The sequence below is a fragment of the Lampetra planeri genome, chromosome 60 (genome assembly GCF_965212315.1).
Source record: "Lampetra planeri chromosome 60, kcLamPlan1.2.h2, whole genome shotgun sequence".
Lineage (NCBI taxonomy): Eukaryota > Metazoa > Chordata > Hyperoartia > Petromyzontiformes > Petromyzontidae > Lampetra > Lampetra planeri.
The window spans coordinates 3,417,300-3,549,860 of NC_136166.1; the positions used below are offsets into that span (position 1 = coordinate 3,417,300).

General features: G+C 45.3%; 1 protein-coding gene across 1 annotated transcript; it reads left to right on the plus strand.

Moving 5' to 3' along the window:
• The first annotated feature begins 8,418 nt into the window (after nucleotides 1-8,418).
• LOC144736316 (polycystin-1-like protein 2) lies at nucleotides 8,419-121,696 on the plus strand. The gene is made up of 32 exons (XM_078618970.1): nucleotides 8,419-8,557; nucleotides 13,281-13,385; nucleotides 15,689-15,814; nucleotides 17,688-17,768; nucleotides 21,554-21,622; nucleotides 24,274-24,621; nucleotides 26,108-26,479; nucleotides 26,917-27,215; nucleotides 42,459-43,039; nucleotides 45,371-45,928; nucleotides 46,740-46,897; nucleotides 47,022-47,192; nucleotides 49,017-49,294; nucleotides 51,758-51,928; nucleotides 58,779-58,910; nucleotides 67,062-67,152; nucleotides 68,960-69,060; nucleotides 71,310-71,552; nucleotides 72,551-73,019; nucleotides 77,208-77,302; nucleotides 78,684-78,944; nucleotides 79,609-79,779; nucleotides 80,601-80,764; nucleotides 83,525-83,677; nucleotides 85,209-85,680; nucleotides 93,008-93,131; nucleotides 93,961-94,211; nucleotides 96,367-96,535; nucleotides 102,981-103,178; nucleotides 104,023-104,226; nucleotides 106,495-106,779; nucleotides 121,104-121,696. Exons 1-32 carry the CDS (start codon nucleotides 8,419-8,421, stop codon nucleotides 121,670-121,672), a joined length of 7,608 nt encoding a protein of 2,535 aa, XP_078475096.1. The 3' UTR covers nucleotides 121,673-121,696.
• The last annotated feature ends 10,865 nt before the right edge of the window (nucleotides 121,697-132,561 follow it).

Genomic DNA, 132,561 nt, shown 5'->3' on the forward strand with positions numbered 1-132,561 from the left:
ATGTATATGTGCTTTCTTGAGCAGGGGGACCTTGCGGGCGCTGCAGGATTTCAGTCCTTCGCGGCATAGTGTGTTACCAACAGTTTTCTTGGTGACTATGGTCCCAGCTGCCTTGAGATCATTGACAAGATCCTCCCCTGTAGTTCTGGGCTGATTCCTCACCATTTTCATGATCATTGCAACTCCACGAGGTTAGATCTTGCATGGAGCCCCAGGCCGAGGGAGATTGACAGTTCTTTTGTGTTTCTTCCATTTGCGAATAATCGCACCAACTGTTGTCATCTTCTCACCAAGCTGCTTGGCGATGGTCTTGTAGCCCATTCCAGCCATGTGTAGGTCTACAATCTTGTCCCGGACATCCTTGGAGAGCTCTTTGGTCTTGGCCATGGTGGAGAGTTTGGAATCTGATTGATTGCTTCTGTGAACAGGTGTCTTTTATACAGGTAACAAGCTGAGATTAGGATCACTCCCTTTAAGAGTGTGCTCCTAATCTCAGCTCGTTACCTGTATAAAAGACACCTGGGAGCCATAAATCTTTCTGATTGAGAGGGGGCAAATACTTATTTCCCTCATTAAAATGCAAATCAATTTATAACATTTTTACATGCCTTTTTATGGATTTTGTTGTTGTTATTCTGTCTATCACTGTTCAAATAAACCTACCATTAAAATTATAGACTGATCATTTCTTTGTCAGTGGGCAAACATACAAAATCAGCAGGGGATCAAATACTTTTTTCCCTCACTGTATATATATGAAAATATTTAATCATTGTTAACTCATCACAATGATGACTCCTCTCTCATTATGTTACAACTCCATTCTTCTGTCTTTTGCGTTGGCAAACTTGGAGATGCCCCTTCTCCAAATTGGCTGCCTCAACTGTTCCCCTCCCCACATACAACAGTGCCAGGTTAGAGAGCCGATCCTCTCGCATTGTTGACCGCAATACGTATTCTTTTTTTTATCAATTCGAGGTGACTTTAAGCTTCTCTCAGCCTTCGTGCTGCTAACAGGGATGGTCAGATATATCCGATACACGATGCTCAGGTTTGGCAAGGCACGGTCCATGCCATTTGCAATGCGGAAGGGGGAGAGACTGAGTGGTGTGAAGTTCACTTTTCAATGAAGAGTTCCTTGTACATTCTTCGAAAACAGATACATTCATCCACCACTGACTCGGCCATCAAATCATCAGAATACTGTACTGTTGTGCAATCATCTTTGCATTCTCCGTAGAATCAGGATGGAAAAGAAATGCTTTTAATTAAGCACACTGAATGTCCTCGCCATTTCTCTGAAGTCAGCAAATCGTTCGTGAAGTTGCCCCACAAATATGTCGAGGATGTAGTAAAATCTTGACTTAAAGCTTTCGTGACTGCAGGAATTCATATTATTTGGGTCCTTCGGTAAAGCCATCCATCTACGTGGCTTTACTAAAAGACCCAAAGAAGATGTAGTAAAAGGAGCGTACTTTGAAGCGGTCTTCATTCGCCCAAACCCAGAAGAAAGGTCCTGCTTGTGTAGCTGGTTACACAATGACAACACAGAAACAAACAAGCGATGTGTAATTTGCGGAAGCGAAACGTTACTGCTCTAATTAAATACAAACAAAAGGTTGAACGTAAATGAAAGCATTTTCATAAACATAAATGTAAACCGCGTTTTAAATAATTGCGTTGTTCTTTTACACTGTTGAAAAATATATCTCGTGGTGGTTGTCAAGGGGGCCCCAACTCGTAGCTTTTGCCACCAGGGGGGGGCAAGGCACCCCTGCCCCCACGCCAGTTACGCTCCTGTGCACACCGATAATTGTTAATAGCCGGATTTTATCCAAATTAAGTGCAAAACCAAACTGGCCATGTGCCAGCACTGCTGATATCCGTTTGGATGAAGGCAGCTACTGGCTTACCAATTGTGGCGAGTTTATGTCTCCGCCCGGTCACCATCAACTACACTGGAAATGTAAAACTTAACACCATAGTACAATATTTGAAATAAAGATTCATCTACATGGGTGAATTATGTTGAACTTCTTTCGCACTGTACATAGCCCGCCGTGCTAATCGAAGGTGCGGGAAAAGACAAAAAACTAAAAAAAAGCTGTTCTCAAGAAATTAGCTTTCAATTTACACGTAAGGGGCCGTCCATAAATGACGCCATGCACCTGGGGGGGGGGGTGGTTGAGAAATGTGACGTCACATCAAAAAATGCGCAACTTTAAATAATTATAGGAAACACGTTCTACTTAATTAAATAGATGTTTTAATCAATGTTTTCTCCTACAACATCAGAGTGCAGTGCCACATTAAATACGCACTACAATGACAATAGTTTAAAGCGATTTGAAGCATGTTTTATTTCTTTTGGGGGGGCAGAGCTTTGTGACGTCATATTTGAGGGGGGGTCTGACTTTTTGTGACGCCGTGTGATGAAGGGGGGGTGGGTTAAGAATCGTCCAAAATCGCGTGACGTCAGTTATGGACGGCCCCTAATAGTGCATAGCTCCAGTGGTTTCCTAATATCGGAAGGAAGAGCTTCCCAGACGGCCGCAGCAGCGCATCTCAAAGCGTGCAATGCGGCGATTGCCTTTGTTCGATGGTTAGCCAAAAGCCGATGCGAGGATGACCGGAGTTTGAGTGATGGTTTATGCTTCTTGACAAGATCAGCGAGGTATTGTTGTTCATTTATGGCAAGTACTCTGTGTGTAATGAGCGAAACCTTATTCGTTCAAAAACCGGATGCCATTGCAGCTCAGCTAGCACCGAACATACACGGTCGCATCTTGCAATACCCGTCACGAAACGTGCCAAAGAATGTTCTACACACTGCAACTTGCTAACGTTTTTGCCAGACGTCCCGTACAGTAGTGAGTTGCAATAACACTGGTCAACAAACAAAAAAATTGTGGCCTGGACTTTTGCAGCTGTTTTAGACTAATTTCAGGGTGCTGATTCCAAATCTGATCTCAGATTTGCTCTATCACATCTCATTTTTATGCTATCGGCATACCCCATTTTCATTGATTTTACCCGAAATTAACTCTGTCACTTATGATTGCAAGTTTTTGCGAGTCAGTGACTGCTTTAATGTTAAAATATGGTGCTGTATTTTTAGGATAGTGTGTTTATAATATAATTTTATGTAGATATCCACATTTATTTAATATTTTTCTTCTGCAGGGCGTGATCTAACAATGGCTACCACATCCGAAAGAAGGAAATGCAGTAATGACCCAGATATCTTCTGCTACATCTGTGGCAGCTTCACTTTGCAGGATCAAAGGCGCAACTTGGAGAACAAGACATTGGGCTCCTCACAAAGTGTGTAAAACCTGTGTTGAAACTTTGCGATCATAGTCTAAAAGAAATAATGCTAAGCTGAAGGTTGGTGTGCCAATGGTTTGGAGAGAACCTACAAACCATTTGGATAACTGCTACTTCTGCCTTGTCAATGTAAACGGTTTCAATAAGAAAAACAAACAACACTTACAATACCCAGATATCCCATCTGCCAGACGACCAGTTGAGCACTGTGAGGAAATACCTGTGCCTGTATTTACTGAGCTACCAGAGATTGATTGTTGAATCCCTCAGTTTACCTGCTTCTACAGATGATGATGATGCTCAGATCGAATATACGCCATCTGATGCAGATTGTGATAAAATGTATCTGTTTATTCAGCCTGAATTGAATGATCTTGTAATAGATTTGTATTTGCCAAAGCAGTCTGCTGAATTGTTGGCTTCCAGGCTGCAAGAGAAAGGACTACTCAGACCTGGCTAGTGTCTCCTTTTATCGTAACAGAGGAGCAGCACTGCGAAAGTACTTCCATTCAGTCAACTTGTTTATTGTAATGATGTTGAAGGGCTTCTTCTCAATATGGGACTGCCCGCATATGATCCAAGTGAATGGAGACTTTTATTGACAGTAGTAAAAGGAGTTTGAAATGTGTGTTACTTCACAACAGAAATATATATGGTTCAATCCCAATAGGACACTCTGTAAAAATTAATGAAGAGTATGCCAACATCAAATTGTTCTGGATAGATTGGAATAACATGTTCATGGATGGCTAATTTGTGTTGATTTGAAAATGGTTAATTTTCTGCTGGGTCAGCAAGGAGGTCACACCAAATACCCTTGTTTCCTGTGCTACTGGGACAGTAGGGCTACATTAGAACACTGGGTTAAAAAGAACTGGCCACCAAGAATCAGTTTGACGCCTGGTGACAAGAACATCAAGAATGAGCCTCTGCTTGATAGGAATAGAATTGTATTCCCCCCACTGCACATAAAATATGGGTTAATGAAGCAATTCGTCAAAGCTCTTGATCACACTGGAGACTGCTTCAGCTATATATGTTCAACCTTTTCAAGTCTGAGTGCCGAGAAGAAAAAGGCAGGAATATTTGATGGTCCTCAAATAAGAACACTCATCAGGGATCCACACTTTGTTACAACAATGACTGCGGCAGAGGCTAGAGCTTGGAATGCATTCTCTGATGTGGTGCGGAATTTCCTTGGGAACAGGAAAGCGGACAACTATCGAGAGATTGTGGAGGAGCTGCTCTTGAGTTTCCAAGCACTTGGATGTAGATTGAGCATCAAGGTTCACTACTTACACAGTCACTTGGCCCAGTTTCCAGAGAACATGGGTCACGTGAGCGAAGAGCAAGGTGAATGCTTTCATCAAGACATTAAAGTTATGGAAGAACGTTACCAAGGCCGATGGGACTCAAACATGATGGCAGATTACTGCTGGTCCTTGATGAGAGACATTCCACAAGCTGTACATCGGAGAATGTCAAAGAAGAGGTCGTTTATGCAGATGTAACATCACTATTGTGAATGACCTTTTTGTACATATTTTTCTTATCTTCACAATTCAATTCTTACATGGTAATATGCATTCACTCACATTGATATGCAGTCACTCTCACAACTTTGTGCTACGGCTCATTAAATGTTTGTTTAATTATTATTGTATATTGTATCTTATCTTATTCTTGTATGGATGTCTGTTTAGCTGTTCGTATATGAGCATAAATTTGCTGTTTTTATTGAAAATGCAATATTTGATATCTCAAAAACCTGATGTGATAGACAAAAACTGATGCCAGATTTGGAAACAGCACTCCAAACTTACCTTAAAACCGTTGGAATACCTTATGCCAGAAAAAGTGTGTTGACCAGTGTAATCGAGCCTCGTCGACAATATGGTACACGCCGCTGTGTTGGCTATATCATGACTCAATAGTGGCCGAATGTGTCGTAGAGCCCTGATAGGAAAATTGCAGGACATGACTATATTTTGGACGTGGTTATCAAACAACATTTTGGTCGAGTATGGTGCCGAGGCTCATTATATCAGTAAAAAAAACTGAACCCTGGAGTCTGCGACCGCCACACCTAATCCTCCAAAAAATGTATTCGCGTGAGCCTGAGTTCCAACTTACAGAACCTCTGATTTTCCTGGATTAAGCAGCATTTCGTTTCGTGCAAACCACACGAGCACCGCTCGCGTACAATCTTCGAAGTTTCCGAGGCTCTTATTATTGCCTAACTTTGACTTCACTGTTGTGTACAATTGTGTTCCATCAGCATATTGATGGAATAGCATTTGGCCAGAACACGTCTGTGCCCATTTCTCTGCTGTTTACAGGGTTGTAATGTTGTAAATAGCAGATGAATAAACTCCTTTAAGGCACACACTGGTTTATTGTCTTTCTTCCAACACAGTCCCTACACACACGGAGGGATATACGGTTCCCTCACCCGTAGCCTAAGGAGGTACAGCCTCCGTACCTGGCGGGACCTATACACGGGTCTGGCTGCTAGCCTAGGGAGGTACAGCCTCCAAACTGGCGGGAGCTATTCCCAGTCTACCCGCTACTCTAGCGTCCTCCGGCTAAGACCTAGGGGAGGCTAGCTTGACCCACCGCTGGCTCGGTGGGTCCCCTGACCACTGGTCGCTCAGAGCCTTAGCTCTTAGAAGAGCTGGAAGGCTTGGTCCAGGGTCCTAGCTTTTTCATCACGGGCTTCGGTCTTCGTGTGAGGAGAACTCCCTTTGCGCTCCCCGCGCTTGCCCTTTTATTCCCGTTTGTAACTGTCTTTGACCAATCCCACACTCCCTCATGGAACCCTCTGATTGGTTCTTTACAATCCGTCGTTTCGATCCTCTTTTACCTTATGTGACCCCTGGCAGTTGGTCTGGCGGGAATCTGCGTTTACGATCTGCTCTCACCTCTCCCTGATCCCGGCCGTTGGTCCCAGAGCAGTAACACTGCATTGCCCCTCTGATACATAGTGGCCCCGCAGGTTACCGAAGAGAGTGCCTAGCACCTCTACATAACCCCCCCCCCTTCGGAAGCCTCAGCCGTCCCAGCTGCAACAATGGGAAACCCCAACAACACAAAACGAAATGTGTGTGCCTTGCGAATAAGAACAACCAACACGTACGTGTCATTCAAGTGGGATTGTCTGACCATACTTTTCCACGTTGGTTACTGAAGTCAGTGAAAGTGGGGATCCCAGGGACAGTTGAGAGATCACTCACCGCTGTTGTTAGCCATGGCCAGTAATCAAACTCAGTTTGTTGGGTTTGTAGCGCAGTGCATGAACCAGTGCTACCCCCACTTAAAATCCATATTCATTGGCACAGACAATTCCTCCTTTAGCTTTTTCTAACTGTGATTATGCAAATAATATAATCATTATGAAGCCATGTTCTATTCACTGCTGGACTCCTCCCTGAGCCATCGCCATCGCTCACGAATCTTCGATGTCCAAATACACCCAGCGCCTGCAGCACACGAGCTGATGAAAAAAATATGAGTGTCAATTAATGTTATTTTGCTTAACCAGCCCTCCTCTCCGCCACATAATTAAACGTTAAATTAGTAATAAAGGACTTCGCCGACACACTGCTTGGTCTCCGTCACTCTTTATTCCCATTGACGCTCGCTCTCCGCTGGTCCCGACAGCGGCGCAACTGCTCCTCGCGCGCGCCCCGCATGCGCTCTCCCGTCAGTCACTCCGCTCCCCCGCTCCCGCATACCGCTGGCCGACGGTGTGCTCGAAGCTCCTCCAGCCACTTGGCTGATGGCGCGGATACCCTCCGGCCACCCAATGTGGTCCCGCTTCGTGACTCTACCAACTGACCCGGAGCCCTTCCGGGATCCCACCTATATTCCCTTCACCACGTGATCCTGTCTCCTCCCTCTCACCATGCCCTTCACCGAACCTTCCAAATCCGGCCTCCGCATAGCGCCTTGCTGGCTCCGCCTTTAGGTTCCGCCCCTGCTCACCTCGCATCTGATTGGACCCGAGGTGAGCGGCGGACTTCACATACTGGGCCCCGCCCCCCAATATCCTGGGCCGTATGATTGGCCCAGAGCCGAGCAGCGAAACCCCACTTACGCTCGCATTACAAATTGAACATTAGTTAATTTTAAGTGTTAACTTGAAAAAAATAAGCAAGCGTATTTTACTGGCTATTTCTGCAGTTAACAAAGCCTAAACAATCTTGCGCTGTTTATTTTTTTGTATTGAGTAGATAATGGGCATCTCTTCAATACGATACCACGTGGCAGCATTGTTACCCAAACTGCAATGTGTTTGCACACTTTTATTACAATCGAGTTTAAAGAGTAATAGATTGTTGATTATTGAAGGGTTTGTCTTTTACTCAATATCTACTAATATGTAACTATTCATATGCAAATTTAACACTTTATCTGGAGATATTAAAAATGTTTTATTATCATCAAGCCCAGTGGTGTGGAGTCCTTAACTCTTGTTCACTCTTTCTTTCTGGCCTCTCTATGTGTGTGTTATGAAAAGGGCCATTGCTCGAAATGTCACCTATTATATATACGTTTATTTTGAGGCCACATGTTTTTTTGAGACGGAACGTGTTGGGGTGTTTTTGTCAAATGTTATTGTGCACTCCTGCCAGCTGAGCAGCAGCATCACGAACTCAATTGTTTAACTCTGGTGTTTACGGTGATTGCATTTTCACACAATGAAGATTGTTCCAGTTGTCATTATCCATACTTTTTTCAAACACGTGGCTCCCTTTGTTAATTAAGATACACTGTTGACTCGTATGACATACCTTCTGACGTAAAAACAACCTCAATTCATTCAGGATGTCTACAAAATAATTGAGGATTTTGTTGTTGATTGTGTCGCAGGTAATACAGCTGGCTTACAATACCTATTTAAGAACTGTTGATTTTAACAAAATTGGCTATGTTGCCTGCAGAGCAGTTTAAAGAGATTGTATTTCAAGGCATTATTTTACGCAGCCCATTTGTTTTTCCAGCACCTTTTGGTGAAACACATTTATCTCGAAGAGCTATTTAAGTGACGTTCTTCTTACAAAAAGGTCGCATGTTCCGAGAGCCAAGAATATGACCGCTCTCGGAGCCATGGCGCTTACCCTCCTCATCACCACGTCGTGTGCGTTGCTTGGCATCAGCGAGTGCGTGAATGTTGTTAAGTTCACCAACAGCGCTGCCGGTGGGATAACGTTCGCGTACACATCCGAGGGTAAGCGATTAATCCAAGTAAAAAATACATTTCGGATTTTTAAATATGTTTTAAGATAAGCCGTGACGTCTGATTGCTTTTCTGTTTCATCAGAGGATGTGTTTATCGGTCGATGTTTGAATGCCGATTTGCTTACATTGATAATTTACTTAGACGTGTGTGCACGATCAGGGTCGAATTGGCGTGAAGCCCACTGCGGTTTATAAAACAGTGGAGTATGTGTTGACTGAGGAAACCAGAATATGGTCTTGTTATGGGAGCGTTTATTGCCGATGGCGAATGGCAGGAAAGCCTGAAAACAAGTTGATTAAAAGGCAATGCCTAGAAGACAGAGGGATTTGTCAGCAGAAAATGAGGAAGCACAATTGAATGTGTGGATAGGATAAAGATGGACATCAAGCAGGCCAGTCATTTGAACACCTTAGGTACAACGTTACCTGAGGAAAGAGGGTGCGAGTTACAAAGAAACGTGTTGAGGCAGGATGACTTCAATGAAGAGAGGCTTCAGGATTTGAAAGTGATCAACCAAAACAAATTGCCAAGACAACTCGAAGGGAACGTAGATAGAAGAGTGATGCACTGTAGAGATGTGGGCACTTCAAGAGATAGACGAGAGAGACCTGAATGGGCACAGATGAGAATAGTGAGGAGCATGTAGGGAATATCTCTCAGGTAATGAGGCGGAATGAAGAGGAACCAATTGCGTTGATGGTCTGGGCGCTTGTTCAATGAGGCCGAGAAGGTTGTGACGAGGAGGGTTGTGACGAGGAGGGCTGTGGAGATGCCACCGACGCAATGCAGCAAGAGGAGAGCGAGACCGAGGGGGCAATGAGATGGTGCGACGGAACGAGATGTGAGGGCCGTGGATGTGGCTGGAGAAGTGGCAGAGGCATAGCTAGGGAGGGGCAGGGGGGTACATGTGTCCCCAGGCGCCAAGGTAAAGGGGCGCCAAAATGAGGCTTACAACGTTACATTATAACTTATTGCGGCGGGCGCGGGAGCCTAAAACTACTGCACAAATCTACACCTCAACCTAAAAGTTTATATATCCTGCCACACACAGCCTACATGTATGTGATTAAACGGGGGGGGGGGGGGGGGCGCCAATTTTATAGTTCGTCCCCGGGCGCAAAATATCCTAGCTACGCCACTGAGAAGTGGCACGGAGTAGAAGCTCATAGGGAAGGGATCTCAGCATCCGACTCCGTGCAATAGTAGGATTTTCTTGCTTGTGTAATGCGAGCAAGGACAGGGTGGGCGCTGCCTCTGCACCACTCACGCGGGCTGGAGTATTAGGGGAGGTGGAGCCTGGTCGTCGGGGTGAGTGGGGGCGGAGTCAGGGTCACGTGAGGAGGAGGAGGAGTCAGGGTCACGTGAGGAGGAGGATATAGGGTGAGAACCGGAAGGGGATCGGGAGTCGAGAGAGAGTGAAGATAGGAGAAGCCACCCGGGGTGCTGGCGGAGGAGTGGTACGAATTGCCACGTGGTCGGAGTCACGGCACCGTCGGCCAGCGGTGTACGTGGAGCAGCGGAGTGGCTGCAAAGTGTGCGGGAGCACACGGAGCAGCAGAGTGGCTACAGAGTGTGCAGGGCACACAGAGCAGCGTAGTGGCTGCAGAGTGTGCGGAGTTACACGGAGCAGCGGGGTGGTTGCGGAGTGTACGGGGCACACGGGCAGCGGTGTGGCTGCAGAGAGAGCGGAGGACTCGAACGGCGTGCGGAGGGCACGCGACGGAAGAGGTGCGGGTCCGACCGGGGACATCGCGGGGTGCGAGACAAGAACCCAATAAAGGACAGACGGAGACCAACATCGCCTAAGAGTCCTTTATTACACTTGGAAGACCAAACGTATTCTTAGAAGTGTAATCAATGAAGTACCACCCCAATTATAAACACGACTGAGTACTGTGTTCTCTGGACCAATAGACACTCTGGAAAGGCACATCCCAAACTTGTGCCCGGCCTTTCATGGGAGAGCAGTCTATGGCATGGATACCGTGAAAGAGAAATTACAAATGAATTCGGTAACCTCTTGTTAAGCTAAAGGTTTGTCACTACACTCGAGCGAGGTGGAGCCATGTATGGTGTTCATCAGACGAACATCCCAACACGTGTGGCTCTGTGTGCAGCCAGCGTCTGTGTTGTGTGTTTGCTTGTAAATGTAAGCTTGGTGAGGGCCAAGCTCAGCTAGTGCCCGGAAATTTGCTTGTAATTGTAAATGTAAGCTTGGCGAGGGCCGAGCTCGGCCAGGGCCCGGAAATTTGCTTGTAAATGTGTAATGTGAGGTTACACCTGGATGATAAATGGGTTACACCTGAATGATTAATTGGTTACACCTGGATGATAATGATTGACTCTGCCGGCCTCAGCCCACAACCAATGGGGAGTCGAGCCAGGGGCGTGGCCCTGATGAAATGCGAAAGTTACACCAGGAAGAGGATGATTGGCTCTGCTGGCTTCAGCCGCATCCAATGGGGAGTCGAGTTAGGGGCGTGGCCCTGGGGCCGTAGAGTGGGCTCTGGAAGGTTCCAGGGATGTGGCTGAGGATTGGCTGTGAGGCATCACGTGGGCAAGGGATTGAAAGGGGCGGAGACAGACAGCACGTGGTCAGAGCTTGGAGGAACGAAGGTGGAAGCCACGCTGGTGCGGAGGTCCGGAGCCTGTCACGTGGCGGGCCGCGGCAGTCTCTCTCTCTCTCACGCTGTGTGCCAACAGCGTAAAAGAGCCATACAGCAGAGGAACGAATATAGTGAGAGCTGTGAAAGAAACTTAATAAAGAATACTGAATTCCAGACGTTGTCTCAACGACCTTTATTACAAATGTAAGCTCGGCAAGGGCCGAGCTCGGCTATGGCCCGGAAATTTGCTTGTAATTGTAATGGTAAGCTCGGGGAGGGCCGAGCTCGGCGATAAGAGCGTGGTCTGTGGCAGGACACCACGTCAAGGCTAGCAGGGTAACCGATGGTTGGGACAAGCAATGGAGTGGAAGCCAGAGGAGAGAACGTGCCCGATGGATGTTCACCACAGTTCAGTCGATATGCCTGAGGGATTCCTGCCAGTTAAGAGAGATTTTTAAGTGCCTGAAATGGGGACAGCATAGATAAAGGCAAAACTAACACCTCCCAAGGGGGAATACGGAGAGTGCTATATTAATAATAATTCCATTGATTGTCTCTGGTGAATATCAATAAAATACCAATTCTCGGGGTCTTAAGGGGCGCAATGGGGGCCCCTGGGATCCACCGCTGGGTTGGTGGCGGGGTTTATGGGGACCAGTGGTTCTTTAATTGGTGGGGCCACTTCACCAACAACTTAGAGAACCACGGAATTACAGCACAAACAGTAATAATACTTCTTCTTGGTTCTTTCGGTAAAGTCACATAGAAGGGAAGTTATAAAATAATAAATTATTTTATATAAAATAATAAATTATTTTATAACTTCCCTTCTACGTGACTTTACCGAAAGAACCAAGAAGATGAATCCCTGCAGTCACGAAAGCTTTAAATAGTAATAATACTGTGCATCCCTGTGTTAATTCACCGCTGGATGAAGGCCCCTCCTCACAATGTTGGTCAGGGGGGTTTCTTTGACCATAGTTCAGAGTTCCTAGGTCATTGCACGGTTGATGAAGCGTGGAGCCCAGGGCCCGTTCTTGACTTCACTTGCCACAGATATAAACCCTGGATCAGGAATTAAACTCAGGCGCCGTTTTAACAATGCGCACTTCATTGACTACTGCGCCAGCGCTCCACCCCATTGCAAACATGCATGTGTAATAAAGGTCGTGGAAGCGACTTCTGGAATCCGGTCTTTATTTGCCTTTCGTTCACAACACTCCTATCTTACTCCTTCACGCTGCTGACAGACAGCGTGAGAGGGAGAGAGAGACACGCGCGGCCACGTGGCAGCCTGGACCCCGCTCCAGCGTGGCCTCACCCTCCGTTCGTTCCAGATCTGACCACGTGTTGTCCGTCTCCACCCCTTTCAATACCCTTTCCACCAATCCTGGTTAACCTCTATGGAATCTTCTAGACTCCATCGTACGTTCCCAGGACCGCGCCCCTGACTCGTCCCCCCATTGGCTGTGGCTAAAGCCAGCAGATCCAATCCTCTGCTTACAGATGTCACGTCAGGGCCACGCCCCTAGACTTCCACCCATTGGCTATGGGCCAGGACCGGTAGAGCCAATCATCGTAACGAGGTGTGATCCATCAGCAACCCGGATATATCCTCACATTGCACATGTGTTTGCTGTGATTTGTGTTTGCTATGCTTTGACTTGTATTCACTATGACATGTGTTCGCAAAGACATGCGTTTGCTATGACAAGTGTTTGCTATGACATGTGTTTGCTATGACATGTGTTTGCTAACATGTGTTTGCTATTACTTGTGTTTGCTATGATTTGGATTTGCTATGACATGTGTTTACTATCGCTATGACTTCTATACTATGGGAACCTCATTTGCCAGTAAAAATATGATAATTGTTTTTTTTTTACCCTTCTATCTGGCAACAAAACTGACTTATCATGTGCACATTATCAGAGTTATGTTCTTTTGTTTGTATTATGACTGCAGGTATTGCGGTCTATGCAAACATGACTCCTTGTAAAAAGGTGTCAGTTTTGTTGCTATGACTTCTGTTCGCTGTGACATGTTTGCTGCGACTTGTGTTTGCTATTGCTATGCCTTGTGTTCGATATGATTTGCGTTTGCAGTTTCAAAGGACATCAGTGCAGTCACTTTCTACTTCAATATCAACAGCAGCTTCGACAGTTGCAGCTCTGACACCGACTACAAGGGCTACGGAACACTCGCTCCAGGTGCTTGAGAATCCCGAACAAGCCCCTTTTGTCACATATTCATTCAAATGGCGCCCACGGGACGCGTCTTGCCCACCAGTTTCAGTTTCTTTTCAGTTTAATTTATCTGGTATAACCCTGTGAGCCATTCGGCTCTTGAATTGGGTGCAACTGCAACAAGAAGAAACATGAACAAGAAACATCTTAAAGTGACTACGCGCAAACATAAAATTCGAGGAAAAAACAGCAAAGTCTTCCAGAAAAAGCACCATATTCAGAAAAAGCACCATATACCAAGGCTCGTGGAGTGGCCTGCCAAGCTTACTGATGGATGTGGTTATTTATCATTCGTCCACTGCTAATGTAGCAGCTGATTAGTTCAGCTCCCTCCATTTCGTCCGATCTTGAGATGTCTTATTCACTTTCCTTGATTCAAGTCATGAAGGAGCATCTTTATATTTTTTGGCACTCAGTCTCTTTCTCCACTTGCCTCCTTCCTTCCAGAGCTTCCTTCACCGAGCACTCACCACCGCTGGGCTGCTACCCCCCACCGCAGGCACGATCTCCCCAATCGCTCTGCAGTAATATCTACGGCCTATAGTGATAGCATCTAGCGACTGTATAGTAGTAATAATTACATGCATCGGGGTGGGGAGGACATCACACAGTGAATAATTTACCTGAGCGTTTAGTGTATTTTATAGCATTTTAACGCGGAAGAAAAAGCCCCCCTCACGCCCACCTCGGGCGTGCGACTTGGTATGGGCCGTCTCCCCCACCAAAGGCGCGTGAGTTGGTATGGTCGTGCATGCGTCATAAATAATTAAATAATAGTGGATATTGGCGGGGGGGGGGGGGGAAATATCCCCACCCCAATATTCAAATATGCTCAAAATGTCCCCCCCAATATATTGCTATAAAATAGATTTCTGTTTATATGATTGTGGTTATGGTTGTACTTTATAAATCCATAATCTCTACCATTACATACAATGAAACAAGAAAAGGTAAACAAGAAAAAACAGAGCAATGTAATACAATTCACTATTAGATATTATTGTTAAAAATAAATAAAAAGTCACTCCCATGTGTTAGTGAATTTGTTATGTTTTAGGCAGGAAATGGCAGGAAATTCTTTTCAAATTTAGATTTTTTTTTCTGGGGGGGGGACCCCCAGACCCCCTGGAAGATTTGGTCCCCCCTAATGTTGGCTCCATGGCTACGGCCTTGGTAGAAACAAATTGAATGCGCAGTGATTGGTGACCGGGCTGAGGCTATCGACTTGCTGCTGTAACGGCCTGCCACATTGTTCTGTAGAGTGAATGCACCTCACGCACCTGCCTCGCTGGACTCACCGTGCCTATATCCGTGATACACGCTGTGGAAATGCACGTGATGTTCTCCATGCACGTCCTGTACAGTGAGAGTGATTTGTGTTGTATGTACGTTTAACTTCTTTCGCCCCATGGGGGCCTTCCATAAAAGACGTCACGCACCTAGGTGGGGGGGTCAGGCATTTGTAACGATGTGGGACGAAGGGGGGGGTTGAGAAATGTGACGTCACGTCAAAATGCGCAACTTTAAATAAATATAGACAACACGTTCTACTTAATTAAATAGACTTTTTAATACATGTTTTTTCCTACAACATCATAGCGCAGCGCCACATTAAATACGCACTACAATGACAATAGTTTAAAGCGAATTGAACCATGTTTTATTTTCAAAATGGAAATATGGTTTTGGGGGGGCTTTGTGACGTCATAACTTTTTGACGCCTTGTGACGAGGGGGGGTGGTCAAAAATCGTCCAAAATCGCGTGACATCATTTATGGACGGCCTCATATATAGCCAACCGTGCTTATCAGAGGTGCAGGGGAAGGACAACAAACTAAATACAAATAGCATTTCTAAAGACATCAGTTTTGAATTTTCAGTTTGAGAAAGGCTGCCCTCCTATTCGCCGGGGTGTCTCACAGCGCTTCACATCTCATCTCAACCTGGCCTGCAAACGGGCGTGAGTCTGCCAGTAGGGGGTCGAGGATCTCTGTGCAATCCCAATTGAGTAATTATTACATCACGCTTGTCATGATGTGCTCCACTCTGTGGCGGAGACCATCAACTCACGGCTCCTGACAATTAGGATTAGCCACGGACGGTTGAAACACCGAATCGAACTCAGAATCCCAGCGGTGTTGGCTTCACAGCAACCAAACAAATGTTGGGCGAACGTTTCATATTTACTGGATTGGCGCCCTAAACTCTTGAGTTTTCCGCCTGCCTCATAATTATATTTGTTGTTTTATTTTGTAACCCGTTTGCAGATGGATTTTGGAAATACAACGCGTATTACCTTCCGTCGACGGCCGTGACGTGTGTATACGCCTGTGCCATGTACGTCGTTAAAGGCTTCACCTACTTTGTGCCCACGTCCCACACCCTGGTGTGCGGTGAGAGCCCTTCGTCATTCATTCACAGCGTGCATTATACCACATTTTCGTACTGAACTCTTATGATAGAAATGATTTGTCTACATAAATCTGAACCATCCCAAGCCTACCGTCGCACCCCAAGTCTGATTCCCTCCCCTCTCATCTATACATTTCTCTTTCTCTATTTAAATCAGCTCAAGCCTCCCCGTAAACCAGGTGACTTCTGTGTGGCCACACCCACTGTGAATCTCTCACTTATCCCCACCACCCATTGTGAAAACAGACGCTGTCTCTCTACTCCCTCTCTTCCCCTTTGAAAACAGACGATGCTCAATGCAGCTCAATTCTGCTTTTCTCTACTCCCTCTGTTCCCTCCCTCTAGTCATCACCCTCTCATCATCCGTGACATCTTGGTCCAGTTATGTATTCTCCGCCTCCTCCCCTTCCTGCCTGGTGCTCCTTCTCTTATCCTGCTCCTCATATTGAGCTGTGGCCTCTTTGCCCATCTTAGGGACTTCCGTCCCGGTATCACTTCTCGTTCCTTTTTATTTCTCCGTTCATTACATCCCTGGATCTACTTCCCTTCCCATGGTGCTGCAAAAAATGTTTTGTCCATTATGTAATAATTATTTACAGCCGTTTACTGTTTTTGTCAATAAATTGCTTAATGGAGGAAATCGACATGCCATCAAGGTTGTGGGGGTTTTTTGGCCATACTTCACCACGCTGGTCAATGCGTGTTGGTGAATGGAGTTGCGCAGGACCGGCTGAGGCATCACTCCCCGCTCACGTTAACCAAAGAGATACCTGAAAATAATGAGTCCAGTACAACGTCGCATATCCGACTCACTGGGGAGCCAGTGAAAGGAGTACACGTGAAAAGGTCGGATATGTGAAATATCTACAGATATTCTTAGGTTTTTTCGGTAAAGTCACGTAGGTAAAAAAATAAATAAAAGTAAAATGAAAAATAAAATAAAAATCACGACGTTTCGGAGGCAACACAAGCTTCCGTCTTCAGGTGGAACATGTCACAGCACGATAGCTGTATCACTTGATACAGCTATCGTCTTCAGGTGGAACACGTCACAGCACGATAGCTGTATCACTTGATACAGCTATCGTGCTGTGACGTGTTCCAAGTGATACAGCTATCGTGCTGTGACGTGTTCCACCTGAAGACGAAGGATGTGTGGACACGGTAGAAAATGACAGTCACATCGCCGTGCACAAATTCCGCACTGGGTGTGGGCAGTCAATTGATCAGGGTGCATTTGTGATGGTCCGATATACGGCGTTTTACCGTACATTCCCCAAATTTGTCATATTTCCAGATGAATGATGCGAAGGTTGTGTTTACATCGTGTGTGTGCCTTGAACGGTCAAAGTGCAGCCCTGCAACTGCTTGCTCACGCGACTGCTGGCAGATGGGCCTCCACCCAGTAAACATGCCAACCTTGCGCTGACAGTTGGACCAACATTGGCCCAACGTTCCATGTTTACTGGGTACTCAAGGGAGCCTCTCTGACCTACTCTTCCACACGCGACCTGCCCATTGTACAACCTTGCATACACATTTACACAACTGGGTGGCCAGGTGGGGGGATTTCAGAAACTTGACCAATCTTTCAGCTGCCGTGTCGGGAGATTGAACCGGCGACTTCTGCATTGCAAGTCCAGCGTGCAAACCACTAACCACTGTGGCAGTATTCCTTGAGACGCTTTCCCAATGAAAAATGAAACGGTTAATACAACAAAAGAGTTAGGGTAGTGGTTGTGTTGGTCAGGTGATGATATTGTAACCACGTATACAATGAATGCACTGTATATGACGTGTATGACCTGTATGTATGTGTTTTAACTATACATATGTTTCTGATTTGAATCCCAGACAGCCGAACGTGCAATTTATTTGCGGATACCCTGGATGCAGCCAAGTCCTCTGATATTTCCTTGGGCATCGGAATATTCTGTAAGTATCGTTACAATGCACGCCCCTCGGGGGGGGGGGGGGATTTAACCCATGACATAATCACATGAACGCACCCGATCTCGTCATATCCCATAAGCCAAACAGGTTTGAGCCTGGATAGTGCTTGAATGGATGGGTGTCCACCGTGCATCCAAGGTTGTCATACGCGGTTACGGGGCTACATGGTGGGCAGCGGAGGAGCAGTGAAGCAAAATCTTTTTTGTTATGTCCAGCACTACTATTCTCCCTACCTTCACCAACCCACACTGCCCGGCAGCGGTGAAGTATGGTCAAGTAACCTCCGTGGGGAGGCTCTCATCCTGAATATTAATTCATTTATATATGAAGTATGTGAGAGAGATTTGACGAGTGAAAAAATACAAGGGAATGAGATGACGCTAAGCACACAAAGATCCTGCTGGAACAAAGAATGAGGAAGAGGATTGAATAATGATGTACCGGCCCTGGTGAGACACTGCCTCACCAACACATACTTCACCTGGAATGGAACATTCTACAAACTGAAGGCACCCCAATGGGTTCTCCCTTATCTCCGGTTGTAGCCAATAATTTAATGGAACATTTTGAGATAGACGTCTTTCAGGCATCCACTCTACGCCCGTCCCCGTGGAAGAGGTACGTAGATGACCCGTTTGTCATCTGGGCACATGGCCGACCGGCTCTGAACCAATTCCTCAACCACATCAATTCCATACACCCAGCCATCAAATTCACCATGGAGGTAGAAAAGCATGGCATTCTACCTCCTTGGATGTCCTAATCAAAAAGAGACTAGATGGCTCAATGAGCCATTCTGTCTACAGGAAAGTAACCCGTACGGTCGCCTACCTAAAACCTGATTCCCACCACCATCCATCCCAGAATAATTCCCTCATGAAAACGCTAAACCATAGAGCTCAATGTATCTCCGACCATGAACATTTAACCAGTTAACTCAAACACTTACACCAAGCTCTCAAGGCGAATGGATATTCTGACTACACAATCCGCAAAGCCATCACCCCAAACGTGAGGAAGGAGCCATCTGAGGATCCAATCAAAACCATCACCTTGCCATACATAGCAGGGGTAACCAAAAATATTTCCAAAATCATGAACAAGCACAAGATACAGGTTCGATTTAACACAGTACATAAAATTCGTGATCTGATGCCATCTGTGAAAGACAAGATTCCTGACATGCAATATCCCGGCATCTACAAACTAAGCTGTATCTGTGGCAGCAGTTACATTGGGGAAACTTAGCAACATGTCTCGGACTGTGTCCGTGAACAAAAGGAAGATTCTGAAACATGGTAGGACCAATACTTCTGCCGTGGCTGATCATTATTTTAATGCGGCTGGCTCACACGAAATTGATTTCTCTAAGTCGATGGTACTTTGCAAGCCTACTGGATTTTTACAAAGATTCCTTCATGAAGCCATCCATATATACAGACAGAGACAATTTCGATCGAGAGGAAGGTTATAGACTGAGCAATCATTGGAAAGATGTCATCAAACACTTTGGGTCATGACTTGATTTGTGTTTGCTTGTCAACCTCCACCGTCAGCATTGTGGGTGTGTGGAGCGAGGGGCAATGCTTTTATTGGTGTAGACCTACTGCCGGTGTCGGGGCCCTCTCCTACATTAACATTAGCTGCCCCACCCATCTCTAAACATTTATAAGCAGCTCTCTGATTAGTCTAGACCTACTGCCGGTGTCTTGGCCCTCTCCTACATTAACATTAGCTGCACCGCCCATCTCTAAACATTTATAAGCAGCTCTCTGATTGGTGTAGACCTACTGCCGGTGTCGTGGCCCTCTCCTACATTAACATTAGCTGCCCCGCCCATCTCAAAACATTTATAAGCAGCTCTCTGATTGGTGTAGACCTACTGCCGGTGTCGGAGCCCTCCCCCACATTAACATTAGCTGCCCCGCCCATCTCTAAACCTTTCTAAGCAGGTTGCCCTCAGAGGCGAACCTGCCTGTTCCTGATGACGACCGCTGTGTTGCGATTAAAACGTCGTGATATTTTTATTCACTTTATTATTTTATTGTTATTATTTTTTCTACGTACGTGACTTTACCGAAAGAACTATATAATATTTACATTGTATTCTTTTATTAAAATATTCTAGACAAGGAAAGCACACAATCATGGTGCACGGTGATCCATACAGCAACATGGTTACGTTGGGGACATCAGAGGGTCGAGGTGAAAGAGAGAGAGAAGAGCGAGGGACAAAATAAACAGAGACAGAAAAGAGTGAGGTGTGTACAACAGTGGGGTGAGAAGGTCAGGACAGAGATGAGTCAACAAAACAACAAAAGGAGACCCCATAAACCATCAGTGAGCCTTGCGACAGAGCCCCCACGGTGCTCAACAGTATGTATGTTAAACTTATACTGGTAGGAACGACGTGGACCAGCCTACAATAGATTATATCGTCCGTCCGTTTGTCCATCCGTCCGTCTGTGTAGCAACATCGCCCCCTACTGCAAATACTTGGCATGACCCTACAAAAACCTTTAGACTCAGTGAGTCTTTCCTGGCTAAACCAGAAAACATTCCCTTATAATTCCCTCAGATAGCTTTTATTTAAAATATTTAAATTAATGAGGCTTTCCTGGCTAAACAAGTGTAACATTCCCTTATAATTCCCTGAGATAGCTTTTAATTAAAACTATTAAATTAAAATTTAACTCACAGCGTCCTAAAGCCTACAGCTAGGCCTAAAGCCTAGAACTAGGCCTCAAACTCTCCCTTCGTATCGTACCCCCGCGTGTGTGCAAGGGAGTTAATGTTTAACAATGTTACATTCTCTGATGCTTTTAAATAGAAACATTAAAATTTAAAGCTTTTACATGAATAATAAAAACATTTAAATTAAAAATTAACTCACGGCGGCCTAAAGCCTACAGCTAGGCCTAAAGCCTAGAACTAGGCCTCAAACTCTCCCTTCGTATCGTACCCCCGCGTGTGTGAAAGGGAGTTAATGTTTAAAAATGTTACATTCTCTGATGTTTTTAAATAGAAACATTTACATTTAAAGCTTTTACATAAATAATTAAAACATTTAAATTACAAATTAACTCACAGCGGCCTAAAGCCTACAGCTAGGCCTAAAGCCTAGAACTAGGCCTCACACTCTCCCTTCCTATCGTCCGATTAGGTGTAGCAACATCGCCCCCTACTGCAAACACTTGGCAGGACCCTAGAAAAACCTTTAGACTCAGTGGGGCTTTCCTGGCTAAACAAGTGTAATAATACATTATGTTTATATTCTTTGATTATTCGTTCCTACCAGTCCACCCCGCAGGGTCCTGTTTTTGCAACGTACGTAGCCAATTGTTCTTATCGGAGGTGCTAAAGTAGAGATATATCGTGTATAACAGTGGGCCGTAAAATCAGGGCTGGATTAAGGCATGGGCTTCAGAGGCTGCAGCCCAGGGGCCTTTGCCAGCTCGAGGGCCTCCAGAGATTAAGTGAAAAGTTATTGCAATTGTGAATCCTGCATTTTATTTATTGTTGGTCTTTTATATATAAATAAAATATTTCTTTAACTTTGTTTTTCTTTTGAAAATATTACTGGGGGCCTCACAGTACCTGTAGCCCACGGACCTACAAAATCTTAATCCGGCCCTGAGTACAGTACTCAGAGGAGGGTAAATGAGTCCAGGGGCACTGAATGCAAATTAATTATTAGATTGTCGCTGTGTGAAATATGATTTTGTACACGCGTTGTGTTTATTATTCAATATGGTTTTTTTCCCCAGATGAAAACGCACAATTCACAAAAACATTATCACCCTGGCTTGACGTTGCTGAATTCATCAGTATCGAATGTACGTACCGTGTTAACATTACTTTTAATCCTTAACTTTATAAACGTGAGTTTGGTGTAGCAGGTAAATAAAATCACTGTCACGTAATTTACAAGTTAAATGCCAAGTTACACACCATAAAAGTCGGGGTGGGGCCTGCGATTGGAGGCTACCGGGTGGTGATTCTCGCTCGGATTCCAGTCGCGTTCCACGTGGTTGCGCCCGCTACTCCATCGCGGATAAGGTGTTCCAACCCCGCGACAGTTCGACGATGATGACTGAAGCTCCCTCTGCTCCTGGCTACTACCGAGTCGGCACCACTGAGCCTGGCTGTGGCGTTTAAAACTTTGAAGGCTCTGTCGGCAGCATTTGAGTTGCCTTGTTGACCTCAGAAAAAAATGCGTGGACTCAAATGCCGTACCAGATGATGTAAAAAATGAATAGGTGTTGCTCTTTACAGCAAGAATACAGGAGGGGATAAGATGTTCAAGCCCCAAATAGGCACCGATCGCGAGGCATCGAGTTTGCATTCACCACATTTGCTTGTGGTAAAACATGCAAACACATGCTTTGATATAATGTATTGTCCTAAAGTAGGACGGACAGTCTGCTTCACTTAGAGTGGAGGTTAAAGACCATGGCGTCTTTTACAAGAATAGGCCATTGTGTGCCTGCGTCATATCCCAAATGAGACACAAAAAATTAATAATGATACCGCAAATATTTACTCAGTTGGGATTATCGCAACTTTAGTATCCCCCTAAAGCGAAAGATTGGCAGGATTCTTCAGCAAGAGTAATCATACTCGGTGGGGCTTTCCTTGCTAAAAATAAGCGTGATACCTCCCCAACCCTGGGATTATTCGTAAGAGGGGGTGCGAATGGTTACGCATCGGCCGGTATTCTTGTGTGGTGCCATTGTAATTGTTAAGATTAAGGGTACAGCCCTGCAATTGCTCGGTCACCGCCACTGGTAGCATAAGAGCCTCCACAAGAAGGACCTCTAAAGAGCCCTCTCGTGAATATTTTTGAACGACTCTTCCCTAAAGAGGTGGGAATATTCAAAATGACTGCACTACACACGACCTGCCGATCGACTGTTATCTTATTGCTTGTTTAAACAAAGGGTGCTGACTGACTGATACTTTGTGCACCACAGTTGATTATCAGGTTGTGTGGTGGGGTAAAGTATTGATACTCCCACCTTATAAAAGGCATTTGGCCAGTGTGGATTCATTAAGTGTTCCATCCATAGACAGGTCTGAGGCAAGATTCTTTCCTGCATTTTGTTCTGTCTCTAACTGCTCTTCATCTGCCCATATGTCCTTGTTGAACATCACCTCATGTTATCATTCCTTTCTTCCTCTTGGTCGTTTCCCATAAGTGTCTTCCCTCAACCACCTCCTCCTGCTCATTCCTTCTCACCACCACCTGCCCAATCCACGTTGTTTTTCTCTTCCTGATACAAGGAGTCCACTTTCTTTTCACACCTGACATAGCATCTCTCCATTAACTTTTCTTCTACCCAGCTTATCTTCATAACTCGCTTTCAACTCCACATTTCAAAACCTTCCAGTTTCTTTGTCTTCCTTTCGTATTGCCCACGTCTCGCAGGAAAATGTCGCCATACTTCAGGTGCAGCATTGTATCATTCCTCTCTCTTTAATTTGTCATCCAGAGCATTTTGCTCTAATCACCTTTCTCTTTCTGCAGATGTCCTTGGCAAGCATAGAAGAAATGGCCAAAATATCCTCGAGAGCACTGTCCTAGTGGAGGCCCTTTTACCAGCAGTGGCGTGAACAAGCAATTGCAGTGGCTGCACATTTATTCGCTTTTTAAATCCTTTATATTAAATTCGCTTGCTTGCTTGCTTGCGTGCGTGCTTGCTTGCTTGCTTGCGTGCTTGCTTGCTTACGACCGTGCAAATCTTTCGGTCGTTTTTTAACCCACTTCCCGTGATCCAATCGAGCTGACATTTTCCACACAGACTCGTTGTGCTAGACAATTAATGTTCCCTAAATTTTACACTTTTTAGGCAAAAACATTTTATTTTACATATATTCAAATAGAACTCATTCATGGCTTTGGCTGAACGTCACAGTATAAGAGCCCAGAGCGTAACCCCTACAGGCCGTGGTGGAGTAGCGCAGTCGGTAGCGCCCTCGCTTCCCATGCCAAAGGTCGCGGGCTCGATCCCCGCGTCCTCCACAGGCGAATATATTTTTAAATCCTTTATATTAAGTTCGCTGCCACGCATATAAATGATTTATAGTGAAAAACTTTGTTTTTACGGGTTATACTTATTTTATTAAATCCTTTATATTAAGTTCACTTGCTTGCTTGCTTGCGCGCTTAAGACCGTGCAAATCTTTCGGTCGTTTTTTAACCCACTTCCCGTGATCCAATCGAGCTGATGTTTTCCACACAGACTCGTTGTGCGTGACAATTAATTTTCGTGAAAATCTTTTTCCAAAATTTTACACTTTTTAGGAAAAAATAAATTATATTTAATTACCAATTGCTTAATGGTGGCAGGCAATCATCTCAAGCCAGAGGACGAGAGGACTCTAGCCGCCACGCATATAAAGGATTTATAGTGAAAAACTTTGTTTTTACGGGTTAATTTTTTCACTTTAATCAGTGCGTGATGTTGTTGTTGTCCATTTCTTACAGTGGAAGTCGACACCACCCCGGGCAAAACAATTTACATGGTTTTAAAGTATGCATCAAAATCAATCCCCCTGCTATTTTTATCATACCTGCAGATAGTTGTCACGGCTGACGTGAACTCTACCAATGTGACGACATGTCCAAACAGCCTTTGTCCCATCACACCACAGTACACCTTTCCGGTGTATGGGTCAACCAGCCAGACCTTCAAGATCTACAATCGTTACAACGCGCACGTGTTTGCAATCGCCTGGGATATATTCACGATCAAATGTGACCCTTCCACCATCTTCAGTGTAATATCTATTGCAGGAGATGGAATTGTAAAGCAAGTCAAGTTTCCACCGAGAGGTACAGCACCAGCAGTTTATGCACATGCTGTTGCAAGAAGTCACACGTTTAGCGCAACGGTTCTTCGCTTGCTATGCGTGGTGAATTAATGAATGTACGGCCTCAATTTTCCTTTCATTTGGCATCCGTCACGACCTACCACTCGGTTCACACCTAGAGTCAGCAAGGTCAGCGGAGTCTGCTGACTCTTTTTTCATGAGGCTTACTCTCATAATCTTGACTTAAAGCTTTCGTGACTGCAGGAATTCATATTCTTTGGGTCTTTCGGTAAATTTACGTAGTTAAAATAAAATAACAAAAAAAACGGACGTGCTCGGCGTGTGATTGAGCATTCTATCCGGGAGTACACTTTGTCAACATCGCCAAGAAACATCGTTTTTGTTATTTCTGTTATTTTCTTTGAAACTATCTACGTGACTTCACCGAAAGACCCAACTAATAATAATTACTCTCATAATCTCTCTTCTCTCTATGATCTCTTCAAAGACGTCTGGCCGGCGTCGAAGGTGGTTCAAAATTATTATCTGGAAGGGCTCCTCTAAAGGACCCATAGCTTTAGAGGAACTCGAGAAGTGGAGGCCTTTCCATCAGCAGTGGCATGAACAAGATATTTCATCCCTGCACTTTTGTCTTTGAAGCTCATGATATGCGCATTGATCGTGTGTGTGACGATCAATGTTTTTGGCTATGTACACATCGTATGGAGTGGTGGTTTCCGATTGTTTTTGGAGCCAGTGGATGTGATATAACTTACCGTAATGGCAAAAAAGGGCATAGACCTTCACAGATAACTTGTCCAACAATGTGCCGTATGAATCGCCCCAAAAATAAATGCCACTTCTAACTACATAGGACCCTGCAGCCGGTCGAGACCCCAGTTCGTCCTCCACTCGGTGGGAGGTTCACTCCTTCTCTTCTGCTGTGCCAACAGTATGGAACTCCCTTCCTCTCCCTGGCCATGTATCCGGGATGTTTGATGATCTATTCTCTAGAATATGAATTCCATATGAAACACTTGTCTACATGATGCATATGTCACACGTTTTTGTTGTATAGCAATTGCTCATGCCACTGTTGGTATGATGGCCTCCACTAACAGGAGCTAGAGAGACTCGCTCAATATGGTATTCGGTTTAGTGTTCCACGTCAGCCAAATATGGAAGAGGTGGCAGTTCCCACACTTTTCCCCACCACTCGTGACTTGTCGATCATCTGTGGTGAACCTATTTACACCGCTGGGGTGCACAGAGCCGGTTGTGGGGGATTCAGGATATACTTCCCCCACCATTTCAACCGGAGATGGATTCGAACTGACAACCTCTGGACTGAAAATCCAGTGCACTACTGACCATTACACCACTGTGGCAACATCCCACATTTGTATTGTACTGTCTTACCGTGAGCGATGATGATTGTTGTGACAATAAATATTGACCGTGGTATTTTTTTAATGTATGGCGTTCGTCTGCTGTCATTTTCTGTGCAGATTACAAGGTAAACCAGCAGGTAGGCTGTATCTGCTTGGCTGATAACCCCCTGACCTGCTTGGGAAAATCCATGTACTCACATTCTGAAGGATATTTTGTCCCAATTTTGAATCTTAACCAAGTCACTTGCAATGACTACTGGGTACTGAAGGAATATGGCACCTTGCAGCACACAGCCTCCACGTACTGTTTGAGATTCTATGGGTCTCTCAAAGAAAATGCAAATTTAGATGTCTGCAATGATTACGACGTCGTATACTTTGAAAACGGGCGGATACTCGCCTCGTCCCCTGACTACTGCCTCCACGTCAACGTGAACTGCAATTACACCAAGTGCGACGACTCCTCGACGACCTTCGTATTCCGATCAGGTCTGTTATAACATAACGATTAATTATATTTATTATAAAGATAATTTACACACCAAAGGGAACTCAGACAGCCCCCCCCCCTTTAAATGGTAATTGGCCTCCTTTTCCACAATGGCCAGACATCTTTGAAGAGGCGGTTGTACCCACATTTTCCCCCCACGTGTGAACCCCTCAAATACGTTTTTTGTAAACAATAGGTGGTGGTAGGGGGGCTATATAGGAAACCCCCGTCCTTGTTTCAGCCGCTTCGTCGGGCGAGGTCGAACCGACGACCTCTGGGGAGCGTGTGCAATAACAATTACACCACTATGGGAGCATTCCCTCGCCCTATATATGTAGACATTCAGTGTAAACAATTGCACAATATTCTTAGTAAAACCCCATGACATGGAATAAGGAACATGGATTATACTTTGTCTTATTAAAAACTCTTACAGATATTCATCCACTGGGGTTGGAATCTGGATTCATCCCCAATGAGGCATTTGAAGCCTCTTCTTATATTCCGGGCTCCGAGCCCTATCTCGCTCGGCTCAATTCCCGCATTGGCCACTGGCAGCCCTTGAGCACGCAGGGAGCGTACCTGACTGTGAACCTGCCGGCGAGGTGCCACTTGTATGGAATTGACATCCAGGGATCCGTGCCAGAGTACGACGATAAAGTTCATGTCAACTCGAGTTGGGTGACGTCGATGGGCCTGTCCGTGTTTGATAACAATTATCTCATACATTCCGAGGTACGTACCTTTTCTGGTATGTTTTTTATACTGCACTGCTTGCCGGATTTTGATGACACATATCCTTTTTCCCTTGACTTTACAGCGCATACTACCTGCAATGATCGGTGCATTGACACAAACAAATTTAACAAAACCTCAAGAGTTGGAAAAAGAAGCGTGGAGAATTAGCATACTTGTTATTATAATGATAGAAAGAAAGAGGAGCCCATGCAGTAGGGGACTATGCTGGTTAATCAGTCACACAATTTAAACTTAAGATAAGTAAGTGGGCTTGGGCAGGACGCGTCGCTAGAAGGGGCGATGGCTAATGGTCAAGAGTAATGGTAGAGCGAAGACCAATGAACGGAATGCGTCTAAGAGAACGTCCACTAAGAATATGGAGCAATTAAATCAGCTCTTGTGCAGGTTCCTGGTGGATTGTAACATCGGGAGATCCTGAGTGATGACAGTGGCTTGGAGAAGCCTTCATTCAGAAAAGAGTTTACAAAGATGATGAGGATGATTATCTCGGCCTCGCTGTGGGCTGCGTTGCACCGCTATCCAAGTAGTTCACCTCGCATCCAATAAACCTTCAAAGCCAGGGTGAACATCCGACTCCAAACGTATTTAATGAATTGAACGAGCTAAAACTGATGGAAAAACACAGCACAAATACAGCATATGTTAATACTTTGTCATATCAATACAATCAATGAACACTACAGCACCATAACATTGTCTTAGATAACATGAACTCAACAATAGATCCTGGATGGACCAACATTAGTTCTGAACAGTTATACAAGGGAATAAGCTACTGTGTTAAATTAAGGGCACATCGTGTAATCATCACACTGCACCCCAAATGTACAGCACTACATATAACACTGAAGTGTGGATTAGATATTTCATCATCCTTGCTCTCAAGATCGCAATATAGTTACTTAGATACAAGTCTGACTCGACTTATTAAATTACAAGTAACATTTACAATAAGGCAAGTTGTATACTTCGTTGTTAACTAGGCCTCGTTTTTATCACAACAATTTAACGCCATTATAAAGGCACTTGCAGCATTATAACAGTCATTCTAACATTATAACAGCATTCCCAATATTATAAGAACATAAACGAACTTACAGACAATGCTTCTTAAAGTCCCACAATGTACAGTTACAGCTGTCTTCACTGGGACGATGTGCGCCATCATTTTGAACTCTTTGTATTGGTGGACGCCAGCCTCGTGGCTGAAAGACTGTCAAATCATAACTTCCTGGTCACGTGACCAAACTCAACCTCAAAACAGGAAATTCCTGTATACACACACCCCCACTCCTGCCTTAGAGCAAAACACCTGCCGTGAGGCAGAACACTCCCCATCTGGTATCTAGGAGATACCACCATTTATTTTCTATCTCATAAACAAATGTAAAACAACTTCAACGGGTCAACTTATTTGTCCATATTTTTGCGAGAGAGAAGTAGTACTGTCTCGACTATGGGCCTGACAAAAGTTATTGCAACACCTTGCTTCGCAATTATAACCTCGACCTTTCAAACGTTTCCATCGGCACTGGGAATCGTCTTGAGGATGCGGCCCATTGGCAACTCATTCCGTTTGAGTAGGACAAGGTCCCCTTCTTGGATGTATGGTCTGTTAGACTGCCACTTGCTGCACACTTGAAGTGTCGTAAGGTAATAGTTTTTCCAGCGACGCCAGAACATGTAGGCGACGCTGTACACTTGTCTCCATTGACGTCCGTAGAGGTCTACAGTGCGGATGTTGTATATGCCGGATTTTGTAATTTTGATTAAAATGAAATAAATTTCGATTTAAAGCTTTTGTGACTGCAATGATTCATCTTCTTGGTTCTTTCGGTAAAGTCACGTATAAGGGAAATAATAAAATAATAAAAATAAAACATAATAAAATAATTCTCACGACGTTTTGGCCACAACGCAAGCAGCCGTCCCCAAGTGAAGAACAGGTTTGTCGGAAAGACAGCGTCTGAATGAAACACCACCAGGCTTGGAAGCGTCTATTTAAGCTGGGTTGGAGGGGGAAGAGCGCCTTGACAAAGGAATTTGCATATCAAGAGGAATTTAGCATATTTATGGGAAATGTGGATGCTTACCTAAAACCGGATTCCCACCACCATCCATCCCAGAAGAATTCCCTCATCAAGACTCTACACCATAGAGCCCAATGCATCTCCGACCAGGAACACATTGCCAGTGAACTCAAGCACGTACGCCAAGCTCTTAAGGCTAATGGTTACTCCGACTACACAATCCGCAAAGCCATCACTCCAACCATAAAGAAGGATCCTGTTGAGGAGCCTTCCAAAACCATCACCTTACCCTACATTGCTGGGGTCACAAAAAATATCTCCAAAATCCTGATTAAACACAAGATCCCAGGTCCGATTCAACACAGTACATAAAATCCGTGATCTGGTCCTGTCTGTAAAAGATGTGGTTCCAGACATACAGTACCCTGGCGTCCACAAACTAAGTTGCCTCTGTGGTAGCAGTTACATTGGAGAAACCAAACGACATGTCTCGGACCGCATCCGTGAACATAAAGCAGACCTGAAACACAGTAGGACAAACACCTCAGCTGTGGCAGATCACTGTTACAATTTAGTGGGCTCACATGACATTTACTTCTCCAAGACAGAGGTTATCTGCAAGCCATCTGGCTACCATGAGAGATTCGTTCATGAGGTGATCCACATATACAAACACAGAGACAATTTCAACTGAGAAGATGGATTCTGGCTCAGCAATCATTGGAAGGACGGAATAAACCATTTCGGATCTTAACTGATTGTGTTCACGTTTACGGTGACTTTCAGACCGCAGTCCACTCACTGGCATTAACAATATATCTTTTATTCTCCGCAGGGAATGGATTCTTTGCTCCGCTGCAAGCTTCCTATCACCACTCTCCCATTGACATATTTCGTTGCTTCCTCTTAGCACCTTTCACGCGACGGTCAATGGTATAGTGTATAGCAGATCATATAATAATAAATAGTATAAAAGTGTAATGTTTAATATAATGTATAAGGTCATACATAGTATCGTAATTGCATAGTGAATATACAGCAGTGTGGTATACAGTAGGGTGGGTAGAATAATACACAGTGTAACATTACAATGGTGTATAGTAATACAGTATATAATTTAATGTTGGGTTTGTCTATGGCAATCTATAGTACGGGGTAGACCCGTGTGATGTAAGAGAAAAAAGTTTAGCTGGAGGCATATTATATTTTTTGCGACATAGAATTGTAATGTATGACTTACTGTTAGTAGCTCAGCTTATTGGAGAGTATATTTAATATACTGATGATACTGATGTAGTTTATATTTTAGTTTTTTACGTGGTGGTTTAGTTGCTGCAGCTCCATACTATTAACATTCCTTCCATTTATTAATGCTAACTTTACTCCCTCCCTTTGATACTGCTAATCCTGCATAATGCATGGGCATAATATGACTTTGAAACTCCCCGACCACCTCCTGCGCATTCCACACGTGGTGACTAATCCCATATCTGCATTTCCCATAAACATGCTAAATTCCTCTTGATATGCCAATTTCTTTGTCAAGGCGCTCTTCCCCCTCCAACCCAGCTTAAATAGACGTTTCCAAGCCTGGTAGTGTTTAATTCAGACGCTGTCTTTCCGACAGACCTGTTCTTCACCTGAGGACGGTTGCTTGCGTTGTGGCCGAAACGTCGTGAGAATGATTTTATTATGTTTTATTTTTATTATTTTATTATTTTCCTTCTACGTGACTTTACCGAAAGAACCAAGAAGAAGAAAAAAATTCTAAATTAACGCAAATCGTGGAAATTATGCTGTTTGCAATTATATGCATAAATTATGCTAATCATAATATTAAATTACGTGATTTTTCGCTTATTGTGGGTAGTTATTATAATTAGGCTTAGCTTCGTTATCCAGAGTTGTATCAATTATCTTTGATTAAAGATTTAGTGATTATCTTAGTGTGTTTATGTTATGTTAGGTCTCCAAATTCATATCTCAACGCAGGATACAGTTCTTATAAATAAGAGTTATGCATGGACTTGGAAAGAAACACTCAAACTTTTGTGTTAAGCAATTTTAATTCTAAACAAAAATATGACACTCTAATATGCGAACTCTCATGCTCGGAATTATCCACGGTACCATCGGGGAGATTTCTCTCAGTGAGCAGCATAGATAACCATCAAGGATTGCGTTGTTTCACTTTGGCAACCGCACATACCATTAATTCCACCGCGTAATGAGCATATCTGGCGACAGGTAGAGTCTTCAAAACAGGCATGCAACAATATTCATATGAAGGGCAATGCAAGCACTTATTATACCCCAAAGGCGAAGTATATGTCAATTATTTCATTGTCAAGATTATGAAATTAACGAAAACGAATGACTAAGATACTTCTGACAATCGTATTCATGTAATTCGATGGGCAGCAACTGCTTTTCACGATCAGTTGATATTGAACGCACCACCTTGAAATGGCAACCCTTTTCGAAACACAAAGATAACTTTTTGTAACAATCTTATTCGTCCCGATGTGCGTGTTGTGTGTGTGTTGTCCCCTTGATAAATTAATTATTATCATTTTTAGAGCCGGGAGTTGTGTCGTGAGCTTGCGGGTGGGGAGGCATACACACAGCGGCTTCACTCCCTGCTTGCTCGCGTGGGCGTGTCTGCAGCCTTTGGCTCACTCTCTCTACTGCTAGATTAGTGGCATCGGCACGATGCTGTCCTTGAAGAGGCTCGGTCACTTGACGCTCGGTGGTGCTCGATGGCCCCTGGTGTTTGGCGGCGCTCGTTGACTCGTGCGATGGCAGGCTTGGCTCCCGTGCTCTGTGGCCGTTTGTAGCTGTTTGTCCGCAGCTGGATGACGAGTCGGCACGACGCTCGCTGTCGTGGTGCACGATGATTCCGTCGTCAGCACGCGTAGCTCATCTGCTGCTGGGCAGTGCTGTGTGGGGAGGACCAATGCCCATTGGCCTCTCCCCTCATGGCGTCTGTGACCACCACAGTGGCTAAACAGGGGCTCTGGATGGCTGCGAAGGGCTGGTAACCCCTCCACCTTCAATTAATTACCACTAAACTACGATATAAACATGAACATGTAACAAATAAGCTTGTGCCGGAGGCCCCGGGGGGACAGGCTTTAATGACGTCTCCTGGTCAAACCCCATTTGGCGGAGCCAGGAGATTGAATCTTCACCCTCGGGGCTCCTCCAGAAACAACGAACGCTCACTGCGGAGGAGAGGCTGCCACTCCTTTGTCGGGAGCTGGACCGGTACCGCCTGGATCTCTGTGGCATTCAGGAGGTCCGGTGGACCGGTTCTGGCTCCTGCCACCATGAAGGGTGGACAGTCCTCCAATCGGGGCAGGAGACTGCCAAACAACAGGGTGTGGCTCCTCTTCTGAACAAAAGAATGAAGGGGGAGTGGGAGCGTGGCGGTGAGGTGTGGAAAGCTGTAAACCCCAGGATACTTTGGGCTAGCCTTCCCATCAACTGGAGGCGAGGAGTGGTGGTCGTGGTTACTTATGCCCCCACCGAAGACGAACATCTGTGGAGGGATGCAGGCAGAGCCGATGAGTCAGATGCCTTCTTAACCTCCTGTCACAGGTGCTGGCTAAAGTGGCCACTTGGGACAGAGTCATCTTGTTGGGTGACTTCAATGCCCGAATTGGTCATGATGCTGGCACCTGGTCTGGAGTGATTGGAAGGCATGAGCCAGATCAGCTCAATAACAACGGTAGGAGGCTGCTAGATTTTTGTGCAGCCCAAGGCCTTGTGATTACCAACACGCTCTTCTGGCATCGGCGCATCCACACAACATCATGGATGCATGCCAGGTCCAAGCAAGAACATCTGCTGGACTACATAGTGACGGACCAGCGGATGCGAGCCCATGTCCTTGACACCAGGACTTACCGTGGAGCTGATCTGCCCTCTGACCATCGACTAGTCATCTGTAAGATGCGCCTGCCATTCTTCCACTTCGGTGGTGGGTGTACACCCAGGATCCCATTCCAACCTAAAGTGGCCTGGTCTCAGCTGATGAACGTTGCAAGCGAGAATGTCATCATCGCTTGCAGCTGGGGTTGGCATCGTCCCCCACTCCTGATGTCGAGGGTAAATGGGCGATGTTTAGGACTGTGACTCATGCAGCTTCAATGGCTGCTTTGGATACGCGGTCCAGACCTCCCCAGAAATCCTGGCTGACAGAGGAGGTGTTCAGGTTAGTTGAGAAAAAGCGACAGGCCCACTCTCATCGGCTACAGCATCCCACGTCAGAGAATGAGGAGGTTTACCGCAGCCTTCGCTCGGAGGTACGGAGAGCCATAAGGCACTGCAAGAATGGGTGGTGGTCGCGGGTTGCTGAGGAGATGGAGTCTGCCTCAGTAGCCCGCGATCACAAATCACTATTTAACTCCATCAAAAAAGTAACTTGCAGCACCACACCTATTACCATCATTAGGGGAAAAACGGTGATCCAATTTCTGACCCCCAGGAACAGGTTTGCAGATTTGCTGAGCATTTCTGTGAGGTCCTGGGGAGGGGAAATCCCTCAGCCAGGAAAACATCATGGCCCAAAGTGGGGATAACCCTGCTAGGGCTGCGGTGCCTCAAATATTGGAAGAGGTCACCCCCTGTGAGTGGCTGGCTGAGGTGCCATCTTTTAAAGAAGTACTGAAGGCGATCCAGAGTCTGAGACCAGGAAAGGCACCGGGCAGAGATGATCTCCCAAGCGAAATGCTCAGGGATGGGTGGCGTTTGTACACAGACTGCCCTATATGACATCATAACAACAGTCTGGACCACTGGACGGGTTTCGCAGGATTGGAAGGATGCCCTGGTGGTCCCCCTCTTTAAGAAGGGGGTCCGCACAGACTGTAACAACTACAGGGGCATCTCACTCCTCAGTGTGCCGGGAAAGGTCCTGGCAAGGATTATTCAACATCGCCTTTCTAGGCACGCTGAGGAGAGGCTTGCGGAGCCCCAATGCGGTTTCAGGAAAGGGCGGTCCTGCACAGATGCCATATTTTCTGTCCGTCTGCTACAGCAGAGGTGTAGGGAATTCCAACAAGACCTACATCTCTGCTTTATTGACCTGGTCAAGGCCTATGATACCATCAATAGGCCTGGGCTCTGGGTTGTTCTTCGTGCTTTCGGAGTCCCGGACCATCTGCTCACGATTATTAAGGACCTTCATGATGGTGAGCGGGCCCTGGTAAAACTACGTGGCCGGGAGTCGGAGCCTTTCCCTGTACACCTTGGGGTGCGACAGGGATGTCCTCTGGCTCCCACATTATTTAACATCTATTTTGACCGCGTAGTTTGTGAAGCCTTCAATAGCTGTACCGGGGGAATTTCCATCTGGTACAGATATAATGGGAGGCTGATCGATGCCCGGGTGCGATCAAGGGATGGCTCCCTATTGGTCAACCATGTTATGTATGCCGATTATTTGGTAATAGCTGCTCATTCAGAAGAGGAGTTGGAGACGCTGCTGCTGAGACTGGAGCGTGCCACTAAAAGGTGGGGCCTTACCATCAGCCCCACCAAAACTAAGCACCTGCCTGGGTATTTTGTACCATCGGACACTCCACCCCCACAACTCCCAATCGGCGATGGGGCAGTAGTGGAGAGAGTGGAGAGTTTCCCATACTTGGGCAGTGTGCTTATGACCGGCTCCAGTTTAACAGCAGAGGTCTCACTCCGAATCAGTCGAGCGGCAATATCTTTTAATCGGTTGCTTAACACTGTGTGGAAGCTACCTGGTCTGTCGCTCCGCACGAAGCTTCAGGTCTTCTCGGCCACAGTCATTCCCTCCCTTCTCTACGCTTGCGAAACGTGGACCCCCCTAATGGAGCATCTTCGCCGGTTGGAAAATTTAGGCTGGCCTGCCTACGATCCATCCTGGGTTTAACCAGGCTGGATTGTGTGAGGAGCTCACAAATCCTTGAAAGATCTGGGCAAAAGTCCCATCGGTGAGCTCCTCTGGCAGGCAAGGCCGCGTTGGCTGGGTCATGTAGCCCGCATGCCCAGCCACCGCATGCATAAACAGCTTTTGATCGGCCGGATCGAGGGGGCTAAGCGGGCGCGGCACGGGCTAGAGAAGAGATGGAGTGATGTGGTACAGGAGGACGTGGAGCTGAGTGGACTTGCCGATGACTGGTACCAGCGGTGTCAAGATCGGCCTCTGTGGAGGAGGTTCGTGAAGGACGCTACTGGGCAGTTGGAGGCAGTCGCCCTCCAACAACGGAAGACGGAGGAGCAACGCTCACAACAACGAGCGGAGCGCTGGGTGGCTAAAGCACAGCAAGTTGGCACAGTAGGGGGCACAGGTGGTGCATCAGCCAATCATCTCGGTCATCTCGGTCAGTCGACCCGTGGCACCTGGGTCTGCCCCGTAACCTCCTGCCAGCGGGCGTTCTACACTTCAAGTGGCCTCAAGGTGCACATGGCCTGGCACAAGCGTCGTGGTGATGTCACCGCCACTTAGTGGAAAATGGCGGTTGTTGTTGTATTACACATGGCGCATTCGATGGCGCTCTCCTCTTCCTCACGGGCGGCCGATCAGACTCTTTCCACTGCTCCGTTCTCTCTCCTTGCTTTCGCCTTTGGTGTGCAGCTGACAGCTCCACACGGGCACCCGCTGATGCCTTTCCCGCCCTCACTTCAGGGCTGCGCTGGCTCAGGTTCTTTCACGAGAGTGATAGCTGGATATTCGCAAGTTTCACTCGCACTTAACCACACATCGTCACTTCGTTCTGCGAGAAGCGACACCGGCCATCGGTGTCGGTGTTTGCTCCCTCGCGACGGCACCGCCAGCCAGAGCAAGGCTGAAACCAGCCTCGACCCAGACTGAACTCAGACTTCTGCGTGATGTGCGTTTGTGCTTAAAACCCAAAAACGTGAAAACCCCCTCCTCCCTTCTCTGCGCATCTCTTGAGAGAGAAAGACAAACAGAAAAAACAGACACCCTCCCGACCCCTCCTCGCGACCGCCCTGACCCCCCACTCCCTGGGTGGTTCATCCCGAGGCCAGACCCCTCCATACTGCTGGAAGACAAAGGTGGCCGGGGAGGTTTTGAGGTTTGCTGTTTAATGGTATTTTACGACCTCCAGATGCTTGGTGTGGCTTGTGAGGGGTAGAGTTGAGAGTTTTGGGGTTATCGGCTTTTTTTAATACATAATTTTTTTATTATTATTAAAAATTATTGGCAGAATTATTCTTAATTTGAATTTGGAAGAAGGGGCATAAATACAACACTGACCTCCTCAGTGGGTGTTGTGAGCACGTCTGTCTTCTGGGTAAGAAGTGTAGCAGGAGTCAAGATTAATTTTGACTCTTGGTCAGTTGAGATGGGGATCAGGGGTCTTGAATTAATTATTTATGGCTGAGACCTCGGCCATGAGAGTGGTTAAGACCTCTTGAGAGAGCCGTGTGGACCCGACATCACACAACATGGAGTCGAGAATGCGTCGAGCAATCCCGATCATGTGTTCCCAGGCTCCACCCATATGCGAAGAGTGAGGAGGATTGAAGATCCATGTGCAGCCTTGGTTACTAAGGTATTTCCCAACAGAATCATCTTCGACATTCATCTTCTTGGTTCTTTCGGTAAAGTCACGTAGAAGGGAAGTAATAAAATAATAAAAATAAAACATAATAAAATAATTCTCACGACGTTTCGGCCACAACGCAAGCAGCCGTCCTCAGGTGAAAACCAGGTCTGTCAAGGCAACAGCGTCTAAATGAAACAGCATCATGCTTGGAGCAGCTACAAGATGGCGTTACTCCGCAACGTGTGCAAGATGGCGGCGTCCCGCGGCGGAGGGCACAAGATGGCGGCTTCCCGCCGTTCATCCTCAGCCACGCCCAAGATGACGTCTTCGTGCCGCATGGTCGAGAGGGCCTCCCCGAAGTCATCGCCAGCGTCACAACGACGCACAATTGCGCCAACACCGTCTTCAGCGCCTCCAGTTGCGCCGCCACCTGTCGCCATCCGTGGTCAGCGTCCAGTCGCGCGGACGGGCCCACCGAGGCGGCCACGTCCTGCACGGCCGGAACCCTGCTCGTCCCCGCGCCGCTTTCCTCCTCCATCGTCGGTAGCGCCGCCGCTGGAGGGAGGTCGTCGACAGAAGATGTTGCAGAAGATGGTGCAGGGACGGTCTTCCTCCTGAGCTGTTTTGACATGCCGTTTCACTTCTGACACCAATGTAATAAAGGACTCTCTCTCAGATGTCGATCTCCGTTGTCCTTTATTGGGTTCATAGAATCTCGATACCACGGCGTCTCGCTCAGGCCCCCGTCCCTCACGACGACCTCTCCACAGCCCCTCCTCTGCTCCGATATGCAGTCTCCCTGCTGCTCCGATATGCAGTCTCCTTGCTGCTCTGTTAGGCAGTCTCCCTGCTGCTCCGCCTTGCAGCCACACCGCTGCTCCGCTCTCTAGCTTCACTGCTGACCCATATACAGCTAGCCTCCCACAGCCGCTAGCTCACTGCGTCTGACACCGATGGCTAACGATGTCGACGTCTCCCACCGCGTGGCGACCACGCCACTCTCTCCGTCCTGCCCAGCGTGGCCTCCTCCTGTTTCACTCCGTCTCAACTCCCCCTTCCCCTTCCGGGTCTCTCCCTGAATCCTCTCCCCCACGTGACCCTAACTCCACCCACTCCCCACGGGACCCAGACTCCGCTCCCCCTCAATCCTTGCTCGCATTACACAGGTAAAGCCTACTGAGCGATTAGCTTATTTTCAGAAGTGACCTGGCCACAAATGTGATAGCTCTACAAAGTGACTCATCATGTGGAAATTTTAAGCAGATAAACATCAAAATAATCAAAATGCATGTTTCTAAATAATAAACTTAAAGTAAATGCTTTATAACTGCCATCATTATAACTGCGAAAACCATAGCATCAGCTCTGCAGAGTTTGAAGGCTACCATGGGGGTCCCTCGATTAGAGAAGGAAGATGCACACATTTGTAATAACCACCTGGCATGTCTTCACTCGGCATGATGGTGAAGTTCTTGTCAATTATTACACTATATAACACAATTTTTGTTCCTAGGTAGTAAGTGTTATTTCATAATTGCTTATGACTAAAAAGTATAGAAAATTGCTTTTATTCCCCACAAACTTTGTTTTTGTGACTAGGACAGTGATATTTCGAAATTAACTAATTTTCAATGAGGAAACGGGCGAATTTGTGACTTTTTGTTCACATAAAGTCAGAAAAAACAACATATGAATCCAATTTATCATCTATTTATACTAAAATAATACAAAAATGACTACAAAAGATTTAGAAGTGAGTAGTTTTTCGTGATTTACGATTATACTGTAAATCACTTTCACGAAAAGCCCCCAAATGTAGTCTCCCCTCATGTTCTCGTTATACTGTCCTTGGTAGCTGCGTTCAAAGTCCAGTATATCCTGGTGGAAGTGCTCGCCTTGCTCCTCTGAGTGCTCCCATGTTCTCTTTGAATTTATCAAGATGAGCATCAAGCATATGGACTTTGAGGGACATCCTACAGCCCATTGTGACGTAGTTCTTCACCCAAGTCTCAACCAGCTCCACATAGTTGTCGACCTTGTGGTTACCCACGAAGCCACGAACCACTGCGACAAAACTGTTCCAAGCTGCTTTCTCCTTACTAGTGAGCTTCTTGGGGAATTAATTGCACTCCAGGATCTTCTTTATCTGTGGTCCGAAGAAGGCATCGGCTTTGACCTTTGCCTCAGACAGCTTAGGGAAGAAGTCTTGAAGGTACTTGAAGGCTGCCGACTCCTTATCTACAGCTCTGAAAAATTGTTACATGAGGCCCAATTTGACGTGCAGTAGTGGCATCAGCACTTTCCGGGGGTCCACCAGTGGCTTCCACTTGACGTTGTTCCTCCCCAAAGAGAAACTCGGTCCGCTGTGGCAGAGTCCCACTTGTGGTAGTGCGCCTTGGTGTCCCTGCTGTCCCAAAGGCAAAGATAGCAGGAAACTTGGTAAAACCGCTTTGGAAACCCATCAGGAATGACACCATTTTGAAGTATCCGATGACCCCCAGCCGTACTCATCATACTTCAAGGCGTCCAGCAAGGTCTTGATGCTGTTGTAATCTTCTTTGAGGTGCACCAAGTGAGCCAAGGGAAAGACGGGTATATCTTACCATTATAGAGGAGCACGACTTTGAGGCTCCTGGATGAGCTGTCAATGAAGAGGCACCACTCATTCTGGTTACAGGCGATTCCGATTGCCTCGACCAGACTGGTCACATTGTGGGAGAAGCAGAGCCCATCTTGACGGGTAAAGAAGCTGCAAAAAGGTTGCTGACAGTTCCTCTGATCTGCGACTTGCACACTTTCATCCAACAAGTTCCACTGCTTGAGCCTGGACGTCAAAAGCTCAGCATTGGACTTGGTGAGACCAATATCTCTGATCAAGTCGTTGAGGTCTTTTTGGTTGGGGTAGTATGGGTTTCTCTCCTCAGCACCCCCTCTAAAATTGTAATCTAGATTTACAACGTCTTTCTCGCTCTCTGACTTTCTGCTCTCTTCTAAAAACAGCTGCTCTCTCTCCGGAGGAGTGAGTACGGGGAGCTCAAGGCAGTGTGCCACAGGGGCGATGGATGAAGGAAGGTCCGAATACGTGATAGCAGGTGCATTCTTGCCAGTCCGACGTTTGGAATGGTACAGCATGCAGAAGTAGCAGTTGCTTGAGTGGTCAGTGGGTTCCCACCAAATTATTGGGATAGCGAACTTCATCGCTCGCTTTTCCCCTCTATACCATCCTACAAAAATACATGTATATCTAGATTTGAAGCTTTCGTGACTGCAAGGATTCATATTCTTAGGTTTTTTTCGGTAAACCCACGTAGGTAAAACATCAAAATTAATAAAAATAAAATAAAACAAAAATCACGACGTTTCGGAGGCAACACAAGTCTCCGTCATCAGGTGGGACCGTCACAGCCGGATTAGCTGCATCAAGTGAGGCAATGATTCAAGATGTAATCCCTTAAAAAGCAAGTTGAGGGGGAGGAGAGGGGGGGCTCATCAGAATGTGGTAGCCAATGAATGGAACGCATCGGGAGGGGGAGGGGGGGCGGGGCCAAAAGAATGCACGTCGGCGTGGACGCGGTTCACGCCGACGTGCATTCTTTTGGCCCCCCCCCCTCCCCCTCCCGATGCGTTCCATTCATTGGCTACCACATTCTGATGAGCTCCCCCCCCCCTCTCCTCCCCCTCAACTTGCTTTTTAAGGGATTACATCTTGAATCATTGCCTCACTTGATGCAGCTAAGCCGGCTGTGACGGTCCCACCTGATGACAGAGACTTGTGTTGCCTCCGAAACGTCGTGATTTATGTTTTATTTTATTTTTATTAATTTTGATGTTTTACCTACGTGACTTTACCGAAAAAACCTAAGAATACATTTATATCACCCATGACTAATTTTTAAAACGTTAAAAAAAAAATTTCGCTTAAAATTCCGAGCAACAATTGTCCATTTAACTCTTAGGTTTTTTCGGTAAAGTCACGTAGGTAAAAATTACAATTAATAATAAAAATTAATAATATAAATAAAATAATAAATCACGACGTTTCGGAGGCAACACAAGTCTCCGTCATCAGGTGGGACCGTCACAGCTAAATTTACTGTATCAAGTGACTAAAAATCCAAGAGACAAGCTCTTAAATACAAGTTAGGGGGGGGGGCTTATCTGAATGTGGTTGCCAGGGAATGGAACGGTGTGGGGGGGGGGCTAAAAGGGAAACAATTGGTGCACCTCAATCTGAGGTTGCGGCCGATGTTGGCTGCCAAATCCCACTGGGACGGTGGGGGGGGGCTAGAAGGGAACAATTAGTGCACCTCAGCCCGGGGTTACGGCCGGTGTTAGCTGACAAATCCAAAATACAAAACAGCAGTACTGTTTAACGCTGGGGATGTCAACACTCGGCAAAGTAGAATAGTACCTGTCAAATAAGACGGTACAAATATGGGTAGTTAAATCTATTTTACATGGTTAATAACATCTTTCCAATGATTACTCAGTTTGTACCCATCATCACGGTTGAAGTTATGTCTGTGTTTGTATATCTGGATGGCTTCGTGTACAAACCTTTGATGGTAGCCAGAAGGTTTGCAGAGCATCTTGGTCTCGGAAGAGACAATATCATGAGAGCCCACAGCGTTGTAGCAATGATCGGCAACGGCGGAAGACTCAATTTTGCCGTGTTTCAGATCTGACTTGTGCTCGCGGACACGATCAGAGACATGACGTTTCGTTTCCCCAATGTAACAATCACCACAGATGCAACTCAGTTTATAGACTCCAGGGTATTGCAAGTCAGGAATGACATCTTTTACAGATGGGATTAGATCCCGGATTTTATGTACTGTACTGAATCGGACTTGGATCTTATGTTTGTTTAGAATTTTTGAGATCTTTTTGATATTTTTGGAAAATGCAAAGGATGCATTTTCATTGGCTGCATTACAATGTGTGGAAGTTGCCTGGCCTGTACTCCACAGTTATGTCCTCTCTATGTTTGCAAAACGTACACGCCTTTTATTAACACCTGTCCCTGCATGGAGAAGCTCGTTTATCTTGAATATATCTTCTGTTTTGGTGATAAACGAGTATGGCACTGACTATAGATGATATGGGCTTATGTGATACAGGAGGACTTGGAGCTGAGCTAACTTGACGACCGGTATCCACTGTGTGGGGGAGACTCGTGAAGGATGATACTGTAAAGTTAGAGGTTGTCACCCTCCAACAACAACTGAAGAAAGAGAATAATTGCTCACAACAACAAACACAGGAGGTTGGCACAGTGGAGAGCACAGATGTTGCATCTGTCTGTGCCATCTCATTTAACCCATGATGCCTGGGTCAGCCCCATTAACTACTGTTGGTCAACATTTGATACTTCACATGGCCTAAAATTACACCTAGCCTTACACAAAGGCTTTTGGTGACATCACTGCCACTTCGTGGCGAATTGCAGCCATTGTTGTGTGTGTGTCAAACACTCTGGAAACTGCACAATGTTTCTGGATTTTGCAAAGCATGTAGAATGAATAAATGCAGACATTTCTGCCAGCTCACACTAATTCAATGCTTTTGAGGATAAAACGCGTGTTGCAAAGCATTACAACCCCATGCAAATGCACGATTGTTTTCCCTCTTTAAAATAGGATTTGTCTCTGCTGAACAATGACCCAGTTTTGAAAACGCGAGTGCTGTTCTGGATTAGCTTCCTGTGCCAAAGAGTCCGCCTGGATTTTATAAAGTGGAAAAACAACATATCTGTTCGTTTTGAGATCATGGGATGGTTCTACAAGGCTAACCCCACGCAACCTGACTACCATGTCACATCTGTCAACGCGAACTTATTATTTGTGGGAAACAACATTTTAAACGAGCTGGTCTGCTATCGCTGGACCTTGGGAGATGGAAACCAGACGATCGTTGGTTCCTCGCTGTGTAGCAGTCTGTGTAAGTGCCCGTTGATACCACGCTTGAAACAAGCCACCTTCGAGTTCCCGTACACCTATTCGACATTTGGGATCATGAAGGTCACTATTGAGGAGATCACGAACTGGTCACATGACAACTACAGCCTGGAAGTGAGCGTGAATCCGTTGGGCTGTAAGGTGGTGTCGGTGGTGCTTGATGACAACTCGACTACTCCCGAGATGGCTCGAGTGCTTGGACAGAGTGAGGTGTTCACGCTGACTGCCGTCATCATCACGGAGTGTGTAATAACCAGCTTAAAGTAAGTGGCACCTACATCTGAGAAAAGCACTAATTTCAAATATTGTAAGATAAAATATCACGTTTGAAAAAGGGATCGAGCCGAGTCAACACCTGATTGAACAGTGGTGCAATTCGGTTACATGTGAAGTGGGTATAAAACTTGCAGAGACGTCTCTCTTCTGAAAGCAGCACGCTTATAACGAATCAATAACACAAAGGGGTACGTCCCCTTCCACCCGATACTTAGGGAGATATTCCTCCAGCTAGCCTGCCTAACACTGGCTATGCTCTAGCCTCTTCACTTGTTAAGCTTTTGGCCCGACCCTAGCCAGGGGTCGGGTTCCGCCCTTTGGGCTCTTCGCTTCGGGCCTTCAAGGTGGCAGCTCCAGGGTGGCTCTTGAATCTTCAGGTGAACGACGATTGCCGGACCCGTTCAGGGGACCGCCTTTTATACTGTATTCTGACTCACTCCACCCCTGGCCACTCCTCCCTTCTGAAACCGTCTGTAAGGGCCTGAGGAGTGACGTTATGCCCCAGCCCTCTTCCTGGGGGTCTGGGAGTTTGTACCTGTAGTCCCGAGCTGACTTAGCTCAACGGTCTGACTCATCACCCTTAGACTTCCTTCTGCTCCCTGTTGACTCGATGCCGTTATTACAGGCTACAAGTAGTGGAAATCACGTACAGCGCTCAATAATGCCGCTACACATGCAACAGAATCATCCATATCTGGACGTCTGTACAACTAGTTGCGAATTGCACTATGCCAGTCGCTCACAGTAGACAGACTCAACACTCAAGCATCGATCTGCTGAGTGATTTTTAGCGACGTTGTTCATCCCACACTGCACATTTCCACTTTAATGTCCTTGTTGCACAACTGCTTGCTCACAAAGCAGTCATGGTTTAAATTAGATTGAGCGAGTGATTGTTAAGGTGTCGACTCAGCTTAAAAAATGCGGTTATGAAAATTAATTAGTTTAAACTGGGAAATGTATTGTTCTGCTTTGTTTAGACTGTGATATATGGAGTTCTTGTAGTAGGATTACAAGTCACGGTCGGACGAGAGAAGCTATAGAGGGGCTAGAGTACTTGGTGTACTTAGGAAGTAATGTCCTTAATGCAGGCAGCTGTGTGATCAAGACCAAGAGACTCATTGCTTTAGCAGGGCAGGTACTTTATGAGCTAGGTAAACCAATTTAGAAGATAAGTTAGTTTAGTCTGAGTGTAAAGAAATGTTGAGTCCGGAGTGCGGTCTGTTCCTTTGTAGACCACAGAGCGAAATGCTAACAGAGCAGATCGAAAATAATTTGCTGCCATTTTGAGGCCAGGTGTCGGAGACGAATGCTAGGATTTGCATGGCAAGACAGGAGAAGCAGTGCAAAAGCCTGAAAAAGAACGTACGTGAATGTTTAGATGAGAAAAAACGGTTGCACTGGGTAGGACGGGCGTGGGAGTTGTCTACACGAGTCTGGCGACCAAGAGGAGGCGCTAAGAGCAGATGGTGGGAAACTTTCAGGGCGCAGAACTTGGAAGTCACCGAATGTTTCCTGTTCAGCAGCTGCAGAGTCTGGCGGAGGGTAGAGAGTGTTGGCAGCAAGGTGTGGCATCAGCGGATTTGGCCATGGTGACGTGTCCACAAACGGCCTCTTTATGAATAATGGATTCAGCCTCCAAATGTCTACAAGAGCCAAGTTAAATTAAACGGCAAGGCCTGGAAATATGTCAACGTGGCTAATTCAAAAGAAAAATACACAATTGGGTCAAAGTCTGTTGTGCATTTGTTTTATTGCGGCAGGATCCAGCAGCAACATCGATAAACACTTTCGGAAACACTTTGCAGAGGGACACGTGGATGATGTCATAGTTTTCAACAACTAATTAGCCTCGGAAAGTTTATTTTTTTATTTTAATATTGTTTGCACCAGGCACACAGGAAGCGGACATATGCAGGCCACGATAAGACCATGGGGCATGGATGATAGCCCTGCTCAGGAGGGAGCGCCTCAGTCTGCAGGGTTCAGAATGCTATGGCGGTCTTTATGCCTCCAGATTTTCAGCAACCCTTAGACCTATTCACTTTTTTCTAGGATAACTTTATGCTAAAGTTTTGGTCATATTGTATCATTTTCATGGGAATTATAATACTCTCCACAGCAGAAAGACGGATGGACACAGCTAAGGCATGATCTGAACCTGAGATGGAATGCAGTAAAAGGAAGCGCAAAGTGTTACCCTGTTGAAGTTGTATTTACCTTAGCTTGTTTTTCAGATCTAACATCTTTAAGAGGTTGATTCTTTTTCTGGTTTGCATTGATTACAAAATAAAATTAGCATTCTGCTTTTGTTTTAGGAAAAAATTTTCTTGGAACATCAAGAACGCTGTGACCAATCAGTCGTACAACTCCCCAGTAAACATCGGTGGATACTACCAATTTGCGCGGGGCTACTTTAAGCCAGGCCTCTACTCCATCTCAGTAACTGGGACTTTGGACCTAGAATTCATCGTCAACCAGACGGCCACCATCTATGTCCGCTCCATCCCAACTCCACTCAAATTGACCATCGTGGGTGGCACGACACGCACGCTCGGCGACCAGAGCAACGCCGTGTTTGACGCGGCCACCAAGAGCTCCGACCCGGACGACCCCTCGGCTGGAAGCGCGGGGATCTCCTTCAACTGGACTTGCCAGGTGACCGCAGCTGCTCCTGCTGTTGCTGCCGCTTGTGATGGAGGTGTTGCGGGCAGCGCAGCAACTGCTGCTGGTGGGGTTTTCACCGTGGCTCGGCAGCTGCTGACGGTGGGCAGCAACGTCACGGTGACAGCGACGGCAAAGAAGGGAGACCGCACAGCGAATTACACGCAGATCGGCACCGTGGTCAGCGGCACTGTATTACTCATTACCATCAGGTTTGTTATTGATGCACTCCTACTTCTTTTCCATTCGCACATCTGAGTTGAGTCAGTGCGGGGCCCTCATAGTAATGGCGGTTACCATCAGGTTTCTTAACGATGCACTTGTACTCCTATTTAAATCCTTTATATTAAGTTCACTTGCTTGTTTGCTTGCACGCTTACGACCGTGCAAATCTTTCAGTCGTTTTTTAACCCACTTCCCGTGATCCAATCGAGCTGACATTTTGCACACAGATTCGTTGTGCGAGACAATTTATTTTCGTGAAACAAAATTTTCCACTTTTTAGGAAAAAAATTTTTTCATATTTAATTTAAAATACCAATGTGATAAAAATGAAACTCTTTCTCAAGAAAAACAGAAATGAATAATAAAATAAAACCGATGCCACTCATATAAAGGATTTATAGTGAAAAACTTTGTTTTTACGGTTTAATTTTTTCCATTCGCACATCCAAGCTGAGTCAATGTGGAGCCCTCGTCGTAATGGGGGTGTCCCCGATCCAAGCCAAATCCAATCTGTGAAAATCTGACCTCACAAGACATCTGGATTTTACTTAGGGCCAAGCAGAGCCAGGAGCAGGGTTAAATCAATTTCATCTGAGGTGGCAACTCAACTCGTTGTGTGTGACTTCAGCTCCCTGCCATACAACAGAAGAAGAAGCTGCAAGTTGTGGAAATCAAACCATGTTTATGATTGTTACAATTCAGTAGAATTACCAATAGCCAAAATAAAGAATGTTATTGAAGCGTCAGGGGGGGAATCGTTCCAACCTACCTTCTTATCTCTGTGTGTGTGTTTGATAGGTGTATCAGCAACTGCGATGAGTTTCTCAGCAGCGAGGACGATTGGGCACTAAAGGTCGAGTGTCTCGACTGTGCCAGTCTGGATGGCGTGTCTCTCGCTTGGTCCATGTTTAAAGATGGAGTGTTGGTGCCATCATTCAGTAGCCTCACCAAGTCCGGTAGCAAGCGGGACACCACATTTACTTCTCCGGCATCCACAGTTTGGCTGATAACTCACTTATAATATATGCCCAGTGCTCTTCTTAACTTTCCTGCTCTATATGTCCCACTGTTGTTCTGCAGGCATCACATCGGATGGGCTGGTGGTGATGAATGGGGTTCTGCAGCCCGGTTCGGCCTACATTGTGGTGGTTAAAGCCTCAGATCCAAATAATTCCCCGAGTGAGGCACGTTTGACAGGCAGAGCCAAATTACCTCCGTATAATGGCACGTGTGCATCTAATAACAACACGGGTGAGATGTTACAACGCTTTGTGGCTACCATATCGACAACCCGGTGAAATACCAATTCATCTTAGAGAAGACAGTTCTGCAGATAGACTTATGGAATTGTACGTGATAGAAAGGTGCCAGTGAAACTGAAAGGGAATCTGGTATGTATTGTTTCTAAGCACAGAACCTATATGTTCAGTATGGCATGTGGCCAACGACAAACAGCACGATTGAATGTATCATAGATCAAAGTTAGCGCGATCCTTGAATCAAGGAGAACTTGGGAAAAGAGACGACAATAACAGGGATTTCCAAAGGTTACCAGTGTGAAGGGAGGAGCAGGAATAGCAATGTTGTGACCTGAAGTGTGGTGGTTGAACACAAGGTGGAAAAGACAAAACATTCAAGTCAGGTAAACTGAGTCCTCTACATGGGTGGACTAATCAATGAGCGAAGTTCATAGGAACAGTAACCATGGTAGTAATGATAGAAGAGTGATAAGGAGGTGAGCGAGTGACTGGAATGAATCAGTAAATTAATATTGAATCAGTAAGTGTTTGGATCATCAATGAAGCCGACCGCATTACGTTGAATTATGTCGAGTGCAGTCAGGTTGACGAGCATATTCCAACTTCAGCTGCACATTTAGAGCAGTGATACAATCAGTAATGTTATATGGTGCACAGACGTGGCCACTACAGAATAAATACGAGTGTTTTGAAAGGACAAAGATGACAATTCTCAGATGGATTTTGTAAATATTGCTAAGGAAAAGGAGGAGTAATGCATAGGTTCGCTTAAGTGGGATTTATTAACATTCTTGAGAAGATATGATACCATCGGTGCAGAGCAGAGGGAGCCTGAGGGTGAGATGATAGGATGCAGTGGAAGCAAAAGGCGACATTGGATGTGAGTGGAAGAGAGGCACAAAATAGAAGCTCATGGAGAGAGAAAATCCGAGCAGTGAAAATTATTTGACATATACTTTCTTGTTTTTGTTGGTCGAGTATTCGCGATTTCTAAAGCAAACTGATGTTTTTTTAATGATTTATTTGCTTAATTGATGTACTTTATTGTATTTTTTTGCCATTTTGGTGGCCCATGTCACTCTTGCAAATGAGACTCATCCTGGTCTCGTGGCTTCTGACTTGGTTACACGAAATGAATTTGACTTGACCTGAGGCAATAATGGCATCTTCTGACTTAGAAGAAGAAGATGGATGGTACCATCACGGAGGGGACAGAGGTAGACATTTACCTGTGGGGGTGTGGGGGGACAGCAAACATCCCTGTAGCAGGGATGCAATCTTGTGGTCGTGATGCGTTCAATGAAGCCACCATCCCCCCGGCTACAGCTCGCCTCCACACAAAATGTGGACAATGTTTCTGTCCGCCCCCCCCTCATGCTGGAGTGTTAGCCATCCCCCTGACCGGTAATATGGTAGCGCTACCTTTGATTTTATTTGCTCGAGACGAACTCTCCGCAAATGTCATCAGAACTCGGTAGCTACGTTGGCAGGGGTGACACCATCCATCGCATACCCTTCCTAAGCTTTTAATGCTGGTTTTGTGTCCCATATATTGGGTAACTCATTAATCCAAGTGGTCGGTTTCCTTTTTGGCCCCTCATGGCAACACAATGTTAACTGCAATGCTATATATCATCTTTCATCCAATGACCTCTTGTAACAGACAGATGAATGGACGGATAGACGGTAATAGCTTTTGCATTTATATTTTCACCCTTCGTTAGAAACCGTTTAAATAGAGATGTACAAAACATATTGAATGCTTTGCTTTATACATATATAGTATATAGGAATAATTAACATTCTCTTGCGGCAGGCACTTCTGGCGTGACGTTGTTCCAGTTTGAGTGCAATTACTGGCTGGACGATGAAGGGAGGGGGATTAGGAACGAGTCTGTGGACAAAGGAATTGTCTTCACGTACATCTACTCAGCTCTCGTGGGAGACCTCATTTACACGTTAAAGACCACCAAGCTGGCGGTCCCACCACCATTCCTCTTGCCAGCCGGGGACCCCACCAACGGAGACCTTCTGAAGATGACCGTGTCCATCTGCAACGACTGGGAGTGCACGCCGTTCTCCTTCGATTTGCACGTAAGGATGAGAACTCTCGACGCCACTCAATTTTACAAACTTTTGGTCTCGCTTTAAAGCTACCAAACTTCATGGTTTTGTCAGGGACAGTCCCAGGTTCATAGAGGCTATTCATATGTCCTGACAACACATCAGCGAAAATCGGGTTTTGGTTCCCAATGACCCATTTTCTCCGCTTCTCTTGCCTGAGGAGTGGGCAGTGCCAATGTGAATTAGGCGGGGCCGATGTCAGCGATGAAGAGGTCAATCTCTGTGTGAACGGTGCTAGTGAATGAGTGAGTGGACGGGACTATAAAAGTGTTCTCGTTGAATCTTCCATAAACTTGATATTTGGATATATTACATCCAAATTGTACTGTATTGTTGCAGTCCATCGACAATTTTTATTGTATCGTTTTGTACTTTTCCGTACCACACAAATATTACTTTGAAACATGGAAGCAGCATAAGCCTGCCATAAGTATTTTAATCATTGCGACTTTCAAACGTGTGTAATAAGCGACTTCCAAGACACGTCGTGTAGAGGGCTTCTTATGTATTCTCACACGGGGCACAACACAGGCCGATACATATATACGTCTCCTCTCACTGGATACAACACTGGGTAATATATATGTCTCTACTTTAGCTACGCACGGCCGACCTCTCTACATAGTCCCATTGCCTACATACAACCATACAGCTGACCGACTAGTGTGACGGTGATGGCGATGGGAGCCGTGAAGAGGATCTTCCATAGGGCCGAACGACGGAGAGAGATGACGGCGAGCAGCGACACAGCCAAGACCCGGGACCCCGCAACAACCCTGAACCTGTGGTTCCATCGCCCTTATATACCTATCGTCGTTGCCAGGCCCCGCCTCTGGCCTCGCCCCCTTCTAGAACCTTCGAGCAGGTTCCCGGAGCTTCCCGACTAACTCCACCTTTAACCTTAAACCCAGATACGCCCCCCTTCTGATTAGTTGTAACATAACCTTGCCCATACTCGTGATTACCCTTCCAGGCCGACAAGTGGCACCCTGTCATTACATATGCACGCAATATAAGGCTGCCATAAGTCTTTTAATGATTGCAACTTTAAAATCTCCAACACTCAGTTTCAAGTTGAGTTTGTGTAACCAGGTGAGAACTCAAGAGACCAAAATGAGTTTCATTTGCAGGAGTGACCTGGAGCATTGGCCTGCCGGTTGGAGGTGATGATTGTTTTGCATAGTCCCAATTTAGTTATTTTATCATGCACTTACTGTGAGATACGCAGTAAATAATTTAATAGGCTATTAAAATAATGAAGTCACATTCGCATCATGCTATAAATTACTCTGAACAACATTCTGTGCAGCACTAATTTGGTACATTGCTATTAATATACAACTCTCAATATAGATGTCGTTATAACGTTAATATTTGAGTTTAAATGAGCAACGATAATCACGATGCGACTATATTATTCAAAATTGACAAAATGATTATCGTTGATATTACATCATTCCATATGTGATGGTATAACAAATATGATTGTTAATCGTTCAGAGCTTAAACCATTGAGCGTTGGAAAGCGTACAACGTTCTTGAAATACACAACCTCCAGCGCTACCCACCTGGAGCTACGCGTCGCGCAGCGTGGCTTCTTGAGACGCCTGCCTCCCTCGGACATCTTCATCTGATTTTGTGTCTCTTTCATTCCGTGTTTGTCTCTTTAATTCCGTTTGTGTCTATTTAATTCCGTGTGCATTTCTATTTCATTCCGTCTGTGTATCCATTTAATTACATGTGTCTGTATTTCATTACGTGTTTGTCTCTCTCTTACTCTGTTTTGTCTCCCGTGTTTTCTTCCATCTCTGTTTGTATCTTGATTTTACTTCACACCTTGTTGGTGTACGTTATCGTGTTTTTTTTATCGGAGAGCATCAACATACCTGGACAGTGAGCATAGTGGCAGCACACAGGACTAATCATTTTCTTTTGGTATTACTATTGATCGAATAACGATTAACTGGGTGGGGATTTTTTAAACTACTGATTATTTACGTGTAATTTGGCGCCACGAACTCACCAACGCTGGCGCGATGTTTTGTGTCGGGTTCATGCAGCAGGGCTTTGACGTACAGTAGTTGGCTCACTTGCGCAGATGCAGTTGTTACACCTCTCAACCATCACAACAGATGCTGAGTCCTGAGTTAGATCCCAAGCAGCCGCTGTTAATCATAACCAGGCATTCAAGTGGATAGATTCTGTTCATCTCAACATGGTCATTAGCCCCAAAATTAATTACAAATTGTGGTCTTGGTTCACTTAGCCCAATCCAGTGCTCAAGAGTGAGGACATTTATATATTTGATGAGTGGCCATGGAGCTCTGTTGGCTAAAATGTGCGAATATATTTACAATATAAAGCAGTAATTCGTCTTGTTTAACATTGCATTTGCAATACAGATAATTAATTTGTGTTTCTTACGTTTTCTAGGTGCGGAAACCTGCAGCTAGTGAATTGCAGAATTCATTGAGCAGCTTATTATCCCCAAATGGAATATTGTCAGACTTGATACAATCTTCTGATACGAACCAAGCCGTTTTGATGATCCAGGTATATTCCAGCCTCCTCAGCGGCATTACCGATCGTAACACCACTGCTGCGGTGAGTTCCCCCGACGCGACGCTTCGCAAATCCGTTTTGCTGTCACTTAATTTCCGAATCCCAAGTCAGACAAATAGTTGGCGGAAAAATACTGGGTTCGGTGACATTACTAATTTTATAATTACTGACATCATGGGACGCGTCACACTGAGAATGGCTTGGTGGGGGTTTCCAACCTTCGAAAGGGAAGGCTGTAATGGCGGCCACCAATTTTAAAGGGACGCATGTGACCGACCACCAAAACATTAGCTGATTACGATTAGTCAATTAATAAGCCGATTATCGCCGATCTTGTTTCATATAAAAAGAATGGTGAGAGCTGTGAGATAATAAAAAATAGCAGTATATTTACAAATGCAGCACGGCAGCCGGTCCTACGATGATGTGCAAGGTGGGCGCCCATCCACGAACTATCCAGGCTCAAAACCGCTTAGCTTCTGGGATCTGATGAGATGTCGGAGTCCTTCCCGGATGATGTGGCCATAGGTAAACAAACTCCCGTACTTTGTATCAAGGCCGAAATTATAATATATATTGGGACACATCCCCCCCAATATTCATATTCTCAGGTTTTTTCGGTAAAGTCACGTAGGTAAAAACATTAAAATTAATGAAAGTAAAATAAAACAAAACAAAAATAAAATTCACGACGTTTCGGAGGCAACACAAGTCTCCGTCATCAGGTGGGACCGTCACAGCCGAATTAGCTGCATCAAGTGAAGCAATGATTCAAGATGTAATCCCTTATAAGCAAGTTGAAGGGAGGTGGAGAGGGGGAGGGGAGAGCTTATCAGGCTGTGGTAGCCAATGAATGGAAACGTATCGGGAGGGAGGAGGAGCGGTGATCAAAGACTGCACGCAGTGCTCAACACAATGAATGGAGACGTGTCGGGACGGAGGGCGAGCGGCGATCAAAGACTGCACGCAGTGCTCAACACAATGAATGGAGACGCGCCGGGACGGAGGGCGAGCGGTGATCAAAGACATCACGTAGTGCTCAACACAATGAATGGAAACGTGGCGAGCGGTGATCAAAGAACAATGAAGAGATTACTGTTAAACACTGTGGATGTTAACACTCGGTGAAGTAAATTAAAATAGTGCCTGTCAGATAAGATGGTCCAAAAAGTGTAATTAAGTCTTTTTTGCGTGGTTAATAACATATTTCCAGTGATTACTGAGTTTGTACCCATCATCACGGTTGAAATTATGTCTGTGTTTGTATATTTGTATGGCTTCGTGTACAAACCTTTGATGGTAGCCCGGAGGTTTGCAGAGAACCTTGGTCTCGGAAAAGACAATTTCATGAGAGCCCGCCGAGTTGTAGCAATGATCGGCAACGGCCGAAGAATCAGTTCTGCCGTGTTTCAGATCTGACTTGTGCTCGCGGACACGATCAGCAACATGACGTTTTGTTTCTCCAATGTAGCAATCACCACAAATGCAACTCAATTTGTAGACTCCAGGATACTGTAAGTCAGGAACGACATCCTTCACAGATGGAATCAGATCACGGATTTTATGCACTGTACTGAATCGGACTTGGATCTTATGTTTGTTTAGAATTTTGGAGATCTTTTTGGTCACGCCTGCTATGTATGGTAACGTGATAGTTTTGGTCGGAGTTTCATGTGGTTGTTTCTGTGTGGTGGGAGAGACAGCTTGGCGGATAGTGCGGTCAGAGTATCCGTTCATCCTGAGGGCCCGATGTACATGTCTTAATTCATCAGTCAGGTGGTGTTGGTCAGAAATGCCATGAGCTCTGTGGTATAGCGTTTTGATGAGAGAATTCTTTTGAGATGGGTGGTGGTGGGAATCCGGTTTCAAGTAGGAATTTGTGTGGGTGGCTTTCCTGTAGACAGAATGTCCCAAGGATCCGTCAAGCCGCCTCTTAAACAGAATATCCAAGAATGGTAGTTTACCGTCTTTCTCCACTTCCATGGTGAATCTGATAGATGGGTGTCTAGAATTGATGTGGTCCAAGAAGTGGTTCAATTCTGGGAGGCCATGTGGCCAGATGACGAAAGTGTCATCCACATATCTCTTCCACAGGGAAGGACGCAGGGTGGATGTCTGGATGGCGTCTGATTCAAACTTTTCCATGAACATGTTGGCTATAACTGGTGACAAGGGGGAGCCTATAGGGGTACCCTCATTCTGTTTGTAGAAGGTGCCATTCCAGGTAAAATAGGTGTTGGTGAGGCAATGCCTAACCAGCGCAGGTACATCAGAATTCAATCCATGTTGGACTAAGTCCTCAATTATTGTTAGGGTGTCCGGTACTGGGACTTTGGTAAACAAAGATACTACATCAAAGCTGACGAGGATGTCATCAGGAGATAGTACCATGTCCTTAACCATAGAGACTAATTGGGTTGAGTTGAGTACTGCCGAAGAGGTCTTGCCTGTGAAGGGGAGCAGAGTATCTGATAGAAAACGGGCTAGTTTGTACGTCGGAGAGTTTATCGTCGACACGATGGGTCGTAGCGGGGTGCCTTCTTTATGGATTTTGGGAAGACCATAGAGTCTGGGAGGTCTTGCCGCCGATGGTTTTAGAGAGGGACGTTTGCTTGGTTCGATTAGGGAAGTCGAACTCGTGATGATACTGTTGGTTTTTGTCGTTAGGCTTTTAGTGGGATCATTTTTAATTTTGGAGTAACTCCCATCATTAAGCAGGTCCAGGATTTTGTTGTTGTATGAATCTTTATCCATGATGACCGTGGCATTGCCCTTGTCTGCCGAGAGGATGACTATATCATCTCTCTTTTTTAAATTCGCGAGTTCAGAGCGTTCGTTTTTGCTGATGTTACTAGTGGGTTTCTTAGCATTCTTAAGAATAGTAGCTATTTCAGCTCTTGCTACATCCGCATGGATGTGTCCTATGCCTCTGAGGGCTACATCAATCTGAGAAATCATATCCTCTACTGGTATATATTTAGGGGTGACGGCGAAATTTAGTCCTTTGGCCAGTACCGTTTTTAGATTGTCAGAAATTGGAATGTTACTCTGATTAATCACGGTCTTGTTAACATCCAGCTTTGCGATGTGTGGCTCTGGTTTCTTTTTAGATAGGAGGTTGAATTTAGAAATCAGGTTAGCTTTGCATTTGGCTGACATTGAGTCAGCAGAAGCAGAAGTCATGTTATCAACGTGGTTCCAATCAGAAGGTGACATTTTTTGTGTTAACATTAGATGTGTTTGTAAGAGAGTCTTGTCTAAATTATCGAGTTCAGATCGGAGTAACCTTATTCTCTCCGAGATTAGTGATAGGCTAGCTTTAAATAAGATCTGTTTGGAGTTCGGTGAGGACACAGCAGCGGATGTCAGTGTGAAAGCGATGGGTATTACCTTGTTATCGCGGCATCTCTTGAGGAAGGCCAGCGTCTCGAGAAGCTGTGACTTCTTGTCTCGTTGTCTGTTAAAAACTCTAACAGATAGGTGGAATTCCTCCCCGTAGAGGGCATTAATTCTAGATTTGAAGCTTTCGTGACTGCAATGATTCATATTCTCAGGTTTTTTCGGTAAATTCACGTAGGTAAAAACATTAAAATTAATTAAAGTAAAATAAAACAAAACAAAAATAAAATTCACGACGTTTCGGAGGCAACACAAGTCTCCGTCATCAGGTGGGACCGTCACAGCCGAATTAGCTGCATCAAGTGAAGCAATGATTCAAGATGTAATCCCTTATAAGCAAGTTGAAGGGAGGTGGAGAGGGGGGAGAGCTTATCAGGCTGTGGTAGCCAATGAATGGAAACGTATCGGGAGGGAGGAGGAGCGGTGATCAAAGACTGCACGCAGTGCTCAACACAATGAATGGAGACGTGTCGGGACGGAGGGCGAGCGGCGATCAAAGACTGCACGCAGTGCTCAACACAATGAATGGAGACGCGCCGGGACGGAGGGCGAGCGGTGATCAAAGACATCACGTAGTGCTCAACACAATGAATGGAAACGTGGCGAGCGGTGATCAAAGAACAATGAAGAGATTACTGTTAAACACTGTGGATGTTAACACTCGGTGAAGTAAATTAAAATAGTGCCTGTCAGATAAGATGGTCCAAAAAGTGTAATTAAGTCTTTTTTGCGTGGTTAATAACATCTTTCCAGTGATTACTGAGTTTGTACCCATCATCACGGTTGAAATTATGTCTGTGTTTGTATATTTGTATGGCTTCGTGTACAAACCTTTGATGGTAGCCCGGAGGTTTGCAGAGAACCTTGGTCTCGGAAAAGACAATTTCATGAGAGCCCGCCGAGTTGTAGCAATGATCGGCAACGGCCGAAGAATCAGTTCTGCCGTGTTTCAGATCTGACTTGTGCTCGCGGACACGATCAGCAACATGACGTTTTGTTACTCCAATGTAGCAATCACCACAAATGCAACTCAATTTGTAGACTCCAGGATACTGTAAGTCAGGAACGACATCCTTCACAGATGGAATCAGATCACGGATTGTATGCACTGTACTGAATCGGACTTGGATCTTATGTTTGTTTAGAATTTTGGAGATCTTTTTGGTCACGCCTACTATGTATGGTAACATGATAGTTTTGGTCGGAGTTTCATGTGGTTGTTTCTGTGTGGTGGGAGAGGCAGCTTGGCGGATAGTGCGGTCAGAGTATCCGTTCATCCTGAGGGCCCGATGTACATGTCTTAATTCATCAGTCAGGTGGTGTTGGTCAGAAATGCCATGAGCTCTGTGGTATAGCGTTTTGATGAGAGAATTCTTTTGAGATGGGTGGTGGTGGGAATCCGGTTTCAAGTAGGAATTTGTGTGGGTGGTTTTCCTGTAGACAGAATGTCCCAAGGATCCGTCAAGCCTCCTCTTAAACAGAATATCCAAGAATGGTAGTTTACCGTCTTTCTCCACTTCCATGGTGAATCTGATAGATGGGTGTCTAGAATTGATGTGGTCCAATAAGTGGTTCAATTCTGGGAGGCCATGTGGCCAGATGACGAAAGTGTCATCCACATATCTCTTCCACAGGGAAGGACGCAGGGTGGATGTCTGGATGGCGTCTGATTCAAACTTTTCCATGAACATGTTGGCTATAACTGGTGACAAGGGGGAGCCCATAGGGGTACCCTCATTCTGTTTGTAGAAGGTGCCATTCCAGGTAAAATAGGTGTTGGTGAGGCAATGCCTATCCAGCGCAGGTACATCAGAATTCAATCCATGTTGGACTAAGTCCTCAATTATTGTTAGGGTGTCCGGTACTGGGACTTTGGTAAACAAAGATACTACATCAAAGCTGACGAGGATGTCATGACCTGCGCTGGTTAGGCATTGCCTCACCAACACCTATTTTACCTAGAATGGCACCTTCTACAAACAGAATGAGGGTACCCCTATGGGCTCCCCCTTGTCACCAGTTATAGCCAACATGTTCATGGAAAAGTTTGAATCAGACGCCATCCAGACATCCACCCTGCGTCCTTCCCTGTGGAAGAGATATGTGGATGACACTTTCGTCATCTGGCCACATGGCCTCCCAGAATTGAACCACTTCTTGGACCACATCAATTCTAGACACCCATCTATCAGATTAGGGTTAACCACGCAAAAAAGACTTAATTACACTTTTTGGACCATCTTATCTGACAGGCACTATTTTAATTTACTTCACCGAGTGTTAACATCCACAGTGTTTAACAGTAATCTCTTCATTGTTCTTTGATCACCGCTCGCCACGTTTCCATTCATTGTGTTGAGCACTACGTGATGTCTTTGATCACCGCTCGCCCTCCGTCCCGGCGCGTCTCCATTCATTGTGTTGAGCACTGCGTGCAGTCTTTGATCGCCGCTCGCCCTCCGTCCCGAGACGTCTCCATTCATTGTGTTGAGCACTGCTTGCAGTCTTTGATCACCGCTCCTCCTCCCTCCCGATACGTTTCCATTCATTGGCTACCACAGCCTGATAAGCCCCCCCCTCTCCACCTCCCTTCAACTTGCTTATAAGGGATTACATCTTGAATCATTGCTTCACTTGATGCAGCTAATTCGGCTGTGACGGTCCCACCTGATGACGGAGACTTGTGTTGCCTCCGAAACGTCGTGAATTTTATTTTTGTTTTGTTTTATTTTACTTTCATTAATTTTAATGTTTTTACCTACGTGACTTTACCGGAAAAAACCTGAGAATATGAATCATTGCAGTCACGAAAGCTTCAAATCTAGAATCCCCCCAATATTAAAATATGCTCAAAATGTCCCCCCCAATATATTGCTATAAAATAGATTTCTATTCATATGATTGTGGTTATGGTCGTACTTTATTAACCCTTAATTTCTGCCATTACATACAATGAAACAAGAAAAGGTAAAAAATAAAAAAACAGAAATGTAATACACTATTAGACATTGTAAAAAATAAATAAAAAGTCCATCCTATGTGTTAGTGAATTTTTGTATATTTTAGGCAGGAAATGGCAGGAAATTAGTTTTCAAATTTAGATTTATTTTTTCTGGGGGGGGGGGACCCCCAGACCCCCTGGGAGATTTGGTCCCCCCCAATGTTGACTCCATGGCTACGGCCTTGCTTTGTATTCAAATTGCAATTTCTCGCTTGTGTAAGAAGTAGTTGCCGTCACAATTAAGATTTTGCAAGAATATACAGCATTTAATGTTGATCACTATTGGCGATAGCGTATGGCGGGGTAAAGTGTGGCCATTTTCACCTCTTCCAAGACATTTGGCCAGCTTTGGAAGAGTAGGTCAAATACCCTCCAGAGGGGCTCTATAGAGAACAATCGATTGCATGACTGCTCCTCAATGTAACGATGTTTAAAGTGGTTGCGTGTGTTTCCAGTAGTTTACCGTAATGCCGCTCACTGTTTCCTCCTCAGGTCACGTCATCGTTACTAATGGGCCTGGCTAATAGCAGCGCGCAGCTGTACAAACCGAGTGACGTTCAGCAGTACATTGAAACCCTGGATACGCTGGTGTCAGATCACTCAATAATAACAGAAGACCTGCAGGTGAGCAGTGCCTGCAGGCTGCCTAAGCCTGTCAAGCAAGTGATGTTGCAGTGTTTCGATGCCTTGCATCCATCTTAGCCAGTCTGGCGGCTCACCGGTATAGTGAGAGCCTTGCAGTCAGTAAGTCACGAGTTAAAATCGTGGTTGGGGTTCACTCAGCCCATCATGCCTCCAGTTTCGATCAAATGAGTAGACACTTTTCTGGAAGTCAACAGTGGTTTGCCCTGTTAAAAACCAGCTCTGCCATAGGAATGTGGAATTTCCACCCAAGGCTGAGGGCTGTAAACTAGAGATGAGCACTGCCTTAATGCTCATTTGAGCAAGAAGTCCCCTTTAATGTTGAGATTATACAAAAAGTATATCAATGTATTTTTTAAAATCATGTCACAAGATTAAGAAATGTGGAATTCTTGTAAATAGCAGTACATCGCCCCATGTTGTAGCAGGAAGTCGCCTTTAATGCTGAGATTATACAAAAAGTATATCAATGTATTTTTTTAAATCATGTCACAAGATTAAGAAATATGGAATTCTTGTAAATACCAGTACATCCCCCCATGTTGTATGCATGTTTAACTTATTTTGCACCGTACGTAGCCAGCCGTGCGGGGAAGGTCAACAAATAATTTAAGAGAACTGCCCAAAGAAAAGGATATAATGGAAGAACTGCTGAGCACAATTGGATTACGATCTCGCAAGGAAATAAATCGTGAAAATAACTATATATCTAAATCAGCTCAATCCTCCCATAAATCACGTGATTTTTGTGTGGCCACCCCCACTATGAATCCCTCCTCTCTCCCTGCCACCGGCTCCTTTGAAAACAGATTCTGCTCCTCCGTGCAGCTCACTTATGCTGGTTTCTTCCTTCTCCCTCTTCGCTCTACCCCTCTCACCATCTCAATCTCATCCCTGACATCTTGGCCTCGTCATTCCTTCCTCCCCTTCTGCCATTTCAGCCTGACGCTCCTCTATTCATGCTGCAAAATGTGAGCGGTGTCCTCTTTGTCTTGGGGGCTTCTGTCCCGGCGTCCCTTCCCACTCATCTTGCCCTCCTGTATGCCGCGCAATTGCACAACTGACTGTACTTCCCTCACCATGGTGAGCCCCGGGAACAAAGTTTGATAAAAAAAAAACGTAATAGGTCGGAACAAAATTTGACAGCAAATATGGTTGATTTGTATGTAATTATACATTGTATAAAATATGTGATATTACAATTTAATTTACGAATGTTTGAAAATATATTTGATGAAATAAAAAAAATACTTTCAAGTCTTTTGGGAAATCCTGTAAGCGCTTTAAAATTCAATATTAAATACTTGTTTGTGGAGCAGTGGCACATGTTGTTAACAAATTTAGTCATGAAAATATCCGGGTAATATTGAAAAATCGTCCAATAGAACGATGCAACTTACGTGTGAATGTGGTGTGAATGGGAAAACGATCCTTTGAATTCAACAATAATGCACTGAAATAGAAGCCGACCGAAGCCGAAACCAAAAGTTTAACTACACTTTCGGCCGAAACAGAAAGATTAACTACACTTTCGGCCGAAACCGAAGCCGAAACCGAAAGTTGAACTACACTTTCGACCGAGACTGAAACAGAAAGGTATATAACCGAAGTTACCAAACACAATATTTATGAAATATGTCAAGATGCAATGCTACTTTAATTAAAATGAAATCTAGAACTAATCATTCAGAGCCTGCAGTAAGAGTTGCTAAATATAAAATATTTAGGTGTTACTTACTAGGTAATTACCTTATTTTCTTGCATATAACCTGCAGGGTATACCACTTTTTACAAACAAAACAAGACCCTGCGGGGTATATGGAGGTGCGGGCAATCCCAAAAATATTTTACACATGTGACATGTCATAACTCGTTTAATTTTTCATGGTAGGACTATCCACTATGCAACACTTACCTTTGACTAAAGAACTGCTGAATAAACCACTCACACTAAAATTGCACATGTTATCACGTTTTAAATTATTGGAATTGTTTGTACAATGAAACGACAATGTTTGAAGTGAGTGCACTTTGTTTACCGGCGACGGGAGAGCTGGGAAGAGAGAGAGAGGTGGGGGGGCGAGGCAACGGCGTTATCGTAGTGCCGCTATTGTCTGCGCAGTGCGCAATCTACCATTGCTAAAACTGTACTTACTTATCTACCAGTTATGTGTTACTTATGTATTGGATATTTACTTTTGTTACTTATTTACTGTTATAAGTTCACTCGTTTCCGGTTAGTTTGTTTTCTTTGTGCACGTTATGATTTGAATGTTAACAATTGATAGTGGAATGTATTACAAATGTAAACTTCGTATTAATATGATGGAATTAAGCTGCGGTAACGACGTTAAATATATGAATGCATGCGGGGTATATGGAGGTGCGGTCTATCTGAAATTTGTTTTACACAAAACGCAATTTTTGCAGGGTATATGCGTCTGTGGGTTATATGTGTATGCGGACTATATGCGGGAAAATACGGTATATCCAAACAAACGAATGTTGTAGTTAAGAAACAACAGTTTTCCGCATTCAGCCAGACAGGCTGCCGTCTGTTGACCGGTCGTATATACATTATCAGACCATGGTTGCGGGTGTAACCTCGCTCCCAAGCTGCTGCTGCTGACGTGTGTGTGTGTTTGCAGCCTATCGCATAGGATTTCCTAGCGCCGACTGACCGGCCGATGGGCAGAGTGATAGACGTAGCACTAGCGTTATATTCTAAAAATAGATCTTCGGTTGACGAATGACGACCGAAAGTCAATATCAGTTTCGGCCGAAACCGAAACCAGACCGAAAGTAAAAAATTCACTTTCAGCCGAAACCGAAAGTAAACCGAAAGTTAAAAATTGACTTTCGGCCGAAACTGAAAGTAAACCGAAAGTTAAAAATTGACTTTCGGCCGAAACTGAAAGTATCCTGAAAGAGGTAATTTGCCAACTTTCGGCGCCGAAACCGAATGTCGGTCGGCCTCTACACTGAAACATGTCCAGACTGAATTTGAACTAGACCAAAATAACTGGAACATGTCTAAACTAGTCTTGAACCATGTTGTATATATTGTGATAATTTTTTTATGAAATAATAAAAAAAATATTAAACTGTTGCAATTATGAAAAATATGTAAATGTGTTAATTGTGTAATGTTACTCCTTGGTTCTTTCGGTAAAGTCACGTAGGTAGAAAATAATACCGAAAGAACCAAAGAGTATGGATTCCTGCAGTCACAAAAGCTTCAAATCAAGATTGTGTAATGAATGTAATAAATTGTAATTAAGAATAGATTTTGAAAAATGTGTGTGTTAAGTGTAATGATTAATAATTGTGATTTAAAAAATCATATTAATGTGTATGTAATTCGGAAGCGATAATGCGTAAAAGCTATCACAAATTATTATTATTATTGGCTCTGTCGTTGTCTCGGGGAATGTATTATCAATTGTGATAATATCAATGATTCTCGCTTTAACAAATAATGATTCTCACTTTAACAATTACATGTAATTATGTCAGGTCTCAGGATTCAGATCTCACCACAGGATATAGTTCTTGTAATTCAGACAATGATGCACGCACAAGAAAAGAAGCACTCACACCCTTTTTTCATCTAATCAACTTTAATATCAACTTACTCTAACATTCAAAACAGTTATCACCAGAAATTTATAGCAACAACAGTACCCATGCAAATACACGTACTCATCCATCTGTATTGAATGATCATAAAAGCAAAAATGGTCAAATCTCACGAACACGTGATTAAAAGAGAACAACAGACAAACACCTCACAATGGCAATATTCGTACGGAACGCGTGTTAAAAATTGTGATGTCAAATGGTTATAAAGCATTAACGAGCATATCTCACGATTACGTGATTTAAAATAAAACAATAGGCTAATGTGTCATGGTAACATGACAATACACAACTCGTTTGTTATTGTGTGATGCATGAAAGTCCTATCTCTTCTCCCTGGCTCCTCCCTCCTCTCTTACCGATATAGCCTCTTGTTACAGCAGCCATTTTGCCCACTTCAGCAATTGTTTCTTGCTGTGGTTGTCCCACCTGACGACGGACGCTTGTGTTGCTCCCGGAACGTCGTGATTTAATTTAATTTATTTTATTTTCTACCGACGTGACTTTACCGAAAGAACCAAAGAGTATGGATCCCTGCAGTCACGAAAACTTCAAATCTAGATTGAAAGCTAAGATTGTTCTTGGCCCACAACCTGCACAAGGTACAGTTAAAAATTGTGTAAAGCTCAAGGCCGTAATTATAATATATATTGGGGGGGGGACACATCCCCAATATTCAAATATGCTAAAAATGTCCCGCCCAATATATTGCTATAAAAAAATAATTGCTATGCTATGTAAATAACAACAACTATTTGCTAAACCTTGGCTACAATATCTGGACTTGTCTTCATATAAATCAATGTATAGATTTGTTCATATGATTGTGGTTATGGTAGTACTTTATTAATCCCTAACCTCTGCCATTACATACAATGAAACGAGAAATGGTAAAAAAGTAAAAACAGAGCAATGTAATACAATACACTATTAGACATTGTAAAACATAAATAAAAAGTCCATCCCATGTGTTCGTGAAGTTTTAAATATTTTAGGCAGGAAATTAGTTATCAAAATTAGATCTTTTTCTGGGATGGGACCCCCAGACACTCTGGAAAATTTGGTTCCCTCCCCAATGTTGACTCCATGGCTACGGCCTTGGTAAAGCTAATGTCTCATCTTCTATCTTCCCGAAAGATACCTCAAGTCTCACAACGATATGTAGAATGGCAGGCTTGGTCCACAGGTGGAGTGCGCTCGTGGCCACACTGCTCGCTGTTCGTCCGCAGTGTTGTCTGTGCATCATGCTCGATCAACAGCTAGAGTGTGTCACGGCTCTCGAGTCAGCACGCTGCCAGTCAGCCGTTAGCTGCCGCACCACACGCTTGCAGGTTGTTTGCACGCCATGCTCGATCTGCAGCTGGAGCATGCTGTGGCCATGCGAGCCCAGCGCTCTGCCTGTCAACAGCTTTGGGGTGGCTTGGTTTGCGAGCACCCTTGGTCGCTCACCCTTAAAGATCCCCCGCTGTGCGCCAGCCTGCACGTGTCCACACATTCCCGGCCTCTCCACAACTTTCATGGAATGTCAGTCACTGGGCTCGACCAATAAAACCTTTTCCAGCCTATAGCTTGGACAATCTTTCGTGAACACTCGATATGCTGTATAACTCAAGTCTCCGCTTAACTTCTCACACCTCTTATCTTATCAAAGAATAATATGAACATTCATTTGAACACACGCCTGAGCTTATCACAACTCTTAGCTTAGTACAGTACAATGTATTGAAGTCCTTGACTCTGTGACTCAAAATATAAAGAAAATATAAAACACTTGGCTACTCTGAGCGACTCAGAGCATTTGCCTCTGCAACGCTCCAACGTATTACGAGGGCCAAACCCCGGGGTTTTCCCCTGCAAGACTAACGAATATGATTTTTTTGTATACTGTTATATAGACATTTCAAACTTATTTAATTAATTCCCGAAGACAAATCAAACGCCCAAATGTCCTCCCGTTTTCACGCCCTTCGTGCATTCATCCGTTCAGTCTTAGTTGACCTGATAATTGTTTTTTTACCCTTCTATCTGGCAACAAAACTGACACCTTTTTACAAGGAGTCATGTTTGCATAGACCACAATACCTGCAGTCATAATGCAAACAAAAAACACAACTCTGATAATGTGCACTGTCCTTGAAGTTGATTGGTCCACACCCAAGACAGCTTTCCTTAGAGCCTAGTCTCACATGACCAGAGCCTAGTCTCACATGACCAGATGACGCCAAAAGGCGCACGTGCGCCTTTTGGCGTCATCTGGTCCAACCCATGTGAGACTAGGCTCTAAGGAAAGCTGTCTCGGGTGTGGACCAATCAACTTCAAGGACAGTGCACATTATCAGAGTTGTGTTTTTTGTTTGCATTATGACTGCAGGTATTGTGGTCTATGCAAACATGACTCCTTGTAAAAAGGTGTCAGTTTTGTTGCCAGATAGAAGGGTAAAAAAACAATTATCATATTTTTACTGGCAAATGAGGTTCCCATAGCTTAGTTGACCTTTTGTTGTGGCTCCGCAGCCGTCCTGGCACCTGATGTCATCAACGCCATCCTCCCTTCTTTCGGAGGTCATCCCAAGAATTGTGTGGACAGACCCACTTAATTGCCCCTTGGTGTGGTGTTTATGTAGTACATGTGTTGACGTATGAAACGGCCTTGGTTACCCCCCCCTCAGCCTTAAAATGAACACCTGCGGCAGCATGCAATGATAGGCACGGGGGAGACAAAGGCGGTCGGGCACGGCCTTGGTTGTACCACTTGAATGCATTGTGTTTGTCTTGCAGAATTGACCAATTAGAATATATTAAAAATATCTATTGTGGTCCTGAATGAGCCTTAGGTTCAAGGCTTCAACACGAGCTTCCATAATTCTATTATCAAATTTCACAGGCTTATCCCAAACCTCATGGAAATTATGTACGGATAAGAGTGATTGCAATAAGCCGGAACCTGACTAGACTAAACTTGAACTAGACAATAATAAACCAGAACCTGTTTTGACTAAATTTGAACGATACAATAATACACTCGGACCTGTCAAACTAAGCTTGAACCTCCCTAGACCAAGCTTGACCTTGACGAGACTCATACTATGGTACAACACAAAATCCATAATTAAAATTCTTAGGTTTTTTCGGTAAAGTCACATAGGAAAAACATTTAAAATTAATAAAAGTAAAATAAAATAAAAAGTAAAAATCACGACGTTTCGGAGGCAACACAAGCTTCCGTCTTCAGGTGGAACCGTCACAGCCACGACAGCTGTATTTACTTGAAGACGGAAGCTTGTGTTGCCTCCGAAACGTCGTGATTTTTTATTTGTATTTTATTTTACTTTAAAATTTTTTCCTACGTGACTTTACCGAAAAAACCTAAGAATATGAATCCTTGCAGTCACGAAAGCTTCAAATCTAGAATCCATAATTAAAATTACCATAATATTTTGTATTAGTGAAGTTAAACGTTTTAGATCCATATTTACTCCTGGAAGCAAACCGTGTCTTGAAAGTGGTGCTAAATGAGTGTGATCATTTGTTAGTGGTTGCTATATATTATTCCACTGATAGTTTATTGTTTACACAGCAAAACAAAGTTATCATGTGGCACCCCTCGAGGTGTGTCATTTTACGTGTGAATGTTGTCCGTGACAATAACAGCATCACTGCTGGACTTAAGATACATGTTATATAAAAAAATATGTTTACAATTTTTGAAGAAACCATGTAGATAACCACTTCCATGGGTTTTCATGGTTGTTCTGTATACCCAGCAAACATGCTGACGTTGGGCCGATATTCAAAGCTTCAACACGAGCTTCCATAATTCTATTATCAAATTAGCCCAAAGTCAGAATATTTGCTAGGAAGCACTCCAATCTGTTCTCGCGTTGTTTTTTGGCAATGATGTCCGACGTTTCTGAGCATCTTCAGTTTAACTCCACGTGACTTCTTCAAGAACTCCTGAAGAAGCTCCCAGCACGTGAAGTGGAACGTTGGACATTGTGCAAATTATGTGCCACAACCAGAAAACACGTCAGTGGGCCAATGAAATAACTACTGGAGGGACAGCTTAAACACACATACACAGGGCACTTAGTGCATGTAGATCAGAATTCATCTGATTATATGAAGAGGGAAAGAAGAAAAGAATCGAGAGACAACTTCAATTGGTGTGCAGGAGTAAGGTAGATCGTAGTGGGGTGGAACAATGCATCACTGAATCGATCACTGATTATTCTTGAGTTCACGATATACACGTAAAAAATAATGATTTTCCCATAACCTGTGTAGCGACTGCAGCTTAAACGTCAAATAAAGGAGCAGATGCTTTACTTGAATCGTGCCCTTGATTACAGTACTTAATTGAACCACAGATCATAGCTGAAGATTGTGAATAACAGCAATATCTCCGATTCACATTGGAGGCAACTACGAGTTAAGAGTCCTAAAAAACGCCTTTGTGGTTCCATTGAAATGCGTTTCTTGAATGTTTTTCATCAGGGTGCAGCCATTCAGAGCATGGGGGCCGCTTCAAAAGCCCTGGAAGCCTGCGGATCAGTGACGTCACCTCAGGTCATGAAAGCTACGCAAGGTATTTACGTATTACAGAACTCCTCTTATCCGTTTTGATATTGGGGGGTACTCGTATCATGGATCCTATAATCCCCTACGGGGTTACCCCCAAAAAGGTTCCACTTCTCTGATAATATACATTTGTTCTAGCTTTGAAGCTTTCGTGACTGCAATGATTCATACTCTTAGGTTTTTTCGGTAAAGTCACGTAGGTAAAAAATTAAATTAAAATTAATAAAAGTAATAATAGAAATAAAATAAAATAAAAAAAATCACGATGTGATTTATTATTTTATTTTTTATTAAATCTAGCTGTGACGGTCCCACCTGATGACAGAGACTTGTGTTGCCTCCGAAACGTCGTGATTTTTATTTTATTTTTTATTTTACTTATAGTAATTTTAATTTTATTTTTTACCTACGTGACTTTACCGAAAAAACCTAAGAGTAGGATACATTTGCCTTGGGGCTCCACTGATCTGCACCAAAAGAAATACGTAATGTTAGTTATTGTAAGCTCAAGGGGCACCCGATACCAGCAGGAAATTGAAATACTTTTCTGCACGGCTCCTCGTATCTGTGGTAAAATGGTGGGTATTGGGATTATTCAAATGCGGCAGGGGTCTTTGAAGAACTCGATGTTCTGCAGTTCACTTTTGCTAAATATATTGCGCCTTGCTTGCTTCATATCATTCGATTCTCCTGGCTAAATAAGGATATGTATGTATCCATCTCCTTGTGTCAATCTGAGAGAAACACAAATGTATATATAAAGACAAATATCCCCCGTATAGCCTCAACAGACTGTAGGAGCAAGCGCTGTTAGTGAGCACCTATAAAGGCCGGCACGACACACAAGGGGGTGGGTGGCCAGCACCACACCCGGCCGCCACCACACCCGGCCGCCTTTATCTCCCGTGTAACGATGTTTACACACTGCACCAGGTACTATTTTTACGCTGAGTCGACCTAGAGGAGGCCCTGGGCCGATTCAAATAATCGTCATTGGTGTTGGCCATGAGCGGAAATCAAGCTCAGATCGTCGGGTTCATAGCGCAGCACGACAACAACAACACTACTGCTCCCCATACACACAGCAATATACACTCACAGGAAACAACAACCTCCATTCGCCACGAACTGGTGGTGATGTTACCACAGCACATGTGCATTTTGAGGTCACGTGAAGTGTTGAAGACTCGCTAGCAGGAGGCCACCAGACAGACGCATGGGAGAGACTCACAAACACACGGGGAAAGAGATGCGGAGAGAGAGAGAAAGATACACATAGACACGGAGACACCCTTTGGTGTAAGTGGTCTTGGCAGGATGCGCCATGGCCAGAAGGGATGATGGATGGTCAAGGATAATAACAGAGTGACAGCCAGGGGATTTGATGCGTCAAGAGGACTTGCATCGAGGAGATGGAGCCATGAAATCAGGTCATGTGGAGCTGCTGAATGGATTGTTGCATTAAGTTCAAGGTCATGAGAGGTGGGTAGCAGCTTGTGGAGGACTTCATGCAGCAGTGGCATGGGCATTGCTGCTAGAGCACTGCGCTCGAAACTGAGCGACACGAGTTTGATTCCCGGTCACAGCTAACATCAGTGGCGATTATCTGAACTGGTCCTGGGATTTCCCTAAGTCGCCTTCGCCTTAAAACACGTATCTGGTGCAGTGTGTAAACATCAACACAAAATCTCATGGAATGTAAAGTGTTCTTGGTTCTTTCGGTAAAGTCACGTATAAGGGAAAGCTTTAAATCGGAATGTAAAGTGTCTTGGTGTAAGACTCATGGATTAACCGATGCTATTTTGTGTTTTAAGCTCTGACGTCAGTTGCTTCAAACATCTTGGAATCGATGGCCCTCAGCTTCGCCACTACCTCTACGAATGATACAAAGGCCAACGAAGCCCGCGTTGCCCAGGTGCGGTAGCCACTTTGGTTTGTACAACGTGGTGATGCCTCGGTACATCGTACGACCGATAACCTCTTTGTCCGACTTGATAAAATATTGTCATATCGTGGATATCCTTTCTCGTTTTATTTTTTCCTATATATTTAGAACTCATAACAAAGTTCACAGTGGTAATTAAAATACAAAATATATTACCCATTAAATGGTTTGTAAAGTGTTTTTTCCAGTTAAATTGACAGCATGGTGGTCATGTGTCGCCATAGTTTTCTGACAGCGTGTGCCGTATCAGCGTTGTAGATTGTAACACTGCAATATTTATACTATTTAGAATGATAAAACTACTGAATAAATACTGAGCAATCCTTATTCGTATTTTAAGCTTATCAAATAAAAATTAACGAGAAGAGAGACATTTCAAACACAGTTGTAGGAAATTCGTATTGTGATAACCGTCAAACTCAACATTTAAAATCGTAACTCATCACATTGGGGAAAACTGAAATTGCAGCAGCCCTAATTGTTGGTCTCGCAGTACTGCCCTAATTTGGCCAAGCAGCAGAGCTCTCGTTCCCTAGAGAGAAATTGCACGTACTGACCGGGCTCAACTCGGCCCTCATTTGTCAAGATCGGAAACTTTGCAAGATCAGCAAGTCAGCACTGCCTATGAACAAATCGCACGCAGTGCACCAAATCTTGTCAAATCAAGCAAGATAAACAGGGTTGAGCCTGAGTTGTGCTTGGATAGGTGACCCCCATGCATAAGCAGGTTCCTACAGGCTGCTGATGCTGCTGTGGGGTTGTGTGGTGAGCAACAGAGGGCATTGCAGCAACATCCATTGTTGTATTGTACGTATACTGTATGCTCCCACATCTGCATTAACGTGATATGTTCTCCACCCTAAACCAACACTGGCCAGCATGGTGGGGTGAGGTCCTATATCCGTCCACAATATCATGGTGTGAGTAGGCCCTATTCCAGCAGTGGATTGACAAACGAGCTGCAGGTGTGCATTTCAGTTGTACAGATATGAATCAAAACATAGCAATATGGGATTTGAACTATTGGCTCAACACTGGCTAATGGAGATATGTGGCGCACAAGTGGCACATGAAGGCAATGTTCTCACTTGTAGAATAGTGGGCATGTCAATGGACCCCTTTTTTCCAGTATCAAGATGATGGAAAAAAAGTGTCCCGTAGATATATCTGCTCGACCAGAGATATTAATGCTTTGATATTTGCATGGTCTTTGTACTGTTCACCATTTAGTGTTCTGTTTTTTTAACTGTACCTTGTGCAGGTTGTGGGTCAAGAACAATCTTAGCTTTCAATCTAGATTTGAAGTTTTCGTGACTGCAGGGATCCATATTCTTTGGTTCTTTCGGTAAAGTCACGTAGATACAATGAGATGTATTTAATTGACGATACCAGGTGAGCTGAATTAAGTACCGAAGAGGTAGTCTTACCAGTGAATGACTGTAAGGCTCACACGAAATTGATTTCTCTAAGACGATGGTACTTTGCAAGCCTACTGGCTATCAACAAAGCTTCGTTCATGAAACCATCCATATATACAAACACAGACAGAATTTCAACCGAGAAGATGGTTATTTATAATTAGTGTTTTTTTTTAACAAGGCCATGAAGGAGACTGTCTCTGGTGTAGGCCAGTTTCAACAACAATGTATACATAATGAAAGCATTTTTGTTTTCGTGTTTTTCCATAAGCATGTGTTGTTACTGCAGACTTGATGCCTTGTGATAGGTGTCCATTTAGTCTATGAACACCCTAACACCTCCTGTACCCTATACGGAAATGGTAAAGCATATTCCTATTCATCATTGGGCATGTCAGTGCATCGATGACACAATAGTGAGCGGACTAGGCGAATGAAAATGGCGACCTGAGTTTAATTTTTACCGATGGCTAACAAAATGATCAGTGTGGTGACATTTTTTTTATCATTTAACCCCCATAACCAACACGGCATGGGGAGGCCTTCAGCCAGCAGTGAAATGACACATAGTTGATCAGTATGGGTTATTGTCGTAAGTGGGCCACCAGGATAGGTTTCAGATATCACCAGTCGCTGACGTTATACCTGGCCCGGAATAAAACTGAGGTAGCCAGGATTCATATAACGCACACCTCTCTACACGTATTTCAGATTCTGATAGATAACTCACAGGACGTCCCCATGACCGCACTCACACGTGGCCTGACAAGATATCCCTATAACTGTGACTCCCATTCCCAGGCCAGATACGGGTTTTACGACACCTATGGCAACATGACGACGTACAGTAGCGTCGTGAACAGCAGGGAAGTTCCGGCTGGCAACCCCATCATGGCTCACACGCCCACGCTCACGGTGCTCACAAACACGTTGCCTGCCAAAACCAACAGAAGCGTGCGGCTAAATACAGACTATGGCCAGCTCAGCCTGGGCACTGCAACGCCGAACATCTCTGCCAAATCTATGAAAGCACTCGCTATCCAGGTATGGCATTTTTTGTCGTCAATACGCAATTCTTTTGGTGCTTTTGCCTTGTTGTTTTGTCACAAGTTTATGCCGGTTGTGCTGTCGGCGTCCATCTCATAAGGGGCCGTCCATAAATGACGTCACGCACCTAGGGGGATGGTCAGACATTTGTGATGATGTGTGACGAGGGGGGGGGGGGGTTGAGAAATGTGACGTCACATCAAAATGCGCAACTTTAAATAGAGACAACACGTTCTACTTAATTAAATATACTTTTTGATAAATGTTTTCCCCTAAAACATCAGAGTGCAGCAGCACATTAAATACGCACTACAATGACAATAGTTTAAAGCGATTTTAAGCATGTTTTATATATTTGGTGGGGGGCAGAGCTTTGTGACGTTATATTTGAGGGGGGCGGGTCTGACTTTTTGTGACGCCGTATGACGAGGGGGGGGGGTCAAGAATCGGTCAAAATCGCGTGACGTCGTTTATGGACGGCCCCTAAGACGAAGTGTCCATTCAAACCTCGTGGCACGGTGTGCCCTCCTAGCGAGAGAATAGCCCACAGAAGCAGATGCCACTTCGACACCGCTGTGATTTGGCAGAGTGGCTGGGAAAGTACGGCCCGCTATGTTGCAGACCATAAATACAGAAGGATAATGCCATAAGTGCTATATAATAGTAATGCCTGGTGGACATGGAAAGCTGCAACCGATAATCAGCTTTTGCAATGCATTGAATATTAATTGTTATAATTTAGTGCATGTGTTTGCGCTGAGCCAGACTGCAGCTTTATTATTTGCAGCATGAAGGTGGTGTTGTCCTCAGACACCGCTATCCTTGGTTAGCGGACACAGTCTTCAACAATACGCATCATCGTCTGTCTTGCACCATGGCTAGAATTTGGGTTGTCGCGTAAGCCCTACATGTGTAAGGCTTGCTGCACAAACAGGCCTTGAAATTATTCAATAAAATGTATGTGGCAATTGGTGATGTGTGCTTCGTCATTACAGATCATGGCGTTCCGCAAGAACCCATTCATCTGGAACCAAACGACTTCTGTCAGCAGCTCTGTGATCGGCTTCCAAACACACCTCGATAACAACACGATCAGCTTGAACTCCATGAGGGTCTCCTTGATAAATTACGCAGCTCCTACCAATGAGCAGGTCCTCCACTTCATTCACGATCCCACAGACTCTTCGAAGGTGAGCTTTGTCAAGTTTCAGGTGACGTCCTTGGGGGCGATGGTGTTCCTCAAGGTCTTCCTGAATGAAAACGTCACCACCCCCGTAGAGGTGTACATCCGATATGGCGCTATCCCACACAAGGACCCTGTAAGCGATGACTTCTACTTCTGGATTGATCCGTCAGTCTCTGCAAACAGCAGGATGGAAAAGATCAATGACTCTGCGCACAGCTTCAGCATGCTAGGCAACGTCACGAAGATAGGTGACTACTACTTGACCTTCAAATACCAAGGTGAGACCATTCACTTAGCAATCTCTCAGATCCCAACTTAGACAATTCCTGTGAACCGTGTTCCCCAAAACACCCTTTGCCTAAACCAAAAGGAGCTGCGTATTAAGGTGGTTAGCATACTGCATGGTTAACATCATTGGCATTATTATAATTACCAGAGGTGGGACAAAGTCATTGTTATGCAAGTCCAAGTCGAGTCGCAAGTCATCAAATTCATGACTCGAGTCTGACTCGAGTCCAAGTCACATGACTCGAGTCCACATCTCATAGGTGGGACAAAGTCATTGTTATGCAAGTCCAAGTCGAGTCGCAGGTCATCAAATTCATGACTCGAGTCTGACTCGAGTCCAAGTCACATGACTCGAGTCCACACCTCTGATAATTACTACGACAGTAAAGGATGTGGGGCGACCCAATATAATGGGCAGCGCAGGGCAGTGCAGCGAAATTTATATTGTTGCTTTAACATCTCCGCTCCCCACCTTGACAACCCCATAAAACCAGCATGGTGAAGTATGGCCATTGTTAAGAGAATGTAGCCAACCGGTTAGTGGTCTAAAACAACAAACTGACCACACATTCAGTTATTTTAAGCTGGTGGTATGGAAAAGGCTGAGAGCTTTTGTGCATGCAGTGCTGCACACCTCTGTTTTTGTTGAATCTGTTGTGATTAGTTTTCTCGTTATTTACAGATTTGAGGCCTGCATAAGAATAAATATTAACTGATTACTCTAGAAGGCTCAATTTACTATCAACTAATCTCCCCTCACTGATTTCTCCACCATTGGCTCTGCATCTCCTCTGTTAGCCACTCTAAAAAACTTACCAGACACCTGACACTACTCACCACCTGGCACTGTCATCAGATCCACTCACCAGACAACTCACCACTCCCAGAACACCACCACTCACTCTCCAGTCATCCACCTGACCTACACCACTCTCCTGAAACTGAGCAGACATCACCCACCACTCATCTGACGACTCAACCCACATTTACGTTGCTGACAGCATCTGACATTTCTCGTATCTGTCGACCTCGGCCTTCGCCCCCACCAACCCTATGAATGTATTTGATGTCCAGTACTTCGTTTAGATATTCGTAGCACCTTTCGGGAACGCATACCCGACTTAAAGCAGAGTATTACTCGACCGCTGCACGACATCATGAAAGCATATACGACATCAGTGCTGTACATTGCTACACCATTTCATGATACCAGTTAACACTACCACACCACACCAATAAACTACACTTTCGGCTACTACACAACACTGTATCCCACAATATCACTGCACTATGTCACAATACTACACTACACTTTGCAGCACTACGCTACATGAATGCATTGCATCACTACACTGCATAAGGGGCCGTCCATAAATGACGTCACGCACCTAGGGGCGGGGGAGGGGTCAGACATTTGTGACGATGTGTGACGAGGGGGGGGGGTTGAGAAATGTGACGTCACATCAAAATGCGAAACCTTAAATATATATATAGACAACACGTTCTACTTGATTAAATATACTTTTTAAATGTTTCTTCTACAACATCAGAGTGCAGCGCCACATTAAATACGCACTACAATGACAATAGTTTACAGCGATGTGAAGCATGTTTTTTTTTGGGGGGGGGGGCAGAGCTTTGTGACGTCATATTTGAGGGGGGGTCTGACTTTGTGACGCCGTGTGACGAGGGGGGTATCAAAAATCGTCCAAAATTGCGTGACGTCATTTATGGACGGCCTTTAACTACACCACACCACTACACTGAACCCGACCACGACAGCACACAATTGCACTACACCATGCAACAACACTGCACCCTGCACCACTGTGCGAAGACACTATCCCACTACATTACATCACTATAGTACACACTATACCATTACTGCACCATTTCATTACTCAACTTAATATTACCCCACATAACTACAGCACACCCCTAAACTACACAGTCACCTGACTCACCTATTTCTCCCTCATTTACCCACTCAGCCCTCTCTCATTTACTCGTTTGTCTCAGTCACTCATTCCACTAATTCATTCTTTCATTTTTCCTTCATTTGGTCACTAATTCCTCTCTGTCCTCATTCTCACATCAATCAGCAGCTTCTCTGGTGGTCTCCCGTGACCTCCTGGAAGCCCGGAAGCCCACTAATTGCTAGGGGCGCCTGTTGCTCGGCTGGTCTTCGTGGCCAGCGGAGAAACGTTTCATTTTATAGTGCACATAAGCATATCAGTGTTTTGAATATTGTGGTTAACATACTCGGTTAGATCCAAAAAAGGTCCCATTGTATAGCTGCTCACCCCGACCTATAAATGCTCTGAAAGTGCATAGTCTTAGTACTGTTCGCCTTTTGGCGTTCTCTGGTCTGACACTGGTGAGACAAGACCCTAAGAAAGGCTTGTCCCTGGTGTAGGCCAATCAGTTTCAAAGACAATGGATATATTTAGAGCATGTTTGTTTGCATGTTCACGACAAGTACGTGTGGTTAATGTCGACATTATTCCTTGCTAAACGTTTCTATTTGATGTTTGAACATCTTAACACCTGTTTTATTCGCAGAAAAGGTAAAACCTATTATTTTTTTCATAATACTTATTTTTTGTGTGCCTATAACTAGGATTTGTACATGTAGCGTGAAAAATATGGATTTGTGTTTGTTCAAAGTGGCACAATATAGACATACACACAGATAGCATAAGAAATGTTTAACACTTCGGCTTTCGCGACCAATATTTATCATTTATTTCTATATTTGAAGCTTTCGTGACTGCAAGGATGCATACTCCTAGTTCTTTCGGTAAAGTCACGTAGTTAAAAATGTAAATTAAAATTGATAAAAATAAAATATAAAATAAAAATCACGACGTTTCGGAGGCAACACAAGTCTCCGTCATCAGGTGGGACCGTCACAGCCAGATTTGCTGCATCAAGTGAGGCAGGGATTCAAGATGCAAGCCCTTAAATACAAGTTGAGGGGGGAGGAGGCGGGGGGGAGCTTATCAGAATGTGGTAGCCAATGAATGGAATGTATCGGGAGGGGGAGGGCATAAATAGGAAATGTAAATAAGAAACAAAAGAAATGTATACACGTGGGTGGGTGTCATAGTAAAATATTGGCGATTCTATGTGATTATTGAAATCACACAGGGGCAGTATTCTATTGGAGGCAGAGCACATCACAGAAACAAACTCGGTTAGATCCTCAATTAAGGAGGTAGAGGCCCTGGGTGAGCTGTAAAAGAGCTGCACAATTGTCAAAGACTGGACAGCGTAACATGCAAGTAGGAGGTGCTCGAACCACTGGAATTCTGACATGGGGGCAGGACGAAGGGTGGCAGAAGAGCGGTGTAAAACGGAAAGGCCCCCGGCATGACCAGTAAAATTAGGCTTGTCCTGAAAATTGTATTTACTTGGTAGGGCCTGGTTGATCGCCTCGCTGTTGGTGCATCTTTGTGAGGAATAAAAAGGACAAATTATTGACGAACTCCGTGCCTTAAGTGAGTAACTTTAATACATATAAAAAAGTAAAACGACCTTTAAAACTTTACAGCTATGCCCACAGCAAGGTGTGAGTAAAAACAGTGGCATGCACGCCAGCGTCCCCTCTCCCCAGATGTTGATACATAAGGCACCTCGACAACCTCTGCAAGGACGTTTCACAACATTTGTGTGATCCACCAACCCTGTGTTGGACTACAGGCATGCCCCAAAACCATTCTGTTATAGATGCTCACATATCCGACATTTTCACTAATCTGTCTATACCTCATTCCCAGGGTACTGTATCATGTAACATTTGCAGGGCATTATGAGACGTCCTTTGCCAGTAGCAATATATAGTAATAGGGTTTTACCCTTTTATCTGGCAACAAAACTGACAACACTTGCAGTCAAAATGAAAACAAAAAGAGACAACTCTGATAATGATATGCACTGTCCTTGAAATTGATTGGTCCACACCCGAGATGTAAAAGCTATCTCAGGTGTGTACCAATGAATTTCAAGGATAGAGTTGTCTCTTTTTGTTTGCATTTTGACTGCAAGTGTTGTCGTTATTGCACACATGATCCCTTGTATTAAGGTGTCAGTTTTGTTGCCAGATAAAAGGGTTAAAACCTATTACTATTTCCAGGGCAATCGGTTGTTGAAGGTGCTTTCTTTGTGTTTCAAATCAGAAAACGCCCCACCGAACACACGGATGAGCATCCACAACTTGATGTGCAAGACTTGGAGCAAAGCGTCCGATAAGTGGGTGTACGGAGTGATGCAGGTGAGACGCTTGCAGGACTTCATACATCCACCTACGCAATATCTCCTGCAAACAGTGCTTCCTCACCCCTTCTGCTGCTGAGACCCACATCCATTGCATTTTGATGACTGCACCTCTCTTCTGTGGGATCCCCACATCCCTCACCTCCTTCGCCTACATCCGTGCACGTGGCCACATCACCCTAGAACTTAGATTCCTCAACTGGCTCCCAATCCAATCTCAAATCTACTTAGAATTGTCCCCGCTATTTTCAAAGGTATTCCTTGGACGTGCCCCTTTCTACCTCTCTCTGTTCAACTTGCTCTATTCTGCTCTCTGGCAACCAAACCCTTTTGTGAAATACTAAATCAACCTTCTCTCTGTGCGAGGTCAAATCTTCTCTAATTATTTTTCTGGTGCCTTGGCGTTGTGGGCCCTTGGGGCTTGCCCATTTCCTTCACCGGTGTCTCCTCGCTATGCTCTCTCTCTCTCTTATTCTGTCTGTCCATCTCTGCGTCTTTCAACTGAGACAGCTTCCATCCCGTCCATTGTTTGATGTTTGATATACACTCAGATCGCGGTGTTCCTCTTTCCTAGCACCTTCCAGTGTTCCCTCCATCACCATCCATTGCTGTTGGTCACAATTCGTCCTGGTCATATGTCCAAAATATTGCAATTCCTTGTTATTGACCTGACTCCGTAACCTTCAGTTTTTATGTCTGTTCTTTCCAGGACTTCCATGTTTATTGATTCTCTATATTGGACATATTAATAATTCTCCGGAAGGCTAACATTTTAGTGACACTGATTTACCTTTCTTTTTATACTACTACTCATATTGTTAGGAATGTTCTTCCTCTGGATGTCCATACTGCTGAGACATTTCCCTTGTTCAAATCCAGTCTGAAGAATTTTCAAATCTTTTCTGCCTATGGCTGACTCTTTTCAGTGTCACCATGTGGATTGAATGGTATCTCTTCCCACATCTCTGGTCTGCTTATCTGGATCATTATGCTTCCTTGCTCTAAACGCCCTCTCCTTCAAAGTCTCAAAATGAACATGCTTCCTCACATGATGCAGGCGAAGGGTGGGGCTACCTGAGTGATTAGAGGAGCTACCTGAGTGGTGGGTGGGGCTTACCACATAGTGGGTGGAGCTGCAAAAGTGGTGGGCGGGGCCACTTCATAAGTGTGCGGGGCTACTCGAGTCGTGGACATGTTTGATGGTATAGTTGAGGTCTGTGTCAAAAAGAGTATGGAGGAGGCCACTCAATATATGGGTGGGGCTAGTAGTTGAGTGGGAGTGGCTATTAAAAGGTGGGATGGAGCTATCAGCTCAACACAAGTCCAAGTTGAGCCTCCCAGAATTCTGAAAGCTTTAGTTCTGCTGGCTTTGTGTGCAGCCGCATCGTGACTCAACTCCAGAGAACATCATTTGCATGGCGGAACAGAACATCCATGGCTTCCTGCCCGCGAAACTGGAGCCTCTCTTCATCGGGGCTTCTTTCTTCGTTCCTCCAAACTCCATCGAGTTCAACACCGTGTTCACCAAGTTCGACCTAAAGTCCAATGGTGCCGTGTTTGCAACCATCGTCACTGTGACGATCGTCTACCTTATTCTGGTGGTCATCCTCTGCCGATGTGATCGCCAAGACAAGCGCGCGGTTGGTATTTTGTCTATTGCTATCAAACTCTTCTTGTTCCTGTAATTTTCCCACTGATTGAGCCGTGCTGAGACCATGCTAAGCCGACCTGGTGCAAGTTAAAGAGGTTAAGGAGGCTCGGCTCAGGTTCGCCAGTGGAAAAGGGGTATTTCATCACTCTCTCCTGTCCCGTGCTATATCCACCTTCACATCTACCCCCCATCCTGTTGATGTCTGCTCTGATGCCTCAATATGCATCACCTTGTGGGTTTCTTATCTTGTTATGACACGACCCCCTTAGCCATCCGAATCAACTTTCTGGCAGCTTGTCTGAGATTGGTACCCCACTTAGCTTCTTCCTCGTCTCTCCATTTGTAAACTTATCCAGTCTTGTAATCCCTAAGATGCATCTCGCTATTCTCATTTAATATTGATTTATTACGCAACGTCTGACCGTCGTTCTGTTTTTTAAACTGGATAATCAAAAGTGATACAAAGAAGAGCCCCCCCATATGCTTGGTAGTCATCCTGTGTCCACATCGCTCTGACAGCTAGGGGAGGCCTACCTTCAGCAGTAGATAGAACATGTCTGATGTTGATGAATAAGGTCTAACTGCAAAGTTCTGTATCATGTGGGAATTTAGTCATAACTTCCGGTCTGCGCTGTACTCAATCTCACTCACAGTGGAAGCTCCTGCCTTTAAAGGACAACCCAAATGAAAGCATGTACCAGTACCTGATGACCGTCAAGACCGGCATGGTTTCCGATGGTGGTACCAAGGGCAACATCTTCTTTGTCATCCAATTTGAGACCAGTGACACAGGAATCCGGGAACTTGAGAATGGCTACTGCAAGGTGAGCTAGTGGCGTAGCTATCGAGTGTACAAGCTGTGCAACTATACTGGTTGGTAAGGCGTCGGCGTGCACTGGCACTTGGCTGTGGGTTTTGGCAGTGCCAGTTTTAGGCATCGGCAATGCAGGCGTTTGTTTAGGACAGTGGTTGATTGTTGGCAATGTCATGTTCTGCAGTCGGGTGGCTGATTGGTGGGTGTGTGCCATATGACCTACTCATGGGACACCGAGATGCTGGGGCCAATGTTGAAACGTGCACAAAGATGTTAGCTATGCACGTGATCTTTGATCCAGTGGTAGCGAAGGTTGGTGGATCCCATAAAGGTTGTGAAACCCTTCCCGTGGGCATCTAGAAGCCATACCCTGACGTTTCAAGAGGGGAAATACAGCAGAAATGTTGACACTACCTGTTCCCTCTGCATGGTAAAGACTGCTGCCCCTTCGCACGCGTGGGTTTTCTCTGGGCGCTCCAGTTTCCTCGGACATGTAAGCACTCATGAATTGACTGATAACACTTCCATATTAAGAGGAGGGCAGAGCTTTGTTGGGTTGGAGGGGTGTTGGGGATGGAATTTGGCACTGGCTAAATGCCAGTGCCGGGCTGCGTTTCCCGCTCATCTGTGGTTTTTACTCACGCCTCTGAGTTGTTCTCTCTCTCCGTGAGTGAATACTGTGCGGCGTGGTACAGATTTAACTAATTATTATTTTAATTATGTGCTCAGCATCTGTAATTAAAATAAATACAGATAGACTAAAATAGTATGTATTTATGCACCTGCTGAAAACGCGAGCGTTCACGTGCTCTCTTTGCCACACGTGCGCAGGAGTTCGCCAAGGGCAGTGTGCGCTGCTTTGTGCTGTCCACTCCACACTGCTACGGGATGCCCCTTCAGCTCAGGATCTGGTTGGACACAAGTCCGGATGACGACAGGGACAGGAGCTGGTTTCTCAACGAAGTTGTCCTGTTTGATATCCAAACCAACGAACAGTAAGGAAGGAATCCACCTTTCTGATCATTTTCCTCTGCTTGCTCCCCATTGTCTGAGGCTCTTTTCCCTCAGCTACTCGTGCTGTTGACTCCCTGTTCAAATCCGAGCTAATTATTTTTTTCCTTCTCTGCCAATGACAAAGTAAATATGCCCAATGCATCAGTGCAGCATCTTCCGAATCGGTCGCTACAATGTTTGTTCTGCCTCACGGCAGGAGTTTTGCCTCACGACAGATGGGGGGGGGGCGTATGTACACAGGAATTTCCTGTTTTTGATGCTAATTTTGGTCACGTGACCAGGAAGTTGCGATTTAAGATTCCCGCTCAACCACGCGGGCGTCGGCCATGACACACATAATTCGGCACGCATCGCGTCCCAGTGAAGCCAGCCGCAATTGTACATTGTGGGACCTTAAGAAGCATTGTTTTTTTAAATCCTTTATATTAAGTTCGCTTGCTTGCTTGCGTGCTTGCGTGCTTGCTTGCTTACGACCTTGCAAATCTTTCAGTCGTTTTTTAACCCACTTCCCGTGATCCAATCGAGCTGACATTTTGCACACAGGCTCGTTGTGCGAGACAATTAATGTTCGTGAAAAAAAATTTCAAAAATGTTACACTTTTTAGGCAAACAAAAAATAATTTTATATTTATTCAAATACAACTCATTCATGGCTTTGGCTGAACGTCACAGTGTAGGAGCCCAGAGCGTAACCCCTCCACAGGCCGTGGCGGAGTAGCGCAGTTGGTAGCGCCCTCACTTCCAATGCCAAAGGTTGCGGGATCAATCCCCGCGTCCTCCACAGGCGAATATATTTTTAAATCCTTTATATTAAGTTCGCTTGCTTGCTTAGGACCGTGCAAATCTTTCGCTCGTTTTTTAACCCACTTCCCGTGATCCAATCGAGCTGACATTTTCCACACAGACTCGTTGTGTGTGACAATTAATTTTCGTGAAAAAAAAATTCCCAAATTTTACACTGTTTAGGGAATTTGTTTTAAATATTTAATTACCAATTGCTTAATGCTGGCAGACAATCATCTGACCCATAGGTGGCAGCCATCTCAAGCCAGAGGACGAGAGGACTCTAGCCGCCACGCATATAAAGGATTTAGAGTGAAAAACTTTGTTTTTACGGGTTAATTTATTACCTCGTTAAAATCAATAAATGACGTTTGGAGTCGGATGTTCACCCTGGCTCTGAGGGTTTATTGGACGCGAGGTTATCTACTCAGCTAGCGATGCAACGCAGCGCACAGCAAGACCGACATAATGTTGACTTAAAACTTTCGTGACTGCAGGAATTGATATTCTATGGTTCTTTCGGTGAAGTCACGTAGATAGAAAAAATAATAACAATAAAATAATAAAAATAAAGCAATCATTGGAAAGATGTTATCAACACCTTTGGGTCATGACTTGACTTGTCTTTTCTTGTCAATCAACCTCCACCATCAGCAGTTTGGTGTGTAGAGCGGGGTGCAGTGATTTCCTGGCTGCATTGATATTGCTGCTGCATTGGCATTGCTGGTGCTGCTGATACACTTTGGCTACGCCCATCTCAAAACCTTTATAAACAGTGTGCCTTTAGAGGCTAACTCTTTTTCCTGATGACGACCGCTTGTGTTGCGATCGAAACGTCGTGGTATTTTTATTCACTTTATTTTAATTATTATTTGTTCTATCTTCGTGACTTTACCGAAATAACCAAAGAATATGAAATCCTGCAGTCACGTAAGTTTAAGTAAAAATTTAACTGAACACTAAATGAACAGTACAAAGACCATGCAAATATCAAAGCATTAATATCTCTGCTCGAGTAGTTATATCTATGGGACACTTTTTTTCATCATCTTTTTACTGGAAAAAATGGGCCCATTGACAAGCAAAGTTTGTGGGTAATAATAGCCATTTTCTATACTTTTTAGGTATAATCAATTAAAAATAACACGTATTACCAAGGAACAAAAATTGTGTTACATACTCTTTGGTTCTTTCGGTAAGTCACGTAGGTAGAAATAAAACAAAATAAATCACGTTTCGATAGCAACACAAGCCATTGTCTTCAGGTGAAAATCGCGACAGCCGTGATGTCTGCTGCGAGCAGCAAGATGTCTGCTGCCTTGTGAAGAGAAGCTGTTACCAGCGAGAGTTTTTTTTGTTTTTGAGAACAAAGGTAGCCGAAGTAGTGTTAATGGGGTATTATAGTGTAAAGGTAATAAATAGCGTGGCATATTAAAGGAAATGAAATTTAGATTAGCATGTTGGATTATAGTGCAAAGTTAATGAGCTTCAAGTAGCGCATTAGAGCTCAGATTAGCATGTACGATTAGCATATGTATTTTGATGAGAAGCATGTAAAAGTTAGTGAAAAAAAATAGCCAAGAATAGCATGTTAAAGTTGATGAGAAAAGCATGTCAAAGTCAATGAGCGAAGTTAGGCAGCAGACATCTTGCTGCTCGCAGCAGACATCGCGGCTGTCGCGATTTTCACCTGAAGACGATGGCTTATGTTGCTATCGAAACGTCGTGACTTATTTGTTTTATTTCTACCTACGTGACTTACCGAAATAACCAAAGAGTATGGATTCCTGCAGTCACGAAAGCTTCAAATCAAAATTGTGTTACATAGTTCATAGTTGTATCAATCAACCCGGCCACTTTATGTTGAACTCTACCGAGCATGGCGAGGTAAGAACAGGGCTCGGTGGCCACTGCTGCTCAGAATCTCGGTGACATTCGGTGCTTTCCACCTCCACCAGGTTCTACTTCGTGTGCAACAATTGGCTGGCGGTGGACCAGGGGGATGGACGCGTGTGCAGGGATATCACGATGAGCGACCACCAGACCGTGTTCGACTCCAACAGGCTGTTCTCCTCCACTGTGAAGAGTAACTACGCTGAAGGCCACTTGTGGTGAGCGAGACGTGCGCCACGTCGTGTACCGCGCCACATCGCAAAGCTTCCAGACACCGGTGCCCAACTCCAATCAAACTAGTTCATGGCCATAAACAAAGACATTCACTGCATCGCGCGCTTACAGATGCGCTTCTGCGGCCGTCTGGAACGCTCTTCTGATATTAGCAAGGCAATGGCGTTGCTTATACCAGAACTATGCTCATTTAAAGTGTGGTTACATCAAGCGTCTACTGTAACAACAACGTGTACAAGTTCACGTGCACAGCTTCTCTGTAAATTCACTGCCAGTTGAGGGCCTCCCAGTGCCATGGGAGTTGTGTGGGGTTATTTGACCATACTTCACCACGCTGGCCTTTGTGGGTTGAAGGTGGGGAGAGCGTAGATGTGAGAGAAAAAGTGGATTTTTCTGCACTGCCCTCTGCTGCCCATGATATCGCATCACCCCACAGCAGTCTAAATACAAGACTCTAGTAAAACGCATTTAAGGGTCTTGCTTTAGGAAGTATGGCCAACACCATGCATGAGCAAAATGTGGGAGTAACGCGGAGAGTCCACAGAAAGCCAAGTGCATATGAGGAGGTGACACTCGCCACTTCCAACTCCCACCAAAATACTTGAAAGCTCAACCCCCCTTAGCTGAGATCGGGTTAAATTGGTTGCAAATGTGATTCAAATACGACCAGCTGCCTTGACGTGGGGAAAAAGCCTGAGGGCCTTGCAGAGGTGAGGAGCTGTATGGGATAGGAGCACCCATACCACATGCCACGGTGGGCACCGTGGTTGCGAGATGTTAAGTACCTCGCTTGGTATATAGGAGGTCGTGGGTTCGATCTCAACCCTGACGCCTGTATATTTGGAGTTTGCATGTTCTCCCTGTGGTGGCGTGGATTTTTATTCAGGTCCTCCGGTTTTTCCCTCCATTTAAAAAAATATGCGTTTAGAGTATTTGGCTGCTGCTTTACATTTACACGTGACAAGCCATTTCGTTGAGCTATCATTTGTGGCCAGGTTGCTTCTGAAAAAGAGCTATATAGCTCAGTGTGCCTTACCTGGTAAAATAAATCAAATATATGAAAAATATTTTTAGTAGTTTTAAATACCAGTCAGGTACTGTACTCACCCATCCGGGGTGCATACCCTGGCTCAGCAGGAGAAGGCGGTGCAGCAAAGTTCGGAAAATTATAGTTTGTCTCCACTGACTGCGATTGTGTTGCCCCCTCGCACGCGTGGGTTTTACTCAGGTGTTCTGGTTTCCTTACACATCTATAAACACCCATTATTATTAACTGGCTGCAAAACATATTATTATAAAGAGGACTGTAGACCTTGGGCAATTGTTGAAACTGCTGGCTCACCACCGTGTTTGCTTCCAGCTCGTCTGAGATGCAATTGCACGAACAACACTATATTCAAAACTACAACATTATTAACCCCAACCGTAACAATGACAAGGAGAATTTCGCTACTGACTCGACCTTGCTGTTTAATACGATGTGTGTGTATATTCGGCACAACTCTTCACCCGCAGGAGCTCCATTTTCTTCCGTCCGTCCAAGAACAACTTCTCGCGAGTGGAGCGGCTGTCAAGCTGCGTATCGCTGCTTTTCCTCATGATGCTTGTCAATGCCATGTGGTTCGAGACGGACAAGGGCCAGGCCAGCACCCCGCACATCGGGCCCTTTACGTACGGCGAGCTCTTCGTCATGATCGCGAGTGCTCTCATGGAGGTCCCGATCAGCATCCTTATTGTCCAGATCTTCCGCCGCACGGGCAACAAGCCCTGGAAGAAGGCGGGCGGAGGAGGAGGGGGCTGCACCTCGCAGCAGTTCCCGCATTGGACCTTGTACATTGCCTGGACGCTGGTGGTTCTGGTAATCGGGACGAGCGGTTTCTTCACCATCCTCTACAGCATGGACTGGGGCCCCGAGAAGGCCAACCGCTGGCTCGTGCGCTTCCTCACCTCCTTCTGCATATCCGTCATCCTCATTCAGCCCGTTAAGGTTGGGAAAGTAAAATAATTTATAAAATGTTGGTTAGATTTTTAAATTAATTTGTTTTAAATAGATAACTTCTCGAATTATTAATAAACCCTTTGGAAAGTCTCGATTGCAAGAGACACCCCAGTTTAAATAAGTGTAGTGTTGAATATGGAGGCACACACTTGACTTGGAGGCAACACGTTTATTACACAGCCGAACGGGGCTAACTACTTAAACGTACACTCTCGACCCCAACAGGGTAACGACACTACTTTAACCAGGTAACTACATAACCGGGTCAGTCAGTAACGGCCTGACTGACCCACGATGCCGAGCGGAGACCGAAGATTGGAGAGACTTGGAGCTGAGGGTTGATTCCAGAGAACAGCCAAGAACGCTCTTGGGACTACCCCTTTATGCTCCTGAGCGTGGCCTTGCACCGCCTCTGGCCACGCCCCCTTCGAGACCTTTCCCAAAGCCCTCTCTCAGGCCGTCACCAGGACTATGCCCCCTTGGGCCCGTTCACATGCCAGACTCACTCTGGTCCCAGGGAGAGGTTCCAGACGCACAGTAGCACTCTTGTGACAGTGCCTGGCGCTAACACCATAGTTACACCCTTAACGTTAATACATAAGTACGAATTTTTCTTTTTTTACCAAAATCTAGTGTAAACGAAAACACGAATAAAACAGTTTGCATCAATTAAGTTTGCATGTAAACAGAGTCGCCCGGGTGGCGCAGATCATAACAGGCCACTCAGATGAGAAACCAGTCCATAGTTTACTTATCTTGAAAAACTGCTACTGAAAGTATGCACTCTGCAAAGCCCGTATGGAGGATGGGTTCTATAAGAAATACTTTTATTTTTCGATTTTAAGCTTTCGTGACTGCAGGGATTCATCTTTTTGGTTCTTTCGATAAAGTCACGTAGAAGGAAAATAATAAAATAATTCTCACGACGTTTCGGCTACAACGCAAGCAGCCGTCCTCAGGTGAAGAATGAAACACCACCAAGCTTGGAGCGTATATATAAGCTGGGTTGGAGGGGGAAGAAGAGCGCCTTGACAAAGGAATTTGCATATCAAGAGGAATTTAGCATATTTATGGGAAATGTGTAGGAGGTGGGCGGGAGGTTTCAAAGTCATATTATGCCCGTGCATTATGCAGGATTAGCAGCATCAAAGGGAGGGGATAGGGGGTAGCATTAACAAAGGGAAGGAATGTTAATAGTTTGTAGCTGCAGTTATTAAACCACCACGTAAAAAAATAAAGAATAAACTACATCTTCTTGGTTCTTGGAACCAAGAAGATGAATCCCTGCAGTCACGAAAGCTTTAAATCGAAATATAAACTACATAGTATCATCAGTATACTAAATATACTTTCCAATAAGCTGAGCTACTAACAGTGAGTAATACATTACAATTCTATGTCGCAAAAAATATAATATGCTTCCAGCTAAACTTTTTTCTCTGACATCACACAGGTCTACCCCGTACTATATACTATCATAAACAAACCCAACATTAAATTATATACTGTATTACTATACACACTCTATACCTTCGACTATAATATTACCCTAAGTATTATTCTACCCACCCTACTGTATACCACACTGCTGTATATTTACTATACAATTACGATACTGTATTTTACCTTATACATTGTTTAAACATTACAATTTTATACTATTTATACAATCTGCTATACACTATACCATTGACCGTCGCGTGAAAGTAACTAAGAGGAAGCAACGAAATATGTCAATGGTAGGAGACTTGCAGCGGTGCAAAAAATCCATTCCCTGTGGAGAATACAAGATATATAGTCAATGCCAGTGAGTGGACTGCGGTCTGAAAGTCACCGTAAACGTGAACACAATCAGTTAAGATCCGAAATGGTTTATTACGTCCTTCCAATGATTGCTGAGCCAGAATCCATCTTCTCGGTTGAAATTGTCTCTGTGTTTGTATATGTGGATCGCCTCATGAACGAATCTCTCATTGTAGCCAGATGGCTTGCAGAGAACCTCTGTCTTGGAGAAGTCAATGTCATGTGAGCCCACTGAATTGTAACAGTGATCTGCCACGGCTGAGGTGTTTGTCCTACCGTGTTTCAGGTCTGCTTTATGTTCACGGATGCGGTCCGAGACATGTCGTTTGGTTTCTCCAATGTAACTGCTACCACAGAGGCAACTTAGTTTGTAGACGCCAGGGTACTGTATGTCTGGAACCACATCTTTTACAGACGGGACCAGATCACGGATTTTATGTACTGTGTTGAATCGGACCTAGATCTTGTGTTTAATCAATCAGGATTTTGGAGATCTTTTTGTGACCCCAGCAATGTAGGGTAAGGTGATGGTTTTGAAAGGCTCCTCAACAGGATCCTTCTTGATGGTTGGAGTGATGGCTTTGCGGATTGTGTAGTCGGAGTAACCATTAGCCTTAAGAGCTTGGCGTACGTGTTTGAGTTCACTGGCAATGTGTTCCTGGTCGGAGATGCAGAGTCTTAATGAGGGAGTTCTTCTGGGATGGATGGTGGTGGGAATCCGGTTTTAGGTAAGCATCCGTATGGGTGGCTTTCCTGTAGACAGAATGGCTCATTGAACCATCAGGTCTCCTTTTACTGGTAGGAACGAAGTGGACCAGATCACCAATAGATTAATGTGTCCGTCCGTCCGTCCGTCCGACTGTCCGTCCATCCGTCCGTTCATGTATCAACATCGCCCCCTACTGCAAACACTTGGCATGACCCTGTCCGACAAGATGGCCGCCCGCTCCCCCTGCGATCTGTGAATTAAACAAGATGGCCGTCGCTTCCGGCGCATCACGGCAAAACTTTAAACTTCGCTTCAAAATTACTTTACTGAAACGCAGCACGTTTTTAAAAAAAATTACTTTACTGAAACCCAGCACGCTTTTTTAACACAGAGACAAAAAACATTTATTAACACAGAGACGAGATACATTTAATCGCCTTATTTGTGCACGAAAAGCACGGCGCGAGGCCTAGTGCGGCAGGCTTCGCGAGGCCTAGTGCGGCAGGCTTATTAACACAGAGATGAAACGCAGCACGTTTATTAAAAAAAAAATACTTTACTGAAACACAGCACGTTTTTTTTACACAGAGACAAGAAACATTTATTAACACAGAGACGAGATACATTTAATCGCCTTATTTGTGCACGAAAAGCACGGCGCGAGGCCTAGTGCGGCAGGCTTCGCGAGGCCTAGTGCGGCAGGCTTATTAACACAGAGATGAAACGCAGCACGTTTAATAAAAAAAAATTACTTTACTGAAACGCAGCACGTTTTTTTAACACAGAGACAAGAAACATTTATTAACATAGAGACGAGATACATTTAATCGCCTTATTTGTGCACGAAAAGCACGGTGCGAGGCCTAGTGCGGCAGGCTTCGCGAGGCCTAGTGCGGCAGGCTTCGCGAGGCCTAGTGCAGAAGGTGGTGGTGGGGGGTGGTGGGGTGGTGGTGGTGGGGGGTGGTGGTGGTGGGGGGGGTGGTGGTGGTGGGGGGTGGTGGTGGTGGGGGGTGGTGGTGGGGGGTGGTGGTGGGGGGTTGTGGTGGGGGGTGGTGTTGGGGGGTGGTGTTGAGGGTGGTGTTGGGGGGTCTTTAAATCTCACAGCGTTTCTTGTCAAAACAAACACTTTTAATTAAGGTTACACTAGAATACAGTAATTTTTTCTTTAACTCCTCTATACCCGGTCGATATCCCTGTACCGGTACTAAGTATTATTCCTACCAGCCCACCCCGCAGGGTCCTGTTAATTAGGACATCCAAAAAGGGTAGATTGCCATCTTTTTCGACTTCCATGGTGAATCTGATAGCTGGGTGTATGGAATTGATGTGGTCGAGGAATTGGTCTAGAGCAGGCCGGCCATGTGGCCAGATGACAAAAGTGTTATCTACGTACCTCTTCCATGAGGTCGGACGTAGAGTGGCAGTCTGGATGGCGTCAGTCTCAAATTTCTCCATGAAAATGTTGGCTTCCACTGGAGATAGGGGGGAGCCCATTGGGGTGCCCTCAGTTTGTTTGTAGAAAGTTCCATTCCAGGTGAAGTATGTATTGGTTAAGCAGTGTCTCACCAGGGGGGGTACCCCAGTATTCAGTACTTGATGAACCAAGTCTTCAATGATTGCGATGGTGTCAGGTACAGGAACTTTGGTGAATAAGGAAACCACATCAAAACTGACAAGCAGGTCGTCTGGGGACAGGGAAATTCCCTTGATTGTCGATACAAGGTCAGTAGAGTTTAGTACCGCAGAGGTGGTTTTTCCAGTGAAAGGCCGCAGGATTTCAGACAAAAAACGAGCCAGTTTGTAGGTGTGGGAGTTGATAGTAGAAACAATGGGACGAAGAGGTGTATCTTCTTTATGTATCTTTGGCAGGCCATATAACCTTGGTGGCCTGGCTGCAAAAGGTTTCAACGAGAACGGTTTGGTTTGATCAAACCAAACAGTTCTCGTTGAAACCTTCTGCAATCAAGGGAATTTCCCTGTCCCCAGACGACCTGCTTGTCAGTTTTGATGTGGTTTCCTTATTCACCAAAGTTCCTCTACCTGACACCATCGCAATCATTGAAGACTTGGTTCATCAAGGACTGAAAACTGGGGTACCCCCCCTGGTGAGACACTGCTTAACCAATACATACTTCACCTGGAATGGAACTTTCTACAAACAAACTGAGGGCACCCCAATGGGTTCCCCCCTATCTCCGGTTGTAGCCAACGTTTTCATGGAGAAATTTGAGACTGACGCCATCCAGACTGCCACTCTACGCCCGACCTTATGGAAGAGGTACCCGTAGATGACACTTTTGTCATCTGGCCACATGGCCGGCCTGCTCTAGACCAATTCCTCGACCACATTAATTCCATACACCCAGCTATCAGATTCACCATGGAAGTCGAAAAAGATGGCAATCTACCCTTTTTGGATGTCCTAATTAAAAGGAGACCTGATGGTTCAATGAGCCATTCTGTCTACAGGAAAGCAACCCATACGGATGCTTACCTAAAACCGGATTCCCACCACCATCCATCCCAGAAAAACTCCCTCATCAAGACTCTATACCATAGAGCCCATTGCATCTCCGACCAGAAACACATTGCCAGTGAACTCAAACACGGACGCCAAGCTCTTAAGGCTAATGGTTACTCCGACTACACAATCCGCAAAGCCATCACTCCAACCATCAAGAAGGATCCTGTTGAGGAGCCTTTCAAAACCATCACCTTACCCTACATTGCTGGGGTCACAAAAAAGATCTCCAAAATCCTGATTAAACACAAGATCCAGGTCCGATTCAACACAGTACATAAAATCCGTGATCTGGTCCCGTCTGTAAAATATGTGGTTCCAGACATGCAGTACCCTGGCGTCTACAAACTAAGTTGCCTCTGTGGTAGCAGTTACATTGGAGAAACCAAACGACATGTCTCGGACCACATCCGTGAACATAAAGCAGACCTGAAACACGGTAGGACAAACACCTCAGCCGTGGCAGATCACTGTTACAATTCAGTGGGCTCACATGACATTGACTTCTCCAAGACAGAGGTTCTCCGCAAGCCATCTGGCTACAATGAGAGATTCGTTCATGAGGCGATCCACATATACAAAGACAGAGACAATTTCAACCGAGACGATGGATTCTGGCTCAGCAATCATTGGAAGAATGTAATAAACCATTTCGGATCTTAACTGATTGTGTTCACGTTCACGGTGACTTTCAGACCGCAGTCCACTCACTGGCATTGACTATATATCTTGTATTCTCCACAGGGAATGGATTCTTTGCTTCGCTGCAAGTCTCCTACCATTGACATATTTCGTTGCTTCCTCTTAGTATCTTTCACGCGACTGTCAATGGTATAGTGTATAGCAGATTGTATACATAGTATAAAATTGTAATGTTTAATACAATGTATAAAGTAAAATACAGTATCGTAATTGTATAGTGAATATACAGCAGTGTGGTATACAGTAGGGTGGGTAGAATAATACTTAGGGTAATAGTATAGTCGAAGGTATAGAGTGTGTATAGTAATACAGTATATAATTTAATGTTGGGTTTGTCTATGGTAGTATATAGTACGGGGTAGACCCGTGTGATGTAAGAGAAAAAAGTTTAGCTGGAAGCATATTATATTTTTTGCGACATAGAATTGTAATGTATTACTTACTGTTAGTAGCTCAGCTTATTGGAGAGTATATTTAGTATACTGATGATACTATGTAGTTTATACTTTATCTTTTTTACGTGGTGGTTTCGTAACTGCGGCTACATACTATTAACATTCCTTCCCTTTGTTAATGCTACCCCCTATCCCTCCCTTTGATGCTGCTAATCCTGCATAATGCACGGGCATAATATGACTTTGAAACCCCCCGCCCACCTCCTACACATTTCCCATAAATATGCTAAATTCCTCTTGATATGCAAATTCCTTTGTCAAGGCGCTCTTCTTCCCCCTCCAACCCAGCTTATATATACGCTCCAAGCTTGGTGGTGTTTCATTCTTCACCTGAGGACGGCTGCTTGCGTTATAGCCGAAACGTGAGAATTATTTTATTATGTTTTATTTTTATTATTTTATTATTTCCCTTCTACGTGACTTTACCGAAAGAACCAAGAAGATAAATACTTGTATGTTTTTTACATGGAAGATGGACCATTTAATTGAAGATCAATTGTCTGCTCATTTATTGTTCAAAACTTTTCACGAGAGACATGTTTTAGTTGATGACGATGATGGTGACAATGAGGAATAACCCATAGAGATGACAATACCTCTTTGGGAAGAGCCACAAAGCCCAACTTCCCCCCCCCCCCCCCACACTGTCATACTAATGCCCAGTAGCAGGCCAGTGCTGCATATGCCTTGTACCACAGAGAGATAGCTGCCCACGGGGATTCCCAATGCTAGACGGCAGCAGGGAACTAGAATGTTTGAGATGTGAGGCAAGGTGCTATGAGTTACTGAGGCATTTAAGTGCGATATTCATGCAAACCCTAATACATTTCTGATGACGATAATAATGATGTCAATGGCTTATGTTAAGTCATTGTGTGTGTTTGTACATATATTTGTATTAATACATTCCATGGATGGACCTTAGCATGGGACTTATGGGGGTTGAGAAATTATGGATACAGCTTTTCTTTGTGCTGCCATCAGAATGACCAACAAATCAATAATGCACACGGATTGGTGAATACAGTACTAGGCCCCCATTGGTTTTATATCTCAAAGTGTATGTATTTTCTGGTTGCTTGAATGCTTGTGTGTACATACTATAAAACACTTGTTTGAATGCAGGTGATCGGGCTGTCGATGTTGGGTGCCATTGTGGCAAAAAAAAAGCAGCAATACGAGGACCAGGACACCCTGGTCTACCTGGAGGACAGAAATTTACCTCGCCCGGTCACAAAGCACGAGAGCAGTATGGGTTTCCCACCACACACACGCACACACAAACACCTCCGGGTTTCCCACCACACACAAGGACACACCTGACAGCGCTGTGCTAATCATGAGACTGGGGTTTGGCGCACTACCCTGATAACATGATTACATCACTGCAATTACTAGAGCAACAAAGCACTGCATAGATTGTCATGGTGGTGCTGTGCAGCTCTTAGGCGTGTTTTTGGATCGTACTGCGTGCTGTTTGGCATGATATCCGACATTTCGCTCCATGTGCCATGAGCTTGTTCAGGATCTAAAGAGCTCTCCAGAGTGCCCTCTATTGGTGACCCTTCTGTCAGCGGTGGTGCAGGCAAGCATCTGCAAGGACTGCAACTTTATTTTTTTGCAACACAATTAATAATACATATAAATAAGTATTGTATATTATAATATTATGACAATTATTAACCCTAAAATGTCTATTGGGTTATTTTTCCAGTGTATTCCATTTGTTCCAAATGTGTTCTCGGCATCATCTCAGACCACGGAAGTACCCTCACGGATATCTTGCAGAGCAGAGCAACCGTTCTTGTTGAAGAATGGCCCAGAGAAGTGGATACCATAGAGCTTCATTACTTCATCTTGGAGAACAGCCCGTAGAACAACAGCGTCGGCATCAGAATTCCTCCATCCAGCAGTGGATTAACCACGGGGTGTAACTTATAACGTGTGTTTTCAGAGAGTATGAGTGTATTTGTTTCTATAGGCTCGACAGAGTTCCTTCTCGTGGAGGCCTTCTGCCAGCAGACATGCGCACGAACAATTGCAGGGCTGCACCTTTACCGTTTTACCTTTGTCTGCAGACCTGGAGGATGATGCTGTCGAGCTTCCGGAGCTGGACTACATAACGGGCCCTCCTCCGGCAGAGACTCTGGTCGAAATCCGCGAGGCGGTCGGCCAGGAGAAGGCGGCCTCCTCTTACCTCAAGGAATTTGCCGTGTACCTTGCGCTCATATCGGTGCTGCTGGTCATCGTGTACACGCGTGTCGACGACCACACCTTCCTGATGCACCGCATGCTGAGGAGAACCTTCACCGATAGCTCCTTCGATAAGGCAAGCAGCATTTTCCCCATGACAGCAGCGACAGTAATAATAACAGTCAACCCTCTCTATCCACGAGGATTACGTTCGTGAAAAACATTCACGAATGCAGACTTTATGAATGCAGAAACCTTGTTCCAATGTGAAAAATTGGGTTACATTCCTGGTACGAGTGAACATGAGGGAAATAGTCAATGTTTAATAACAAGGACTGCAATGAGAACATACATTTGAAAGACCTGGGTTTTTCCATTACCTTTTGATGATGATGATGGTTTGACGATGGTGGAGGTGGTAGTGAATAATTCAGGAGATGCAGGTGTTTAATAACAATGCACAGTAATCATTTTAGCACTAGCCGCAACACTCTCCCTGATTGCAATCACCTTCTGTTTAATGGACCTCAGTCGACTTCTTTATTTATCTATATATATAAAGGAAATGTGTGAATATGTGTGTGTGCCTGTTAAAATGTTTAGGGTACTTCCCGACATGCAACAAACTTGAAATTTGCCATGTGGGTACTTTCCAGACTGTACACCATGCAACAATTCTAAAAATAGACTTTTGTATTTTTTGGGGGGGGGGGGGGCGCAATAATGCATATATTTTGCACGGCAAGTAAGCTGTGACGTCACATCTGTCACGTGACCCGTATGCGGAAGCGTAACGCAGTGTGCCTGCTCATGTCGCCCCCCAACCCTCCGCGGGTAAAGTGAAATACAAATGTGTTGCAGGTCTTAGGCGTTCTTCGCGCAGCATTGCTTTATTATTTCAGTCGTTTACTGCCGTACACACCCTGAAAGTTGTGTGTCTGCAGCAAGCGAGTGTATGTGTACCTATGGACGCGCGCGTGTGTGTGGGGGGGGGGAGTGGTAGTGTAGTAGTTAGCGCGCAGCGCTACGAACCCGGCGACCCGAGTTTGATTCCTGCTCACGGCCACCACCGGTGACGATTATTTGAACCGGTCCTGGGCCTCCCCTAGGTCGACTAAGCCTCAAACAAGTAACTGGTGTGGTGTGTGAACATCGCCACTGGGGAGACAAAGGTGGCCGGTCATGGTGAATCCAAGTCCCGGGCGAAGCCGGGTAGTGAAGCTAGTACTGTATAAATGAGTCTACTGTGAGTACGTATAAACTAAAAATGCACAATAGCGAGTGCAGAGTGGGATTACTGCAAAACTAAGCACTGCGTGATCAGCCGAGGGGAGTGAGCCTAATCTTCGCAGATAGTTTGAAATTTACATTTTCGGCGCGCACCTCCCTGGTGTCGGCGGTCTGGCAAATACACTCGCGAATACTGGAGTCCAGCAGGTCGCGAATGGGAAATTGGTATACATTTAGTAACTCGAGAATATGCGAAACACGCAAATCCAAAACTCGCGAATAACGAGGGTTTACTGAAATTACAACTTCTAAAACGCCACTGCACAGTACTTGTTTGCTGTCGTAGAAAGAGAACAATGTTGCGGTGCGAGGAACCCTCGACGAATGGGAAGGCAATCACACGATGATGCGGTGCCAAATCTCCCCCCCCCCCCGCCCCAGGCTCTGCAGTCCACTATATATTAAGGTCATATTGGCCAATTCATGTTTATACACGTAGAAGGAAACCACAGCGCCCAGGGAAAACCCACGACATTGAAAACTATCGCTGATCTTTTTCAGCGGTTTTCTATTTCAGCTTGACAGCATGAATCATTAGTTTTGCTCATCCATCTATCTGTAACAGGGGGTGTAGAGGGTCACAATTACTGCAGTAGCGATGGAACAATGTAAATGAAATTTTATTATAAAGCGGTCTTGACAATTAGCGACTTCACCCATAGACAACTGGGCAAATTTATCATAGAGTTGACCAGAACTTGGCAATATATTTTAAGGGTGAAGCCTTTTTACTATGGCAAGGACTTCACATGCCATGCACACATCCGATGATGTCAATTAATGTGGCATCATCTTACGGAATTTGTGAGTCTTCCCGGGACGTAAAAAATCCCGGATTTTGTCAGTTGCCTAATCATACACCACTCAAGACGATGCATTTTTACATGTTTTTTCCTCTTCCCAGTCTTGTGAGATTTTCTTCTCCTCATATGTCCTATTTTTTGTGTGTCTCAGAGGTGAAAAACCGTAGGTTTAACCTTGTCTATCTTCTGTTGGTGCAGGTGACGGACCAGAAAGACTTGTGGAAGTGGCTGAATTCAAAAGTGCTGCCTAACCTGTACCCGGAAGTAGGACAGGCGCCAGCAAAGGCTTCTGGGATCGCTTTCCTGGCAGCTCTGGAAAGCTACCGAGTGGGGCCTCTGCGCCTCCAACAGTTCAGGAAAGCCAAAGGTGCAGCGGTTGGCAGATAGGCCACAAGCATGTCGCATGGCCGAGCGGTGTTATGTTTGCCATTTGTTGCAGAGGTTTGTTGTGTTAGCCCAGCGGCTGCCCTGGTTAATAATTTGGGTGTATTAACCAACAACTACCCACCATTTACTTCAGATTTGACTTGAATTATTCCTTATTATTATAAAATGAGTGGTCCGCATATGCCAACACCCTGGCCTAAATTTATCAACTTCAAACATTTCTCGCAAAATACCTGTGTCGATAAAACCCACACACTATACTCGTCTTTGAGACATAGCATCGTTGTGACAGCCTGCACTCTTTAAAAAAGGTGCGCACATCAAATATACTCACGATTAGATTTTTTGATATGCATTTGTCGTTTTCACAGTGCAGATTTCCAAGCTAAGATTGTCTGCAGGATTGCCTGTATTGACTGATCCGTTATCATCTCATTAGATATTGCGCTTGAACCCAGACTTATATGTGTATATATGTTGAACTTCTTTTGCGCTGTACGTAGCCAACTGTGCTCATCGTAGGTGCGGAGGAAGGACAGCAAACCAAACACAAGAAGCTGTTCTATAGAAATGAGTTTTCAATTTAGATTTAAAGTAATATCTTCAGTAGCTTCCTAATAATATTGGAAGGAAGAGCGATCCAAACGGTCGCAGAAGCCCATCTGAAAACGCGTAATGCAGTGACCGTCTTTGTTCGATGGTTCACCATAAGCCACTGTGAGGATGAACGGAGTGTGCGTGATAGTTTATGCTACTTAACGAGATCAGCAAGATATTGTGGTTCAGTTGCGGCAAGCACTCTGTGTGTAACGTGTGCGACCTTTTGTTTTCGTTCAGCAACCGGAAGCCAATTCAGCTCAGCAAGCACCGGACGGACATGTTTGGATCTTGTAGTACCTAATTCTAGATTTGAAGCTTTCGTGACTGCAAGGATTCATATTCTTAGGTTTTTTCGGTAAAGTCACGTAGGTAAAAAATTAAAATTAATAAAAGTAAAATAAAAATTAAATAAAAATCACGACGTTTCGGAGGCAACACAAGCTTCCGTCTTCAGGTGGAACCGTCACAGCACGATAGCTGTATATCTTGTAGTACCTATGACACGTGCCAATGTTCTTGTCAGGTATCCCACAGAGTAGTCATTTGCAATAATCGAGCCTTGTCAATATTATGTTATATGCTATCGTGTTGGCTAGGTCACAACTCAATAGTGGCCGAATGTGTCGTAAATCCCTGATATGAAAATTGCAGGATCTGACCATATTTTGCACGTGGTGATTAACCAACATGTCCTGGTCGAGTATGGTGCCGAGGCTGTTTAGATGAGTAGAAAACTGAATCCTGGAGTCAGCCACTGCCACACCTGATCCTCGCACATATGTTTTGTCTGAGTCCAAGTGCCAACGAGCAGAACCTCCAATTTGCCTGGATTAAGCAGGATTTAGTTTCGTGCAAACCACAGGTGCACCACTTGTGTGCAATCTTCTAGATCACCAAGGCTCTCCATATCTAACTTTGACTTCACTGTGTTGTACAATTGTGTATCATCAGCATATTTGTATAACTTGATGTCATACGCCGAGATGACATCGGCGATCGGAGAGACGTATGTCGAAAATAGGAAGGGCCCGAGGACGGACACCTGTGGTACGCCAACTAAGCACTGTATAGGCAATGACTGTTCATCACCCAGCTTAACGAACTGTGATCAAACACCCCAGAACCGTACCTGATACACGAAGCCTTTACCTTAGCCTCCCAATGAGTATCTCATAGTCCATGGTGTCTAAGGCAGCTGAGGGATCAAGGCTAACCATCGCTGATGGCACATCGGTCATCCATGATCTTATAAAGGTCATCAGTGATCTTTAGTAGAGCCGTCTAAGTGCTATGGAACTTCCGGTACGCCGACTGCAACAGGTTGAGTCTGCCCATCGCAGCGGCGTGGGGAAGTAACTGTTTCAGAAAATGGTGCTCTATGACCTTTAAAATCATACGTAGGTTTGAGATCAGGTGATAGTTTGCGGGGTCACCATGGCTCAAGCCAACTTTTTTCAAGAGCGGTATCAGCTGCGCCATTTTGGACAGGTCTGGGGAACAGCCCTCGCTGAATGAACAATTTGCCAGGTGGACAATCAGCGGCGCAAGCACATCTGAGCAGGATTGGAGAATTGATGTATGTATGTGTGTATGTTAAATTTATTTTACACTATATGTAGCCAACCATGCCAATCGGAGTATGAATGTAGTTGAGTAGCAATTGTCTTATTTGGCAGCCGTGCGATTAACATCAACACCTCTGCCACCGATCAAACTCATGGCATACCGGAGTAATGCTTTGCCTTAAAGTTAGAAACTGCCATCTTGATAAGAACGTTGCAAGACTATGCATAGACCAGGTTGACTAGTTGATGGATGGGTGGTTGGATTGCAGCAGACCCTCACGACGCTCCACAAGTCACGAATCGACTCATTGACGCACAGAGCATAGACCATTCTGCGAGACTTAATAATGAGCCGATTGACAAATCTGCAGGTGGCTCTGTAAGAGAGTCAAGACATTTTTAAAACTAGTTTTCTTCCAAAGATGATCCAGCTGCCTCTGGGTCTGCTATGCAGCAGTTGCCTCAAGTGATAGCCAGTTATTGAGCGCTTTCCCTGTTCCCTTTGTGCTTGTTCAGATGGATACGAGTTCATCAAGAACAGCAGTGATCTCATTTTCTAATTGAGCTGCAAATGAATCGACTGTCGTTGCAGGATTTAGATATGCCGATAATGACCAGATATTCTGATGGAAAGCATCGTGGTCTAGTCATTTCCAATCTCTGTATGATATCGTTGTGATGAGGTCGGCGAATAATCGATCATGCCACTTTGCATGTTATGACACGGTCATCTAAAATACCCACATCTTTATAACAATGTCGGTCACAATTACGGCATCGGCAGATGTGAAGATGTGATTCAGTATGTTTCCCGAGCAGCGTGCTGGGTTAAATTGTAACTGTTGATAATCTCGGCGAGAGCATCGTTGATTTTGCCACAAGAACCAGTCGGTCCGGGACAGTTCAGAGCACCACAGATGATGTATTGAGACCCACATGACCCACAGTCTAGCGGATCAGAAAGTTCGGAAATAATTCCGACAGCAGTGAAGACGGCGGTCAATATATGACAGCAATCGTAAGCCTCTGCATGCTGTTCGTTATTTTCAAAAGCAGCAGCTGAATTATGTGATTGTTAATGAGTCGCTCAGGAATTTGACGCAGATGTCTTAATGGTAAATCAGTGCAATCCCACCAACATGTGGTGCTACCGTTGCTAGGCCTCCTATGACGGTGCTGATGTACAATAGCATATCCGTTAAGTGCAGCATCACACTTAATGACATCCGGTGAGTTGATAAAAACCCATGTTTTGGTAACAGCCAATATGTCGAGTCCACAATCTTTGATCAGATCGTGGATCAGTGCCGTCTTGTTGACAATGGAGTGTGCATTGACCAACCCAAAGTTGACAAGCCTTGGTCCAAGGTTGGGCCTCATACCCAACATCAGCAGTAGTATTACGATGAAGATGCTCTTCTGTGATTGTGTGGATGTAGGGCAGAAGAAGAACTGATCATATCTGCAGCACAATCATGTGCAAGGCATTGCAACTAGTGACGAGCACGGTCGGGTAGAGGTCAGCATCTCCACAGCAGGTCATAGCACAACAGGTGCGTCACTAAAATAGATTGAGCTGGAAAGTCGGTCAATCAACTCTCCCCCCATCTGCAGGTTGGATACTGGGTCGAGTCTGCTGGTGAGTCCCACCCCAGTATTGGCGACGTTTGGGTGAGATAGAATTGGTTTATCGATCTGTAATAACAGCCATAGAGGGTGCACGTGGAGATTGGCTTGCCGGTCCTGCTTTGTAGCCAATAAGGGATGAGCCAGGGAGCATGGCCTCGGCGTGATCACGGCATGTTAGCAGGGGTGATTGGCCTGGCCAATCGGGGCCTCAGCTAATGGGGAGCCGGATCAGAGGCATGGTCCCGGGATTGGCAGGGAACCATCGGGAATGGTCAACGCTGTCTATGGAGGATTGGCTGGGGGGTACCACGTGACGAATAGATTAAGAGAGAGAGAGAGAGTAGTCGTGAGCAGACTTGGGAACGAGAAGAGCAGGAGTCACGTGCGTACGGGGCTCTGGGTGCCACGTGCGCGGTGGGGACTTGGCGGGAAGTCTGCCCTCTCTCCGTTGTCTGTCAGCAACGGAGAGTGTGTGTGAAGTGTAACTGTGGAAGTTGAGAATAAAGAGGACTGATTCCGGAAGCCGTCTCAAGAAGGTTTATTACAGATCCATGCCAAGATAAATTCCCGGTATGGCCCTCCATTCTCCATGGAAGAGGGAAGTCATTGCTTGACCAGATGCCCACAAGAGCAGGGCCCGGCCACAAGCAGCTGGGCAGCAGTAGAAGTCGCAGCATTGCCATTGCAAGGTGTTGTTGCTGATGTTGTTGATGCTGTTGCTGCTATTCTTGTTGTAGTTGTTACTTCTGTTATTGTTGTTGCTGATGCTATTTCAGTTCTTGTTTCTACTGTTGTTTTTGCTCCTGTTGTTGGTGCTTTTGCAGACATCCGTGATTAAACCAGGTTCCACAGTCTAGCAGTTTGACGGTCTCAGACCAATCAACAATAACTGCAAAAAAAATTCAGACAGCCGGAAATAACAAATTGCGTTTATTGTTCACATGATGTGAACGGCCAGATGGAATGAACCTCTGGAGAGTCTCACTGGCACATGCCATGCTCACTCTGCAGGGTGTTGCGCTGCATCCTTGTGCATGTCAAGATCGGCTCGGTGCCAACGTCTAGGAATGCCACCTTCTAATGCAGGGCGTTAGAAGCCACGCCTCATCTCTAGATAATGAGGCCTGCGTCGGGTGATCTCAAACGCACACATGGATATCGATCGATCCATCTCGTGACTCTGCATGTAACGCGATGACGTTATCGTCTGTGGTTCTCTTTCTCCAGCCAGGATTGCTGCCTCACACAGTCTCAATGGTTTCTCTTCGAGCTCTCCTCCCACTGCATCAATCCCCCTACTTCAATTCTCCGCCGTCCACTCCTCATGTTTTATTCACTTTCGTTGTTGTGTAGCATCGCACAGCGCGGGTTCCTGTGTGGACTCGTTCTCGTGACCACCTCACTCCCCTTGCCTTGACTTCTTGAATACAGCTGAGAAAAAAAGTATATTACAGTAATACCACTATTAACGAAGTACATGCATTCCATTACATCACTTCTCTGTGAGAAACTTCATTACCAGAGGTACATATTACATGGGAGGCATAGGGATGCGTTCCAGTACTTCAGAGAAGGGATCGGAGAACATAATTAAATTCGATCAAAAATAGGGTTAAATGTGACTGAAAACATTAAATCTGCTTAAAAAAAAGAAATCCAAATAAAAAATTCAGTAAACAAGAATACAATAAAATAACACTCACAATTTACTTCTATTGAATCTGCATTGTCATTTCCAAAGAGATGGATTTATGTTGCAGGTTCTGATCCAGAAAGGCCACGAGCACTACATGGCCGTTTGGCTTACATAATGGGGGTAATACAAAAAACACAATAACATTTTACGAACACAAGGAGCTCGAGCAATGGCTGGCAGGAGAGGGAAGACTTGCGAAGTGCACTGCTGATTGGGCCAAGTGATGGAGACTCGCAGAATAGCTCTTTAGTGATTGGCTGCTGATAATGTAAACAAATCCCACTCATTTGTGTTTACAGGGCAAGCACATCATTGAACAGGTTACTCTTTTGAAACACTTTGCATAATTTCTTAAAATATTTTTCATCAAAATTTTAGCAAAAATATGGGGGAAAAGGAGCTTTCCACGGGCGACTTCGTCATGATGGAGCTTTGTTCCCAGAGGCGTTGTTAACCGAGGTATTAATGGATTACTCTTGTTTACCCAGGAAGCCCCAGAGGCTCGTGACTTTTTCAGGAGGGTCCTGGCAAATTTTTTGCAGCATGTGGCAATGATCGCCATGTATATAAAGCAATTTAGTCATTTGTGTTATTTTTCAAATTTAGGTCATGGTGCCAGCATACGATGGCCTCCTCTTGCGAATGAAGTCAGGGGATCTGTAAAGCTGGCCACACATGGTACTTTCACAGTTAATACACACAGCAGGAATAACCAGGGTAGCCGCTGGTTTCAAACTGTGAACCTCTGCAACAGTGACGCATGTGCTGCCACTGGGGCCATGTTACCTCCATGTCAATGTACAGTATTTATTTGCTGTATTGCTGTCGAAGTGTGGGGCTGTTAACACAAAGCATCCATGCCCCTGAGACCTTTTGAATTGTATAAAGTACAGTGTTGCCTAATCTTCCACACCTCTCCCCTCTTTTCTCATCAGCTGTTAAGGGAAATTCCTGTCAGTTCAAGGATAGCGCCAGCAAATGCTTCGGGAAGGACTATCTGCTGAACCAGGACAGCAACAACTACAGCAAAGGATGGCAAGATATTGACACCAATTCATCTTATATCCCTCAACCACAAGACAACTTCTGGAAGATCCAGGATATGCACTGGAACAGCGTGTCTGTCAAACTAGGTACAGCAAAGACAAAACACTTGCTGGGGATGTAATGATGCAATGATTCATTGATTTCCCTCGCGATGCACGTATCTAGCAGTGCTTGTGAGCATCGATTATTTCCAATAAGTCCATTTGTATGGGACGCTGTCAGTGGTGAAATGGTCAGCATAAAGGACTTGTAACCCAGAAGTCACTGGTTTTAATCTCCCAGCGCAAATGCTCTCCATGCATCATTATGAATGAATACAACCACAGTCGATAGACAGGTCGTGAGGTGGAATAAAGTGTGGGTACTCCCACATCTTCCAAGATGTCTAGCCATCGAGGAAGATGAGGCCAAAAACTCTCTAAATAAGGCTGTCTAGAGGTTTCTTTGCGAGCTCTCTAGTAAAAACGTGAGCATTTAATTACATAGCTGCACCTTTGCCTCTTACCTTTTCATGGAGCTGTTGAGAGAATGACTCGATGATTTACAAAGACTGAAGCTTGACTAGAACTTTACAAGTCATCGACCAGACTAAATCTGGAATACCCTGCCACCAGACGTCTTAAAGGCACCCAGTGTCTCTTAATTCCGTGGTCTATGCAAAGTGGTTGCAATTCGCTTTGCTCAGTTTATGTTTTCCGCTGAGGGTGTGCCAGGTTTCATATGCCCCTGTACCATTCCCGTTCTATTATTATGTGCACTGATATATACTTTATTAAGGGTGACATTGGCATGTTTTTAAAGATTGATTGATTGACAGACTAAGACTGACTGACACAATCAATGCCCACCACATAAATGCTGGCCTCACCTCGTCGCTTGTTTGTGCCTCCTCTCCGTATCTCGCCCTGCTCCCCGGCGTCCAACCCACAGGCGAATTGAACACGTTCATCGGCAGCGGCTACATCGCCGATCTGGGACTGACATTCATGGAGGCGAGTGGCAACATGAGCTACCTCGAGCAGAACTCGTGGATGGACGCCCGCACCATGGGCCTCTATGCACAGTTCATCATCTACAACGCAAACGCCAACCTCTTCTGCCTTGTCGAGGTGCTGGTTGAATCCCTGTCGGCAGGTGAGGGGCGTGATGGCTGGCGGAAAGACGTACATCAATGGGGTCCACGGGGGTTCCGTGCAGGTGGGAAGTGAGGGAGGGAGTAGCGAGCTCATGCATGTTAAGAAATGTGTGTTGCGCCTTCCAAATGAAGAGATGAGGGGCTGCAGATTTATGATGGCGACAACTTGTTAATTTTAAATTCTGTAAAACACAACATGTGTAGCACACTGTCCAGGCCTGAATCATCCACTTGGATGGTGCATATGTAGAGGTATTACGTAGAGGGGTGTAGCAAGCCATTACGTTGGGGTGTCTACATCACTGTCCGTAGGTGGGGTGTCTACATCAACGTCCGCATACAGCCTCGCCTTCGGGGGGGCAGTTGGGTATATAAGGCGGTGCGCGAGAGAGCTCGAGAAGTCGTTGGAGCAGAAGAGCCAGTGAAGACTGAAGACCAGCTAGCTAGCCAGCCCTGGGACTACCCTGACTCGCTGCTCTTATAAGAGCCGAGCAGGGCAAGCCAGGGGCGACCTCAGAGCAGCGAGGTCTGTGTCCTTGTGAGGGCCAGGCTCGTGTGGCTGAGGGTCGGACCTGAGCCGAAGCTGGGCCAAGTCAGTTAGCCTCTACTAGGATGGTCTGGGTTAGAGGGGTGTCGGAGCTAACGGGGAAACGTTAGCCGAGGGACACTGCCTCGGATAGAACCGGGTGAAGGGGCCGATACCTCTTCGAGTGTTAGAGTCGTTACTCTGCTGTATTGGATGTAATTGTAATAAATACGTGTTGCCTCCGTCAACGTCTCCTACGCTACTTACGCCGTTACACATATATCAGGTTACGACACAAGTCACCTGCTGGCCAGAGTCAATGTTGACTGCCCGTGTAGATACACGTGTTGTTTAAACCTATGTCGAATAGGGTGTACCTTAAAAACAAACCCAACTCACACGATTGCTACAATAGCAGAGACGTGGAGGTTCCCCTTTCTATTGTGCCACATTGAAAAAGAGTAAAAATAAGAATAGGCTTCACCCTTTCTGGCAATAAAACAGGGTTGAAGATGTTTAAACACCAAATAGATGCCTATTTCAAGGCATCTAGTCTGCATTGACCACACATTCTTGTGGCAAAACATGCAACCAAACATGCTCTGTTATCTATGAGACCTTTTTTATAGTATCAAAATGCTCAACCCGGGCTATTAATATTTGATACTTGCATTGCCTTTTTACTGTTTGCCTTTTGGTGTTCTCTGGTCTAATACTGGTGAGGCAAAGCGATACAGAAGACCATCCCTAATTTTGGCCAATCATTTTCAAATACAATGCATATAGTATAAGAGCATGTTTGTTCGGCATGCTTTGCTACAAGTATGTGTGGTTAATGTAGTCTTGATGCCTTGTACAAGGTATCTATTTGGTGTTTGAACATCTTAACACCTGTTTTATTGCTAGAAAGGGTAAAGTTTATTCATATTTTTTTCATACTTTTGATACTTGCAAAAAGGTCCCATAGATATAACTGCTCAACCCGAGCTATTAATACTTTGCAACTTGCATTGCCTTTGTACTTTTTCTTTTGGAATTCTCTGGGCTAACACTGGTGAGACAATGCCATAAAGAAGGTAGTCTCTGGTGTATGCCAAAAAGTTTAAAATAAAATGCATATATTATCAAAGCATGTTTGTATGTTTTGCCACAAGTATGTGTGGTTAATGCAGACTTGATTCCTTGCAATAAGTGTCCATTTGGTCTTTGAACATCATAACACCTGTTTTATTGTCATGGGTATAGCCTCTTATTTTTTTACATAATTTTGATACTGGTAAAAATCCCATAGATATGAAGAAGAGTAATAGACAAAGTTCACGTCGCAGCGTACATAAAAAGAGACTCCATGGTTGTGTATCCCCTCATTACCCAGAGGAAACCCTAGAGGGCAGGTGAGAGCGCCCCCTATCCGCTAAATTAACCATCGTGTTCTAAAGAGAAGCCTGTAAGACCAGCGGTTCACCAACATTGATTCAAGCAAGCCTGACTGCTGATGAGACACTGTTGAAAACCAGTTCAGAGTTTGTCTTGAATCAATGCTATTTAAATTACGCACTCCCAGAAGGCCGTGCGGCCAATGGGTTGTGTACAACATACTTGGGTTAAGTTCTTTTCAAATTTGCAGAACCAAATTGAATGTTATTGGTTTTCTTTGGGAGCAGTCATTTGTAACCGAGTTGAGACCATGAACTCTCTTTTAAAAGTAAATATTTATTTCTGGTGTTTCTTTCCTCTGCAGATGTGTTTCAGCCATCGTCACACCTGAAAGTTTTCCGTTTGTTTAATAACAGAACCTCGTACATCATCTTACACAACGTGGCCTATATCTTCTGCCTCATCATAAGCATGTACTTCCTCACGAGCGTCATATTCAACATCATCAAGGAGAAGTTCAAATACTTAAAAAACCCCATGAACGTGGCTGAGATCATGAACATCACCCTGATGATTGGAGCGGTTGCCCTCTTCTACCACCAGAGCACCATCTCAACTGAAAGCCTGGCAACCCTCACCAATAACACAGGTCAGCGGGATTACCGTGGCACGGAGTGTAGATAAAGGCACAGCCCTGCAGTTACTTACTCACCCCATGACTAATTGTTGTAACCTTGCTAAATTCAAGAAGAAACTTGAATTGAAGCTTTCGTGACTGCAGGAATTGCTATTTGGTTCTTTCGGTAAAGTCACGTAGAAAGAAAATAAATTAAATAATAGAGTACGACTTTTCGATTGATAATTTTTGCAATCTTTGGAGATGATAATCAACCAGGCTATGCGTTAACTGTGTGTTAGCCGACTCTCTATGTCGCATTACATTACATTTCCAAAATATTTTCAAAATTTAGTTTTCTCAAACTATTTCTCTCTCTAAAATTTACCAGGCTCTCATAGGGCCATTCGATCTTCTTTCCCTCGGTCACGTCGCGGTGGATTCATTGACATGCTAATTTCTCTGCTCCAGCAGCTACTCCAGCAGACCCACCTCTTTCTCTGCCCAACCACCCCCCCTCTCTCTCTATTTAAGGCCTCGACAAAGAGGAATTGGGTCTCTGTTGTGTCTATGTTGTATGTCTCTCTCTGTGTGTCTGCTTGTGTGTCTGTCTGTGTAGGGGGGTGAATACTTATATTGAGGGGAGAAGGAGGGAGGGGAACGGTAACTAAAATACTGAGGGAAGATCAATGGCAGAGGGGGAGGGGAAGAGGGAAGTACAGGAAAACTCTATAAATGAAATAATATACACGCAGCATATGGGATAATGCATTAACCTCTCACGGCTCATAGATCCGCTCCCGCTTATTTACATCTGAGGGGCACTGCCTCTCTTTCCACCCGTCCCTATCTCCTGACCTCGTTGCCCGCTCCCCTCATTTTAGACTGCGTAGGATGGGGGACCACCTGGTCTCAAACTCTCATTTCCTACCTTTAGGCTTGTGGTTTAGTCCTCAACACCCGCTTGAACTAAAATAGTGTTCTGCGACTGTTACCACAAGGGGGATGCGTGATATTTCTAGTTAACCAGTATGGTCTTCCTGGCTGTAATATTAAAGGTTTGAAGTAGAGTATGTTGGTGTTTCGGAAGGGCTTCCGGTTTCACGCCCCACAAAGTCGTTTCAACTGAAGGGGTAAGATTAGTGCCACAGATGCCATACAAAAAGTCTATGATCTCCTGGTCGAGTATTGCATCGTCTGAGCATAACCACAAGGCGTGAAGGTAAGACTGAACCGTACCCAGGGAACACCTGGGACAATCGGGGGAGACTTCCATGATTTTTTTCATTTGTCATAAGTGCCGTGTATAAATTTGAACTGAATGAGCCTCAGTGGCAGTGATCTTGGGCCATATTGTGGCTCGCCAGATTTGTGTCCAGTTCTGTGAGGGGACCTCATAGGACAGACACCGGTTCCAGAGATTATTTGTCACTGCCTAACAGGTGGTAGGCCTCGGCACTCCTAGCCAGTCTATGATTGGTTAAAGTGCTTCGCTTAGGTTCTTACCCGGGGCTTTCATAATGACATCTCTATTTTGCAGGTAGATGAAAAAACGAGGGCGAGAGATACAATAAACCATCGATTTTCTGGCAGCTTAGGGGGGAAATGAGTGCCAGATTTTCAAAAACGCTGGATAATCACCTAAATTTTTAAAAATAGCTTATTTTTTGCAAATTCTTGTATAAAATGTTTTTATGTGTTTGTATATATGTTTTTTGTGTTTAAAATTAGTTTACTATCAGAAATTGGCATAAATAAACATACATATCAACAAATATAATTATCCTACTGTAAAAAAAGTTACCGTATTTATTGTTCTCTACTTACTTGATAGAGGGTGTAAAATTCTACATTGCTCGTGAACGCAATTGAACAGATTGCTTTTAAGGTGTATCTAACATCTTGTTTTAGCCATGTGTTTGACGATTGCCGGACTGATGTAGCCTTTGACCGGTGCTCCGGCGAATACCAAATTATACACACACTTTTAATTTATTTTTTATTAATAATTATTAGTCATACGTGCATTATTTAAATTGTTCTAGTTTTATGTAGTACACAATGTACTGTATATAATATTTGACACTCAAATCAAGCATAGCTAAATAAAATTAGCACGCACATGGTGCTAATTGCCGGACTGGTACACATCCTTTGGAGAAGTTTTCTGGCAATAGCTGGAATATATGCTGTTTTCGCCGGATCTGCCCAGGACCGCCAGATAATGTTGGAAGCCGGATAATTGCACGCCAGATAATCAGTGATCTACATGATTATATTTAGCCTGCACCTGATTAAAATACAGCACCCCACCATCTTTGTTCAAAAGATCCCCAACCATTTCCAAGCCAGACTCCTTTCAGCTAATCCACATTATTTCTTTCCCCTCTACTTTCAAAGTCGAGTTACTCCATAGCGTCAATCTTCTGTGTAGAGGACCAGGAAGGGAATACTCCTGTCCTTGCAAATCTCCAGCGTCGAGAAACCCTTGCCGAGGCAAGGGCAAACCCAACAAGGGAGCATTGAATTTCGATTCAAAGCTTTCGTGACTGCAGGGATTTATATTCTTGGTTCTTTTGGTGAAGTCATGTAGAAGGGAAATGATAAAATAATAAAAGTAAAACATAATAAAATTCTCACGACGTTTTGGCCACAACGCAAGCAGCCGTCCTCAGGTGCAGAACAGAGCTGTCAGAAAGACAGCGTCCTAATGAACACTGCTAAGCCTGGCAGCGTATTTTAAGCTGGGTGGGAGGAGCAGAGAGCCTTGAAAAAGGAGTTTACATATCAATAGAGGAATTTAGGATGTTGATGACATGCAGATATGGGGTTAGTCACTCCTTGTGGAATTTGTAGGCGGTGGGGGGTCTCGAAGTCATATTATGCTAGTGTATTATGTAGGATTAGCAGTAATAAAGGAAGGGACATTTTTTTTTATTTTAAAGAACTGCAAATACCCTACTACCATACAATAAACCGATGTGAAAAAAATACATTTAAATTACATCAATATAATCATTGTACTCAATATACTCTCCATGCCACCAGCGCATGGGCAGGGGGGGAGGGGGACATTTTCCGGAAAAGCAATGCCAGTGAAGAGGAGATCGTAACGCTGAGATATTTGATGTGGGATGGAGAACACTGAAAGGGCAACAAGCCCTCTGGGGGTTTGGAGGATACCAGTGATAGTGGCATTCGTTCTGACTTCATTACATTTTATTTATATCACGAAGTTTCCCCATACTCCCTCATCAGGGTCAGAATAACGGATTGAACGTAATAAGAACATTTCATAAAGATTGATTTTTTTTCTGCCATGCCAATACTTCCTCACGAGATACACTAGCTTTTAATACTTTCAGCAAATGGTGCCATGGTCAGGGTAAAAAGCAATGGTTAAAGAGGGCACCCCTGCCTTGTGCCTCTACCCAGTGCAAATATGTGGGAGGTTAGGCCATTCATGACCGCCGAGGCTATAGGGTCCGCATATAGGAGCCTGCACATGTCGACGAATTTGGAGGAAAAACCAAATTTATCCAACACCTCCCTATTCAGGGTAAGGGCGTACGCAGCGAGGTTGTCCCTCATGGCTATCTCCACCACATGAACTAAAGTCCTGAAATTGTCTGTGGAATTTTTTGTTCTTAACAAACCCTGTCTGGGCTTTGCCATTGATCATTGGGAGGACTTTGTCCAATCTGATTGCAAGGATCTTCGCAAGCATTTTGTAGTCCGCATTCACAAATGGGCTTATAGCTACCTAGTGCATCCTCCAGGGTACTTGGCTTGTGAAGGACCGACATCCTAGCTTTGTTCATGTATTGGGTGAGACAGCCTGACTTCAAGGCTGCATTCAACGTTGTCCTTAACTGGGAGGTAAGGTGGACCCCCGCATTCCTATAGAGCTCCATCGGTATCCCTTAAGGGGCAGCTGCCTTCCCTAATGGGGATGAGGCCAAGGTTATCCAGAAATTTCTGAGGGGCAATGGGCCTGCCCAGCTCTGTGCTTTGGTCTGGACCCAAATTAGGGAGGACGGAGATTTAGAGGTGTTTAAGGATTCATAATAATATTTAAAATGTGCATTGACGTCCCTGGTTGTCGTTGCTGGGGGGTCCTTACTGCTTTGGATAGATGCAATGAAGGAACAATGCCGGCAGCAATCTAACAGTGGCAGTGAAAGGATCGTGGAAGGGCAGCCTGGCTCTCCTGAATAACAGGCGAGCTTCATCATTCAATAGCCTTTCAAGTTCCATTTTCATACGATCTATTTATTTTAAAGTCCCTGGGGATTGCAAGGATTGAAACTGCTCATGAAGGCCAGCTTCTGCTGCCTTTCCTGGATCTTTTTAAATCCTTTATATTAAGTTCGCTTGCTTGCTTGCGTGCTTGCTTGCTTGCTTACGACCGTGCAAATCTTTCGGTCGTTTTTTAACCCACTTCCCGTGATCCAATCGAGCTGACATTTTCCACACAGACTCGTTGTGCGAGACAATTAATGTTCGTGAAAAAAATGTTCAAAAATTTTACACTTTTTAGGCAAAAATTTGTTTATTTTACATATATTCAAATAGAACTCATTCATGGCTTTGGCTGAACGTCACAGTATAAGAGCCCAGAGCGTAACCCCTCCACAGGCCGTGGCGGAGTAGCGCAGTTGGTAGCGCCCTCGCTTCCCATGCCAAAGGTCGCGGGATCGATCCCCGCGTCCTCCACAGGCGAATATATGTTTAAATCCTTTATATTAAGTTCGCTTGCTTGCTTAGGACCGTGCAAATCTTTCGCTCGTTTTTTAACCCACTTCCCGTGATCCAATCGAGCTGACATTTTCCACACAGACTCGTTGTGCGAGACAATTAATGTTCGTGAAAAAAATGTTCAAAAATTTTACACTTTTTAGGGAAAACAAATTAAATATTTAATTACCAATTGCTTAATACTGGCAGACAATCATCTGACCCATAGGTGGCAGCCATCTCAAGCCAGAGGACGAGAGGACTCTAGCCGCCACGCATATAAAGGATTTAGAGTGAAAAACTTTGTTTTTCCGGGTTTACTTGTTAATTCTGTGAGCACCCTTCATCAGCGAGCCCCTGACATGCTTTGAGGGTGTCCCACATTATCTGGGGGGAGGGGTCCAAGGCGGAGTAGATATGGATACATTCTTCAATCTCTTTCCTCATTTCCTCAATTGTGTGTTCCTCATCCAGAAGCTGCCTGTCTAGGGACCAGACATTATTGCTGCCTCGTCAGGGTCTAAGATGAGTTGGATCACTATCTGGGGCATGGTCGAACAGCTGCATTTTCCGGAACCGCGCTATGGAGGAGTATTCACAAGGGGAAGTCCGGCGACTGGTCTGGAAGCTCTGGAGATGCTGGATAGATGTATAAAAAGGAGGGTGGCGCGAAAGAAGGGGGCGGGTAGTCGATGACTGTCGGATAAGGGGAGACCACGTCCCAGGATGGGTGCGCCAATAGGAGGACCAGGCCCTCTCTGGAGCAGGTGCTGTCATGTAGAGGGGAGAGGGGGGGAGAACGAAAAGTGAGAGAAGGCACGGAAGTGGGTAAAAGGTAAAGTTGAGGGTGGTGGGAGGGTTGAGAGGCAGGGGGAGAGCGCAACCCCCTGCCACCCCGCCACCCACCCCAGACTATGGCCAGGACGCCACACCAGCCTCCACCGTGCACTGGCAAACCCGGACAATGCTGGTGTAAATCTTGACTTAAAGCTTTCGTGACTGCAGGAATTGATATTCTTTGGGTCTTTCGGTAAAGTCACATAGAACAAAAAAATTAACAAAAAACTACGAAGCTTCGATCGCAACACAAGCAATCGTCATCAGGAGGAAAAAAGGAGGGGGAAAGCTGCTGAGGCAGGCTGTTTTATAGGTTTGAAATGGGTGTAGCCCAAGGGTCGTAAACAAAGTGGGTGGGCTAGTGATGTTAAAGTGATAAATTTGCATGTTAATGTAAGATTGGATGGCGACTTCCACGCCGAGGGCGCGGAGGTGGCTATTGCAATGTGAGAGATTAGCATGTTAATGTAAGATCGCAGAGCCGCTGCCACATCGAGGACGTGAGCAATGGTGGCTGTATTAGTGTGAGACATTTAACCTGTTCATGTAAAATCATAGTCGAAAATAACAACTAACATCAGAAGGTAGGATGGAAACATCCCAGCCAGTTATGACTTAAACTGGTTAATAACGTCCTTCCAATGATTGCTCAGTTTGTACCCATCTTCTCGGTTGAAATTGTGTCCGTGTCTATATATCTGGATGGCTTCATGAACGAATCTTTGTTGATAGCCAGTGGGTTTGCAAAGTACCTTCGTCTTGGAGAAATCAATTTCGTGTGAGCCAACCGCATTAAATCAATGATCAGCCACGTCCGAGGTATTGGTCCTACCATGTTTTAGATCTGCCTTATGTTCACGAACACGGTCCGAGACATGTCGCTTAGTTTCCCCAATGTAACTACTGCCGCAGACACAGCTTAGTGTGTAGACGCCGGGGTATTCCATGTCAGGGATCACATCCTTCGCAAATGGGATCAGATCACGAATTTTATGTACTGTGTTAAATCGAACCTGGATCTTGTGTTTGCTCACGATTTTGGAAAACATTTTGGTGACCCCTGCTATGTATGGCAAGGTGATGGTTTTGATTGGGTCCTAAGATGGTTCTTTCCGGACGGTTGGGGTGATAACTATCGTCTCCGCCATTGACTCACCCACTTACAAAACTGGCCCGATTTCTGTTTGAGACCTTACAACCATTCACTGGTAAGACAACCTCAGCTGTACTTCACTCAGCTCACTTGGTATCGTTAATTAAGGACATCTCACTAGCCCCAGGTGTTTTGCTCGTTAGTTTCGATGTCATCTCTTTGTTTACCAAAGTTTCTGTGCCCGACACCATTGCAATCATTGAAGATTTGGTCCAACAAGGACTGAATGCTGATGTACCAGCCCTGGCGAGACACTGCCTCACCAACACTTACTTCACCTGGCATGTAACATTCTACAAACAAGTTGAAGGTACCCCAATGGGTTCTCCCTTATCTCCAGTTGAGACAGATGCCATCGAAGCATCCACTCTATGTCCGTCCTTGTGGAAGAGGTACATAGATTACATGGTCGTCATCTGGCCACATGGCTGACCAGCTCTGGACCAATTCCTCAACCATAATTCCATACACCCAGCCATGAAATTCACAATGGTGGTGAAAAAGGATGGCAAGTTACCATTCTTGGATGTTTTAATAGAAAATAAACCAGATGGCTCAATGGGACACTGTCTACAGGAAAGCCACCCGTACGGATGCCTACCTAAAACCTGACTCCCTTCACCATCCCAGAAGAATTCCCTCATCAAAACTCTACACCATAGATTTCGATATATTTCCGACCATCATCACCTAGCCAGTGAACTGGAACATGTACACCAAGCTCTCAAAATTTCTCACTAACATAAATCGCCCTGCCCACTTCGTTTATGACTCTTGGGCTACACCCATTTCAAAACTTTAAAACAGCCAGTCTCAGCAGCTTTACCCCTCCTTTTTTCTTCCTGATGAGGATTGCTTGTGTTGCGATCGAAACGTCGTAGCTTTTTGTCATTTATTTTGTTCTACGTGACTTTACCTTAAGACGCAAAGAATAATGCTGGTGTAGTATTGACCCCCCCCCCCCCCAATGTGCATCTGATGTCGCAGCTCACGGGTTTACCGCCACATGGTCATCACGTGATGTTAGGTGGTATTTGGTGGTGGTGGGAAGGTAAGGGGAGGGGACGAGTCGTCACAATCGGGATGGGGGGGGGCGCGAAGCACCGGCCCCCTCTGTGGACGGCAACATACACAGAAGGGAAAGAAAAAGAAGGATTGGGGAACCACATGGCACCCTCCCACTACACGCCGCCGCATGATCAGTGCAGGCTACCTGGGCACCGCCATCGTGGACACGGGTTGTCCTGCACTGCCCACAGCCAGAAGGTCCCGTCTCCAGCATGCAGACTCAAAATCAGCCCCGCAGGATTTTCTACATTTCTTTACATCCCATTGTTTCGTCCAGCATCAGGAAATCCAACTGTCTTCTTCCGATATGGATTCTTAGCTTCGCCAGGTATAGCAACTGGGAGCACACCCCATTTCTTTCCAACCAGGGCAGGACGAGGTTCCTCTTCTTAGCATCCACCAGAGTAAGGTTGGGAGTGATGAAAGCGCGGTTGCCTTCCAGAAGGGTGCTCTTCCCTTTTGCTCTCCTAGCTGCCTTCAGAACCTCCGAGGCACCCTGTCGGGTTGCAAACAGGATTAGTAAGGGATGGGGTCTCACATTCGTATTTAGTAGGTCCCTCCCTCCTCTCTTTCTCACCCGGTAAGCCTGTAATGTCTCCTCTACCTTGACAGGCAGCATGCCAGGAGAATCTGGGCATCTCAGGGCTTCGGGCAGATGTAATTGGATATAGAATAAGATGCCCTGAGGAGCTTTGCCCTCGACTACTTGAGGGAGGCCAGATGCTTTCAGTTGACTTTCCCATCCCTTATCATCCAGTCTCTTGTATGCCTCTTCAAGTTCCAGCAGCCTGGCTTCGTGGGTCTTTATTGCACCGCTCTGCTTTTCTAGTATAGTCTGAAGGGTTGTAATGGCTTCCTGCTGCCTCTCCACCCTCTCACAAACCTCACTCAACTTCTCTTTGATAACCCAAAGTTGGGCAGTATTGTCCTCCATATTTTCCAAAAGGGTTTGTAGGAGCTCCCACATTCCTCCCACTTGCGTTTCTGGTCTTGACTTGACCGGGAAGGCCAGCGGAGAAGAAACCTTAGTTTATTTCCCGGGAGACCTGTCCTCATTGAGCACGAAGATATGGTGGGGGAGGGGACATTCTCTTTGGCCTAGCCACGAGGCCAGGCTCGAGCTATGTATTAAAGCTATCGGCCTAAGGAGCCTGTGGCTCACCCTGGGAAGCTCAATAAAAACAAAAACTGCCTATCCAAGGCCCCCTCTAATTGACCGAGGTCAGGGAGAAAAATAATAAAACTACAAAACAGGTAAGCAAGTGGTTGGGTTAAAGAGGTTGTTTTTCGAAGTAGGGGAAGAAGCGGTCCGTTCAGCGCTGTTCACTTGGCCATGACTTCAGCAGAAGTCCTGTTCTCAGAAGACACTTGAACTTTTTTTTCTAAAAAAAGGTGGCCAAACAGTTCAGAGGTTGGAGATGCTGAGCCAAGCCTGGCTGAGATCCTGGGTTCGAATCCAGGTTTTGGCCACTGACTGTGATTAACTGGGTTCAATCTTAATTTTGGAGCTTTCGTGACTGCAGGAATTATTCTTTGGTTCTTTTGGTTAAGTCACGTCTAAAGATAAAATAATATATTAAATAATAGCATATTACGACGTTTTGATTGCAACACAAGCAATCATCATCAGGCATAAAAGAAATAGCAACAAAAATCTAACTAGAAAAACTATAGACAGACATACAAGCAGACAGACATCACAAGGACACAGAGAGAGAACACATATCGGCACAAAGAGAGAGGTTGTTCCTGTGACGGGGCCTTAAATATAGAGAGGGGGGCGGGGGCGGAGAGAGAGAGGGGGCAGAGAAAAAATTAGCATATCAATGAGTGGACGGCAACGTGATGCTGCAAGTAAGATGACGACGCGGCACGGCACGCAAGCTTGAAAATCAGGAGAAAGACACACTAAAATTAAATAACCTAGTAAAATATCGAAATGTAATGTAATGCAACACAGAGAGTCGGTCAACACACAATTAACGCATAGCCCGGTTGATTACGTATTTCAAAGATTGCTAAGTTAGAATTTAAGTGTGAAAATTCCAAAGAGAGGACACAGGCAGAGAGAACAAATAGCCAGAGAGAGAGAAAAAAGATAAGCTTAAAACTTCCCCGTAGAAGTGGTTCAATCTTAATTTTGGAGCTTTCGTGACTGCAGGAATTATTCTTTGGTTCTTTCGGTTAAGTCACGTCTAAAGATAAAATAAAAAAAATAATAGCATATTACGACGTTTCGATTGCAACACAAGCAATCATCATCAGGCATAAAAGAAATAGCAACAAAAATCTAACTAGAAAAACTATAGACAGACATACAAGCAGACAGACATCACAAGGACACACAGAGAGAGAACACATATCGGCACAAAGAGAGAGGTCGTTTCTGTGACGGGGCCTTAAATATAGAGAGGGGGGCGGGGGCGGAGAGATGGAGGGGGCAGAGAAAAAAATTACATATCAATGAGTGGACGACAACGTGATGCTGCAAGTAAGATGACGACGCGGCACGGCACGCAAGCTTGAAAATCAGGAGAGAGACACACTAAAATTAAATAACCTAGTAAAATATCGAAATGTGATGTAATGCAACGCAGAGTCGGTCAGCATTACATTACATTTCGATATTTTACTAGGTTAGTTAATTTTTGTGTGTCTTTCTCCTGATTTTCAAGCTTGCGTGCCGTGCCGCGTCGTCATCTTACTTGCAGCATCACGTTGTCGTACACTCATTGATATGCTAATTTTTTCTCTGCCCCCTCCCTCTCTCCGCCCCCGCCCCCCTCTCTATATTTAAGGCCCCGTCACAGGAACGACCTCTCTCTTTGTGCCGATATGTGTTCTCTCTCTGTGTGTCCTTGTGATGTCTGTCTGCTTGTATGTCTGTCTATAGTTTTTCTAGTTAGATTTTTGTTGCTATTTCTTTTATGCCTGATGATGATTGCTTGTGTTGCAATCGAAACGTCGTAATATGCTATTATTTAATTTATTATTTTATCTTTAAACGTGACATAACCGAAAGAACCAAAGAATAATTCCTGCAGTCACGAAAGTTTCAAAATAAGATTGAACCACTTCTACGGGGAAGTTTTAAGCTTACCTTTTTTCTCTCTCTCTGGCTATTTGTTCCATTTGCCTGTGTCCTCTCTTTGGAATTTTCACACTTAAATTCTAACTTAGCAATCTTTGAAATACGTAATCAACCGGGCTATGCGTTAATTGTGTGTTGACCGACTCTCTGTGTTGCATTACATTACATTTCGATATTTTACTAGGTTAGTTAATTTTAGTGTGTCTTTCTCCTGATTTTCAAGCTTGCGTGCCGTGCCGCGTCGTCATCTTACTTGCAGCATCACGTTGTCGTACACTCATTGATATGCTAATTTTTTCTCTGCCCCCTCCCTCTCTCCGCCCCCGCCCCCCTCTCTATATTTAAGGCCCCGTCACAGGAACGACCTTTCTCTTTGTGCCGATATGTGTTCTCTCTCTGTGTGTCCTTGTGATGTCTGTCTGCTTGTATGTCTGTCTATAGTTTTTCTAGTTAGATTTTTGTTGCTATTTCTTTTATTCCTGATGATGATTGCTTGTGTTGCAATCGAAACGTCGTAATATGCTATTATTACATTCATTATTTTATCTTTAGACGTGACTTAACCGAAAGAACCAAAGATTAATTCCTGCAGTCACGAAAGCTCTCAAACTTAAGATTGAACCACTTCTACGGGGAAGTTTTAAGCCTATCTTTTTTCTCTCTCTCTGGCTATTTGTTCTCTCTGCCTGTGTCCTCTCTTTGGAATTTTCACACTTAAATTCTAACTTAGCAATCTTTAAAATACGTAATCAACCGAGCTATGCATTAATTGTGTATTGACCGACTCTCTGTGTTGCATTACATTACATTTCGATATTTTACTAGGTTATTTAATTTTAGTGTGCCTTTCTCCTAATTTTCAAGCTTGCGTACCTTACCACGTTGTCATCTTGCTTACCGCTGTCTGTTCTCTCTGTCTGGGTCCTCTGTTTGGAATTTTCACACTTAAATTCTAACTTAGCAATCTTTGAAATACGTAATCAACCAGGCTATGCGTTAATTGTGTGTTGACCGACTCTCTGTGTTGCATTACATTACATTTCGATATTTTACTAGGTTATTTAATTTAAGTGTGTCTTTCTCCTGATTTTCAAGCTTGCGTGCCGTGCCGCGTCGTCATCTTACTTGCAGCATCACGTTGTCGTCCACTCATTGATATGCTATTTTTTTATCTGACCCTCCCTCTCTCCGCCCCCGCCCCCCTCTCTATATTTAAGGCCCCGTCACAGAAACGACCTCTCTCTTTGTGCCGATATGTGTTCTCTCTCTGTGTGTCCTTGTGATGTCTGTCTGCTTGTATGTCTGTCTATAGTTTTTCTAGTTAGATTTTTGTTGCTATTTCTTTTATGCCTGATGATGATTGCTTGTGTTGCAATCGAAACGTCGTAATAGGCTATTATTTATTTTTTTATTTTATCTTTAGACGTGACTTAACCGAAAGAACCAAAGAATAATTCCTGCAGTCACGAAAGCTCCAAAATAAGATTGAACCACTTCTACGGGGAAGTTTTAAGCTCACCTTTTTTCTCTATCTCTGGCTATTTGTTCCATTTGCCTGTGTCCTCTCTTTGGAATTTTCACACTTAAATTCTAACTTAGCAATCTTTGAAATACGTAATCAACCGGGCTATGCGTTAATTGTGTGTTGACCGACTCTCTGTGTTGCATTACATTACATTTCGATATTTTACTAGGTTAGTTAATTTTTGTGTGTCTTTCTCCTGATTTTCAAGCTTGCGTGCCGTGCCGCGTCGTCATCTTGCTTGCAGCATCACGTTGTCGTACTCATTGATATGCTAATTTTTTCTCTGCCCCCTCCCTCTCTCCGCCCCGCCCCCCTTTCTATATTTAAGGCCCCGTCACAGAAACGACCTCTCTCTTTGTGCCGATGTGTTCTCTCTCTGTGTGTCCTTGTGATGTCTGTCTGCTTGTATGTCTGTCTATAGTTTTTCTAGTTAGATTTTTGTTGCTATTTCTTTTATGCCTGATGATGATTGCTTGTGTTGCAATCGAAACGTCGTAATATGCTATTATTAAATGTATTATTATATCTTTAGACGTGACTTAACCGAAAGAACCAAAGAATAATTCCTGCAGTCACGAAAGCTCCAAAATTAAGATTGAACCACTTCTACGGGGAAGTTTTAAGCCTATCTTTTTTCTCTCTCTCTGGCTATTTGTTCCATTTGCCTGTGTCCTCTCTTTGGAATTTTCACACTTAAATTCTAACTTAGCAATCTTTGAAATACGTAATCAACCGGGCTATGCGTTAATTGTGTGTTGACCGACTCTCTGTGTGGCATTACATTTCGATATTTTACTAGGTTAGTTAATTTTAGTGTGTCTTTCTCCTGTTTATCAAGCTTGCGTGCCATGCCGCGTCGTCATCTTACTTGCAGCATCACGTTGTCGTACACTCATTGATATGCTATGTTTTTCTCTGCCCCCTCCCTCTCTCCGCCCCCGCCCCCGCCCCCCTCTCTATATTTAAGGCCCCGTCACAGAAACGACCTATCTCTTTGTGCCGATATGTATTCTCTCTCTGTGTGTCCTTGTGATGTCTGTCTGCTTGTATCTATGTCTATAGTTTTTCTAGTTAGATTTTTGTTGCTATTTCTTTTATGCCTGATGATGATTGCTTGTGTTGCAATCGAAACGTCATAATATGCTATTATTTAATTTATTATATTATCTTTAGACGTGACTTAACCGAAAGAACCAAAGAATTAACTGGGTTCTCAAGCGTAGTGTGTTTGCCTCAATTACACCTTCAATGGTGATATTTGTTGCTGGCCACGTGCAATTTTGGCTATTTAAATATATCTAAAAAAACATTGTCGGTGGTGTTGGTGTTGTATTCACTGTCATCATTACCATTATCATCAGTGTCTTCATCAGGGCCATCGTAATGTCAGAATAATCACCGACATTATTGTTATTATCAATGTTAGTGTCTTCATCACTTTTATCATCATCACTGCCACTGCCAACACCTTTAGCACCAATTCCATTGTTGGTGCTGTTGTCAGTCATCACTGCCACTGTTTGTTGCTGGCTACTGGGCGTTTTGTGAGCCTGCTCAGCATCCATTAGTAAAGAAGACAAAAACACTTAGGGCTTAATTCCTCACTCGGTGTGTTCCGGAACACTGCTACACTGGCTTTGAGTAAGGAGGCACTACCACTAGAGGTATTCCAATCTGTAATAACGCTATAGTATTTTAACCTATAGTATTGAACCCTTTGTTATTGTACCATATATAATTGCACCCTACGTTATTTTACCGTAAATTAGTGTACCCTATATTCCCATAAACCTCTAATTCTGCAGTATCGTGAGGATAAATTAGGAAAAGATGTATGTGGCATGCTGAAATAATTCTCAGAACAGCGTTCCAAACTTTTCCAGCTAATATTACGCACTGGTGGCATTGGTGCATTCCCTTTCTAACCTCACCATCTCATTCCACAGCCGTCTTCACCGACCTGTCATGGCCCGCATCGCTTGACAGGCTGTCCACGCAGTTCCTGGGCCTGCTCGTTTTCCTGGCGACGCTGCGGATCCTCCCGTTGTTCCGCTACAACACTACCATGGGCGAGGCAGTCACGTCAGTGGTCCACTGTGCCCACAAGCTCTGCAGCTTCTCCCTTGTTTTCTTCGTGCTACTTGTCAGCTACAGCCTCATCTTCTGGAATGTGCTGGGCACACGGGTGGGCGCCTACAGGTCGTTCGGGAGGAGCGTGAGCTCGCTATTCGCTGCTCTGCTCGGCGCCCCGGTTTTCGCTGACCTCTACGCGGCCGGCGGGTACATGGCCGCCCTCCTCTACTTCAGCTTCATGTTCTTGTTCGCCGTGCTGCTGCTCAACATGCTGGTGGTTGTTATCGATGAGGTGTACACGCGCTTCAGGTGTGGGGGGGCGGAGGTGTCACGCTGCAAATCGTTCTCGGTCTTCTTGAGGAAGGCCCTGCGGCCCATTACCGTGATTTACAATAAAGCCGGCTCCAAGCTCAGGCATGTGTTTGGACAGAGCAAAAAATAGTGGGGGGGGGGGGGAGTGAGTGTAATTGAGAAGTTCCACACAATATTTATCTGGGTACTCTGGTTTCCTCCCATAGAAACACACTCATAATTGGCTGAACCATCTTAATATATTAAAGGCAACAGAGCTTCGGTAGTTGTTGGTAATTCCAGCTCACCGCTTGGCTGCGTCCTTGCCGCTCGTCCGTTGTTCCCCAAGGCGCCTCTGAGTCGTCCTCTCTTCGAGAGCAAGTGGACACAGTGCGGCAGCAGCGCAGCCGCACTGTGGATACCGAATTACTAGGGGGGAGACTCTTAGCATTTGTGGGGAGTGTGCAACAAACTACAAATAATTCCATAATACATAATTACTAAAACAATCCGATCATTTAATGTAATTACCACCAAGCATATTTAATGAATACTTCGTTTGTTTGTCAAGCCACTTGTCCTGGTGAGGGTCGCGGCAGCAGAATATTGGTAGGGCGGTCCACATCTCCCTTTCTCTGGTGACAGACTCTAGCTCTTCCTGGGGAATTCACAGGCGTTCCCAGGCCAGCTGAGCGACATAGTCCCACCAGCATATCCTGGGCTGGCCCCGGGGCCTTCGCCCAGTGGGACGTGCCCGGTAGAGTTCCATGGGGAGTCTATCGGGGGGCATCTTTACAAGGTGCCTGAACTACATCAACTGGCTCCTCTTGATCCGGAGGAGGAGCAGCTCGACTCTGAGGCTCTCCCGGATTACCGAGCTCCTCGCCCGACCACGGAGAGTGAGCCCAGCAACCCTGTGAAGAAAGCTCATTTCGGCCCCTTGTACCCGTGATCTCATCTTTTTGCTCATTACCCAAAGCTCATGACCGTAGATGAGGGTGGAAATCTAGATAGACCTGTAAAGCAAGCGCTTTCTTCGAGAATACAGCTCCTGCTTCAATACCACGGAACGATAGTGCCTAGAACACTGCGGATGTCGTACCGATCCGTCGGCCGATATCCCGCTCCCACTCACCATCACTTGCGAAAGAGACCCTGAGGTACTTAAACTCTTCCACTAAGGGCAGTTGTTCCCGCCTCGCCTGGAGAGAGCAATCCACCATCGTCCTGGAGTGAACTATGACCTCAGACATGGAGGTGCTGATCCTCATCCCAGCCGCTTCACACTCGGCATCAAGCTGTTCAAGTGCATGCTGGAGACTGTTGAGGCAAAGATGACAACGTAATTTTCAAAAAGCAGCGATGCCACCTTTATGCCCCCATACTGGATAATCTCCATACCTCGGCTGCGCCTTGATATCCTGTCCATGAAAATCACAAACATGAGTGGAGACAAGACGCACCCTTGGCGGACTCCAACACCCACAGTGAATTAATTTTATTTAACACCAGTAATACAGATACAGCTCTCACTCCGGGAATAGAGGAACCGAATAGGGCACAAAAGAAGCACGTGTACATCATATTCTCCGCCAAGACATATGCTTTCTCCAAGAGGTAGGCTGGAGAAGCATACTCCCATGACCCCTAAAATATCTGTGAGAGGGAAAAGAGCTGGTCCATTGTTCCACGACCATGGCAACATTCACATTGTTGCTCCTGAATCTAAGGCACGACCACCAGATAAGCATGGCATGTTTATTATAAGCAAAACAATTCCTCTTCACGTCTAAACAACACATCAAATATTCATATAATTTATGTGGCTGCGACAAATGTAGTGTTGCCTCATGAGGATATTGAGAGATTCACGCCGATTTCTTTAATCAGCCACAAGAGCTTCTCTGAAATTCAACAGTACTTTACAAGGACCCTGCTTTGGGTATTGAACTCAAATATATGCCTCACTATCGTTTTCTGCCTCCTGTTGTATATGTCGGGTCTTGAAAAATTTATAAAAAGAATTAAAATAAAATGAAAATTGGAAACATGTGTAATTATCCAAAATTATGCTAGGTTATGTAATTGTGCGCATAAATTATGCTTATTAGGGTGGTGTAATCGTATTAGTTATTCAAATGTATGCGATTATGCTAATGTATGCAGTTATGATCATTTGGCTTAGCTTCATTGTCTACGGCCGTATTATAAATCGGGATAATACAATTATTCTCGCTTTAACATTTACTGATTATGTCTTAGTGTGTTTATGTCAGGTCTCCAAATTCAAATCTACAGGATACAGTTCTTATAATTAAGATTATTATGCATGAACTTAGGAAGGCACCACTCAGATACTTCTGTGTTAAGCAACTTTAATTTCTAAACAAAAACACAACACTCTAATATGCGAACTCTTATGCTTGGAATTGTCAACACAGTACTCCTGGAGATGTTCTCCTCATTGATCCCTACATTTAACCCTCAATGATTACGTTGTTAAACTGGGTAGCAGAACAGTCGAATAATTCCTCAGAGTAACGTCCTTAAAAATGCATGCTACGATATTCATACGAATGGCAATAAAGAACCATATCCCGAAGGCAAAAGTATATGTCAATGAATCCATCGGTGATATTATACATTAAACGAAATTTCTTGGAACAATGGTGTGCGGAAGTGTGCCTGCTTCAGCAGATGCTTATCAATTGGCTAAGGCTTCAATAAATTCGCTGGCAAGATTCGGTGATCAAAAGAAAGATTTTAACACAATATTCTCCCTGTGAGCATGTAGATTCGTAACGTAGGTTTCAAATGTTTAGTTTGCATCAATTAATTCATTGGTAATATTTATGCAATTTAAAAGAAAAATAACCACTTCTTCTTCCTAGCGTTGTTCCCGCTGTGGCGCAGGGTCCGCTTTTCGGCATTGTCTTCTCCATTTGGCTCGGTCCAGGGCATCTTCAGGGGATGCGTTGACCGTCTTCATGTCTTCCTTTATTCGGTCCATCCATCGCTTCTTCGGACGTCCGCGTGGACGGCGGCCCTCTGGCTCAATACGCACAGCAGTCTTGGCCACTGATGACTCTTCACTTCGCATCACATGGCCGTACCACCGAAGCCTTGCCTCAAGCATCTTGTCCGCAATGGGGGCCACACCAAGTCGCTTCCGAACGTCTTCGTTCCTGACACGATCCCATCGAGTGAGCCCGAGGCTCCATCTGAGCATCCTCATCTCCATGGTGTGGAGAGCTTGTTCGTGTACAGTTGTGGCTGGCCAGCACTCGGATCCATAGAGAAAAATAATCACTAAATACTTATCAACGACCGTATCCACGTAACTCAATGGGCAGCAATGTTCTTCGTTATCAGCTAATAGTTGACGCATTCTTATCATTAGTCTTCTTGTTATTAGTCCGGGTATGTGTTTCATGTGTTTGTGGTGGTTTGTTTCCTTGATTCTTATTATTAGTCCGGGTAGGTTTATGTGTGTGTGGTTTGGTCTCCTTGATCAATTCTTCGCGTCAGGCAGACGCCGGGCGATGCGTTGGTAGTGTGTGAGTGTGGGCGTGTCATACGAACAGCTTCCTCGCTCGTTCTCTTTGAGGCAGAAGCTGGAGCTGCTGAAGGCGCTCGTAGCACTCGCCGCTTGTCCGCTGGCAGCTGATACCCTTGCTCGGTGGCGCTCGGTGGCGCTGCTGCGTACTCTCTCTCCTGCTCCGTGCTCTCTCTGGCGGTGCACGATTGCGCGTGCAGCTGCCGGGTGGGAGCTGGCACTTAGTGTAGAGTGACTTTGAGCGATACTTCTTCTGTCAGCGCTGAACTCGTACTGGGTGACCCGTCGCTACTCAGCAAGCCTCGCCATCCTTGGTTGATTGCAGAGCCCTTCTGTGTTGTGTAGTCTTCTGTAGCTGGTGGTGGTCTTCTGTCGCTGGCTGGAGGTCTTCTGTCGCTGGCTGGAGTTTCGTGGCTTCTGCTGATGCAGCTCGTTGACGATGTGCCAGTCACGGGGGCAGCTTCTCGGAGCCTGCTGATCGCAGCCCTGCTGGCTTGTGGGAGCTGGCACTCACTCTCAAAACTTGTAAATTCTATTCGCACACCTCTTAAACAACTCTGATAGCTTAGTACAAAACAACTTATCGCCATCCTCGATTCTTGAAGCGGCTCAAAACATCAGGATAAATGTAAAATAAAACTTTCAGCGATACTCTGTCGGTTCATGCCGAACTCAGCTTTTAACAACACATTATCCCTTCTCTCTGCGAGACACGACACCCATGGTTGATGTCGAGGCCATGCCCCAGAGCCTGCCCCTTTGCAAGACTCTGTGTCGCTTGTCGTAGTAGCAATGTATGGGTCGTGTCTTTGGTTATATGTGAAAATTTTCTCTCCTCGGCTCGCCTTCTCACAAAGGACCAGAACTTCCTATGATTTCGCTCTTTGCTGTGGGGGGGGGGGGGGGGGAGTTGTACGTGTGTCCATGTGTGTGTGTGGGCGTTCTTATTTTATTGAAGTAATATAAGTTTCATCAAAGCCTGGTTCCTGTCGCCTTCCTCGAGCCATCCCGCCATCAATGGAAACAGCTCCCGGTGGGTGTGACATTCTCTTTTGCCTCTCACATAGGGGGTGTTGTGGCTTTGAAGTCGTGTCCTGTTGTACTGTTTGGAAGTTAAAAATATGATTTTACCTCTTATAGCTTGATGTCGTACCACTTTTGTAGTTCTGATTCTGTAAGTGACTCAATATATGTTTGTAGCGGTGTTTACAGTACTTCTTCCATCGTTCTTTGGAATCTTTCATGGTGTTTGATTTCTTTTTAATGGGAGATGCCCTCTGCATGCGTATGCTAATTTCCTATCACGTGCTGCTAGGATACAAAGGCGGTTGGGAGGCTCTCTCTTTATGAGATGCATTTAATCTTGGTCCTGTGTGGTTGGCGTCTTTCGCCTCATTCATCCTGGATGACCCTTGGTCTAATACTTCATAATTATTATTTGGTTTATGTTTATTCAAGATTTGTGATTTATCATTATTATTACCACGTATATTCCGAGGGTTTTATTAACTTTTGTTGTCTGTCTGTAGCCAGGGATTTGTGCTATTTTACTTGAGTTTTATTTTGATGTCCTGAGGTTAGATGTAACTAAGTTTTCACTTAAGCTTTATTGACTGATGGAATTCATATTCCTTGGTTTTTGATAAGGTCACGTAGATAGGAAGATACAACAAGAAACAATATGTGAGGTGAATGTGAGTAAAATAAGGTAATTAATAAATCAAGGCCACCAATGTGACTGCAGTCTGGTTTTTAATCTGGGTGAGTGTCTTGGCAGACTATGACATCGACTTAATCTTTGTCGCTAAGTTCTGAACTTTTCACCGTTGTATTAAGGGAAACGAAAAATTAAAAAAATATATATCGTGGTGCCTACTGTCTGTATTGTTTTGAGGGGGCCTTTTGAAGTCCTGTTGAGATTTTCCAGAATCTCATTAGCAAAACCCCCTCTCCCTTTTCTTTTGTTTTTGGTTTTTTTATTACCTTTATTGGCTTATCTCCGTTGCGTGGTCGGTGTGAAGGGCAGCTGCTGTGGGGGGGGGGGGGTTGTGCCTCACCCTTTCATGTCCCATGCTCGCCCCGATCAATTATAAAAACAATATTGGAAGAATTATTCTTAACATTAATAATGGAAAAAGGCCTATATATACAACACTCCACATATAAATACAAGTAGATTTTAGTCCATTGCCCTATCGAATTTCCAGAACATATCATCAAGCAGCATGTATTTAAGTTAGAAAATTGTTGACTGATTTCAACACTGGACCTCATCAGTAAAGTCATGCTGCTGGATGTACCTGGTGCCATTGCTATTGTTAGCTGATAATAATATATATGTCACATATTTAGGATATGTATCGTTTCATTTATTGAAATGGTTGTGTTTTCCACATACTACTTTTGAAAATATATTTAACAACAATAAAATTACCAAATGATCATAATCGACATTGTTGCTTTTTGGATAATTGTTGTCTTGTGTTGTTCCTATCATAAGAACACAGTGAGAAGAGAACGACGTGGTAAGCCAAGATAATTCCTAGAGCGGCGGGGAATATTTTGATCTGAATCAGGGCCTCTTGTGCAGCAAGTGTGATGCCGCTGCCGCGAAGCCACTCTGCGGGCGCCCCATCTAAGACCTCGCCACCACCAAGCGACGGGGCCGACACTGCTTCCCCCTCACTCACACATTTCCCCCCCATAGAGCTCCGAGGGGAGGTCACCTGGCCGACAGGTTTTTACCCAGAAGCCCTCTCATAGGGATAATCTTCACGGTTTCCTGTGGCCAGGGAATTGGGCGATTTCCCCCGATGCTAACTCGCACCGCAGCGCTGTGACTTGGGTTGAGATCACATGGTCACGGCGGGGCTGCCCAGCCACCGCGGTTAACACACACACCCCCACACACGAATCAGCAGGCAGGTAGGGGGGTGGAGCCACGAACGGCGGGAAACCAGGGTGGGCGTCTGATTGGCAGGACGAATGTGCTTGTACATGGCCGCCGGCGCAGCAGCCAGCGGCGGTCCCTTTGATATGGAAACCGGGATGTAGGCGGCGATGAGAGCGCCGAATGCTGCGGCGCAAGACGAGCAATCTGATGGTCGAGTAGGCCCTCGGATTAGCGACGGCTTTTCTTTGATGTGGGTAAACAATAAAAGGGGGACGCAGAAAGGGGAAAGGTCTCTTGCTTCTCGAGTCAGCCACCGGGGCAGTCGTCTCTCCAGTTCGGCCACTTGAACGTCCGTGTGACGAGTCGAAGTGCTGCGAGGACAGGCGCACCGGAGCGTGGAACCATGAGTAAGAGAGAAAGAGAGCTGGTATTGAGCGTAAGAGCCAAAGAAGTTTTAGTCACAACAGACCAATGGGAGATAATTTTAATCCTGCTTTGCCAATTCCGATTAATTCAGGAGAGTGGCTCACAGTCGGCCGGTAATAAATAGTTAATAACTTACCACAGTCTCGTGTGGATTCTACGAGTGTGTTGAAAGTGAATTGTGGTGTGTGTGCGCTCGCTTTAACGTGTGTGGCTGGGTGCACCGCGTCCCGGTGGAAGAAACGCGCCCGCAGGACTCCTCGAGGGCACGTCTCGTCCTGTGGCCCCTACCCTCCACGCTGCGCATAAGCGTGAACGACGGGTTAACGCGCGGATGTGACCCTCTTTTAGGTTATCCTTACGTTGCGCTGCATTAACTGCTTAGCGTGTACCCACAGTGAGCAACGGCAGACTCGCAAGGGCACACGTGGGAGAATTCATACGGCTTTGGTTTAGTGTGTGCCCACGGGGGGGGGGGGGGTGCTAAAAGCGCGTGGTGCTGTGTGTGTGCGCTCGTAACGTGGGTGGTCGGTGTTTCCGTGGGTACACGCTCCGTTCTGTGGCTGGGGATACTCGTGCTGCGTGAGGGCTCACACCCACCATAAACACCTGTCCCACGGCCCTTTAAACGAGCGCTATCACCCGCTCACGGCGGCCGCGCGTATGCGAGCAACGCCACTGCCCTCCGACCTCCGACCCCCAGCTGCCGTGCTATTTTTATAGTGTGCACGGGGTTGAGCAGTAGCGTGCGGGTAGTTATTACCAATGTTTGAGGGAAGGCACGCGGAGGGTGTTTGAATGACCAAGGTGGCCAAGGGGCCAGCCGAGAGTTATGTCTCACAGAGAGGAATCGGGGGGCAGTAGCCCCTACAAATTGGTGTCAGAAGCGGAACGATCCCCCGCACCTCCAAGGGAAAGAGGCGCTTCACCCCACGCTAAGGTAAGACATGTATTCACCGGGCGAGGGCTTCCTTCATAGAAATCGTTCGCCCGCAGCATGACGTGTGCTAAAGATATTAATGGCTGGACGGACATGCAGGCGTTACAGCAGCTTAATATGCATTTGGATGGGCGGGCAGCCGACTTTGTGGAAGCTTTACCCGCAAGCACACAAACACAGTGGGGGGGAAGGAATACGCCAGCTCGACCTGTGCTTCGGCGTGCGTAATGAGGAGGAGGCGCAGGCGGCTTTAGAGGCGCGCCGGCCCCAACCCGGCGAAGACTTTCGCAATTATGCCGAGGACGTGCGCTCGCTAACACAGATCGCACACCCGGGGTACGCGACAGAGATAATTGAGGATCTCGCCGCCCAGAAGGTCCAGCAGTATTTGGCTCGCACCTCGTGGTGGCAGCCCAATGTAGACTGTGCACGCCTTCCGTTTGACATCCTTGTCGAGCGCGCGAGTGCATGCGAGAGGCTCTCCAGTGAGCGCACGCAGTTCCGAGGGTCGGGACGAGAGTGTGCCATCGCGAGCCTGCTCCCAGACGAGGAAGAGGAGGAGGAAGAGCTCGCCAGCGAGATAAGGGGGCGGAAAAGGGAACCCCCGGGAGCCCATGAGACAGTACCGGGATGGGTGGCCGGGTTACAGACCGGCATAGGGGACATAGCTGGCAAAGTGTCCCACGTACACGAGGAAGCAAACCGAAATATGAAGACCATCCAGTCCGAGATGGGTGAGCTACACTCCACGGTAGGGGGGCTAACCAGACGGGTGTCTCAATTAGAGGCAGCGCTCGAACAAACGCGCACTGGGAGGGGAAGGGGGGGTGAGCGAGGGGCCTCCCATGGAGCCGCCACCCTCCTCCGGCCATGTCATATATGCGACCATCGGGGCCACCGCATGAGGGACTGTCCCCAGATCGCCCGAGCGAGACAAGAGCTAAGGTCAAACAATAAGGCCTCCCTAGAGAGGGGACCACCGAAGGGTGCAATTGACGTGGTCCCAACACAAATAAGCTGTAATCATAATGGCGAGCGAGTGACCCCCACGCAGATTCCGGCAACGACACCAAGGAACGCGGCGACTGCTGGTGACTAGCTACGGGAGCTGGTGGCGGGAATCACGGGGGCCATGTCGCTGGTGGAAGGACGGGTCAACGGGCGGTGTACCCAAATCCTGCTGGACACGGGGACGGTGGCCTCACTCGTGAGCGCGGCGCACTGCAGCATGATCGGGGTCGATGTGAGCCGCCTGCAGGCCCCGGACCGGGGGCTGCACATGGCGAGTGGAGCCGGAATGGGGCTACTGGGGAGGGCCACCCTGGAGGTCCGCATAGGACGCCAGGTGTGCACCCAGGAGTTCTACGTCTCGAGTATGTTGTGCCACGAGTGTATCGCAAGTACCGACCTCCTGGAAAAGCTGGAGAGCAGCGGGGAGTGGATTCCGTTCCTGGGACGAGAGCCGAATCGCCCCCTCTTCGCACCCGTGGCCGCTACCCTGGTGACGGCCGTCACCATCGGGCCACTCGCCGAGATTCTGGTGCCAGTGACAACACCCTCCGCTGACCCCACGCACCGACCATCGGGTGAGGTAATGCTAACCCCCCACCTGGGAGTTGGCAAAACGGTACGGGGTGATGGGTTCAGCCACGTTGGTGAACGCAGATGGGGGCCGATTGTTTATGCGGGTGTTTAACCCTTACAGTACCCCAGCAATACTGCCACAGCGCACTACAATAGCCACCGTGCACCCCCTGCACGCGTGCCACTCTGACGACTCAATGTTTGCACTCTGGGCTGAGGACCCCGGTCGCCCCGAGGGCGACCAGGACCTGGCCTGGCGAGTCGGCCCGACTCCCCGAGCTGAGGTCGTTCCCATGCTCGACGCGTTACACGTACCTTGGGCAGATTTATCTAAGGGGGAGGCCAATTAGCTGCGCGGGTTACTGCGGGAGTATGCTGACGTGTTCAGTGAACACGACTCGGACGTGGTTCAGACAGACCTTGTTAAGCACCAAATTGACACCGGTGCAGCCCGACCCATCAAACTCCCCGCGTACCGAGTGGGCGCACCCGAACGAGCCCAGATCAAAGAAGCGGCCGGGGACATGCTCCGCGATAACATAATCCAGCCCTCGGCAAGCCCCTGGTCAGCCCCGGTGGTACTAGTAACGAAAAAAGATGGGTCAACCCGGTTTTGCGTTGATTACCGCAAATTGAATGCGGTCACCCTCGGCGATGCCTTTTCCATACCCCGCATCGACGGCACCTTTGACAGCCTCGTCGGAGCGCGGTATTTTTCCACCCTCGATCTGGCAGGTGGAGATGGCGGAAGAAGATCGGCCAGAAACCGCATTCACCACCCCGATGGGACTATTCGAGTTTCGAGTACTCCCGTTCGGGCTCACCAACGCGCCCGCGACGTTCCAGCGGCTGATGGAGCTGGTGATGCGAGGCTTGCAGTGGGAACAGTGCCTGATTTACCTGGATGATGTGATAGTGTTCAGTAGATCTCTGTCTGAGCACTGGTCCAGGTTATGGGAGGTGTTCCAGCAACTACGAGCGGCCCATCTCAAGCTCAAGATGCGTAAGTGTCACCTTGCACAGCGCGAGGTGGGGTACCTCGGACACCACGTCAGCGAGGCAGGGGTGCGCACCGATCCGGAGAAGGTACGCACCATAGTGGATTGGCCATGGCCAAGGAACCTGATGGAGATCAGATCATTCTTGGGGCTTGCCACCTATTATCGTCGATTTGTAAAGGGATTCAGCGAAATTGCACGCCCCCTCACCCAACTCACTTCCCCTAAGAACCCCTATCAGTGGACGGAGGCCTGCCAGACCACCTCACCCAGGTTGGTGCTGGGTCAATCTGGCATGATGAATATATTCCAACCAAAAATAATACTGTAAAATAAATTGCCACTGTTAAATCAGTGCTTCGAAAAAAGACAATTATGACGCCATACATTTCGTAGTTAATTATATTTCATGCAACTTACTGCACGTGCATCGCTTCATGCACACAGGAGGTTATCGAGGTGGCCAGCGCACAAGACTCACCCCAAATATACTCCCTGTGGAGCTCCCTCTAATGGAGGCCCTTCCACCAGAAATTGCAGGACTGCTCCTTTACCTCTAATTACCTTTAACTACTCGATCCAGATGGCGTTATGCTTGGGGGCCGTCCATAGAGGTGACGTCACATTTCTCAAACCCCCCCCCCCC

What these genes read in the sequence shown, in the direction of transcription:
- LOC144736316 (XM_078618970.1), top strand. Translation starts at nt 8,419, where the DNA reads ATGACCGCTCTCGGAGCCATGGCGCTTACCCTCCTCATCACCACGTCG. An exon ending in ATTATCTCATACATTCCGAG is followed by an intron (nt 27,216 to 42,458) that starts GTACGTACCTTT and finishes TCTTTAAAATAG; the next exon opens with GATTTGTCTCTGCTGAACAA. An exon ending in ACAGTTCAGGAAAGCCAAAG is followed by an intron (nt 96,536 to 102,980) that starts GTGCAGCGGTTG and finishes TTTTCTCATCAG; the next exon opens with CTGTTAAGGGAAATTCCTGT.